Here is a 120176-nt window from a genome sequence, read left to right on the forward strand (position 1 = left end):
CCCCCCCAACTATTTCTTTGCCCCACTTTAGAGCAATAAAGGAAGTACATCTGACACAAAAACTGGCTGGCAACACTGGAATGTTGCATTTCTGCTGCTTCCTGCCCATTTTAGTTCATCAGCAAGATTGTCATGAAGGTCAATGCATTTTAGAGAACACTGTTTCCAAATTTCAGTAATTGCTTTATAAAATCTCAGGATAGAATTCCCATCCATTCACAAAATTGTCATTTTGTGGAAGAACCTAAAATTGTGTGAGAGGTTGAATGAAAAGCTTATGTCGAAAACCCACCAGACCCAGTCTTCATTGCTCTTTGCAAGAAGAGTGGAGCATTTCCTGCTGTTTCTGTACAAAAGAATGCATGGGGTGAAGCTGGCCCTGCAGCACAGCAACCCTGCACTGCTGCTTTCACTTGCAGCCCCTCAGCCCTTGCAGGGCCTCATCCTGGGCTGTGCCAGTGCAGCTCCAGCTCACCTCTGCAGCTCCAGTGGGTTGTCTGTGGAGTAATGAATTTATGTGCTCCAGTCTTGAACTTCTCACTGCACCTTGTGGCATAAATTTTGGCAGCATGATACCACCCCTTCCTATCTAGTTGTGCCATGTCCTTTCCCAAAAGATTTATTGCCAAATGCTTTCCTTTTTTCTTGGTACTAACATGTTGTAAACATCAATTTATCAGACTGTCACCGGCATTTGATCCAGCCCTTGGCAGCAGTGTCTCTCTCTCTCAGAGACCTGCACTGAGTATCAGCCTGACAAGTTACTCTTTGGGATTTTTTAAAGGATTTTTGTATGATTTGAGATAGGAATCACACAGGTATGTGTGGTTATATCATTATATCACCCAAAAGTGGCATAAGTATTTCAGTCACCAGTGAAAAGAAGCACAATCTCAGTTAGCAAACCCAGGAATTTTACAGGTGAAAATAAATCACCCCTTTCCAACCTCAGGAGAGCACAGCTGTGAAATGACACCTTCAGTATTTATCCACATGGAAGACATTAGCCCAGTTTTCCAAATAAGCTGTCACCTTGGAGCAAGGGAAAGAAAAACCTTTCACATGCAAACTGACAGACATCCAGACTTACTCATGGGAGGTGCCCATACCTGACATGTCCACATGGCCTCTGCTTTTCTTACTCATTGGCATTTTGTTATAGTACAAAACATGACAACAAGGATGAGAGACCATTTGAAAGACCCTGGATATTTGAATAGGTTTAAATCTTCCCATCAAATGAAGCAAATGCATCCTTGCAGGTGTCTCATCTACAGTCTAAGGGAACAGAGTCCTTATTCTTTTGATGAACAGCTTGCATTATGCTTCCATTGTGTTTGAGTTAGCCTTATCAAGCCTAATGACTTCACCTATAAGGTATTAGATATAGTATTTAGTTTACATTGACAAAATGCATATGAATTATTTACAAATCCTAGTACAACTACATGTCCCAGCTCATGCAAATCTTTCTCCACTAGCAGAACAGTATGAGCATTCTCATGCACAAGAAGCACATTTTTTCCAACCTTGCCTTGTTGGAAAATGTATGCACATAAAGGTACGTATGCAGATGTATATGCAGATGCAGCATTGCTGACAGAGGTTAGTTAGGAGAGGTACACGCATCTGAAAACTGCACAGGAACGAACTGACAGCTCTCTGTGGTGCCATAATCCTTTCTCCTAGTGTGTATCTCATGGAACTATTAATGAAGCAAAGATCTAATGGGGAAAAGAAAACCCCAAAACATCTCTAACTATATGATTAAAATGTGATGTCTTGATGCACAGACAACATGTAGAATCCAGTCCTGACAGCTATTGAGCCTGGACTAAGACCATGTGCCTTGCAAGACCAGCTGTGTTACCCAGCAGCCAATCTAAGAGAATGAGAGTTTGAAGATAGTCGTGGGAACCATCTTCATCTCCCCGCCTGCCAATGGCTGTCAGGATGTGGGTGGGTCCCTCAAACTGGATTGCAGAGAACTGCTGGGCAAGGCTCTGACTGATAAAGTTGCTTATGTTGACATACTTTCTTGTTCAGCATTGAGCTCATGGTCATTGAGCTCATGGTGGGTTGAGGTTTGAGCTACTGGTGCTCTGCTGCTCCAGAGAGAGGACAAAGCTTTAACAATTGCATTAGGAAGCCCCTAGTTTTCCCTCCAGCATGTACAGCATTTGCTTTAGAGAGGATGTTTCCCTACCCTCAGAAAGCACATTTGGTTTTGTAGTAGACCATAATTTTTCTTAGATATGCAAAGAAAAGCAGGGAAGAAGTTAACAAGCTCAGTCTACCAAAATAGAATTACAGCGGGCAGGTGAGGGCTTGTTCATACTTCCACAGCACAGCTGGGAGCTTCTCAAAGAGAGAAATCACAAGAATGGTTTGTACTGAAAGTGAAGGCACCCTGTGCATGGAGACTGTCATGAGACTGAACACCCATCCTTCTATTCAGCTTAGTTAAAACTCATTTACATGCCACCAAATAAAAAAAAAAAAAAAAAGGAAAAGTATGTTACACACTACACTAAGGAAATACTGGTTATATTCTAAAAGTGCTAAAGGGTCATGGCAGCAAAAACCACAGGGCTCAGTAAATACATATTCAAGTAAACTGCATCTGTTGGAAGGTAAAGAGGATGATGCCTGAGGGGCAGGATGCCATCCAGAGGGACCTGGATAAGCTCAAGGTGGGCCCATGTCAACTCACAAGGTTCAATGAGGCTGAATAATAAGGTTAAGTGCAAAGTCCTTCACTTGGACTGGGGTGACCCCCAGTATCAATACCCCCAGTATCAATAGGCTGGGGCAAAGGGTTTGAGAGCCGCCCCGTGGAGGAGGACTTCGGGGTGCTGGTGGAAGAAAAGCTGGACATAATGGACAATAGTGCATCCAGTAGGACCAGGACAGTGATGATCCTCCTGTAGTCAGCACTGGGGAGGCTGCATCTCAAATCCTGTGTTCAGTTCTGGGCCCCTCCTGGCAAGAAAGACATTGAGGTGCTGCAGTGTGCTGAAGACCCCACCTGCAGTGCTGCATCCAGCTCTGGGGTTCCCAGCTCAGGAAGGACATGGACCTGTCAGAACAGTTTCAGAAGGGGGCCACAAAAATGATCAAAGGGGTGGAGTACTTCTACTGTGGGGAAAGCCTGGAGAAGACAAGGCTCTAGGGAGACCTCATTGTGGCCTTTCAGTGCTTCAACAGAGCTTATGAAAAAGATGGTGACACGCTTTATATTAAAGCTTGTACCAATAGGAAGAACTAATGGTTTTAACCAAAGGAGGGTAGATTTAGGCTAGATGCAACAAAGAAGTTTTTTTACAATGAGGGTGGGAAGATACTGGAAGAGGTTGCCCAGAGACATGGTAGATATCCTGTCCCAGGAAATATTCAGTCAGACTGGACAGGTCTCTGAGCAATCTGATCTAGTTGATGTTCCTGCTTATTGCACAGGGGCAGGACTAGATGACCTTTAAAGGTCTCTTTTAACTCAAACTAGTCTGTGACTCTATGACTGCTCTGCTCGTCTCCCACCACTGCCTGCAGAGGAACCCTATAGAACCACTGATCACTGCTCAATGCAGCAATCTAGTGGCTTATGCTGAGCTTTAACCTTCACTGGATAACCAGATAACCAGCTACTGCTACCCAGAAAAAATGTGCTGGTGCTTGTGGTGTGTAGGGGAAGATGGGTCCCTCTAATGTCACCGGGGAAGAGCCTGCACTATTCAGTGCAGTTACAGGATTTTCTCCAGAAGTCTGGGTTTATGAAAGCCTTCTGTAGCTGTCCTTACTTGGGGAGGGAGAGGGAATTCAGGGAGAAACAGCCTCCTGGTGAGCAGGTTTGTCTGCTCTTTATTAGTGCCTGGCAAGTGTCTATCCTGCTGCACCAGGACTGCACACAGAAGCCCTGTGGGCAAATAGTTCTCTCACCCAGGACAGGCCACGGTAAGCAGGGCAGTTCATTCTGCACTTCATTTTGTGCAGAAGAGAGTTTGTCTGTTGTAGCTTGGGCAGTTAATTAAGAACTGAGAGCACTTTTCCTGGGGCAATGTGCTTGTTCCTTAGTAAGGGTGGTTGATATTATTTATGGCTTGCATTGATCTAACAGCTTGCTGCCAAGGAGAGAAGTCCTACTTTTTCCTCCCTGCATTGACACTAGCCCTGGCAGCCCTCTGAGCTGGCTCTGCTCCCTGAGCTGGCACAGGCAACTTCCTTAAGCCCCAGGGGGGCAGAAACTGGGAGCAAGAGGACCCCTTCACTGGGAGCCATGGCAGAAGGAAGGGAGAATAGAGCTGTTGGATCACATTGGCTCCAAAGTGCAAATTTCCTTTTGGTACTAAACAGAGGTGAGATGAAACCTGCTTGAAACACTGATCTGGCTTCTTGGCCCACACAAATAACAACAAAGCTGTTTATGGCATTATTGTTCTGCAAGACACCTACTTCATTCTCTAGGCAGAATGGGCTGTCCAAAACTGTATTTCATTCACTGCACAACATGAAGCATGTTAGGCAAGAAACATGGGCCAAAGAGACATGTAATTAAACAACGAACCACCATTGTAACAAATGGGGACCGAATGTCAAAGTTAAGGAGGAAAGCACAACTTTATTTCTGTAAGTGCTTGAATTCAGAGCAGTTCCACTGCGAAGTATATCCTTTTGCATGTAGCTCTTAGTGTAATTTTGGTTTTACTGTGAGAAACTGCCTCAAACAATTATTTATGAAATCAAACCAATGCCTAGTTGTGCACAAGTTTATATGAGCGTCCATCACCATGGCCCCCTCTGTCTGATAAAGAGTCAGGTGTTTTAGCTAATTGATCTTGTGCTGTCTGCACCACTTTAGGGCCACGGAGTGCTGCCAGCACCTGCAATAGCTCTGGTTAATGGGTATGAACTTCTTCACCGGTTGCCAACACAGCATCTTGGCACAAGTCTTGAGGTTTGAGACTTTAAACTGAAACACCTGTAGTGAGTGGCCAGTAGTATCATGTACGTACTTTTGTGGATCACATTTCTGCTCCTGTTCCTATATCTATGACATAGAAAGCAGGAGTATTGTGCACACACAGCATCACCCACTATCAAGGTTCATTGTTTCTTTCTGAATATTTAGTATTTTTCTTAAGTCTCTTGCCTGTGAAGAATGGGAACATCTTAAATTCCATCAAAACCAAAAAGTGTGGATTTTGCCAAACGTAACTTAGTTTGGTTGTAAAGAAAAACTCATAGCCGGGGTGCAGCCTGTGGGTACAGTAGCAGAAGGCACCACTCCCAGCGCACTCTCCCTCTTCAGCCACTTGCCTCAGTACCAAATAACACGAAGTAGTTTTAACACCTCTGCACGAATCCAGGATTTAGAGGCAGGAACTCGGCCGATGACTGAAGTACAGATTCGTGCATGGCAGTGCCAGGAAGAAAGTGGGTGTTCAGAGGCAATGAATGGCACCCAGCAAGGCACCCGTCCCACACCCTTGCCCTGAGGAATAATCCTCTGGAAGGCCCCACAGCCCCACCAGCCGGGCAGGACCTGCAGGTACTGGGTGTGGATGAGCTGGGCACCAGAGAGCTGCAGCAGGCACCAGCAGGCGGTGCCCTGGGCAATGCTCCGGGCAGATGCAGCAGGCCCAGATGTGCGGGGGTGCAGAGGGGCCTGGGGTGCACTAATGAACCACTGCACACCTTTGCTGGGGGTTCTGCTACTGAGGCTGTGAGCAGCTTTCCAGCTTCATCCCATCACCACGGACTATGCTGCTGCTAGAAAGCTGCTGCTTTGAGCCTGATGCTATATAAAAATCCTGACAGGCATCACCTGTACTTTGGTGCAGCTTGTATTTAGAAAAGCCAGATAACACGCAATCGTGGCTTTGCTCGTGATCATGATTTCTTGCTGCGGTGATGCTGTGACTTGAGTCTGGGGAGAGCAGTCAGGCTCTCTGAGATTGTGCTGCCTGCACTGCCCGCTCCCACAGTCTGCCTAGCTCCTTGGCTGCACTGGCTTCCAACCAGCAAGGACAATACACGTCACCCGGTTTTAACACAGATGGAGTATTTATAGTTTAGGGCTTTTGTATTCTCTTCTATAGCTTAATTAGCAATATAATTTCCTGTAGCTCTCCCTGTACTTATGGGAATGGAGGAGAATGGCAATTACTGTGGAAAGCCAGGGGCAGCAGGGGGAGAGGAAGAAAAACAGAGAGAGACACACAGAGAGCCGTTTCTTTGCAAGTGGCATAACACGGCTCCAAGCTGCTGCCAGTGGAGGGGACTGTCTGCAGTGGGTTTATGAGGGAGTAATGACTCATTTCTACTTCAGGAAGGTTCCCATATTGCATTGGAAGAAATCTCATACATATTGAAATAAACTAACTTGAGTCTGCATTACCAGCACAGCCTGCATTAGCAATACTTTCACATTTGAAGAAAAAGGATCTAAACAATACTATAAAGGAAATCTGAACAGCTGTCAGTGCCCTAAAATAATCATGTTACCATAAGTGTTCAAAGGCCATATTGTCTAAGGAGCTGTACAAACATAAAAAAACCAGATTTGTGCGCTGAATGTAGCCTATGGCAAAATTCAACAAGGGAGGTGAAGGAAAAAATGAGAAGCAGTGATACAGGGAAGGAGGCCCAGAGCAAAGAGTTCATGAGGCAGTGCTCCTGTGGTGAAAACAGCCTAAGCATCTCCCCCCTTCCCCTGGGCAGGTATTTCTCACAGAAAACCCTTTTCCTTTCTGCAGCCCTGTCACAGGCAACCTGACTTGTGCTGGCACATGGCATGAATATATCACTCCAAAGGCTTTTCTCCTGACCCCTGTGAAGTGCACGGGCTGCAAAGAGGCCTCCACCTCAGAGCTGTGGCTCAGCTGCTGTAGGAAAAGGTGCTACATTTACAGTTTGGATATTCATGGAGCTGGGCTGCTTTTTTGGCTGGCTTCTAGTCAGTGTTGACTGAGTTAATTCACAAATCCTGCCTCCCCCCCAAAAATGAGAAAAATCTGAAGCCTCCATCCACATCAGTATTAGAAAAATCTTATAGCACAACATATATATATATAAATATATATATATATATATATATATGTATACATATATATGTATGCGAATTGCCTCCCACAACACTTCTTTCTCATGAGGTGGATAAAACTGTTTTCATCTGTGAGAAGGCACAAAAAGGGAGGTAGAAACTAAATTAACCGAAAGTCACGATAGCAGCAGAGTTTTGACAGCAATCCTGCACCCCGTGCCTTGCTGTTCAGCTTTAACCTCTGCACAGACACCTTCTCCCACAGCATCCTTGGCCCCTGCTACAGCAGTTGCCAGCTGAGTTAGAATTCATATTTCAAGCAGCTCTTGCTCAAGCAATTATGTGTTTTACTTGACTGTTTTGGAATTATCTGCACAATGAAGGCACAGCTCCCTTCACTGCTGCCTTTCACATCCTCCCAAGTGTCATTTGGAGCTGCGAGGAAAACATTTAGAGTACAGTTTAGGAAAGGTGAGCCATCTGCATGTTTATGAAAGAGAGAGAGACCTAGTAAAGCCATGCTTGTCCCTAGGCATTGTTTGCAAACCATTTTCAGGATGAAAATGAAAAGGCAGTTGTAGTGCAGGTGTGAGCGCCCTGTAGCAAATCCTCAAGCTGGGCTCAGGTGGGAGCACTGAGTTACAGCTACATTTTTCTTCCAGCTTCCTACTCATGCAACCCACATGCCTTGTGCCTAAATCTCTGTGTGCTGCCTGGTTTGCTGCAGACATCCCAGGGCACAGCTCTGTAAGGCGGTCTTCATTTCAGGAGTGTCTGTATAGATACATATGCACACATTTATGGTAAATATTAAGTCCTAGGAACATTTTAGCAAAACTGGAACTGCCTCTGCACTAATCTGAAAGGTCCAAGAGCCAAACCACAAGGCTGAATGATTGTTGCCCCTGCCCAAAATGCCTTCTGCAGCTGGGCAAGCAAAGGCTCTCAGCTTGAACACACTGCCCAGTTTATGCTTTGCATGGTATGTCTAAACTCCCTCTCCTTGTCCTCCATCCCCCCACCACTGACCATGGAAACACCTCAGCCAGAGACACACTAGAGCTAGAGGCAGTTTTCCAAGGCACAGATAGGGACAGATGCACCTTGGGCACATCACACACAGAGATGGCATTTGGGCATCTTTAAGCAGCAGAACTCAGGCTGCAGGTCCCTTTTGGGGGGCAGCTGGGCTGTGGGAAGCCCACATACCTGGAGGAGGGCAGGAGGTGCTGGGGGTGGGGGCTAGGCAGCATTTTCAGCTTCCTTCAAGGCACTCTTTATATAGCTGGTTACATAAGGCTGTGCAATTTGGCTCCTGTTGGGAGAGAAACGTGGGTGTAGGAGTACTGGTACACCAAACCTGAATGTAAAAGTCATCTGTGGGGTTTGGGTTTTCTTTCCCTGTCATTCTCCACTAATCTCTAGAACAGCCACTGCTAAATACTTAATAAAAGAGAGAATAATAAAAGAGAGAATACCTTAGCAGTAAGTCATGGTGTGCCTCCAAAACCTTAACCGGCAGCTGGGAGAATGATCCCTACACAGTTTTCCAGATATCACCATGCCAAGGCCTCACAGGGGCAGCACCACAGCGTTCAGCCCCATTCCTGCAGTGGGGGTACCAGGCATGGAAGAGGGTGACAGTAAGCTCAGGGGGGCTCCCACCCCTGAGGAGCTGTAGTAACCAGGGATGAGAGAAGCAAAGCACTGTTTGCCTCCCCATTTTTCCAGTGGTGCTGACAGTTCCTTGGCCACAGAGAAGGGTGACCATGGGTTTTTGGACTTGGAACAGCAGTGGAAAAAGCACCACTTCCCCCAGACTTGACAGTGATATGTATTTACATGATGTGTTTCGTGCCCAAGATGAAGCCCAGCTCCGCTGTGTCACCGCTCATCGCCACAGCCGTCTCCTTTGGGGAACGCATTTTCCATAATGGAAATCAATTGTGTTGAAAACAGTTCGGGAGCTGTGCAGTGCAACATCACGTACAAATGAGCTCGGAATCGCGGCCAGTGCTGCGCTCCGAGCCAATTGCTCACTGCACGGGTCACTTGCAGTTCCCGTTCCGCACCAGGGGCTGCACCGCGCCAGGCGAGGCCCTGGAGGGCTGGTGCTCGCAGGGATCACCCGGCACACACTGAGGGCTCCAAGGGCTGCAGCAGCAAGGCTGAAGGGGTGCTGAGGCTCAGGCAGAGATGTACAGGGCTTTCACCAAATCACCCCGCAGGCAGGTCCCGCTTGGCTGTTTGAAATCAGTCTTGGTTGTTGATCAGCTTTGCTGTTTCTGATGTCTAGAGCCCCCGATTTCTCATGCCTAGCAGGTACCTCATCTTTCATTGTATTAAGGGGGCTTATGAGAAAGACAGAGACATTTTAACAAGGCCCCTAGTGAAAGGAGGAAGAGCAGCAATTTTAAGCTAAAGGATGATACGTTTAGATTAGATATTAGGAAGAAATTCTTTACTATGAGGGTGGTGAGACACTGGAACAGGTTGCCTAGAGAAGTTGCAGATGACCCATCCTGGCACTGCTCAGTGCCAGGCTGGACAGAGTTCTGAGCAACCTGGTCTTGTGCAAGGGATGTTGGATTAGATAATTTTTGAAGGTCCTTTCTAACCCAAGCCATCCTATGACGCTACCCCACGCAGGTACCCAACCAGTACAAGTTATCCAGGTGCAAGCTCCCAGGTGGTATCTAATCCTTACCTGGGCTGGTGGGTCCACACAACAGATGGAAGTCCTGCCAATGCACAGGCTGCTCACTTGACTCAAGTATCACCAGTAGAGGCACTTTCGCATTATGTTAGGGCTGTCTCTTCTCACAGATGCTGGCTTCCTTGGTCTTAATGCACTCTGCATCACACCAAACTGAAAAGAAAGGATGTCTCAGACCTCAGATGTAGCTCCCTGGGCACTGGCAACAGGCAAATGGGCTGGCAGGCACTGTGGTCAAGTGTGCTGGTGGGCAGGACAAGCAGAGGGGTCTGGGGGGACGTGGATACAGCATGTGCAGTTGTGGGGTGGGACAGCAGCAGGCCCCCTGGATGGCAGTGAGGTGTACCTTACCCAGGTACTTCCCTGACAGCAACTAACCTACCTTGAAGTACAAGGCATTTTTCAATTTTTTTTTTTTTAATTAATGTAAGGTACCAGGAAAGCAGATTACGCAGGCCACAGTCAAGAATAATTTTCAGAGATCATTTTCATAGATTCAGTGACAAGAGTGCTGCAGGAAGCTACCACCCAGAGGTTTCCTAGCCTTAGGTAAAGGTAAGTCAAGAGCACTAAAACCAGGGTGCAGCAAGGAGGCTATCTTGTTATTCATAGGAAAGATCCTGAGGAGGTAAGAAATAGAATCTCTGGGCTCTACCACAGCTGGGAAATCAAGCTTGGGAAGAAGGCCTTTGCAGCTCTGGGGGAGGAAACAAGCCCAGTCTTGCTACAGATGTACACAACACCGATGGACCAAAATTCTCCATTAGTGGCAAACAACAAGAATGACAAGAAGTGTGACGCTGTGGTATACAATTGCCCTGAATATATCTGAGTGCTGCTTCTTCCAGAGTCAGCTGCTGATTTTTTGCCTGCAGAGGGACAAGCTGCTACCAGTTTTGCTTTCTGCACCTCTGAGTGAAGGGCAGAGCTCGCAAATGTGCCAGGAAGGACATGGTGCAAAGGGCACTGGCTTTCTCCCTCAAAGGAAGTCAGGGAGCACAGAGAGCTGACTGCTCCGGGTCCTGGTTAACACAAACAGTACAAGTGAGAAAAAGTTATTGTACCACAGCAATGACAGTGCAGGGAAGGGGGAGCTGGTCTGTTCCAAAGTTCTGATACTCCCACGGTGAAAAAGGAAGAGGACTGGAACAATTCCTGTTGCTGGGGAACATTGCTAAGGTCTCTCTGTCCCTGTCAGCCACTGCTGGCACATGTAAAATGTGCTCCACTAGTAAGGTAAAAATTGTGTTCTACAAAGACAGCATTGACTTCCTGGCAACAATCTCCTGTCTGCCTTTTCTGGCACATGCATCAGATGGCACAGGTAGGTTAGCAGGAGAGCTTCACAAATGCCCAGGTCCCAAGCTTTCTTTCCACAGCTGAAGTGAAAAAGAGATACTGAACGCTGTGCAAGGTCACTGTACACTGCTCTAAGCTATCATGTAATGCCTGCCACAGCAGAATGGATGTGGGGTCCAAACAAGCAGGAGAGGCTACTCAGAATCCTCATCAGCTGACATTTCTACTGCAGCTGCAGTACGGATACTTATTTGGGTTGAGGAGTTAGATATGCATTCCTGTGGAAACATGTGGAAACAGCAGCCATTTCATTCCCAGCATCACAAGGGGGCAAGAACACTGTGCCCTTTAACCAAGGTTTAATGTGCAATTTTACCTGAGTGTGACAATGCACCATAATTTATGCAATACACTGAGTAAAAGGAAGGTGCCCATTATGACTTTTTTTTAGTAGTTTTTAAGACCGATGTCTGCTAAATCAGAATACATTGCAAATTAATTTGCACTTTTGAGGAATCCACCTCTGGTTCACTTTGACATAGGGGGATTACTAGAAAGAGGCTGAAAAATTATATTGGGGCTGCCTACTCCATCTCCTTCAGCTTCTGGAAAGACAAAAGTGGCCTTTCTTTCCTCATGCATCTTTCCCCCAATATCTTTGTCTCCCCCTTTCTTGTTATTTGTTCCCCTCTTCTTACTCCCCTGGCCATGGGAACACTGACATGAAAGAAAATAGGTTGGTTAGGTGGGTGTCTTCCTTTCTTTGAGATATCTTATTAGACATCATGAAATAGTGGGAGGAAAAAATATCAAGCAGTCAAATTCCTTCAAGCCTCGCTGGCTCCTGAGCAGAGGGAAGGACAGGAGGCCGCTCAGGTTCGCGGGGCGGCCCACAGCGCGGCCTCAGGGCTGTGTTGAGCGGGAAGAGCCGGCCGCTGCGGTGAGGGCGGCACTGCAGCGGCATTCCCGGGGGCACAGGGGCCGGGCGCGGCCGGAGCGGGGCGGCGGGGCAGCGGGGCGGCGGGCGGAGCGGGGCGGCGGGCGGCGGGCGGAGCGGGGCGGCGGGCGGCGGGCGGAGCGGGGCGGCGGGCAGCGGGCGGAGCGGGCGCTGGGCAGCCGCCGTCCCTCACACGGGCCCCGGCGGGCTCGGGCGCCCCCTGGCGGCCCGCCGCGGCACGGGCCCGGCCCCGCACCGCACACGGTGCTGTGCCGCGGGGGGCGCAGAGAGAAACCCAAACCTCTGTCCGACGAACAGAGGGAAATCCACATAAACTTATTCAGCCAAGGAGAGCTAAAGAGTGCCAATACCCACGTATCGTCTTTCTACACAACTATGGGTCAGTGGAAGTCCGGTTAAAAATCGGATAGAGGACCATCTTCGGCAATACAAGGCATTCCACTCACCCAGACCAGGTGTGTATCGTAGAAGCAAAGACACTGCTCCCAGGTCCTAGATAGGCTCACAGGGATACATTGCCTTGGAGTAAGTGAACTGAATTTCTCTCAGGCCAAACTACCCTAAGAAATAGCCTCCAACCACTAACCAGGGCTCTGGTTCCCTAGTTTTTACCAGCTGCAGGCCTTCGGCAAGAAAGGGTGGACTACAGCAACAGCCTTACCCTTTGCTATCCCTAAATCAGTCTGAAAGCACTGCTCCTCTTTTTTTGATATAGTCAGCTGAAAGCTCAGCTGCTTCTTACAAACACAGTTACAGAATTTTTCATCTTTTCACTGAGACTCACTTGCTCATCTTAAAAAACAAAAGTTGTTTTTCTTTAGGAACACTTGTTCTATTTGTGTTCTCCTCTCTTCTTAAACTGAGGCCTGAAGCAGCTATGGGTCAAGTGTCACAGGCAAGCAGAAGAAAAGTTGCAAATGCTTTGTTTAGGTTTTATATAAAGGAAACATCCAATCTTTAAAGACACAGCCGTCCAATCACCCTTGTTTATGTTAGAAGTGATTTTTTCGAACCCTAAGGGGCAAGATAATGTTGCCTCTATATAACTGTGAAATATTTGAGAGAATGGACAGACAGCAGCTGAGTATTTTTAAACTAGTATTACTGTATCAAAAAGTGTTCCATGTAAGCACAGTCATCATGAGGACTGCACACAATGCTGCTCTTGGTTATCAGATCAAGGATGGCAGAGAATTACACTAGGTAAGGTATTTCCCAGCTAAGTATGATGAATGAAAAATTACTGAACACGAAGACAGTACAAGAGTGTTCTGGGCTTTGAAAAACATTCAAGGGAAGGGAAATCACTGACAGAGAAAATGCTTCAACAAAGACCTTTTAACTGTAGGAGAGAGGGCACGTGCTACTTATTTATACAAAAGCATGAAAACAGGGATGATGCTTGCAGTAAAACAGGAATAGCTGAGGTTATTCTTTGCATAGCTGCAAAAGACAAGTTTTAAACAAGAGAATCCTTCATTAAAAGATGATTTGAGTAAACTTAAAACAGTCCTTATAGGAAATTTATGAGAATGACAGCTTAAGAAAGTGTAATGGTGCAATAAATGACAACAAGTGAAAAAAGTTTTTTTATTTCTCAGTGTTTCTCCACTGTCAATACTGTCCTTTTGCTGCAACATGTTGCAAAAAAACTCTCTGCCTTTTCCATTTTAAACAGCTACAATATTTACAGGCTGTTTCCAATAACACACGCAGACACATACACACTCACAGACACGCAGGTACATATATCCCTATCCCTGGCAAGGTAACCGTTTGCTGGTAGAGGCAAAATATAGTTTCATTGTCCATTAAAAACCAAAGCCATCCTCTTGTTTATGCTCTACTCCTCTCTCCATTCCCTAACCAGCAGCTACTGTCCAGCTTTCAGGGGCATCTGTGTAAGAAGTTACATATCCAGCTATTTGATTGCCATCTTTCAAAGTTGTGGCCTAAGTGTAGTGGGCTTATCTATTCAAACTGTACATACCAGAAGTCATAAAAATTGCTAATATTCAAATGTTCATGACCAAGTGATGTAGGTATACTCCCAAAATCTTTTGGGGCAGCCATCTTAATCACCTTTTTAGAAATATGCATATCATGCTGGGGTGAAACAAGTCACATGCTTTACCTTCCACCAAGGTGTTATGTACCCAGTTTTTACTAAGGCACCAGGAATTACCAGTATAATTTCTGAAAGAGTCCAGTGCCACTGAATGTACTGCATTAGAATATCAAATAGCAAGCCAGACAAGAAAAGAATAGATGCCTATATAATAGGTATAAAATTCCTTAATAAAATTAAGTACATAAAACCTGTGGTGGTACAACCCCAAATCCAATATAAGTTGAATAATATTGTTAATGGTAAGAAATGCAATTTATCCAGCTCCATTTTGTAAATGGACAGTTCTGTAATTGAGAAAGGTCGTTAAAGCAGTGTCTTTGTTATCTACGCTCCTAGGTTGCATGATGGTGTGTGCATTATCAGAGAAAGCTGAATCAATCATAAGGGATCTCTTCCCCTCCTTGCCCAAATTCAGACAAAGCTTTATGGACCTGTGCCACAAGCCTTCATCTGTCATCTCACCAGTCATCCAGGCTTCTCAAAGAGTTCTTCAGTCCCCAAATGCAATATGACTGTGGGATGAGGAATAACTGGTGGTAATTGTACTCTTGACCAGAAAACTGACATCACCACTCAGACACAGGCCAGATGTCCCAGGCAAAGTGGCTGTAGTAGCATTCAGCCTACATGGAATTACCTCAAGAAATCATCATCACCATCATCTTCCCCAAACTCTGAAATCATTTCACACATGCTGGACCACGAGAGAAATCCCCAGAATCCAGCACTAGTATCATCCACTGCAAGTAGCACAGAAGTCTAGGTGTCATCAGTGGTGTAACATACACAGTTCTAGGTTTTTGGGTTTTTTAATCAGAACATTTTAAAAGATTTCATGGAGAACTGAAATGGGAAAAGGTTTTAAAACATCATATAGTAGCCATTTTTACTAATTAACATTATCTGATTAATGGGGTTTCAAGCCCTTTTCTCCAACTGAGTGTTTTAGGGAAGAACTCCTTAAATATGTACACACAGATACCACCTCCAAAGAAATCAGAGAAAAAACGGATTGGGATCTACCTGGAAGCTACAACAGTAGGACTTGACTGGAATGTTCTTATGGCAAGAGAACATCACAATGCAAGGGGGACAGAATAAAAGCAAACATCTGTGAAGATTCTTTTCATGAAAGTCTAGAAAGATCTAAAAAAATCTGCTCTATGGTAAGGTTCAATTTGGACTGAGGACTAATTTGAAAATACCCATCTTTCTCACACTTATAACAGGAGAAAAATATTATACATCAAGACAAAGCCCAAGAAAATAAAACAAAAGATGAAACAATTACCATCTAGAACAGAGGTTTCCACAGGTATACCCTGTGGGGAAGTGTGCCCACATGGCCAAGAAGGCCAATGGCCTCCTGGCTTGTGTGGCCATCAGGACCAGGGCAGTGATTGTCCCCCTGCACTGGGCACTGGTGAAGCCCCACCTTGAGTGCTGTGTCATGTTTTGGACAATTTAGGAAGGACACTGAGATATTTGGATGCATCCAGACAAGGACAACACGGCTGGTGAAGGGTCTGGAGCACAAATCCTATGAGGGGGCTGAGGGAGCTGGGCTTGTGCAGCCTGGAGAAAAGGAGGTTCAGGGGAAACCTTATCACTCTCCACAACTCCCTGAAAGGGGGGTGTAGCCAGGTGGGGATTGGTCTCTTCTCCCAGGTAACCAGTGCCAGGACAAGAGGACCCAGTCTTAAGCTGCACCAAGGGAAGTTTAGGCTGGACATCAGGAAGAAATTCTTCACATAAAGGGTGATTGGGGCATTGGAATAGGCTGCCCAGGGAGCTGGTGGAGTCACCATCCCTGGGGGTATTTACGAAAAGACTGGATGTGGCACTTTGTACCATGGTCTAGTAGTTGACAAGGTGGTGTTCAGCCATAGGTTGGACTCTATGATCTCAAAGGTTTTTTTCAACCTAGTTAATTCTATGTGATTCTGAGTTAAAGAAAACAAACATTTTTGTCACCTGCGCACTGGAAACCAAAGAAACCGTACAAACCAATATACAACCATATGAATCTTAACGAGTTCAAGAAAAACTTTCAAGACTTAATTTTCCAAAGCCTTATGGAAGAGTGAAATTTCAACTAGGTGGCTTCTGTTGAGCAGATGTGGAATAGGTATAAGCACTATGTGAATGGCTTCACAACATATGTTAGCAGAATATCTGAAAGGAAGTGTTAACCTGTTAGCTGTCCACATTAAAATCCATCTCTTTAAGGCAGCACACCAAAAGCCTTATGTTTTATAAAAAATAGAAATATTCATCAATCCTCTTTGCCCTTAAAAAAAATACCTCTCCCCCTATCTGCTGTTTTTCAATCTAATTCCAGGCAGATACACATATGCGCTGAAATTTCCACATTATCAAGCCATTAATTCCGATCATGTCTTTTAGCAGCAATGGACATTGTCCCTACCTTGCCCCAAATAGAGAGAGAGATTGTTCAGCCAGAGTTAACATACTGAAAGTTGTTTCAATCAGCTTTAAAAAAAAGGCAAAAAGATCCTAAGCTGTATATTTTGGTTTTCAGTCATTTGTTTACCACAAGGCTTCAGTCCAAGGTAAAAAAAACAAACAAACAATCCTGTGCAACTAATGTCAAATAGGGGCTTATTTTCAAACAAGCTTCTCCCTTTTAAATGAAGCAATTTTCCTTACAACACAGAAAACCTGGAAGGTTAATTAATTAAACAGGTATTTACCTAAAGGGAAGGACATAGAATAAAACCTTAACTAAACAGCCTTTGATTCAAAACTTACACATTTTCTTCATTCCTGATAGCAGCGTTACCAGACCACTACAGAAATTTCACCTACTGTAATGCATTTTCACATATGCAGGAGATGAATTCTATAATGTGATACATATGATAAATAATTTTGCTGTTTCACATAGTTTCAAGGGTGGCAGATCTGCGCATTTATACCATGATTAAATGGGACTGTGTATGAATAAAATGAATAGTAATATACAACTCTTAGATGCACAGCATTTTGAGGATGAATTTGCATAGTCTATGATGCAAGAGAGGTCCCAGTATCATTCACTAGGAACAGTAACAGGAATTGAGTAGCTACCAGGCACACAGACTTACCCTTCCATGGCTAGATGGCATACAGTGACTTGAGCTGGAATACCCGTGTTTCTTATGTAGCTGTTTCTTCCTTTTGCCTTATCCCATGTAATTTCGCTCTTACATTAGGTACGTAATGGACAATGTTTCTCTGATGTCAGAGAATTAATTATAATAACCTCTGTGGTATATCAGAAGTCTCTCCTAGTTACAACACATATAAAGAAGTGGAGGTGACTGGGAAGAAGATGGCTGCTCCCAAAAGCTAGATCTGTATGCAAATTCCCCACAGAGTCCTATATAATTACAGGTTAGAAACAGGAAACAATCACAACAGGTACATTTCTTTCTTACGGATTAAGAAAAGTGAGTCATAGGAACTGCAAGTCAAGAACAAACCAGTTTCCCTCTCACGCTCCCATGATAGTTCTGAGTTACTTGTTTCCCTGAATACACACTTTTAAAAAAATACAATAAACCTAGGATATGTAACACATGAATAATTCAACTTCACAGTTATAAATACTCAAATTACACTTACATAGAATATATAATCACAGAAAATAAAATTCAAGTCATAGAAAAGAATGAAGACTAAAGGGAAAGAAAAGGCAAGGTGGTAAAAGTGATACAAGTTTAGGGCTGTGCCTTCTATAAAAGATCATTAAAAGCAGAAGTCAAGTTTTGTTGGATTGTTTTCTCATTTTGCTTGGGGAGTTGTTGCTGTTTTTTATTTTAAAATTGGATAGAATAAAATAACCTTCAAGCATCCATTAAGTAATCATGGACCTGCACCTCCCACTACAAAACTAAAACCACCGTGTTTGCCAGAGAAGAGCCAATGAAACAACACAGCCAGCTCTGGGTGTAAAGAAGCAAAGAACCCATGGCTAGTGAAGGGAAGACAGATAGAAAGTCATATTGAGGCCCACTTTAAAGCTAGGCATGTTGTACAGGCTTGAGGTACCACTGCTACCACAGTAAAGTCTGATGTAGTACAGGGATACTCAGGTGCTTTTCTACACATTTGTTATTTTACCGTTTATTGTGAAGAGGATGCAGCAAATGCACTTGTATGAAATACAGAACATAGAACCAAACCCATGGCACAGCCCTTACCATCAACATGTATATGGAGAGGGAGGGGATTAATCCCAAAGGCAATTTAAATAATGGTATTTTATATACTTATATTTATATATATAAATAAATGTTCTCAGCAATCTCAGGGTTGTTTTTAGTGCATTGCTGTAAAAAAATTAGTGCAGTTCTCATTAATGTTTACCTCATAAGGAATAAGAATCTATACATCTGTTCAGTCTCTTCTTGCCACACCTGAAACCCTTACACTGTTTCACCAAACTGAAGGTTTGTAGTCAATTTCATTAAAATAAGGTGGATGAACTCCACGCACTCTGTGACAAGACATGGCAATTTTTGGCAAAACAATTAGAAAAATATGAGGTGCTCTGATCTTAGAACCGAAAAGTTTGTTGATTTAAAGCATTACGCAATGCATAACAAAATTTATAAACAAAAGATATGTCTCAACAAATCTATCCTTCATGCAAGTGTTTCTTCAGCAGCTAACAACTTAAAAAATTTCTTACACTTGTTTATTTTGGGAAAGGGACTTAGACAAATCTGTGTTTCAAGTCCTTTCCTACAACCGGACCAAAGTTTCATGTCCCGGGAGCTGCTTCTTCTGGACCCCTCTCTCTTCTGAACCATTGGAGAAGGGGAAGTTTCAGTCTCAAAGAGATTTACACTTCAGCCCCAAGTTCAAGGACTCCAGTTTCAACAACAGCAACATATTTATCTTCAATTTGAACCAGCAGGATTGTTTTATCTATATGTGACCGACTACTTGGATCTCTGCTGCAAGGCACCCAGCGGTGAATCACCTGGAGGGGAAAAAAAACAAACCAAAGTATAATAAAACATAAGCTCCACAGGGAGAGCTGTCATATCAAAGTTGAGACTGATAACTCAAGACCCTTACAGGGCCAACGGAGCAAAAAATACAGGTGCTATACTGACTTAGTTGCCCATTTTTCAATGAAAGCATACCCACAGATAAGTTGCACATTGAAGTCCTGCTGAGGATCTGCAACTTAAAATCACATGTAGGTCTTTTACAACCATGAAAGCAGCCAGTCTGACTTTTTGAGTAGGAACAACTTGACCCGAATCAGAACCAAACAGTTCATCCAAAGTGAGTAGCAACTGAAAAAAGTGCACACATAGATTTGGGATATTTTGATGCTTGATTTTTAATAATCTTAAAACACCTCAGTGTTGTGCAGCACAGACTGCAGTTTACCAGGAGTCAGGTGTAAACTACTGTCTCTTGCAAGTTAAAGTTCTTGCCCTGATTTTGTTATCTATGCACTGTGAACTCAAGGTTGATCTTCTAAATCAAGTTATTCAAAGATAATTTTAAGTTTAAAATATTACAAAGTTCAGAAACAGTGCTACAAATTCTTGTACCATACTCTCTTGGATCTACAGAATTCAAGTGGACTTTCATGCACTACTTCCAAGGATTGTGCCTGAGACTGACTGCCAGGAGGTCCCTTTTTCGTACCTTGTCTGTCTTTGCTCATCTGCCTGCTTAAAAACACACCCTTAACTTCTGGGTGCCCCAAAGGAACCATAAGGATGCTCCTTAACATTAACTTATACCATTAACATAGGTATAAGTATCATCAGCTTCATAGAAACAGAATTATCTAAAATCTTCCAACTGTGGTAAAAGGGCCCTTAATTCAAAACAAAGTAAGTCAAAAAGCAAGCAAAACTAATTTTTACAAATTCCACAGCAGTAAAATTTTCAAGAGTCCTAAAGATATAAAGACAAAAAATGTCAGAAAACCACAACCTTCATCAGACTTAATCTTCATCATATACAGCTGGCAATTTCTCTTAACACTGGTGAAGGACACTTAGCTTTGCCCACTGCATGAGATCTATGCTGCCCAGATACAGGGAGAGCATTTCAGCTAGGGAAGCACAGCATCTTTAGTTCCTCTTGGATGCAACCATGTGATATTTAAGCATCGTTCAAGTCTGACTTCCAAGTGTGCCCATATAAATTTAAGCTCCTGTATGGAATGAGATCAGGAACATCCTGTCCCCAGACACAATAAAAAGTTTTCCAATTAAGTCCCAAGTACTACATCCTTATTGTTCAATTTCACACCGATGCCTTTGAGATAGCTACAGGCATCAATACCACGGCTCCTTAAAAACTGTATATGCGAAGAGATGTACACAGATTGAAACTCATCACTGCCATATTGCCACACTCAGTTTTACCATCTCTTCTATCATGACTGGCATTTATTTGGTACATGCAAAATGTACCAAATCTAGTACATGTATCTAGTGGTCACTAGATAGTCAAGAGGTGGTAAGAATCTCCTGGAGGAAAAGGGTTCTTCTATACCCCAGTATCATGTATCATAGAAGGATAATGCTAGGCATGTCCTCTCAAAACCTGGAAGAAGTAGCTACATTCCAAAGAGGACTGTTAAATGTAATTTCCTTGAAGAAACCTTATAATGTCTTTCTGCCTCATATACACATTGCACTGCATACTTAGCAAGATAAAAAGCTAAGTTAGGAAAAATGCTTTTTTTCTATATAGCAGCAAAGTTTTAAACTACCCAGTGCTGAACTTCATACTGAGAGCAGACATAAGGTAAACTGCTTAATGAGCAGCAACTCAGCAGGTAAGAATAATTTCTGCCTAGTTGCAGAAAGGCCCACAGCCACAAGATCAGAAAGGGAAGACTGTCCTAAGAGCTTTACTGCTACTAGTATGTTTAACCACAGGCAGCTGAAGAAGACAGTGGAAATCATGTCATCAAGTTAAATCCTTTCCTCCTAATCACACACACAGAGGATAATCTGGTGCTTTCCCCCTCTTTCTTGTTAGGTTAAAAGATGCTCTTCTAAAAAAACCTGTCTTATATGCTCTACCAAAAATAGACTAGAGGCATTCAGAAAAACAGCTTACTCTGACCTTTAAATCCTCTTGTTTTAATCTTCCTAATAGCATCGATCACTGTACATGTCAGCATGCTGCAATTCACAAAATGCACTCATAAACTCCTGGAAAAAACTGTGCAGTGATACCATGCAAGAGGACATGTTTCAGTATAACCTTTTACATTCACCATCTTTACCACATTCTTGATCTGCAACAGTATGTCTAAACCCAACATAACAGAATGTTTGCAACAGCATTCTACTGATAGGTGCTACCTGCAACATAACTCTACTGTCCTAAGAGTGAACTGTCAACTCTGGTAGATTCCTTCCATGAATAATTGTGTTTCAAGGCCCTTTTCTTCATGTAAATGCAACAGCAAGGTAGATACAGCGTACACTGTGTAACTCGCACATCTCCATTTATTACCTGAAGTTTGCACATATATCCACAGTGATGTGGACTTTCAAATGGCAAAATCTATCCCTAAAAGCAATTTATAAATAATGCCTCCAGCTGAGGTAAACAGTTGAAGAATTTTCTTCAAAACTGCTCTATTCCAAATGAAAACACAGCTGTATTGATAAACAAATGTAGACACAGTGTCAGTGACTCTTCCCTCTACCACTGAAAGAATACTGGAGAATCTTTACAGACATCAAGATCTTAAAAAAAGTACATCACAGTAAATAACAAAAAGCTTTGATGACCACACTGGGGTTTTCGGTCATAAAAAGAGCCTAAATTGGAAAATAAGTTTTCTAGCCAATGCAGTGAATTTTTGTAAACTGCAGATGTAACATCCATAGGGAAAAGACAGACGGAATTTCAGGTCATGGGGTTTCTCAAGTTTTAGTTAAAACAGACTTCCTTCTTAAAGAAAAGTAAACACCTATCATGTATCTATTATATAATAAAGAGACATCTAAAGACAATCTTATTTGACTTTATTTTGATGATAATAATTTAAAACCAACTACTGTTAATCTTTCAATTAAGGACTTGTTAGTGAATTGATCTTCTTTATTTGTTCAGGGATTGACAGTTTAAAGAAAGGAAAATGAATGTTGGATGAATGAGTGCAATGCCTGAGAGATCATGACAAGCTGAAAGAAGGCAGGAAAGGAGTGGTGGTTGACAATATTTGAAACATCATCCTGCATATTTTGCAGAGTTGCAGAAATATTTCTGCCTCAAATTAGGATTTGAGACCTGCTCTTCCAGCAATAGCTACTTTGAGGACTGCTGCTGATCTAATTTACCTACTACATCAATCTTTGCATGGACATACAGGCAGACTACCAGAGAATCAAGACACTGCCTTTTTCAAAGTTAGCTTGTCAACTTCCAAGCAAAACTTACATGGCCTTCCATGCCTTCCTGAGGACTCCAGTCTTTCCAGCTGTTTCTTCCAGCTTTTAGCCGTATCACCTCATCTGGCCACTGCAGCTCTTTCCTTTTTGACACGTTGATCCCTTCCAGTACTTGACTGGGATCCATTAACTATAAGTAGGAATTGAGTTTTGACTGTTAGTTCAGCCAAAATTTAAAAGAAACAGATAAACTGTAATCTTTTGTGTAATTCCAGATAACTGACTTTAACCCACTGAAATGGATTTCTGACCAATTTCAAGGTCGGAAACTTGAGCTCCAGGCTCTCCAAGCCCAAACAGCACTGAATTTGGAAATGATGCTGTGGTTTCAGACACAGCTGACAATATGCTAGTTCACTGAAGCAACAGCTCTGGTTCCCTTCCCCACTTCTTTCAGTTATACTAGCTCACAGCAGGGTTGGAGAGCTGGCACAACAAAAGCACTGGCAGCACACAGTCTAGTAGCAGGAAAAAGTTAAGTGATGATGAGCTGTGAAAATCGGCTCATTACTTCTCAGAGAATATCTAAAGAAACCTGGGGAATTCACTGTTAGGCAGAAGAAGTATTATCTACTAGCATGAGATTAGTTGAGACCCACTCTGTGTTTTGAAGTAAACTGGCCTTTTCACAGGGCAAGCAGGAGAAAACTCCTGAAAAATTCTATTTAAGGACAGAGAGAACTCCATAAAGTCCACTATCCAAGGGCACATATCAAGTTTATCCTCCTCTGACAGAGGAATTAGTAAGCAGCTTCATAAAAGGGCCCTTGCCCGCAAACAAAAGCTACTAAGCACAGACCTGAAAAATTAATTTAACTTTGCCCACTATGATGCAACTTCCTAAGGATTACTCTAAACTGAGCTGGTATCAGCAATGAAATCATGTTTATTATGATCTAACCTCTTAAATACACTTCTTGAGGTTTCCCACAAGTATAATGCCGAAGACATGTATGTAGGGCTAATAAAAGCTAAGAAAGCAAGAATACACATTCCTGGATTTACACAGAAGAAGTAAGGCTGCCATGATTAACATGATTAAGGATGCCATGATTAAGTCGTTAGTGAAATGTTTGCTGTTCAGTAAGCCCTGAAGTGGACATAACCAAAGAATAAATACATGTGAAAGTCAAAGCAAGTATTTTTACACTTACTTTTGTGGAAAATCTACTTGGCTTCAAAGAAAAAAAAGCTTTCTACCCTGCAAATGAAGCTGTTTACATGCTGTAATGTATAAAAGGTAAACTAAATATGAAGTGGAACTGAGTTCCACTGACATTCTCAGAGGTGCATTACAGCAAATCATAAAAATAACGCAAACAAGGAACACACAGGAAGCTGCTTGTCCAGAAAACCTTTTCTTCACATTAATTCTCCCAACATAACTGCACAGAAACTGTATGCCAGCTATTTCAGAATGTGTATTTTTAAGCAGCGATTTCAACAACATACAAAGGAACAACTAATAAGAGCATGTGGAAACGTAAGTTAACTTGTTCTTCTAGACTATTCACCTGGATTCTGTAAATAACGTCATCCTTTTTGGCTTGCATTTGATTTGCAGGGCTTGCACTGCCACCTGACTGAGTTTCAGCTGCATTACTCCCTCCTTCTGTCCCTAGAAAGCCCACAAGGGCATGCTGTTTACAGGCTGGGATGCTTTGGCTGGAGCTGCTAGAAGAGGGCAGTCCATGCTGCACGCTGACCCCAGTCTGGCCAGTAGGTTCCATTTGGTTCACCATAGATAGGCGGGACTGGATGGATGATGGGAGGTTACGAAGGGATATCTGACTGGTGGAAGAGCGCCGGCAAGGCACAAAGCCTGTCGTGGATGTGCGGAGAGATGAATGACGACTGCCGTAGCAATAGGATGAATGGCTAGCTACTGAGGCACGGGCAGGGGAATGTCTGACAAGGCTGGACTGCACAGAGTGAGAGCTGTGACTGGTGCCTAAAAGTAAAAGATACAGAATCAGGAAAGTTTGATAAAGCCTCACACACACAATAGATTGCCAACACACAAATGTTTCAGTGCACAGACACGCAAAACTGATTGGTCTAACCAATATAATAGGAAACAGATGTATTGCAGAAGATCTCTGCTGCACCTCACATAGCAAAACATTTCAACACATTCCATTCATCTTATCTCACAATTTCATATTCTGTTCAATTCACAATCCCTATCAGACAAGTGCCTTGAAAAAGGCTTCAGTCTTGCACTTTGCGCATTAACAGTTTCTTACTTAATACTAGCACTTCAGTTTACTGTACCTAAGGCAATAAGAGAGGTACAGATGCCCATGTTTCAAAATACTGACTATTCTTTCTTAATATGTTTTATTACACATTGAAAGTTTGGAACAGAAAATTTGTTAGCACAAAAGCTATTTTAAAACAAGTTCAAATTTAATAAGTTTAAAGTTAAAAACAGAAACTGCAGTTCATGAGCATCAATGTAATAGCTTTTTCTATACTAAATATTTGCAGATACCTCTCCTCAGCTGATAGATCTAATCATGTTCATTCAACTACATACATCTGTATTTTCTTTGTGAGTAATGGCAATGTTTGAAAGACTTTTTCTCAGCTTAAGTGCTTGCTGCCTCCTTAACTACAGATCACCATGAACCTTGGACAGATTCAGCTAGAATACTGTGCAAATAACAGAACTTGTTTCACTGTAAAAATAAGAAATATAAACATTACCAAAAATGATGAGTTCAGCATTTGCAAACAATACAACAGAAGTGAGAAGGTCCAGTCTGTAGAAATGCATTATAAAAAGTTATTTAACCTATTTTGTCAGCACAACTATATCGCTATTTATCAGATCTGCTTGGAAACCTTGTACTGCATAGAAGGGTAGCTGTTTGAGATGAATCTAGCAGCTTAACACAACATAAAATCACATCATCTTTTAACTCAGGCCAAAGAGCTGAAAGGCCTGTTCTGGCTATAAGACTGAACTTGTATGAAATTGTTTCTTTGTTTAAACTTTACCCAGAGTGGAGGGATGAGTTGGTGGATGAGCTGCAGGAAAAGTTGTGGGATGAGCTGCAACAGGAGGGTGCTGTACTGCTCCAGGTCCCTGCCCTGTAGGTGCATTCCCTCCTCCTTGTGACATGCTGCTCTGTGATTCATTGATAGTTGCATTGTTACTTGTGCAAGAAGTTCCACCTCCAGCATCTGAATCTTCAATATTTCCACCACTATTGCAGCCAGCTCCACAGCCTTTCCTTAGTCTGGAAACATAATGCAAATGGTATGTTAAGGTACAACTCCTAATCATTAGTATTCCTAAGAAATACTTCATCACAAGCAAAAGGCTTTACTCAGCACAATTCACAGCACTTCCTAAAATCAATTAAAACCTGACTTTATATTTACAAAGCATATTCTGAGAAAATAAACACTGCTTTCTAAGAAATTGCAATTTTCTTCATGACAACTATTCCTTAACAGTTATTTATGACAAGTCAAATGCTCACATAAATTAGCTTTTTAAAAATTATGCCACCTGTGAAGCATAATAAAGTGATAAAATTCCAACTCAAATGCTCAAAGAACATCCTGGTTATTTTGGAACAGTTTAGTAAAACTTATGCTACTTAACACACTACTCATGTGTAACTGTTACAGTGCAAAATCTCTGTCTACACAAACTAGCAAGGAAAGAAGGTTTGCTGGATTTTTAATGCATTTTGTTTCTGTTATCTTTAGTAATACACTCACAATTGTTTGAAGCACATACTGAACATTCAGACAGTAGGTTAGCCACCATTTTCCAGTACACATAACCACACAGTTTTTTATCACATTGTTTACACTGATAAACTTCAAATGGACATGAAATGGACACAGCACATTTCCTCCTCCCTTCAATTCCTGCTTTTTCTTTTTTTTTTCTGTCACAGTTAAGTAGACGGAGCACTCCTTTCTGGTTTTTTTTGTCTCAGGACATACACAGAATCCTGAAGCATAAACACCTTGGATTCAAGTAGTGTTCTGTGTCATGCTTTCACCTGTTATTTTATGAAGTTGGACAAGCTGATGGCAATAGGAGACAACCACAGACTGCAGTAAATGTGGCATTTTGGCACTCTGGGTGAAGCAGCATGTTCTGTTCTGATATGGTGTGGATGTCTAAGATAAATACAACCATCAGAACAGCTACAGGACTGTTCAGACCATGGCACCAGCTCCTGGAACCACTAGGAACTGGGAAGCACATTTCTGAATGCCATACAGCTGCCACTGTTGCTTTTGCAGCCACAGTCAGAGGGCCAAAAGTGCAATAAAAGTTCTCACGGCCTATAAAACAGAGCACAGCAAGAGTTTGTACTGGATTACCCAGGGGTCACATGGAGAAGTAATTTTATCATTCCAGTTACTAGATCTGGAGCTAACATACAGCATTATGTAACATATAAGCACTTCTGAGATTTTGAACAGCTACAGCTTGCATAACCATGTATGAGCATGCCCTAAAACAATAATATAGGCACTTTTATGCTAAATATCTGCCAGACAGGAGCCCTACCAAACACTCCTGATTCTGTAAAGATGGTATTATAGACTGCAAAAACCATCACACTGAAAAATACAGCACAGAAGTTGCATTGTCTCTCATTATCAGACCTAACATTAGATTTGAAGTTGCAGTTCATGCATCTAAACTTTGTCCTCTTTCCTCTGAGCTCTCATTTACATAGTTTGTGGTGTATTACTCAGCCTTGGAGATTAATCCTGTACCAAACCAGTTGCCATATGCTACTGATGCGACTAAAATAAAAGTCAAGATTTATTTATTTTCATGTGACTATTATAAATTATGCTGTGTTGGGCCTGTGCAAGACGAGTTAATGGAATATGAGAGCACAAACTCATACTAATGAGAACTCCTTTCCGCAGCTCACCTGTGCCATGTAGATACTATGAAGTTTCTGATGTTTCCTAAGCTGATGGCTCCCCCAAGAATGTCCTTTAGCTGTTCATGACTATCTGAATAGGAAGTAGTCAAAGGTGAGACATAGATTGGGTATCCAATTGGCTGGTCACAAGAGGAGTTGATCATGTTCCTCAGAGCTTGTTTAGCATTTTGGATACTTCCTCTTTCTGGATTACGATTACGCAGGAAGACAAGCTCCTGCTGTTGTCCTGCCCACAGACCACGTACACACTCCTTATTGACCTGCAAAAGCCAGGAAGAGAGGCTGTGTCACAAAGTGAAGCAATGAGAGCATGTGGTGACTGCTGTGTTATACCAAAGCCTTTGGGAGCACATGAAGCATTGCACTGCAGAACTGCCAGCACTCATATATGCTTCTTTTACAAGCTGAACTTAGTGACACAGGCTGCAACAGTGAGGATAAAAAAATCTAAGAATGGGATGAGAAATAACATTTTAAGTGAGAAGGAAGTGATATTCTGATACAGTACTTGCACTGTATGAGAAGAACCAGCCCTATCAATAACACAACCATAGAAAATTCACTGAGGCAGCCGTTTGGTGCAGTTATTAAAATACACTCCAACTTGCTGTCACCTTGTGAAATGTACACAACGCTTACCTTAATGACCCTGAAGCTGAGATAGCGCTTATTGAGCATAATGATCTTATATTCATTGGTGCCATCATCCATCACGTGACGCAGAGCGAGAAGGGACGGGGAATTGGAGAGAACTGCACTCCGCCAAGCAGGGTCCCCTTCGTGTGCTATTACTAGATTTTCTTCATGGGTTGTTATAGCTTCATAAAGGACAGAAGGATCATCATATTCATCTGGAGAAGTGAAGTGATCCTGTTTCGAATAACACATGTTCAATAAGGTATGATTAACATTTCAGATGGAATTATAAATAAAAATAGAACATTTCACACCTCAAACTTTTGAAATGATCAGTGCTTTACACAAATTAGCTACTAAAAGTATCAAATACCTACTTTAGAACACTGTTAAAGATGACTTCTTTTACAACAGACTGGTTCTGTTTGCTTGTTTTTGCTTCTTTTTTAACTTAAACCCAAAATGATTGGAAGGACTTGCCTATCACTGATTCAAGTAAATTTCTAGGTGAATTTTACACTAGATTTATATCTATTTATACTGCTGGCAGAAGCCTTTTAGTTTTAGTTTCTCTTCTTACTCGTAAGCTTCCAAATGTAAAACACAGTTAAATAAAGCAATGATTATTCAATGAGAATGTACTATATGAAAATAGCAATAAGAAGAAAAACAGTATTTTCTATTAAAAAGTTCACCTTAATACTTGATGACAAAATATCAAAATATTTTCAGTAAAGTTCTTCAGCATCAGGTTCTATCAAGACAACTTACATTACTGCCAGTCAAATAAAAACACAAAACCTGCACATTCAATTCAGTTTTGGGTAACATAACTTTCCAGTTAAAAAAGGATTGTGGTTAATAGCTAAATTTCAAAGTTGACTGAAGCCTGGGCATGTTCATGCACTGCAAGTGAATAAAATAATCTCTTTCATAGATTAACAGAATAATGCTCAAAACATTTATTTTTTCATTGTTAATGTGATCTGTTTTTTTCTCATTTTTCATTCTCTGACTTCAATCAAACCCAATCTGCACAGTAATCCTCCAACACCTCTTAAGAGTTGCTGAAGTGGTACTTCTATTGATTTCAACACTGATTTGGCAGTTATTCTGCTTTGCTCTATGTACTCCTAACACACATTCTCCTAAATTCAGAGAGTTTGTGTTACATGAATGAGTTAATTCAATCACTGCTAGTTTGGGGGACTCCAGACTGCAATGAAGACACAAAAAAACCCAATTTTAATAATAATTTTTAAACTGCAACTAAGATTTGTTTACTTATTATGACTTTCAAGCAATATACTCTTCCTGAGTACCAACACTTCTCCCTCCTCAGAGAGTGTTTCTCACTAAGTACATATTTTCTTGTACTTGCTGAGTTAATACACACGCTGGACAGAATTTGAGATCATTCATCTTCATCCACACTTCACTACAAAGACAAACTCTAATTTCACCTTATGAAAATGCAACCTTCTCATTCTCACCTGAAACCTGTGACTAAAACACTTCAAAGTAAAAAGAAGAAAAAAAACCAACTCCCACTGGAGGAGAGGACTATGCAGCTTTGAATGCATAACCTTTTAAACCAATTACATATATGCAGGGAGAGAAGAGAGAGGGAAAACATCAGAGAAGCTGTTCATAAGGGAAATCTCTAGATTGGTATGAAACAGGGCTTGACATATTCTGATCTACAGTTAATGTAATTTTCAAGCTCTGAGCATAAACATCATTCCCTCAGTATCACCTTTCACAAAAGCTGCAATAAATTAAAGGACAAGAGATGATACTCCCTCTTTTTCAATTGTCAATTTCTATCATATAGTCCTTTTATTCTCATTCTCTTTTTCCTCTCTCCCAGTCACTAATGTTTAAAAGAACAAATTAAGAGAAATAAAAAACTGGACACATCTTTCTGTGTAATCTCTCACTTGATGTAGCTTCAGTGACATCCGTATTCCAGGAACCACTACTTTCCTCAGTAATTCCATGTCAGCAAAGATCCATTCATCTCTAATTGAAGATATACGGAAGTCACCCTTAAATAGGGCATGCAGGCCATACAAGAAGGATTCCAGGTTACTGTTGAGAGGGGGGGGGAAAAAAGAAAACCCAAATATTAACTGAAGTACAAATATATTCACAGTTATCATCACTGAAAAGAAAGTACTGAGCTGCACAGAAAGGCACACAATTCTTCTCTCATAAGGTAAGGTACAGGATAAGTAAGACAGGGAAAGGATATGTATGTAAAAAAAATTTGGTACATCAGATGTCCACCTGCACTGAACAGGTAATGGAAAAACCATACATGCAACAGACTATTTACATGGACTAAAGCAAACAAATGTCATGAGGAGTGCCTGATTTCATTCTGAAGATTTTTCAAGGCAAAACTTCTCAAGGTACGTGGCATAACAAACCTGTTAAAGAGGGTATGCAGCAACTTCAGTTGTCCATGCTTTAGTACAAAATAAAAACCTTGTCAACTTTTCCTGCTTAGAAGGCAATGTTTTCAATTACTAAGCTAACTTAAGAGTGAAAAATCAAATATGCTCTGATGAATCTTTCAACTCCATACATAGACAACCTTCAAGAGGCAATTGGCTGTACTTAGAAGAATTAATCAACAGTTGCCCTGAAATTGAAGTAGAACAGGTTTTATAGTCAGCATCCAACTGACCAATAGCTTACACATCCAAGTATGCGCTACTTTTTAAGCCATCACCTTGTGATTTCCTGAACTTTATAGCTGTGTTTTACACTTGCTTTCTTAAATTGAGGCTGTCAATTGGCAAGGAAGTTGCCATATGACAACAGAATTGAAGATTTGTACAAAACACAATTGCTTGCCCCAGAGCCAGCTAAACTGTAAAACTTATCACAGTAGTCTCATCTAACATCCACCTAGATATTATCAGTTCTTCATTTTAAGAAACTTTCTTCTTTTTCCCCTTATTTCCATATAGGACATCTAGTCAGTGGGAGGAAATGGAGCTTACTTTCAGAACTTAATCAGTTCTAAACCGGTTATAACCAGTCCTTACCCATATCAGAACTCTCACCTTGAATTAGTTCAAAAAAACAGTATGCTTAGCTGCAAGTTCTCCCTCATGTACTTTTCCTTAGTTACATTTCACTGGTTGTTGTAATGAAGACAAGTTACACAGCAAATCTGCCCATTTTAAGGAAAGATGACATTAATTATCTATTTCTTCTATGAGAAGACACTCATCTAAAACCTAATCTAAGAACTCAGGGATTTTGAAGATAGGAAGCTTACAGCAACAACATTTTCTTACCTAGACATATGATGTGAAGCTGTTCCCAATGCTCTCCGCCCCAGAACACACAGTCCATAACACAACGTCACTAGGGGTGAGTCTTTACTTGAATCCAGTGGCTTGTAATAAGAAAAGAAAAAATAACAAATAGGTGAATGGAATAAAGAAACGGCCACTGAAAAAAGATTCTGCCAGAGGGAGTTAAGAGACCCAAACACATCAGTTCTCAAGTGTGTGTATGTACCTACCACAGCAGTGACACTTAAAAAAACAATTCTGATTCGAAGTGTGAGCAAGAGTTTTACAAGTACTCTTAAGTACCTGTAAAAGCAGACACACATATATTATTATTTGAAATAAGACAAATTGTAAACTAAACAGATGCATGCTACATTCTCCATGGTGTATAACTTGCAGATAAACTGCTGACAAGCTAAATTATGGGGTTTAGAAAAAGATATTTTCAGTGAATACAGTGGATTATCACTGGTTAGGAGTATTTAAGCCTGATTTACCTGACAACTTCCCTGGACTACTGCTTTAGTCAAGGGGTTAGTTAGGGGAGACGTGCCTTCAGTTCAAAACCAGTAGTATAGCCAGGATATATAATGCCCTAGCAGATGGCATCATTCAATTAAATGACTAAATCTGACTTTCAAAACATACACGAAGCATTTCATGTTCAGTTCTGGGAGGGAAATTTTCTTTGGCTGTTTTTTGTCCTTTGAACACAGGACACTAAGTCTTACCCCTGTTAAAATGGGTTTTAACTGATCTTCTACCTCCAAAGCAAACATGAACCCTTAAGTCTTGGACTCCTCATTAAACAAATTCCCATTATATTCCTGTCCCTTTAATCTCAATCGACTTCTGCTTATTCTCAAAGGCAACATTAATTTGACACAGTTATTTTGTAAACAGAAAAATTCAAGGCATTCCTCTACAACCATACTAACACTCCTATTTAAAAGATGGAAGGATTGCAGAAAGAAGAAACAGTAGGATGATTTTCTCACAAGCCAACAATTCCAGTGGTCCAAAGGAATGGTATAATGTGATCACTGAGAAAGAATGAGTGAGTCTGATAAGCTGGAAACAGGTATCTTGGGTTTTAAGGATTTTTGTTTAAGTTAAGGCTGATTTGTGAACACTGATATCTAAGTACAAAACATCAATTCTGCAGACATACCCTTCTGCATGTAGATAAATGTCTAAGATTCAACTGGTTGATTTGAGCTGGCAAATAAAGCTCATTAACGAGCTGGTTAAACCATACACTACTTACACAATCTATTAAATTCCCATCTCAAAACTGGAAGATCAAAACTATTTCAATCAAAATACTTAAATTTTAAAAATCAGTATTAAACCTATCTGTAAGTCAAACCAAAAGGGAAAAAAGTGACACCATCCTAGAACAGTGAATGGCTTTCTCCACGTACTTACCTTCTCTCTCCGAGAGCAACAATATTCTATCCAGTTCAAATATATCATACAGAAGCTCTCTCGTGAGATCCCTGCCAGGCGGTGGTCATAATCCTCATCAATATTGGGGTTAAACGTTGGGTCTACATCCACATAATTGCGGTCTGTGCACAGCCGCAGCCCCTCCTGCATTGTCTCGTTAGCTAACCACTCCTCCAGCTTGGGGGATGTTGTGACGTAATAGATGATGCCCTGAAACAGTAGCAATATAAAAATTCGAGTCAATATTGCAATTAAAAAAAACAACTCAGTCAGCAATCTCAGTGGTTTCAACTTATTTGCAATATTTTTTGTGAAAATTAACAAGACTGATAAACAGTAGCATTTATATCACAGGTACATGAGATTTGCACAGAAAACAACAGAGGTGGTGTATAGGAGTGTTTTTCAAAGACTGTCAGGATTTCTGAAGCCTACACTGAACGAATTAGGAAAGGAAAAAAGGATGGAATAGGATCCTCATTGTAATTTTTTGCAGAAAATAAATACATATACTTTTTTATTTCATTAACATGGAGGCTTAGATACCAAATGTCTAAAGAATTCTAAACTAAAAAAATCTAAAACACAAAACAGTTTAAGACCTCTGTGCTAGGGAACACAACTGGTATGCATGTGTGAATAAGTATCTTGAAATATTTTAACCTGAGAATTTTCAGCTCTCAGAAAGAGAGTAGCTTATGGAAGATCTCAATTAGTACACTGATTATCTGAAAAGATCTGAGGCCTACAGCTATCTTAAAACTGGAGAAGAGGGCTTGCCTCTTTTTTAAGAAGCAAAGAAAGGTTTGGACAGCTTATGAAGACCAAAGCAGCTTGGCGTTTTCTAAAGAAACTAACCACCTTCTCATTTACAACAGAGCTGTTGTATTTGGGTAACAGTTTTAAAATTTCTATTCCAGCCTCAGCGAGGTGGTGTCCTCTCTCTGATCTGGGGTACAGGACCATTGTCCTTCTCATGCACCAGAGTACTGAGTCCTTCTCAGTACAACCAACTCTGTCCTCCTTTGCAGAAGGTGTTCGTACATCCGTAAGTATCACCTGACCCAATGATCCTCATGTGACAGACATGAGTTCAAGACATTGAGCAGTTCCCAGGTGTAGCCCAGCCAGCCTCCCCCCAGAGGCTGCACTGAGCCGAACCACACCTTCACGTAGTAGGTGGTGAGAATTTTCCGGAGATCAAAGACTTGAAGCATGGAAGCTGCACTGTTGTCAGTGATGCTGTAACCCTCCAGAACATACTTTGTTACAAGCACTTCCCAAGCCAGCCAACGCTGCCCAAAGGCAGCATTAAAGGAAAGCATGTGAGGAAGGTGGCCAGGTTCACAGCAACAAAAACCTTCATCTTCCTCTACACCTTCAGTGATGGCCTCTACTTCTCGTTGCTGACAGTAAGTTCCTTAGGAGGAAACAGAGGAAAGAAGAAAGAGTTGAACGCCTCATACAATTGCTTTAATGTGAACTTGGGTTTACAAGACTTTAAAATTCAACCTATTTCAAATTAAATTCTTTTAACGCTAAGTGAACTATCTGCCGAGAAACACAAAAGATTTAGATAGCTTAATTCCTCACTCTAGGATCCCCTTTTAGTTAGGTTTCTCTAACAAGTAGCCATGTTGCACTAAAATGGAAAGAGGGACTCAGCACCAAGTGACAGGTGCACCAAGAGGCCCTGCAGCCCATTTTCAAAGCAATTTATTACCAGGATAGAACAGAACATAACTTCAGTTTCCAAAGCTGAAGCCTACTTTTTAGTGCAGACAGCTAAGGACATCTAAGACACTCACCTCTGAATTCAAGCCCCCTCAGCTGGAAGGTGACCAAGCCATTTCCTATCTCTATAAGGTGTACTAGTGCATTGAGGTAGTCAGAGGCTAGGATGAAGCAGTCCCCAGTACTGTAGTTTCCCCAGCGACCCAACAACAAGTCTCCACATAAGCTGTGCTGAAGAGAACGAGTTAAATGCTCATAGAAGATAGAATTCAGGTTGTTATCATCTGAACCTGCAAGAAGATTGGATTTAGGTTATCTGAAACTGCAGAAAAAACATCAAGCTTGAATGTCAATTATTACTTCACATTGAACCCTCTCTTTTCGTAACTACAATCCTGTCTCAAGGTCATACTCTACCCCCCCACCTCCCCTTTTTTACAGGACAGCTACTCCAAATGAATGCCAAGTAACACTTGTATTTTGAACCAAACTTTTTCTTAGTCACTCCTCCATTTCCCGAATTATTCCTCCATGCATCAGTTCCACTCAGCCATCTCCCATCAACCTACTCCAGATAATAAAGTACAAAAGTAAATGAACACAGATATATCTCAGTGATGTCTGTGGTACTGGTCTCATTACCGTGACATTGAGACACCCTCAAATAATACTTGGCACTTTTTAAATACCTCAAGAATAAAAAGCAAAACAGTTTAATGGCTGCTACAATTATAAATAAAAAGGTAAAGCAGGAGCACAAACGTAAGAGTGGAATCAAAAAACTTATAGGAGAGCCTAAAGAATAAAGCAAGAGAGATAATGGAAAAAAAAACCTAACAGGAAACAGAGCAACAGATGTTGGGCATAGTTGGACAAGATCAGAGGGTAAACTGATCATGAATCCTATAAAAAACCAAAGCCATTTACATGTGAAAAAAAAGCCACTATAAGAAAGCTCACCCTCAAAAAAAGCTCACCCACCAATCCACTTCCCCAATGCCCCTGTCCTCCTTAAAAATACCAACCCCCCAAAACTCCAAACCAACTACTGAAATCCAACTAGGAGAACTACCTGGATTCCGATCCAGCTGTGAAGCCAATCTAGTATTTGAATGATCCACACGTTTTGTGCTGAAAATAAGAAAAAAAAAATAAAGCACACTTAATATGAAATATATTACTGTAAGAATGTCTAAGGAGAGAGACTACTAATATAGTCTTAAATATTCCCAGCGAAATAGATTGAAAAAGTTACTTCAAAATAATTTTAGATGCATATTTGCTGCTCTTCTCATATGTAAGAATATTTTTTGTGTATAATAGGCATGATAATACTAATAAAGTTTGTCCACAGTAAATAGCCACAGAATAATCTTGCACTTTAGATAAATGTGTATGTTTTCTTAGGTATCATAAAGGTTTAGATGTGAGAAAAAAATTCACACTAATTAAATTCACACAGCAAGCATTTCAGTAGACTTTATTGAAAAATTAATTTTTAGACAGTTCTTTCATTGCCTGAAATTACAATCATAATGCTTTAATCTAAGATTTGGAACATTGCATTTAAATTGTTCTAATGCTAAAAGGAAAATAAGAAATACCAGAAATAAACATTTAACTTGCCCTACACTGCTTATCAGTATTTTGTTGGTCTGATACACTATCAGCAATAGGGAGCTTCAGAGAAGTGAAAAGAAACAATCTGACCTGAAGAATCTTTTACTACTGATCCCACCTTCAGCAAAAAAAAAAATAAAACTTACTTTGAAAGATTTTTGTTTCAAGTTTAGTCAAGTTTGTTTTGCTGTGCGCAAAATAATAACCAACACAGGTAAATACACCTATGAACTGTTCCCCAAAAACTTTTTGTACATAAACTCATTTTTTGATCAAAATTGCACTTCATAATACCATAAATTCCATGTTTAAAAACACCAGAATGGCATACTTCTAAGTAGAAATTATTTAAGCAGCTGAAGCAAATGATTCTAGTGTAAAAAAACAGCTGCTACAGTATTTCAGAAACAAGTAGAATGAAAACTTTAAGTGCTTTATACTAGTTTTCTCTGAGGGGAAAAAAAAATAGCAGAAATTCCCAAGTTAAAAAAACCAACCCAACAAAATCCTCAAACCAACACTTCAGACATATCTAGTCTATTAAAAACAATTTTAAAAAAAAACTTTATTATTTCACCTACTTGTAGTCTCTTTCCCAGAATTTGACAGGCCTGGCATATGAAGTGATGAATATTGCACTTCCCAGAAAAGGATTCAGTGGAGTAGAGAAGAAAGCTGACACAGCTGCTTGTACAAACAACATGGCAGAATCTGTAGGGTAAGAGAATTAAGGAAAACAAAGCAACAACTACTTTTTTTTAGCTTCTGTGATGGTGTTCAATACAAACAGCAACAGCAACAAAGAGCAAAACAGGATCTCTACAAATTTCTATGCAGCAAAGATGTTTGTAGTATTTCCAGCAATAAGGGGATTGTTTTTGTTTTTAAAAACAGAAAGAGATGGAAATTTGGCATTAAACATGACAATCATTCCCAAGGACTCTGTTGAACATACTAAGTCAACACTCCATGCAAACCAGTCTACAGAAGTTTAAAATGCAAAACTCAAGGACTAAAACCATAAATAGTGACTCCTGTAAAAGGGAATGACTATCGAAAGAAAAGCTGTTATATATTTTCAGAATTACTTCTGGTCCACATTTCTTTTAAGTCAGGACACTATTCCTAACATTACTGTATAATTCACAGCACTGTAACAAGGCAGAAAGTGTGCACAGCTACTTTGTAAATACTCACTAGACAAACCTGTTCCTTCAGTAGTTTTGCCCCATAACACAGAATCCATTATAATGCAGTACTCAAATTATAAATATATGACTTCACGAGAAAGTTTGGATTTTCAAAGGATACGTGGCACAGCAAAGGGCTGGGCAAAAGCATGGAAGGCAGACCCCCATGTGATCTGCCAGGGAGCAATGTAGGTATATACAAATCTCAACTTATAAAAGAGTTCCCAAAGCTAGAGAGGAAAACAAAAAAAAAAAAAAAGAAAAAACAAGAAAAAACAATTCAGTATTTTGGCTAACAGTCAATATGTTCTGCATCCTGAGGAGTTTACTGGTCATCCTAGAGTTCTTATTTATCTACTAAAAGCGTTGAGACTTAGAAAAAGGATGTAATTATAAAAGCAAGTACCATAAGATGAACTTCATTGTTCTACATACAAACTCAGGAAACATTCAGAAAGTTACATATGGTTTCTCAAGCCAACGTAAATGCTTTGGGAAGGAGAAGTCTTAGTTGCCTTACAGCATATCTATTACAGTACAAAAGACTGAGAATCTGCAAGATTATCTATCAGATAGGACTATCCATTTTCCCCTTTGGATGAACTGAAACACCTAAAAATAGAGTTAAAAGTTACCTTGCTGAAGAGTATGGACATGAAGAAGAGATCTAGCAGCATGGTCTCAGTAAAACTTTTGTAATCAAAAGTAAAGAAGAGCACTGTGAAAATAACAGTGACATACTGGCACGTTGGGCTACTGAATGATGAACGCAGTAACTTCAAGCCAGCTATTGTGATCATTAAAGCACCCAACCTGTGAAAGGAAGTCACACAAAACAGTTACTACCTGTTGACTGAAAGGGGTTTAAAGACCTCTTAAGTTGTACTGTTATGCAATACCAATCTCTTCAAACTGATTTGAGCTTGCATTTGGAAATTGGGGCAGGGGGTATGTTAATGATCTGTTGGTTTTTTAAGGACAACTTCAGATTTTTTTTGAAAAAGGCTACTATCTTAATCTTTTCATTGTTACTCAAGCCAATCAATGTTCAAGAATTAGCATTGTTTCTAAGTGTGCCACTAAAAAAGAAATAAAAAATTAGGAAATGAATTATCTTTGTAGAGTGAAGAGAAACCTGGTCTTTAATTTAGGTTATGAATACTAAAATGCAAAAATGCTATATTAATCATCAAGAGGATGTTAATGACACTGGATTATCATTTCCTGCATGACTACACTGCTCTAATTTCTACTGAGGTAATTGCAATTTTTTTCAGACAAAGCAACTGACATATCAAAGGGTTATTAAAAAAAGAAGTTAAAGTAACATAATGGCACTATTCCTCCCAAAGGTCTCATAGTGACTGTGATAATGAACCCAAAGCAAGAACTTACTGGATGCAGGGATTAAAATAAAGAAAGCTAAAAAAGCCACACAGCACCCTCCAAAATTAATCTAACAACCTCTCCCCAAAAATATATTCTGTTTCATTTCAATATTTATGCTCTCTTTTGTTCTAAATGAATAAGAACTTGAAATCCAAAAAAGACACCTAGTTACTGTTTCTTGGAGGCAAAAAAAGCAGGGCCTATTATTGAGCTATCATTTGCTGAGACAGTCAGATACATTGCTCAAGGGATTATAACCAAGATTCAATTTCATCTGGACATGGATTATGCTTAGGGGCTAGGACGCCTGGGGAATTCCTCGATGAGAGAAGAAAGCTACAGAGGGGCAGCACACTGGCACGCCAACTCAGGGAACAAGTCTGAAATTTACACCTGATAAAATAACAGAACATATCAACACTATATTGAACTTGCCATCTGGACAATCATAATAGAGACTCTGTAGCTCAACAAGCAAACTCATCACACTACTAGGTAATGCTGTAACATGTCATCTTCACAGTACATGCTACGAGTTGAATGACTTATTCTGAAGGAGTGTCTAGTTTAACAGTGCAGTACTCCAATCAGTTTAACTCAGCTTTATATAGGTTTTCAAATACAGCTTTATCTATTCCTTGCCTCACTCTTAAGACAATCCATTAATGTGTTGTCTTCCCACTGATGCCAGAAGTCACTATTTAACTTTCCACCACAGCAGACATACTTAAGATTACTTAATAGTCTTTTATACTTACTCAGTATCCAGTTTCTTTGGACTAGCAATATTCTTAGCGCTGCTACTGAGCTCATTGAGGACTATCAGTGGATAGATAACGTTCTTCTCTACAAAAAGGAGCCAAATGTGAAGTTTCTCAAACCACATAACATGTGCAGCATCTGTCAAGATGTATTAAAAAGAAGAAATCAGATGGCACTGTCAAATCAAAAATTTCTGGTTACAAAATAAAGATTCTTCATCCAATTATCCTGCATTAACCATTTTCTCACCATGGACTTTTCTTGTTTTATTTAACCAAAATAAAGTGAAGCTCCTGTCTAGCCCCAGTAGAGTTTTTGCACTGTTCACACAACAGCAGAACAGTTTACAAGCTACTTGCTTACTGTATGCAGAAGGACACAAACTGGATTCCACCGCTTTAATAATTTCAAGATTGCTATTGATGAAGCTGTTTGAAATGATGCGTTTTATCTCACACAAAAGGATGTTTTTCAACCCTATTCAATCTGAAGGACTCCTGGTTTACAATTCCACAATACAGAAGACCTTATGTAACCTGCCAACACAAATGTCTGTCACTTCAGCAACTTCCTTTAAACTTCCACAAGAATTGTAAGGTGTGTTTTAAATTAATGCAAATTAAGATAAAAATATTTATTCTACAATATAGGCTAGAAGATTTAATGTCAAAAGTTATGGTAAACATTGATGCATACATAAAGGGTACCAACTGTAGCTTTTCTAGTTTCAGAGACTGCATGCCTTTAATTAAGGCATACAGTTGCACTTTTCACTTGTTCCATCATACTACAACTGCTATTCATATTTATCCATCTTTACATGCAATCACCAGGGGAAAAAAAATCCCACAAGTTAGACACCAATGAAAAGGCCACATTGAATGGCTGCTACAAAGGTAGAAAGTTTGCAAATCAATTCTGATAATTCTCTGCTCCTGAAAGCAGTAGAATGCTTTCTTGTTTTGATAACTATTTGAAAAGAGAAACCAAATAGTTCCAGTTGTTTCCAGGGCAATTTAGACAGAATTTCTTAAGTCTGCTGTTAACAATAAAAACATTACAACAGTGAAGTCCTCACAATCTACCACAACATTTATCCTTTCTGGAAAACTGATAAGCAGTATGACTTCATCTTTCCTGCATCTCTGGGGAAAGATTCCATGAAAACATAGGCTTTTGTACAAGCTGCAAGCACGTATCTATGCACGTATCTTAGATCAAGTTCTAAGACTGGTACTTTGGTGTCTTCATCTATCAGTTGACCACTTGCACTATTTTCTATTGTCAAACATGTCAACCATACTATTAAAAACTGAATCAGTGCCAGGATAAAGTCCTCACCAGCATTCACCATATCTAATCCTCTAAAACATCTGAAAACTTGCTATGTTGATAAAATACACAGTAAAACACACTACATCTTTATGAAAAAGCCTTGAGACAATCCTAAATACAAACTTTACCACTTCAGATTTTGAAGACTATGTTTTAATGGAACTGCTCTCAGATAATGCTAACACTTGTATTATCACCATCAACTGAGATACATAAAATGTCATGGAATCAAAGCATGAGGAACTGAGAAACCAACACGTTTATAGATCAGATATAATGAAATCCTCCAGTAGTGAGAATAGTAAAGAGAATAAGTATATCAACAGGTAACACAAGCTGGTCAGCAACTACAGCAAGTTCAAGGAAGTGCTAAAAACAATACTTACTCCGGACTTCAAACTGATGGTATTCCTTGGTTTTCAGCAGTGGGTGAGAAAAGCAATGCCAAGGAAGCTGCTTTCGGAGTTGAGGCAGAACATAATGGGTCACAAAGCCTACCGTACCCACCAATGCATAGAGAACATAACTTAAAATAGGCTAAAAAGAAGAATTGAAGAAATTAAGATTTATGTTTTATAAACAAAATGAAATATTACTTTATTAGTGTATTTTTCAGCATACAGGCAGGTGCTCCTGCAATACTAATGTATTTCTTCATGAGAAACTATACTACCAATTTTAAGATAAAACAAGAAAAAAAAAAACTGAGAAAAAAACCCCTTCGTATCTAACAAATTTTCACTAAGTTGAAATGTACTTTCAAGTAAAAATAGCACACCAATCTTCTTTCATAGTCCACAGCTTATGACCCATATGCATTTCATTTTATAAAGGTATTATTCTCTAAAGGCTGAACCCAATTTACATTTCCATCTGCTGGATTAAAGGAAATATAAGCATAAGCAAAAACAAATCATTAATTTCACATTCACTTGGGAAAGTAAGAAATCTCCCACAAGACCAATCCCTTCCACAGAAGTCACAAAATATTGCAAAATTAACATGGGATGATGGCCAGATTTCACAAAAATGCTTTCTACACATTAAAATTTTCTCTAAACTTCTACCTAAGTCTAAATAACTGCAAAACTGGGATTGCATTATCTTGTCATAAGCTCTTTGTAAACTCAATGAAGCCCAAGCCTATTGAAATACCTAACTGGTGAAGAGCACAAAGCCAAATCTCTCAAATGTGGGGGAAAGCACCAGTCAGGTGGAGTGCTGAAATTCAGACATACAATAATAGAATGCATATTTTCCTCAGAAAACACAAATACACATGCGTAAGTAATGCACTTCACCTGAAGACATGAAGTTACCTAAACGCATATGCTTTTTAAAATTAGTTACTTACTTTAACTTTAGGCAGCACAGGAAGGTAAAATCCTGCTAAAATACATGCCAGAAATTTTCATTTGCCTTACATAAGGCTATTCATAAGCTAATCAAAGGTTCCACAACAGGAATACCAAAATAAGAAACTCAGTAATTGCAGTTCTTGAGGGAAATGTTTAAGTCCAAGCATAGGATCTAGTCTCATGCCATTATTATCAAAAGTCACATACAGACATTAAAAGTATCCAAAGCAGTAACACTAGCTAGACTGACAAGTCAAAAACTTGAAACTTTGAAGTCCTGTAAATAATCATTCCAGTAGAGGGGTACTGCCCTATACTGTACCCTATACAAAAAGCCATGCCAGTATGGAACTGCTGAGTCAAGGTTCAGCTCCTCAAACTTTAAACACTAGACATTTTTAACTTTCTTTTTTAAGTTTCATTTTTCCTAATTTCAAAATAATCTTGACACTATTTAATTGAGATAGATGACTCAAAAGAGGGTGTTTTGTGTCAGAGGCTAAAAAGTATAGATCATAAAAAGGAAGCAGCAAAGAGTTCGGGAAGATGATCTTTTGAGCACATAAAAGTGAAGACCTTCAGTCATGTACTTGTCACACTCTATGCCTAAAGACCATCTAAAATTAGCCAGAAGACTCAGTGAACAACAAGAATACACTTTATATCACACCAGAGCATTCACATACAGAAGGCAAATTGAAGACAAAGTAATTTCTTACCTGTAAAACTGTAAATACTGTACTGACATGAATTGCAAAATATAGGACACCAATGACTATACACACAATCAGGTCAGACTGCAATCGTTCACTCTGCAGAGTCAAAATAAAATAATTTTAGAAAATACCAGCTTTGGTTGATGTTTAGAGTCATTATAGTTGGAAAATACCCCAACGCAGAGTCCAACCTTTCAATACCTCCTTAATACACAGACGCAGTAACACTGAAACTGATTTAAGATTTTTTTAATTATGCCAGTGTTAACTACTTCCACTGAAGTTATTAGAAATTTCACAAGACAAATCTCACAGCTAAGACCATCAGTTCAACTAAATGAAAGGCAAAGATGTGTACTTATAGTTGGTCAGGACAAATCAATATACCAAATATATTCTCTAATCCTGGACTGTGAGGTGGTGTAAGGATTCCCTGAAAACACTGATGAAAGCACTGGAAGGGACAATCAAAGTTCCCCTTTATGTTCTAAGAACTGTTTAAACTAGAAGGCAATTAAGAGCTCTGGAAGAGCGCTGCCTAGGCAGAGCTACCAACCAGCTGAAACAACCAGGCTCTATAACGCTTTTCTGCTTTCTCTGGAGAAGGGTGAAAGATAGCTTTAGAATGACCCGAGGAACGAGTCTGAATTTTCCATTACTCCTAAAAAATGAAAAGCCGTTGATAACAGGCAACACTTCCCACCAAACGAGTAATGCCAGACTCAGCCACAAGGGGGCAATGCGTGCTTAGGGCCGTTGCAACTCGAAGCCTAAATTAAGATCTGTTCCCACATTGTAAACAAAGACTATCAATATCTACAGTCCAGAAAAATCATTACAGGATTATCTGCTCCAAAATTGGCCAAATAATTACACACAGCAATTATTGCTGCAAAGCATTAACTTCTTTGTTACAACTTACTTTTTTTTTTTTTTTAATCAGTTGTCCTGATTTTAAAAACCACTGTAAGAGAGACTATCAAAACCCTCAGCTCCTGTGTCCCCATGGAAACTAACTCCACAGTTTGAAAGTTAAAGAAGAACTTGCAGCTCCTATAGTCACTCTCTCCTGCTAAATGTTAAAGGAATTGCAGTTCTCTGCTCTAAATATTTATTTGTAGTTCCCACATACTACACCTCATCATGCTTTTAACTGCTGTATTATGAAAAACCCAGCTATACAGTTCAGCCTACAGCTGAGTCCCACACAAAGCTAAATGAATATTCAACCTTCTTTTGTACAAGCTAAACACACTAAGCTTCTTAAGTCTCTTACTTATTGCTACATTGTGTCAAAAAGAATCATGCTTAAATATTACTACTTCCATAAATACTTAAGAGTGAATTTGTACTAAAAATTCAAAGTAGTGGTTAAGTAAATGGAACCGGTTACATCTGCTTCCAATAAAAAGCAAACAACAAAATAACTCAGACCACCCAAACACAAAAAGCCCCAAAATACTTCCCATCATTTTTATTTTCCATTTTTGGAACAGCAAGCACAAAGCTCTTCCTCACAATTATTGGAAATACTGAGTTTATACATAGTTTTGCCATCATTAACTCTTTCCCACTAACTTCTGCAGAAAAGCAAGCATCATCCTGTTATTATCTGTGAGCTAAAAGAAGATCCTCAGTGATACTTCACTGATTCCACAGCAGGGAATTCCAATTCTGTGATTTTAAATAAGTTAAAATTGAAGTATCAGCACTATACTGCAGGTGTAGCACATGAGTTCAGCTGCAGATTGAAAGGAAAATGCTGTGATATCCATTCTAACTAGAATTATGCTAAGTGACAAGTGTGATCTAGGCAAGATCCAGACAAATGCTATGTTAACCGACATAAAGCAAATGCTTAAATGGAATTTAAAAAAGAGAGTAATTAAAAAGCCTACTTACTACAGAATTTCTAAGCTTCTCAGGTAAAGGATCTTTTACTTCAGACAGAGGATCCTCAGGGTTTTTGTCTTCAGAATTAGGAAAAAATTTTGATTGCACTAAAGAGCTTAAAAGAAAGACAAAAAAAATCCCACTGAAAAGCATATATTGTTTTATATAGTTTTATAATAATAACAAAGATGTTCTATTACATATTGATCACAAGAAATTAATTTTGGCACATCAGTGCTTTCACATAGCTGAGCAAATTTTCAGATACCTCAACTTTATAAAAGAATTAGTTCTCTGTTGCACAGAACACAAGTACTAAAGAGCAGCAGCCAGATGCTCAAACCGCTGTTTCTCTAGTAGCAACAAAGAAGTAATTGAACAAAACCTGAATTTTAAGGAAAATTTAGCAATCATGAAACAGAACTTCGACTCATAAATAACTGAACAGAAACATGAAAATTTTAGAAGTGGTCTATTTGTCAATGCTACTTTAAAAAGACAGGAGTTCTTGAGTTTAATTCAACAGCAATAGTAAAATAAATCTATTCTAGCCTGATTAATTAATGAATTAGCCACACTGGCCAAGCTTCTAAATTCTTAGCAGGCCTTGCTGACACTAAAGCCCCCAAAACCTTACACTTAAGCTTTTGGAAGCCCACGTGCAGTGTTACTAGCCATAACCAGCTGTCTGGCCATCTCTCAGTGTGATTTTTCTTACACCACCATACATAGTGCAGAAATACTATTTCATTTTATGGACATGAAGATCACTATAGAAAAAGCCCTAGATCTTCAAAAGAAATTACATATTGCAATGTATTACAACATTTAACTGTGCCACATTTGGCTAAACAGGTGAAATTGCAGGTCAAACGAACATCCAGGCTTTAGTTTTTGGAAAGAACAGAAGAACAGGTATCTAGGGAAAAGGACCTCCTATCAACTGAACTGAGATAACTGGATAACGTTTAGTGGTCAACCCAAAGATAAGAAATTTCCTCCAGTGTAAACACTCATGAATCATTAATTTTGCTGCTCACAGAGGAGGTCCTTCACTATCTACCCCAGGCAACTATTTATCAAATTCATCTAACCTTATGGCTACATTTAAATCCAAGTTCAACCTCTGCCTAACCAAGGTATGTGGTTGAGCTTTTATTGGCTATTCTGGAGGAGGTGCTTCTCCTACTGGAACTATTTTGTTTTACATGTATCATTATTAACTGAATCAAACACCCTCAGCATCAGATCTCTTCTGCAACTCAGAATAACAAGAATACCTGTTTCAACATGCTAGACAGGAATATTCATCACCAAAACAGATCTTTATAATTAAGCATAACTATTTGAACAAGCACTTGGAGCACACATTCAACATAAGAATACATCAACAAATGAAGTGAAAGTGTTAAACAAGTCGCCCATGCACTTCAACTTAAACCAGTGCCTTGAGCACCTCTTCAAACACAGGAAGGGTACATGTTATTCCCTACAAACCCACCAGCAGAAATATGGCACCTGACTGACATTTTGGAGAACGTCAGCAGGCAGTAAAACCTGATTTTGGTGTGTAAGTGGAATTTACCAGAAGCCACAAAAAAGGTCATTGTTCTAGAAAGAACTAGATGCAAAATGTGAGAATTTCTAGCTAACCAGGAATATACGATTTTTGATTAAAAAGTTTGATTAAGAAGTAACATTATTCATAGTTTTTCCTTGCAACTTATGTCTTCATTTGGGAAGAGATACAAATTGAGTCACTTACAAAAGTACAGAAGGGTCACTGCTTTGTCTGCTGAGATGATACGATATTGCCACTAACAAACCACAAAATATGGAGAAGAGAACTGGAATATGCTGCCCATCCCAGGAATCCTGGAGACAGACACAAAGTGTTAATATAAAGGAGGAAGGTACACACCACTTCCCTGACATACAAGAATTATGTATATCACAGAGAATGGAGAAATTAACAACAATTCCACAAAAGTAAGCCAGAGCTCTTTTGTAGAAAAATACTGTTCCATCTTTACCTATGTCTAACTATAGATCAGAAAGTCTAATACAGGGCACATCCCTCAAGCCTACACCATCTTAATCATTAAACAGTCGTCATTTCTTATAACCCTTATGAAGCATTTCCTGCATTCCTTGAGAACACAGGCTCTTAAGAGCTGTATTTAGTCACTTCTTAATTTTGAAGATTATATGTATTTGGACTCAAGATTCATTTTTCTAATGTGCCGAATGCAGACTAAACAGTGGCTTTGTGTTTTTCCTGATCTGTATTGGATCTGCAAAGATGCAACAGTTACTCTTTGCTAAAGCTTGTTTGTCTTAAATGGATGTGTTTACAAAAGGCTAATGAGACAAGTGTACAAATTCACAGAAAGCTAATGATGTCCTGCAGGTGATAGCACCACAGGAGTAACTCCTCTGGGAAATTTCTAGTCTATGATAAAGTGGAAAAGCCAGTCAACTCTGAGTTGGACCCACACATGCTACAATACACTGTAAACTGAGCAGGTCTGATTATTGACACACACAAAATAAATAAACAGAATCAGCATCACATTCCATACTGTTTTCAAACAACATTTCAAGCAAGGAAAACGGGGTGTGTGGGGAGGGTGTGTCCCCCTGCCAGCTAACTCTAACTCTCCCCTTCAGATAGGCACACCTATTCCCTTTGACACTACAAACTATTTCATGGTTTCTTCTCAAGTAAATATTAATCAGAAAATACTACTTCATTTTTGCAGCACTAGGAAAAAAAAACTTACATAACCCATTTTGAGAGGCTAACATACAAGTACATGCAGATTCTGCTAGAAACAGGTCACTTGCATGATATTTTCAAGAACTGATGTAGAATGCAAAGTAAATGTCATGTGTTTTCAACCAAAAAAAAAAAGCCTGTTAGAACAGGCACAAATCACACATCTTTTAATAGCAAAAAAAGCTGCTTTGTTCCTGCATTGCATCTCCTCTATTGACATCACAGCTAAGCAAGTATGACAACCTAGTAAACCAAACTAATATTTCTAATTTAGTAGTTGCATACTTTAGTTACTTAATACAGAAGGAAGCAGAGAATAAACCCCAAAACATTCATGCTTACTGTGTGTAAAATTTTTCTCACCTTCAGGGCACCATAGCACAGTCCATACAACAATGCTACTGCCACAATACTACAGATAAAACTGTAAAGTGCTGCAAGCAGGCTTGTGGTAGCTGAGTATCATAGAAATGAAAAGAAAAAAAACATTGTTATCTTCTTAAGTGAGAATACAAAATACTTCAGTTTAAAGTATCAGCCCCCTAGTTTCCTCTGATGTGAAAAAAAAGACAATTCTAACCAGAGCAGCTACTTGTATTTTCCCCTACAACTGATTTTTATCAAGAGAATCTTATGTGGCTTTTTTAATCTCCTTAGTTATTAAATGGCTTTACTATGGGAATAGTTAACTGCAATAGAAACCAGCTGAGGAATAAAGTGACAGACTTAGTAGGACAATAACTCTATCTCTCAATCAATCAGAAGACTTTCAGGCTTTTTAAAAATACAATTAAATATTCTATGTTTAGTGGGTAAGAATAAAAATAGTGTACCCACCAGATTTTTTAACTAACATACTGATCTTAGCTGCTCCACATCTCATACTTTTGCCACTGACACGAAACACAAGACTCACCATTGCCACCAAAGACATGAATGTCCAGCTGTTCACAGAGATACATCACAAATGTATTCACCTGAGGCAGGAGACCAATGAAGAATACTATAGGGAAACATAGTGTAAACACTACAGGAGAAAAAATAAAGAGTTGAAAAAGTGGTGAATATGGAAAAAACAGCACAGTAAGGCATTTTTCAGTTTAAGTTCTAGGGCATCCCACACCTCATTTTAACTCAACATCACTGAAGTATTTCTATTATAAATTTCTAAGGAAAATGTACATTATGTAAAGTTCTACTCAGTGACTTGGAACTGACTGAATAAAGAGGTCATACAAATCAATAGTACTTTCCTTTTAATTACTGTAGACATGGACACAGGCCAGTTCAGGCTTTCCATTTTTATTTAGCAAAGATCAGCCAGGAGTGTTTACAGATTAGACTTGTAAGTTTTCACTCATTGTAAATGAGGCTTATCCAAGCCTAACTGCCTGTCTGGAGTTCCAGGAGCAACCTAGCACCAGCCACTCTGACGTAAGGGAGGCCAAGCACTCCACCTCTGGCTTTTCTGCTACTAATAACATCTGACAATTTCAGTCATTTTCACACACCACTTCTCAAAGTTCTAATCCTAAATGACTGGGTTTTCTGTTTATTTAGTTGGGTTTTTTAACAAGAACAGACAACTGTATGAATAATGAAAACACCTGCAAATTACAGGATTTCAGAATGTAAAGATAAATGAATGCCACCTAATTTCAATGGTATGCCTTAACCTGTACATATAATTTACTTTCCATCTTAAAGAATAAAAGATGCAGAAATTATCTACACAAGTTCAGATATAGTACTTCAGATCTAATTTAAATGTAACAGTATATTTATTGTAAGTTCTAAGTTCTGAAGGCTAGAAGGATCAAATAACAAAAATAACCCAGCAGATAAAATCTGGCAGTTTAGAGAGGATTCTTCTATCATCTTACTCACTTGTAGCTTCAGTGTCCAAAAGAAGAAACAGACTTTAAAGTATCTTGTAAAGCATCACAAGTTTCAAATTTAATTTTCTAATTTTATATGCACAGAATGGTCAGATACTGAAGGACATCACATTAGAAATATCAACTGTGAGATAACAGGAATGTGATTATTTTCCCCCACTCCACAGTAATGCTAAACAACAATATAATTTAAAAACATGCAGGTTGCAAGCCTGGGCAAAACACTGAATTCTGTATTTTTCACTGACACTAATCAGGAAATATAGGACTACAGACCAGCTCTTCAATACCCAAAGAAAATACTTTTTCCAATTTCCAAATTGAATCTCTATTTCAAGTCATTACTCAAGGAAGCCGACACAGAAGTTGAATATAATGTTCGGTCAGCTTGAAAAGTTGTTTCCCAAAAGACTGTAAGTCAACTATCTTGGGCCCACTGGAAACAAAATTACTACTACACAGCTCTGGGAATACACAATTTTTAAAGAGTAGTTCAGCAAAAAGCCAGTATTTATGATGCTTTTGCAGTCTGTAACATCATTATTTCCTGACAACTAGGTGAAAAGATAAAGTAATTACTACAAATATGGAGTAGATTTAGAGCAATTCATCCAGTGCAATAGGTGGGACACAAAATAAAGCATTTATGCTAGTCCTCGTTTGTCTGTTGGCAAGGAGACAACATGTACATTATCTAAACACAAAGTCTGCTTTGCCCTGCACCTGTGGTCTTCCAGCACCTTTGCCTGGGAACAGGAAAAAAAGGCAGCTGAGATTTTTACCTAACGAAGTATGTTTGCTAGCAGCCAGCCTGGTCTGCACTACACACAAAGCTCTTTAGAACAGTGCTTCAGGAACATGAAGAGAGGCTCCAAGAGCAAGTGTATCACATGGGAAGGTGGGGTGGGATGTGTATGGCAGGTTAGTGGGGCTTCTTTGTTTGTTTGGTGTTTTATCATTTTGGTTTTTGGGGTTTTGTTCTGGTTTACATTTAGGTTATTTTATTGTTAGGGTTTGCTTTGGTTTTTTTGGTTTTGGGGGCTTTTTTTGGTTGGTTGGTTTTTTTTTTTTTTTTTTTTTTTTTTTTTTAAGTAGAGTAAACTGTTCTGGTAATCTGATTTTTTTCTTGGAAGAACTGCTAAGAAATACAAACCACATATGCTGCTGCAAGATTCCCTAGAAAAACAGTAAAACTTAAGGATCAAAACACACTCAAAACTCTTGAACTTAACAGTTTTAAAAGCTAATCCCAACATGGACATGGCCTGGTAAAAATGCCGCCACATCTTTTAAAAGTCACTCTTCAGTACTTTCAAAAAGTAGCTCACTCCCATAGTGAGAAACACATACCACCTACATAAATATTTATGTATTATCTTATGGGGATATGGGTATACTTTACGGCAATGACTCCATATGGTAGAAAAGGGAAGAAAATACTTCCAGAACTGACAGAGCATTATCAAGAGAAATGAAGCTAGTTCTGTAATGTGAATGAGTCAAAAGTATCTTCTATCTTCTTTTTTTATTACTCATACAGAAACAAGTATGCTAGGACATGAAGAGAACCAAAGAATTTGCTCAAAAAGCACTTTTGAAAATGTCTGAGCAATTTCTGTTCATAAATATGCAGCTTAGACATTTTCCCTCTGGGCATTTAAATTTAAATACAGAATTATTAGCAGAAAGCTGAAGGGGAAAGCAGTATGAGGCATAAAATACAACATGTTCCTAAAATCAAGTTAAAAAAACCTAACACCCAAAATGCTTGAGTCAGTAATTCTTATTAATCAGTTGAAATTTTATAAAACCCATACTGAAACCAAGTTTTTTATTTTTCTTGCACAGAAAATGGTCTGGAGGCATGCAGACATAACATTTAACTGCTGGAGTCTTTCACACACAGGTATTTTGACACAACTGAAGAGCAACTGCATTCAGTTCAGATGAATTCTTACAGATTTTTTTACCCCACCCAAAGCAGTGATCCACAGAAGATCACCCAAATAACTTCACTCCATTAAAGTTCCCACAATAAGATGGTCTTCAAATGTTTGTCTCTCTCCTTTCTATGGGCTCTGTTTGAGACTACAGGGCTGTCATGATTTCCGTAACAGGGGAAAGGATTGTTGTTTTGGAGTTGACATAGTTTGTTTTTTTGCATTAGGTTCAGGGGGGTAATGGGAGTTAAATGTCATCAGTATTCTGAATGCACTGTGATGTTCAGAAAACAACAGGATTACCTCAAAATGGAAGTACAGCTCAAAAATTGTACTTTTGGTATTGCTAATAGGCCTGTTCTGAGAAGAGGCACATTATATAAGATTTAACCTGTATATAATGTTTTTTAAAATTGTGTCTGTACTGTTCTGCCAAATTGCTAAATATCAAAAAACGTGATAGGTCCTACACATCTGCCATAAGGCCCTCCAGAGAGTGTGAAAGGGTCCAAATCAAAATGTCTTTTCAACTAGTGAGGAGGTAAGTCCAAGCAAAGGGTAGTGTCTAAGTTAAATAAGAAATTTCAAGCATAAGGACTAAGATATTGGATAATGAAAAATTTTAGTAGAGGGCATCTCTGCCACGTGTTACATCAAAGCTACAGAAGGGGAGAATATTCCCATAGAGTTCTACTGTTGTAAAGCAAACAATTCAAATCCATGAAAAAAACACTCACCTATAACTAAGTCCCTGGCTGACAGCAGCAGCAGTGGGTTGGTGAAAGCCATTCCGTACAACCTGAATCTTGTTGTAGATATGTTTCTGCTGCCATAATCCAACAGCCAAATCAGACCACAACACAAACAGAAATATACAGGCCTACTATAGGCTATGATACGATTGTGACCCTGTTTAAAAAGAAACCACAAAACACCAACATTTGTAACTTGTTTTTTACATAACTTTAACTCTTCTGCTACAGATAACTTCAGAACTAAAATTAATCACTAGTCATCAACTAACATACTGTCACCTCAACCTATCCTAAAGTTTTCTTCATAAAATCCTTAATGCATTGCCTTGCAGTGATACCAGTCTGCTTTTTGTGGCTTTGATATAACAAAGACACAACAGTTAGATTAAGTTAGACTAAACTACATATACCCTTAGTCTCAGCTATATTTTATGCTATTTTGCTTGCAGTACTAAATGCTAGAGAAGCTCTGACTAGGCTTCATTAGTAGCTGAGAAAAAGAGATTAAGGTTTATTACTGAGCTGCTGCTTCTGCTGGAGGTGGGGACAGAATCTCTATGGTGTTTATCAAAACACAACTTCTTACACAAAATGAATGACTTGCTGCAGAGGAATAATGCTTTTATACATCTTATGTAGGACAAAGGTAATATTTTGTCTTGGCAATCTAGTAGACACACAACAGAATATATTGTGCAACACTAGAACATGAACATTTCCATGTTCAAATATTAATAGTGCATTGCAAACTTAGCTTATTAGAGTGAATAAATAAAGCAGTGTGCCCACTAGGTCAACTGAATGATCTAAAACAGAACATCGAAGCTGTGTCAGTTCATACCAGCAAAGCAAATTACAACACTAGGAATACTTCTCAGTATAAGTGCTAGAATAATAAAGGTTCATCAAAAAGCTTATGACATGGGTCCCTAGCAAAAGCCAGGGAGCAATGACAGCATAAGTTGCTAAATACAAAGAGTACAGCGGGGGGAAATAGTATCAGTTCCCTTCTCACACATTAAGACCACTGCAAGCCTTATGTGCCCTGTAAGAAGGAGCATAAGAGAAATGCCAGGAAAGTCAAATCAAAATGATCAATTCTCTGTGGGAGTTCTGCATCTGCAGGGTTAGAGCAGTGACACATGCCCATGACTTACATGTCGAGGGGAAGAAGAATCTGGCTGAACACTCTGAAACCAAAATGAAAAGCGGAAAGTTACCCATCTACAGACAAAGGTGTTTACTTCACTACACACACCTTCTTGGCTGAAGCTCTTTTAACAATATCTACAAATAATTTTACAGTTGTCAAGTCACATTACAGCCTTTAAACAGCACAATGTCATAAACTTGTGTCATAAAATCTATTTAAAGAGTATGAGTCTATAACCAAAATTCTAAAATAAAAATAAAATCTCCAATCTCCTCATTTTCAGGACTTCTACGGTTTTTCAACAGCATTAGGAACTTTAATTTTAAATCTAATTTCCATCCCAAGAGTGAAATCAAAAAATAACCAATTGTTCTCCGATTACAACAAACCATTCACAGTCTAACAAAAAGCAATAAACTGTTTTAAAATGTTTAGATATAATTGCCTCATATTAATGCTCTGCGGTGTAGACACTAAAAAAAAAATTAAAACTCAAACCAATAAAACTTCAAGTTCAGTTTGTAGCCGGTTTTCAAGGAGTAAGAACATACTCCTTTTCATGAAACCAAAAAATGCATGAGAACAATAAATAAACAACTTTAATAAGCATATGTAGAACCACTCTAGTGAGCTGACCTTGCACTGCCATCTATCAAACTTTCCATGGGGCCAAGTTTACTCATTTCTTTATAAATGATAAGTATACACATTTTTCCTTAAAGCTCTAACCTGCAACACCCAAATGGATTTATATCTATTGTAAAAAGCAAAGAGAAATTAAAATACCTTCAACAGTGAGTACTGGCAACTGGCTATTACCAGGCAGAACTGGAAGACCCAAATATCCTTGAAAAAGCCCTCTATAAGAAGTACAGAGCCCAGAAATGCAACTAGAATAGCTAGGATGACAGCTAATACGTTTTCAAGGATCTCACGATTCCTGTTTTAAAGAGAGAGAAAAAAAAAAGAAAAAGGAATTTAAAGCTAACTATGTCTAGAAAAAGCTGCAAAAGAGCAGTTAGGGTCAAAAATTAACAAGGGTTATGTTACTGGTAGCAATGTAGTTAAGAATAGATTTGAACTTCCATAGTCTACTAGCATACTGTCCTTCAGCAAAGCTGGGAGCTACCAGGATTTCAATGACAGCTGAAAGCAGTTACTATCTCACGGAATTTTACTTTAAACAGCAGAAGATAACTTCAGCAAATAATTTCAGAAATAATTCAAAAGCATAGACTGTAACAAATCTATATTCAAAGCCCATCCTAGATGATTATAAGCCTATGAAAAACAAGCATAACTTACCTGTGTATATGATTTGTCATTCATGATTTTCTAATGAAGAAACCAAAAACACTCTTGCTTGAGTAAGATATGCCCAGTGGAATACAGATAATTCCCTATGACATTGCTAGTGCTTCAGAACAGAATTATGAGTATTCCTCCCTGGACAGAATCACTACCATCTTGGTTTATTTCAGGGAAGTTCATTACCAAAATATAAATGCACTACATATTCCAGAAGCAGGTAACTGAAGTACCACCTTAATTTTACTCTTCTAGGTAAATGCAGCAGGTCCAAATCATCACAGTATTAAACTAATCTTTGAAAAAATGCTTTGAAACAGCAGGCAAATTCCTTCTATTTATCAGAACAATAAGGGCATGGCAGGTTGTAGACCCCTTCAATTAATTTCTGGAGAAGGCTATAATCTACCTTTAAAGATTGGCAACAAATCTTTCTATTTGATCATTCAAAAATGTTACTGCCCTACTCAGGCAAAGGAAGGGGTGGTTTCCTTTTTTGATTGCTAGAGAAAAAAGGAGAGTAACCTCCATTATTTTAGAAAATGACATTCAGTATTATTCTTTCATTTTTCAGAGTACAGTAAATAAACATAATTCTCTAAGTATAGTTTTATCTATATTACAATTTAGCAACTGCTTTCATCTTTGCTTTCCGAGGTCTGGTGGCATACAAGGGTCTCACCTATCAAATAAAGCCAGAAGAGTTAATCTATCAAAATTGATGCTAATCCAAAGTTTAGGCAGGATCCAAAAGCGATAGTACTGCTTGACTTTTTGAGCTGCTTCCTCTTGAGGTTGCATATGGTCCTGAAGGTCAGGGCTCAGGTCAATATCTTGCTGCTCCAGCAGATCTGTATCCATTGTTAGCAGCCTGTTCAACCTGATCTGAGGAAGAGAAAGCTAAAAGAAAGTTAGCATTAACAAAAGCTCAATTATATCGAATCACTGTATTATACTGAAAATTGCTAGAACTCTTTAATTTCACTTTTGAGGAATTACATGTTAAGCACTGTCACAGGCTTCTACTTACTTTTTCTGTCCTTATCACAGCACATGAACAGGACTAGCAGCAGTAACAGTTTGCATACAACACAACTCTTTGGCATTTCAGCATATGCCTTATTTCAAATGAATGTGTATTCCAGGCACATTATCCCATTTACTCAGAAAACTTCAAATTTGAAGACAAGCAAACTGATACATGGATAGCATACAATACAAGAATAATCCAATTATTAACTCAAATAAATTGCAACACATTTCTTATAGTCAGCTAATCTGCATGCAAACCCATGCTGAATGGTTCTCTTTGCATGACAAAGCAACAAAAACATGCACCAGCAGTCAAATCCAAACTCATTGAATCCAGAATACACTCAAATGAACCAAAGAAAAAGCTCTGCCCTAAACAGTCAAGTACTATTTTCAACTGACTATTACTTATTTTGCAGTTTGTTTAGAGTTCTCATGAAAATCACAGTAATACTAGCAACAATGGAAGATATTTAAGGAGAGTACTCAAATGCGAGCAAGATACTGTAGTACATGTGCATTGTCTAATCCAGTTTCTAAATTTCATTAACAGGCCAAAAAGCATCTTGATGTACTACCTTTTATTCTTAGGCAATATAATTGTTAAAATGTCCTTTAATGAAAAAGCTTCACAAACGTGCAAGGCAAAGAGTAAAACTTCAATACTCATGACACCCTCAAGTGTCAAAACTACAGGTTTAGTGTTTGGAGGGACTTTTTTCCTACAACCATTTATGTTTCATATTCAATTTCTTAATTTATAAAATTTTTTTCATCACTCCTTAGATCATCAGTGAACCTAACTATGCTCTTAGCCAGCTTTTCTTTCCTAGAAAAAACAGGCAGGAACGCTCCCTTTCTAAAGGCCTTTCAAAACTACAAACCATACTTTTAATGTAAGCTGTGTCAGAAAACAGGTTCTTTTTTGACTATTTTTTAAAAACTTAGTTTCTTAAAAGGTAGAATCAGCATAACATTCATGGCACTAATAATAAATTCCAGTGGAAATTTCCATTTAGGTGCATGGGCTGAGCTTTTACAGTCACAAATTCGCCTTAAAACAGAACCATTTCCTCCAGTGGGACTGCACTGGCAAACCAAAAGCACAGAAGAGGTAATGAAGCCTTTTTTTAAAGGCTACGTGTTCAAGGGGGACTGTGGAAAGCAAAGCAAGTTCCGCTAGCAGACACCAAGTTTAAAAAGCATATTCTTCATCAAAAGCATGGTCAGGAAAACATAGGTCTCCTGCTCCTCTGCCAAATGCTAAGGTTCTATTTCATTTTCCCTCTTGATTAGGTCATTAGGCACTTCAAGAGCTTATTAGGTACTTTGCCAGCTTAAGAATCATGACCATTTGCACTGTTTTCATAACGTATGACTTCAGAGCTAAGAGTACAGGTATGTCCAGACTTGACATTATACAAACACTTTGAGATCATAAAACTAAGGAATTATAAAGCTAATTGCAGTATGAAACAGTGTAAGCTTCTGCCTTGTTTTCCCAGTCACTCCTTGCACATAAATTGAAATTTTGTACAGCAGACTTCAATGACAGATTTCTAAATTCCTTTCAGGGAAATTACTCAAGTGAAGTTTCTTTTGATCAGAACACAGTATTTAGTCTTTCTGCTGCCTGCTAACCTCAGTAAGGCACAGAAGGAAAACTGTCCAAATTGTACAAATTATCTCTGAAAATTTTTAGAAGGTGTCTTCGAACATCCAACCTCTATGAGTGTTTTTAAATCACTAGGTTTTAGATCAGATGAAACCAGCTAAGTTTTAAAGTGCTATGCAAAAGGATTTGTATGTATATATGAAGACACTACAATACTAAATACTTTTTCTTCCTTAATCCAGACAATTCGTTCATAAGAACAGAGAACTACCACACAGAATGATTAATCAGAGCTATAAAGTTGGATAGTCTTCTGATTCTTCACATGCTTTAAAAATAAGTAAGAAAAACTTACAAGATCATGTGGATAAAAGCGAACTGAGGTAGAACTCGATACGTGAGAGTCCGTGTCACTATAAGAACAGGGAAAATACTTCAGATTATAAACTACATTTTTTTTCAACAGGTCACTGTAATGTTCTAGTGTCCCAAATTAATTTTGATACTTTGTGAATTTTTTCTAAATATCTTTAAGTTTTTCCTTCAGTCACTTACTATAAACGCAAGTAGGCGCTTAGTCTCATGTATTGTGGTACATTCCACACCTACAGTAAGCCAAGAGATTCTTTAATCTTACCCTTAACATTTTGTCAACACCCAGTCCCTAAACCGTCTAAAAAGAACTACAATGATAGTCATTATGCCACTTGAAAAAACAAAAATACTTTATAAGTTATTAGCTACCGATTTGTAAACATACATTACATCTCTAAAGTGCAGAGACTGCTAGGTGTCCACATGCAGTTTCTCTTAATTCTATACTGTTTTTATCAAGATCTCAAAACTGCCAAAATAGTACATACTTAGAACAAGTAAAGTGAGCTACTTAAATTGCTTTTGAAAAACTTAACTTTATTTAAAGTTAAACCTCTTATAAGAAGAGGAAAATTACTTTGCAATTTCCATTCATTAGAGACGAAGAGAAATTTCTCTTACTGTATGAGAGTCCATATCCAACCATTGCTTTTTTCCCCAATTTTGGATAGCTTTTGGATGTTTGTTTTCCATGTAAATCACATGGTTGTAAGACTTGTATCAAATTTATGCAACTTTCCTTCAGTTCCTTGCCTTAAGATAAAAACATTCTTTGTTATCAATTTTACTTCACTGAAACTCGAGTATTCTCTACAGCCAAGATCTGATTATCTGAAGTGGCCAGTTTGCTCCTTCCATTAGCACATACAACTTCATAACAGCAGCCATCAGCAAAGCCATTGCATCTGGAACATGCAAGCAGTAGAGGTAGGGATTGGCAGCTTTGTGGAAGGAATGCAGAACTTTTCATCAACCTTCAATTCTACAAAAGGCACTTGCATACTCTCACAAGAAAGATTTGAAGATGGGACATTTTATATTCATTACTCCACAATTCCAAGACCTATTTTATCTACATGTGGTAGGAATTATAGCATTCAGTAGGGTGCAATAGCTTCAGAGCAATTCTACACAGTGAAGTAGATTGGGGGCAGGTGGGAAGCCACACGAGCTTTGGGTTGCTTTTCTTTCTTCTGCCTCCTATCCCTTCAGAGAAAGAAAGGGCATCTTTCCAACAGCAGATGAACTTTCCAGTATGTAGCTGGCTATTTCAGCTGCAAGTCAAATTTTAATCTCTCATATGTTAACACCTCCATACACTGTCTGATGCCATCTATGAACATGAGAATAATTTTTTCAGTTTACAATGGCTTCACAACTGGAAGTTAAATAGCCATTATGATCAACAGCCACCTACTTTCTCAAAAATGGGTTACATTCTTTAACAAAGACCTTCTATAAGCCAACAAAAAATGCATTTGTCAGGTTTTCAGTTTGGAAGTGTATTGCTTAAGCTAATAGTACTCTTCATTTTCTGAGATAATATTTAATTTAATGTAATCTTCTAGTAAAAATCACTTAGGTCACAAAAGTGAAAGCATACAGTTAATACATTGTATTAATTTTTTTGGTAGTCCCTACTAAATAACTTTTTAAAATGAAAATAAAATATTGTGTAAGACAAGAATCATCACTCTTGACTGGCCTTCACACACACCAGATGTTGGATGCTCTTCTTGCAGCTGGCTCAAAGTTCACAAGTGACATGTCGCAGCCCCCTGTCTCGTAGAGCGTAGAACTGAACTTACCTATTAAAGAAAAGGTCAAAAGCAGGTCAAAATTTCCTCATGTTTCATCCCATTGGCAGCAGATTCTATTCATTAACTTACTACAGAGATCAATTCAGACATCTGAATTTACATCAGTGTCAAAATAGAAAACGTGATTACACATGAATGTCACCAACGCAGACATTAGCTACACAGTTGCCTTTACCACTTTACATAACATATATACTGTAACTGCAGTACTGAATTAAAGAGTTTGTATTTACAAGATGCCGCCATTAACACAACAAAAGGACAATGTAAGCCTTTTATTTTCCCCCTTAGAAATTAAACACATGAAAACTTTGCAGTGGTCAGCTTCTTCGGTTCTTCCCCACCTCCAAGAGAACCATCAATAAATCATTCACTATCAGCATTTAAGAATATTTAGCTACAAGAGAGATAACCCAAGTATCCTGAATAGAATTCTTTTGAGACACCTATGTCTATATGAAAAGAAACACAAAGATTGAAATAACTGGCATGCTTCGTAAGTTAACTTAGGAAACTCAAAAAAGGAATGTGAGGCAGAGATTTATTCTACAAGCTAGAAACAAATGCTTCAGTGTAAGAAGAAAGGACTGCAAATTAACTCCTTAGATAAAGCATTTGGACTTATTTCCAAAATACAAAATTTTAAAAAGTAGCCAGAGATTATAACTCAAATTATAAGCTACCTTACTCACAATATGATGTTTTCACAGTACCCTCCTCCTAACATTGGCCTGATCAGAGAAAAGCACTGTAATTTTCCCTGAAGGCCAGGTTCAATATATTTCAGCCTTGAATGCAGGGAAACTGGTTTTGAAACTGATCTCATATGAAATGATCTGCTAATTTCTCCATCTCTTTCAGCTTAAAATCCTTCTTAAGTCATGATGGAAAACATGCAATATTCCAAGATCAGCTTATATAAACAAAAGCAAAAATCCCACTTTGGAGCACGTGAAGAAAAACTGTATACACCTCTCGGCTCTATGTCTTGCAGCTTTTCCTTCTGCTGATAGAAGATAACGAGCAATCCCCACAGAAATACCTAACAAGATCAGAGGGTTCAATCTTCCCCATTTCTGTGAGAACATAACCTGCTTCTAATACCATGGATTTTGAACTGTTTTTTAACACAATATAATCTTGTTCCAGCTTCTCTTCAAATCCACAGACAATTAAGTCTGCTTCAGAAGCATCTGAATCTTAGCAGAAGAAATCCTTCAAACTATGTGCTTAAAACCAGTGAAATGAAGAAAAAATACTGGGATATTGCAAACATATTCCTAAAACTTTCTCCCCTCAGACGAAGCACTTCAGACGACTCAGGTAATCCCACAGCTGTGCTTAGAGGCACCACTGCAACAAGACAGTTCCCTACACAGCTCAGGAGGCACAAAGGGCATGAGCCAGAGCTCAGTAACACAGCAGCGCTCTCTTGATACTGAATTACATCTGCCACAGGTCTAAGTACAAAGCTCACTTGTTAGAACATTTCCTCAATGGATAACACTTGAATGAAGTGCTTTAGCTTATTATCTTTTGGTTTTTCAATGCAGTATGTAGTACACAGTTGATAATGAAGCTTAAAATTTAAACTAGTAGATAATATGGGGAATCTTCCCACAACTAATAAGGATCCCTGGCTACAAAGATTTATTTCTAACTGTGTCAATAAAAGTTTCAAGAGCAAACAGAGATACTGGAAAATACAAATACACAAATACACTTCAGGTTCTGTTCATGAGAAAAACATGCATAAATTATTATGGAAAACTCTCCTGGGCAACCAGCACTTAAAAAAAAAAAAAGTTTGGGTTAAATTCTTCATGGTTTTGCATTACTGAATAGAGATCGTGGAAATCAAAGTTTTTAATTTTTAACTTAATTAGATTCTAGTCACGGAAGTTAGAATATACTACTTGGACATATAACTTTGCCCTCCCATAGGCTGAGAAAACACATCAGATATTTATTTCAGAAGAAGCTTACTGAACTATTACATTCGTATCTACAGCTCCCTGTCACCCATCTTACCTTTGAATCTATCAAAATTTACTGCATTTATATTACTGCAGCAAGTACTGCACTGCTGCAGTGGGATATAACAAACCTGATTAACAGAAGTAGCAAACAAACAGAACACTTAATTCCCATTGTTTATACACAAACTACAAAATGAACTCAGGATATATCATGCTTGCAATTCACCCACCTATTCAAATGGGCTTCCTATTGAAAGTTTGCTCCCTGGCAAGCAAAGCACAGCTTCTCATTAAAACAATCTTTTTCTGCCCCCTTTTTTTGTTCTTCTTTCACTGTTTTTGATTTGGTTTGGTTTTGTTGTGCTTGTTCTGTTGGGGTTTTTTGGTTGGTTTGATAAAATAAAAAGATTTAGAAAAGCCTCAACTGAGTAGAAAACTTGACAAACTTGACAAGACTGTTCATTGCTGTTGATGACACAAACTCTGAAGTGTGAGTGGAGATAATACATCTGAGCTCCAAAATCCTTAATTTTTAAACTCTGAGATAGGAACAGCTTTCTCACAGTACAGGAGTTCTAACAAAGAATTTCAATACTCAAGATTCAATACATATGGATATACACACCATTTTTATTTCCTCTAGTGACTCTCTCCTATTCCTGTCTCCCACGGCATTCTCCATGGGACACTTGGAACAGCATCACACTGAAAAAGCTTAAGAAATGTATTTCCTCTCCAAAGCCTGTAGTTTTATCAAGTTGTGAACAAATGTCAGACTTCAAAGATTATGTTGCAAATCAAGAAATACGATCAATAGCACATTTGCCCACTCAACATAAATGTCTGTAACTTCTCTGCACACCGACACAACAAAAAAAGGAGACCTGTAAGTGGTTAGCAAATTAAAGTCACCCAAAAAATATTCTATTTAGACCAGGTTACAATAACAAACCAAGACACTGTGATACTCAAGCACACAAATCCAAAATACATCTTCATTCTGACATGGAGATAAAAATACATATGTGTGCTTTGAAGCAAGCTTCCTTGTTTCAAAAGGCCAAAATATCTCATCACCACATCCAGAGACAACCATGTAACAGTTCACACTACACAAACTCATATTCCCCGCAGTTAAGGGCATCAACAGGCAACAGCAACAGGCTGATGAGCTTACACAGACAAAACCTGGAAGACTTCAGCAGCACAGGATATGGCTAAAATGGTGTTCTGATGGTTTCCTCAGCTAAGCTATCTTCAGTTTGTTTCCCAGTTTTACATCTAATAAATACTCCTTTTTTTTTCAAACCCCTCAGACTACTTCACATGCAAACGCTTACTGACACATTGAAACTACATCATCATTAGACTAAGATATATTTGTCTTCTGCTTCAGTCAGCATTTTTTAAATCCTAGTTAGCAAAATCAAAGTCATCAGAATTTGACAACTTGGTAGACTGCTAGGAGCTTTATTTCCAAAGGTCAAAAATTTACCATTAGCTATGGTATGAAGATGTACATGTTCTCAGACCACTTTAAAGCAGTTCATTTTTTGTTCCTATATGAAGTTGGTCAAAAGAGTAACTTACTTATGATACCAAATTCCAGACTACAACATGGATCTTTTCCACAGAAATAATGGGAAGTGAATATTTATTTTCTACATGGACCTTTGATCATGCTCCCACATCCATCCCAAATAAATTACATATATTCAATTTTTAAAAGGTACTGAGTAACTGCTTCTAATTTTTTTTTAATCATGTAAGTAACCAACATATAAGTTTATCTTTATATAAAAGTTTTGATATCCAAAACCACTCAACTGCCTTGATAAATTAAAATGCTTAAATTTGAAAGATTATTGCTTGTTATATAAACAATATAACCAGGAAGTCCACCATAACACTGCAATAGTCTTGTAAAGCTCTAGATGAGCAGTTCTCTTTAAGCACAAAAGCAATTTGAAAAAATCATCTCGCCAAGGACAAGAGTGTTATTTCTCCCCAGCTTCAGACATTGGGCATTTGTTCTACTCACTCAATACTTGGATTCCTAACTACTTGACAAATTCTAATTTGAATTTATTCAACCTCTGTTGCAAGGACTGAAACATCCCACCTAGCTGTCTAAAAGATGAGATACTAGTGAGAACAAAAAGGATCAGTACCGCCACACTCTGCTATGAAAACTGTCATTCACTTAAATAACAGCACGTTTTGTCGCTTTTGAGATTTATATTATATCAGTCCTGCCTATAATCATGGTATTTAGCTTGCCACCTTTCCTTTCCATCCTGCATTCCTTCTACAATTTATTTCAAGTTTAATGCTCTACATCAAGCTCCTTTTCCATCCTTTCAAGTTCCTCCTCTCTCAACCTTCCAACAGTATAAAAATCTTCCTGCTTTAAATCTGGAAGACTGAAGATAATGCCTCAAAGCATCTCTTGTCTTACTCCCAGGGCAACACCAAGTTAAAGATAACTGTATCACCACCAGTGGGTGTGGCACAGGTATAATACAATGATGCTCATCCTAGGTAAAATAAGCCACCAGAATCAAATTAACAAGACAAATTTGAAAGCAAGCAAAACCAAAAACTGTGTGTCTTGTTAGGTGCTGCAGATTAACACCAACATGAACAGAAAAAATGTAGAGAAGCAGATAGTGCACTAGTAAAGGAAAACATGAGCCCTATATGTGAGGGCTTTTAAAGTAAATGGATATATGCCCTGCTTGCCTTTCCAAAAGGGTCTGAAATAAGCAACTCTTATATGCAGTGTACAGAGACATATAACCCCACCTATGTTTGCCACTGCTATTTCCAGTTGGTGTAAACCAAGTTTTGCTTCCATATATTTCTCTAGCCACTAATTTTTTTTTTTTTTTTTTTTTTTTTTTTTTTTTTTTTTTTTTTTTTTTTTTTTGTGCCTGGGCAGTCATGATTTCCACAGTGACAAAGAACTGGTCATACCGCCTTCATTGCTTTAATTTTTACTCTGATGCTGATCAAGGAAAAAACAATCTACAACCTTCTCTCAACCAAATCCACAAACAATCTAAAGTAACATGGTCATCTTTCACTCTAAGGTATCTTGGGATAACAGCAAAACTAAGAGCCTTAGACTCAATGGAAAGAAAAATAGTGTTTCTTCATCCCTGACGGAGGGTTTAAAAAAAAAAAACCAAACAAACTAACCATGTACCACTTAAAAAGAAAGATACTTTCTTGTCAGGCCTGATTAAGGTGTCACACACAGGAAAGCTTGCACCATTTTGCCAACTATTTTACTTTTAACAAAACATAGCACCTGTTCCACAAAACTGTCTACACAAACTGGAAAATTTTATTTTCCTAAAATAACACAAGATGATCTTGCCTATAATAGCTCCTTTCTCTCAAAGGATTCTAAACTAAATACTCAGAATTTCAAAACAGGAAACAAATCCCTATCATACATCAGATTTCCTTCTAGCAGATCCCAGAAGTTTTGTGCCTCTCAAAGACAACATGATGTCCCATTTAATTGTAAGCACAGCACGGGTAAAGTTTCAGAAGGACTGAATCATAGGAATTTCTGAAGACTGCAATGCACAAAATATACAATGAATACTGCCTTTTAGGAGAGCCTGAATGCCATGCTGAATTTTATATATTATCTATTTGATTTCTACTAGAGCAAATAATATAATCTCTTAAACAACGTAGACCTAGATTCTATACTAAATGAAAAATTCTACAGAACTGTATTATTTGGGGTAAAACGAACCAAATGCTTCAAATAAATAATGGCAGCCTCAAGAATATAGCTCAACATTAACCTTGGACAGATATAACCAGTGTAACAATTTCAGAGTTGTATTTCAAATATATTTTTTTTCAAATAAGAAATGAATCCAAATTAAATAAAGAAAATGGGTTTTCTGTGACAAGCTTTCACAGTCGAGACACATACAAGCACTGAGACTGAAACAATAACACTTCTATCAAGAAAACAGTAAAGCAGCAGAATCTACAACAAGAAATTTTAGATAACCAGATCATGTGTATTTATTACATCTGTAGTTAAGTTTTACAAAACATCTCAGAGTACATCAAGGTGGTCTTCAGTTTTGCTTATACTCCATTTTTCTTTATACTGCAGCTAGACGATGCAGAAGAAGAATGTCTCAGTAACACTCACATTTGAAGGGTTACCACAGACTGGCAACTCATGGAGTCTTCCCCTCTAGCAGGGTAAAACGACAACTCACTTATCTTTTAGCAATGGATTACAAAAAGGTCTGAAACAAATGTTTTGTCAGTGTTCTCCTGTACTTTTAGGTTATTACAGCTGACAGCTCCTCAAAATTCCATCACTAATAATTGTCAGTGCTCAAGATGCCCATTTTAATAATTCAAGGAAGAGTTACATATTAATGATGAAGTCCTAAGTAATTCAGGCCATAGATAGCTGCAGAGATCCCTGCCAGGAATTTTTCCAAACCTGCCCCTGCACTATATGGCAGATCAGTCATTTATTAAGACCATCTTAACTTCTTCCTAGCAATTTTATTAGCTGCATAGAAGTTAATTAAGAAGTTAATAATCAGGAATACCACATAAAACCAATCATGAAGAACTAAGAGGGCAATATAAAGCTCCATAAAATTGTGACATTTGATATACAAAAGAGTCCAGGATTTACTTTCAATACCAAGCTCCAAAATTAAGGTGTACATTAAAAGCAAAGCATTCACTTACATAAGTAGTTCTTTTTTGAACAGCAGCTAAATAACTCATCTAAAAAAGGTAAGATCAAGAATTCCTAGGAACCATACCAAGTCGGTTTTTTTCAAGAACCAGAAGATCACCCAAGTCTTTAACTCTGCTCAACTGCCCACAGGACCTCAAGAAAGATTTATTACTTGTGTTAAATTGTTCAAATCAAGAAAACTCTCACACCATCATTACTTGTATCTATGCCTCCCTATTTCCCATCATGCATTTGTTAGAGAAAGTGCCTGGAGAGGTGATTGACAAAGGCAATGAATTGATGAACAATATGGCCTTCCTAGAAAGACACCTACAAGTGTCAGAAACAAAGCTCAGGTTAGCTGATTTTCACTGCATTACCAATCAACCTGCCGTATTAAAACTTCCATGTCACCAAGGTTACATAAGGCCTGCATACCAAGTTCATCGTGCAAACTGCTACCGCCTACAGCAGATGCAGTGGCATGTGATGCTTCTAAGTGGACACTCCCATTTCTCACCAGCAAGGAGGCGCTAGCGCCGGGCACAGCTGCCTGGGAAGGGGGGCGGGACTGCACTCTGACCTGGGAGGAGCACTGCTGGCCTTGCTGACCATCTTGAAGGCTACAAGAAAACATGCATTGGGGACACATTACCAGGAAGAAGTGAAAAAGAGCCAGAAGTGAAGTGAAACAAAACAAGATTTTTCTGTTTAAAGAGGAAAACCATTTTTTGAAAGAGTATAGTAGCATTAAGCAGCCAACAGTTAGGGTTAAAGTAACCCCTAGGTTCCATGTAACAGAATTTAGGCCCTAGTTACATTCAGTAATCTAGAGAAATTTGTTCCTGTCAACTTCTGAGAAGTAGTATTGCTTTCTAAGATCTCCCCACATCACCCAAGAGGTATATACTTCAAGTTCTAATTTGCGTGTGCAAAAGCCAATTACTGCACTTTAGTTTACCTACAGACTAACCAGAAGTATCACCCGTATTTACACTGACTATCCCAATCCTCTCACAATAGCTGGGGTCCTTTTTGCTTATTCAAGTATGACCTGATCAGCTGTTTAGGGCTTTTTTATTCGTCACAGAGACATGACTTTTCTTATTACTAATCCACACTAACCAGAAAACACCTTTAAGCTTTGTTAGTAGCCATAGATCTGAGATAAAGTCCTAAAGACCTTGTAGATAACTGAAGTAATATGTCTGGATTCAGAATTATTTTGAACATATTAAGATACTATATAGAAAATGATTAATTGGCAAAAGTTAAGCTGATTCTGAAGTTATTTTAGAAGTTACAGCAAAAACTTTATTACTTTCCAAAAAACACAAGTTTTAAATATCAACCTGGCTTTTAGAGAAATTTGTACATTTATAGCCATGAGCAGACGATGTTTGAAAATATTAATTCTCCTCTTCACAGACTTCCATTGCAAAATTACTTTATAAAGTTATTTACCAAAGTTAGATTTTTTTAATAGCTTGTTTATTATTAGGTATGATAAAGTGCCAGAGTACATGATGTTTACAATTGATAACATACCATCTTAGCAAGAGCAGTGGTTTTATTATCCTTCATTTCATGGATTTAAAGAAGTTACATTATATAGTCATTAGCTGAGGCCTGATCTTAGATAAAAGATTTTTGTAATTTAAAGACTGGAAAATAGCTTAAACACTCTTTTGAAAAACAGTATGTATGAGCCATTGCTTTCAACACTTCACTGTTTACAGCATGATGCTAAAGTTGGCAAATGAGGCAACTAAAAAAAAAGATCTTACTAAGAGTTGAAGGGTTATATCTGATGTACTTGCTTTTAACAGTATTTTCTACTACATCAACTTTTCAGTTCTTTTGTTAGAGCATCACTGGAAAACAAAATATGGATATAAGAATAGGTGTTAAGAAAAGCTCATGCAAAATAATGCAGACATGCACACAGCTCAGGAAGAAAAGAACTGCAACACATTATTTATCATGTTCTAACATTTTAATCTGAAATTTCAATTCAGTGTTTTGCTGCAGTACACAAGGCTTCCAGTGAGCTATGCAGCAACAAAAGCCCTAGGGAAGTCCACAGATGTGCCAACCTTCACTGTCCTCCTTAAGCAACACCAAATCCATGCTAAAAAATACTGCTTTCCCATAAATAGCAGGTACATCTCAAGAGGTATATACACAGCTGCCCTTTGAATAGTTATCCACACCTGTCTATATCTATGTCAAGCAATTACACAGATATGCAAAAGCCATATTTATTCTCTGATTATTATATGAATAAAATTCTGCTTCATACAGTCACTTACACACACGCATACGCCATTGACTACATGGGATGCCAATGAACACTTATTTTTCAAGTGCCCAAAACACTGCTGACATTTAGACAGGACAAAAGCAGGGGTGGATGGTGTTTTATGGCGCATTTCGGGTTTGTTTTTTTAGGTTACCAGACAAAATAATCTTGTGACTAATTTAGCATCAAACCAGCAGAATTTATTAGACCAGGTTTGACTTGTCTGCCATTGCCAAAGACATATATAATGCTATTGTCTTTTTTACTACATATTTCACAGAGAAAGTGAAAAGTAATTGCAATCATGGACAGGAAATGAAAAAAGAAATCACGTTTAACTCAACAGGTCTTAGGGAACATTGTCCCAGCATCCAATTTTATGATAGAATTGGAAGCTTAGAGATTAAAGTTTTGCTGGCAAGAATAAGAAACATATAACATCAGGGCAACTAAAGATTACTAAATCTAATAATCTTAGAAGTTCAATATCTGAAGTCATGGATTAGCAATATCAGAAACTAGACTGGGGCAGCTCACCAAGAGCATACAGAAGTGATGCCAGTACAATCACAGCAATATTTTGAAAACTTCTTAGTGGTAAGTGGCTAAAAATGTCTCTACAGTTCTTCACATTTATTCCTTATGCATGACTTCTTTTAAATCTTTAAGGGTTTCCTTCCTCCAGTAACACAGAATTTACACTAAAATTAAGCTAACAATGTAAAGGGAAAGGGTTTTTTTTAGACTGTTCACCTAGAAATTAGAATAAGAATACATAGTTTTTTTCAGATACATTCCACAGTTGATAGCTCAAATGGAATTTGTGTCAAACAAACAAATATGAAAGCACTTTGGTGTTTGGTTGGACTAAGGCAATTTAACTCCACTCCAAGGGACAGTCATTTAGTATCACAAAAAGTACTTTGAGTAAACTAAGTATTCAATTCTGAATATGTTTATATTTAAGGTATTTTTGATAGTGTATGTCATTATGTTGGAGAAAGTACAGTGAGCAGTTTGGGGTGGTTTTTTTTATATTCAGAACAGGACAAATTTAGGTAACAAAGATGCTTAGAAGAAATACAAGGCTAGAATATTTAATCTGCCTTTTTTACCCTTGAACATCTTGTCTGATTACAGAGTTACTCCCACTTCACGAAGTGAAATCCACAATTCAGAAAGTTCACAAAGTTACTTCACAGACTCTCACTGAAGTCAAACTTCAGCCATGGGAGCCTTAATGACTGCACTAGCACATGGAAATGAGGCAGCTGTCAACCACAGTTTAAAACAGTCCTTTATTTTTCTTACTTTATACCTACAAGAGAGAAAACACTGTTTTCTAACTAATACAGTTAAGAAACTTTCATTAGTCTGCACAGCCTCTTATGCTGCAATACACAAAGCTGCACTACCCTCCTTTACTGAAAAGAAAAAAGGAAAACAAAAACTCAGAGGCAAGTGAAGGGAACCAGGCAAAGCAAAAATGAACAGAAAGAATACAAAGTTTTATCATCCTTCACTATGAAGTAAAGCACTAGTTCGAAGTTGAACATCCTACATTCAGCAAGACCAAAAGCTTAAAAAAAATAATCGGAAATTACAGAATCACTACTTCATACTGCACTAGCCACTAAAAACACACCTAAGTAGTTTCAGTCCTTGATATGACAGAAGTCAAGCCCTCATCTGTTAGAATTCTAGGTAGCATCCATGTACTCCCCCTGCCTGAGGAAAACCTGCAAGTGTAATCCTCAAGTATTTTAGCGGTGTGACAAAGATGACAATTCCTCTGCCATCCTCTATTGTAAGGTGCTTTCTTTTTATTTGTTCCATTTCTACAGCTTTTCCTAGTTAAAAAAATTACAAAAATATTCCCAAAACACAAAACCAGTTTAACATACAAAGGAAGATCATTAATATGTAATATATGCAATTACTCCTACATATTCATCATGTAACTGAAGAAAGAATTACTTCAATACTGATAGGGGAGTTCCTTCTTCTACAGACCATGTTCTCCTCACCAGGTTCTCCAATACCATAAGTAACCAAGAAATTGAAAGACTTAAAACACAAATTTTCTGCTGTTTCTACTGTTCAGGCTGATTGATCAAACAGAGCTGCTGTACGTAACAAATCATTAGGCTCAGTATTGTTAACAAAGTGGCCAGTAAAGGTTGGGGGACTCCTGAGATATATGTACACAGTACATTTTCAACATTGCCAAGGCATGCGAAGTGCTACACAATTAGATTTAATACCAAGCAATACTGGGCATTCTATTCACTTCATTATTTCTCTTCTGCTGTAAAAAGCTGCAAGATCTTCATAAAGATTTACCTGTATTTTAAATTTGGAGTCTATGTAAGTATTTCGCTCTTTATAATGTTCTGCCATTTTGCTTATCTCTCACAATCTACAAATGTGAAAAGTGATCAAAGTACTAGTCCCTAATGCTTACATTCTTCAAGAAAAGAAAACCAAAAGGGGAGTGCTGATACTATTTTCTTGGGTTTCTTTTGTTGATTGGAAGTAGAAGTTCCTAAAATTTTTGATAAAAACCACTGAGGCTAAGTTTGTTAGCATTAGTTAATTTTTATATCAATCTGAAAACACCTATAACATGTTAGAGACTGACTATCCTGACCATTTTTAAAATAGTGCCACATATACATGCACAATTCAACAAGCCCACAGTGACATGCAGTGACAGCTCAAGGAGGTTATGGTGGGGAAGGAAGTAAAAAGTGCTTTTCTGGCAACACTGGTGGGTGTGGGGAAGTGGTCTGCTGCATGCATGCTAAATATGGTGGAACATTTAGATACCCTACCTGAGGGGTGATCCGATGAGCAATGTAGGAGGGGTAGGGTTACTCCCTGCATTGTGCCGGCGTCGTACTGCCTGACGCCTAAATGTGCTGCGTTCACGGCGAAATGTGACAGTCTCCTCGCTGGCTTGTGCTGCTGCAGCAAGACAGACTTTAGGTCAAATAAGAACCCATCCTAGTTACGTACACAGTAACTTAAGACTCCTTTCTTCCCTCTGACCCTCCCCAAGTTAATGAACTTGACTCTCAACAACAAAAGTAGCTTATGCCCTAACTGTTCAAACAAGCTGTCTCAAGACAGGACCACAACACACAGTTATTAGCAAAAATCTGGGTGGTTGGGGGAGTGTTCTTGAATATACAGTTTACTTTTTTTTCACCCCCAGATCCAAATAGCCAGGTTGCAAAAGAAGTTGGATATCCCAAATCTTTTCCGTTTACACATGGCAGGAAGAGACACCTGATCTCACCCTTTATCTCATTGAACAAATAATTAAGAAGAAACCTGAAGGACAACCTAGCAAAATAGTCTATCATTTCTCACCATAATGTTCTTAATTTTATAACTTCTGCCAAATAGGTAGGGTTGAGGTTGACCTCATAACAACTCTTTCAGGGGATGAAACAAGAATAGCTTTATTTCTTTCTCATGAGCATCAAGGGATACATGCTGCTCCTTCTAGACTAGTTACAATACAATTTACAGAGGCAGGATGTTGAGAATAAGTGAGAGAATAACTTTTTATGGACTGGTGGTTTTGTTATTTCAACTCCCCAAACAAACGCTTTGGTTGATTTATAAGGGCAACACAGTAAAAAACAGTTTGAATGTACTCAAGGGATTAAAATATTTTTCCACACATTATCCCCTGAAATCCACCTGTGCTTCTTAAGCCCTACAATCTGATTGGTTTCAGATTTGGACTGCTTCATGGTGTGTCTACAGTCTGAGAAGTCTTCCCCCTGAGCCAAGGAAGCGCCTAGCCAATTTGAATGCAGAGCACTAAAGAGCTCAAATGAATGGGCCGCAGAGAAAACAGGCGGGCAAGCGGAGGAGAAAAAAAATTACATGAAGTCAGTGCAAGAGGAGAATCACAACCTTGACATGGCAATCAACTTGGTGGCCAAGAAGCCTGTTACTAGACTGAGAAAACCAAGAATTGTGTCAAACAAACAAAAAACAAACACTCCCTCTTCCCTCCCACAAAAAAAAACCCACAGAGAGCAATGGCAGGAAAACTGCAGGCAGAGCAGCCCATATGCACTCCAGCAACTTCAAGTTACAGCACTGCTGCCATTAAACTTTCAACATTCTACCAGCAATAATTCTAATACTGGTCTACAGGGAACAGCAACCTACTGCTGTTGTGCACTACTGCTGTAGTTCAAGCAATAAAGACTGAAACAAGAGTTTAATTCACCCAGGAACCAGAGGTTCCCAAATGAATTCTGTATCTGAAGCTTCAACTTATGGCTTTAAAACAAAAGAAGCTACATAAAGAGATATACTTTAACACATACACTTTAACACCAATATTCAAGCTACAAGCATTTTATTACCAAAACTACAGAAATTTAAGGGCAACCCTCATTCAGTCCTTTCCTGTGCTTTCAGGAAAACCAAGAGTTTGCTCATTCTCTCCTCTTTCCTCCACAAGTGTTATTACAGTTCTAAGCATCAACAGATTATACTACCTTTTCAGAGTATTTCATCAAGAATTCAGTAAGTTTCTCCTGGGGTTTAATACACAGCTTTATTTTAATACACTGCCTGATTTCTTTAAGCATTTCTTTGCAGCTCTCAGACTTGAAGTACAAAGCAAGTGAACCACACTAAACAAGACAGACCGAATTCCGTCACATGAGGTCAAAACCACACATGAATTCTAGATGACAATTTCTAAAGCTCATTTTTTCTAGGATACACATCATCATATGAAAGTTCATATTTACAACACAGCTTCCACTGAGTTCAGATGCAAAAGCAGCTGTGGTAATCAGACCATAGTTAAGCACCACGAAACAAGGAACAGTGACTAGTCTTAACTGAAATGTAAATACCTGAATTACCATTAAGATGGTAAACATCAGCATTACATCTTAATTACCACTTGCAACTACTTGGTAAAAGTAGCATTCCAGTGCAATTCTTTAAGGCAGCGAGCATACTTAACACTGACAGGCATCTGTTTTTCTTTAGCAAACATCATCTTCAATAACTGAAGCAGAGACTATGAAAACACAATATGCCCTCCCTATATAGCTCAAATTTATCACTGGAGCAAGTCTCAAGAACTAACAGAGGCAGTGTCCTGTGAGGAAACTAGATATACAAACATCCTTCAAGATAAGAAACAAAGAAAATAAAAAAAACCTAATTTGTACTTGGGGATTAAATTCAAAGCTGTAGAGGCCAACACCTTTGGCATTTCCTAACCTTTTACTACTTAAATTTAACTTTTAAAAGTCAAAATAGATTTTGGTGTAGCTTTCTACCTGTTTTACCACGAGATTCTTGATATATCATCTTAAAACTTTCGTTCAATGCACATCTTTTATACACATTCTTCCTGAATGCAGGTAGTGACATTCAGGGTCACTACATAAGTCTACAGGTTCTTTTGAAAAGACTGCAGGGCTTTTCAGACCAACACGCTCCAAGTCTGCTAATAGCAGGCAACATTGCAAGAAGCTACATGCAGAAAACCTGACTAAAGAAGTTTAAAAAAAAAAAAAAAAAAGTGCTAGCTGAGTAGAGAGTATTAGCATAAAGTGTGGAAAGCCAAACTGAGCCAAATGTGCTTTTGGCTGTAAAGGAAAACCAGAAGGGTTGTGGTTTTGTTTTGTTTATTGTACTGGCCCCTTGGGTTTGCCCAGTCTTAGGGAGGACTTTTTGGTGAGTTCTTGTTTTTAGCATCATTTCACAGAAGACATACAATTTAAAATATATACATACCAGTATGGAAAGCTCTTTACGGTAATTTTTATTATTTGTGTTCCTACTTGCCTTTAATGAGAAGGAGCAGTGCAAATGCTTGTGTGCTCACTAGTAGAAAGTAAGAAAAAATTGTTTTAACATAAATAATCTTTCTTTAATATTTATGATGTCACATACACTTCTCCAGTACTGCTACTTAAAACAACTTATCCTAGTCTCCAGAAATGTAAAATCCAACATGTACAGTCATGTAGAAAATCTAGATGTAACAGGAAGAGATAACACAGGTAATACTTCTAAAGTTCCTGCTTACTTCAGTTTAACCAGCAGAAAAAGACAAGCTTCTTAGCCTACAGAATGTTAGTTAAAAGGTGCACTATGTTTTTATTCTGCACTTCTATGCTGAATAGCTACACTTAATAGCAAGAAATTCAAGCATTTCCTCAGCATGTTGTCATATAAATGTGAGTCCTCAGCATTATCTAGTCTCAAGAACAAAAAAATCATGTTTGAAGTTCAAGGTGCACAAATTACAAATACAAATCTACATCCCAGAGATCAATAAAATAAGAAGTGGAGATCTAGTGACAACCTTGCGGGAAACTTAAATCCCTCACATGGCAATTCTCAAATACACAGCTATTTTCAAAGAAGAAATAATGACACTTGTATCTGTTAAGGAATACGTGTTTGCATACACAATTGTATTAAAACTAACATGTTTAACACTTCTGATTGAAAAAGAGTCAAATTAGCAGTTACATGTTTAACATGTCATGAGGATATCATTTTGTCATCAGACACCTGGTATGATACTTTACATTGAACCTTTATACACTTGCCTCTGTAGTTTTACTAAAACAGACCTGAAGACCCAGTTTTACACTACAACTATGCAACTGTTGTATAAGACACCTAGCTTTAAGAACCAAAGTATAAATACATTCCTTTGAACAGGAACATTTCCCTGCACCTATTTAACACTTCTTTCAAACAAAACTTAGACAGAAGCTTAAGAAGCACAACATGAAAAAGCAGAACTGCCAAAACTTTATTGCATTAATAAGACCATTTAATTTTGCTACAAACAAATGCTAAACCCAGTGTCTTAGATAAATTCTGAAATACAGAAAAAATCTTCATAAGAAGATTCCTGGAAAGATGTGGTATGAAACTAATAAAAAGGTGAAGCATCCATGTGGAAAACCATAAAGTTCTTAGAATAAAAACTGCAAGCAGTCTAACTAGACAGCAAGCAGGAAAAAAACCTACCACAGCAGAAAGTCCCCCTCATGCTTCTCAGGAAAAAAGACCACAGCCAAAACCCATCACTCCTCCTCCCATCACTTAAAACCAAAATGGTTTTTAACATTAATCAGGTAAAGCACGGTTAAAGATGCACATGGAACCTGAGCAACGCTTGGACATGCCCTTTCTGACATTATCAAATGGGAAACTGATTTTCAATGACTAATTACTGCCTTCACGTTCTCAGCAAGAGCTGGAATGAGCAGTTCATGGCTCATGCACTCACATAAGCAATAAAATTTGCAAATGCAACTAAGCAAAGAAATTCTTCTAATACAGAACGCACTTTGCCAAACCAAACAGCTGAAATGTTCTTCTCTACTGAGCATCTAAATCCTATTTGTGTTTGAAACCTGCGAGATGTACTTCACGTGCATTTACAGGTTAGCATTACTGTTCTCCTCATAGTAGAGGCACGTATAGTTTATTTCACATGCCCTAACACTATACTAAAAACCATACCTGAAAGATACCAAATAGAAAGAAGCAGTCTGTTCAGACCGTATCTTCAGCATGTAGCTGTTAATCACCATATTATCATGCACCCTTAATAAAACCTACAGCTGCAGGGATTATACTTCTCTGATAAACAAATCAGAATATTGGGTCAGTGTACTAAAACTATCACTAATGACTAATTCTGAAGAACAAATGTGGGCAGCAAAGGAGAAACAATGAGAACTGAGTGATACCTCCAAGTTACAAACTTTTGCTAGAAAATCGTGCAAAAGAAAACAACACAATTCAGAAAGTAGAGCTCAAGACTTCAATGCTGCAGTTGCATAAAAAAAAAAAAAAAAAAAAAAAAAAAAAAAAGTCAAAAAGTCTGAAACTAACCTGAAAACATAGAAGAAATATTTACAATTATGTCAAAACAGTCAGTACAACAACCTGAAAAGCAAGAGACTATCAAGGAGGAAACAAAGCAGGACAATAGAACCATCTGGTTTAAATTCTGAACCAAACATTTTTACAGACCAGCTTGACAGTAAAATTTTTATACTAAGGCCAAAGATAAAACCAGGAGCCATTAGTTATTCTATTTCATTGAACTTCCTACTTGAATTACTCCACTTTTAAACACATTAGGCTACTCACACAGACCTCTTGAACATAATGCTGATGTACTTTGGGTACAAGAATTAAAACCCTATCTGATTCCCTACCCAATACAGACCCTTACAAACAGACATCCATCTTTATTAAAGTTGGTTCTGACTATGTGTTTAGACTTATTCACCTTAAGGAAAAGATGCTGTAAATCTTCAGAACACAGCATTTCCAGCATGTGGCATACTATGTTAGCATATTATACATAGAAAGTCATGTTTGCATTACATAGCCTTAACCAAAACACCAAACATTAGTGACCAACTTCAATACATGAATGAGTTTTATCTCATAGCTACATTTTGCAGCAGTGTGAGCAATTCCATCACAGCTGACAGAGCTTTTAGAACTTGCTTGCTTATATGTGTACCAATAAACCCAGGTACATTTACAAGCCAGCATGAAGATGCAGCTTTTTATCTAATACCAAAAATTCCTATTCAAGTTCTGTTTGAGATGAATGCTTAGCAAATACATGAACTCCTGTCAACAAAATGGAACCACTCTTTCCAAATCAAGGAAAAGTTATCTAATGAAAGCCTCTGCATCATCCATAAATACCAGAAGAAGACAACACAGGACTGAGTCGCCAAAAAATGTACTAAAATTTTGCTTTACCAGGAAGTCATACAACAATTAATAGATGCAAGACTTACTCCAAGTTTCATTTCATTGGTAAGTTCCAGAACTGCAGAAATTCCACAGCAGCCTCATATATCATTCCTAACACTGTCTACACCTTGAAGTGTTTTAAGGTAGCAGTCTGACCTCTACTGAGACAACAAGATATCCAATACCAGAGGGAATTCTGTAAAACTCAACCTCCACACACAAAAGCTGTGACAGTACAGTAAAATAGTTATAGAAGAGAGCCCTTTCCACTGCTGATCTGCTTACCTGGGTCCAGTTACAGCAGGGTTCTGCTGAATACATGAAGAGCGACAGCCAATATGCAGACACAACCCAAGCACAGGAACTTTACACATTTTTCAGTTTATACCATTTCTAAACTCTAATTTCTCAGGCAAAACTGTTAGGTTTAGTAGTTTGAGAATGAACTGGCAGATGCACCAGAAGCCCCACCTTTTATAATTATATATATTCATTCTATCTGCAGGAAAATGTAGCAAAAACTAAAGCCATCAGAAGCATGGAACAGGTCTGCAAAACAGGAATGTTTCGCAGAATCAAGTCATGACATAGACCATGTGCAACATCAGCATAGTAGGAGAAAAGTAATATATTGCTAGCAGCTGCCATGACCATTGGCTGAGTAACAGAATTTTAATAATTGGAGACAGACATGCTAAGCATATATGTACAAATACACACAGACTGAAGAGGTGAACAGGTTTCCATGTATCATATGAAACACAAGATGAATCCAAACTCACAAAGCCCTATCTTGCCTGCCTGTAGAGATGTACTGCAGACCTCAAAACACAGAAAACAGTATGAGCTGTTACTTCAGTATTGCTATGCAACATACAGAAGGAAAAATGCATCACATTACATGCAGCTTTATTTACAAAATTGTATGTATCTCAAGAACTGAAAGGAAATAAAATTCAAATCGCAGCAAGCTGTAAAACAGAGCAGCAACTTAAAGGGCACATCTTTTACAGTTAATATAGAACTGGAGAAAACACTTGACTTTTCAGCCCAGCTTAAGTTTTACAAAACATCGCTGTGTTATATACAGCATTATGGTGGTTCTTTAAATGGTTACAAACAGCAATCCAGAAACAGCACACATCTGACACAAACCAGGCACAGGTCAGTGCAAAGGGGGTATTTCCAGAACATCACTAGACAGCAGAGCAACTTCAACTAACCCATGACTCATCAATTCAGTAGCTGCTTTTGGAGTCAGAACAGTTGAACAAGGATAACTACTGTAAGACATCTTCCATTTTTTGTTACACATCCACTGCATACACTTAAATTTCAGAATTTTCAGATGCTGTTTCTCTGCTTTTTAATGAATTGCAATTTCTATTCAAGTGCACATACTACCTTCACAGCAAGTGAGTCATCCACCACTTCCTGGCATAATAATATAGAAATGAAACTACTAAGTTGGATCTGCAGAAGTGAAATATGTACAAGTTGGTACAACATCCTGCTTAGTGGAAGATTAGTGAAGGCCATATCCATTACAAAACACATTTTAGCAGTTACACAAGAATGTACTTCTAGTCTCTAAAAACTGAAGGATAAAATGAAGTTGAAATTACTGATTTAAGTCATATTTAAAAAACAGGAACTGAAAGCTGCTGACTGAAAAGAGGAGGTGGTATTAATATCAGTATTTTAGTTATCCAGTGTGCATCTGTTAATAATTTGTTTCAGCAAGTTATCATAAGCAATCACAAACATTTAAATATATATATATAAATTATAAAATAATTCTTCAGCATGAGGTTGGACCAGACTACTCCTAAAAATCACATCCAACCAATATCCCCTGATCTTATGAAAATCCAAACCAAGTTTATTCTGTAATTCACCTGCAACAAGTTAATAAAATTTCTTAATTTTGTCGAAAAATGCTATACATATATACGCACACACAACATGTACTTATATTACACATGTATGTATTGAAAAACCTCCCAAAAGGTGAAGACATCTCAGTAGTAAGAAATACTGGATATAAAGCACTTAGTTTCTAAAGAGTTACAGCATTTTCTCTCATTTCTATTAGTCATGGGTAAGCCTTAAGAAGGAAGCCACAATTAAAGATACAGATGTTACAAAACTTGTAATATAAGCTATAAATTTTTGGGGAAAATCCCAACAAACCCACACAAGAGAAAAAACAGTAAAGAAGGACACTATGAAAGAACTACTCAGATTGATCATGAACAGATAAGTGCAATGTAATTACTACCTTGGTGCAGACAAGACTGAATAAATATTTAAGTAGTGATAAAGAAAAATAAGTAATAATTTTGTTCTGCTTTAAAAAAAAAAACAACCAAACAAATCAGAATGACAGTCATTTCTTACAATCATAAAGCAAATACTTCCTTTTGTCTTAGTAGGAAGAAACAATATGCATCTAGTGTTATTAACCATACCAGGTCACCAGATCTGGAGAACTTGATTCCAGATTGCTTCTTAAAGAGAGCCTGGAACCCACAGAGAAGTACTTGGGTACTTGCCACTTACTAAAAATACTAACAACTTCAAAATGACCAGCATGTAAAATTTTAAAGTGAAAATGGATCAGGCCAGCAAGAACAGTAAGCCTTTCCTGCTTAAGCTTCTACAGATTTGTACCTTTAAGACTCCTTTGAAATGTGTTGAGTGAAATGGTGGGGAAGACAAACCTTTTCAAAAGAGCAATCAAAATATTTCATAATATTCAGCATCTGTCTTCAATTAATTCTTTCATACTATGGATAAGTAGTAAGCACACATAAAGACTGACATATTCTGCAAGGTAAGGTATGTAAATCCTCCTTTGCACATAAAGGGAGAATCCTAACAGCTTTAAGCAGTAGTAACACAAAACAAAATTAAATCAAATTTCGTGCTAAGGAAAGCATAGAGTCAAAATAGTAAATACATAAAGTAGACCTTTTATTAGTCAAATTACTCTCAGTAGACATGAAGAGCTGTCACTTAAACAAGGCCTTAGGAAGAATGTGTATTGAGTTTTTAGCTTGTGGAGTTAGTACTAGAAAAGCAACTTTGACTTTTATTAAAGCTACTGAAAAAATCTGTTGCTAGGAATAACAGATGGAGTAAAAAAAAAAAAAAAAAAGAACAAATCTGCATACATTAGTGAAGTGAAGGCATATAAATAAGTCTAAACTAATCATAAACCAGTCAAATTTGATCAATAATCAATATACAGCTGAATTTCAGTGTGGCACATTTTCTTTTCCTCCCCAGACATTAACTGCACTGATTTTTATAGTTCTTTTATTAATATTGGGGGACACACCACAAAAAACCAAAAGACTCTCCAAAAAAAACTCCAAAGAAAACTCAAAGAAAACTCCACTATTGGTCATACATCTTATCTCACAGTGGGTTGGAAATGTCTTTTTAAGATCAATCACTATATTTTGTTTAGGCAGTCTATATAATAGGAATAGTCAAATTTGCTATAGTTTGTTAAAAATACCTGTCTTGATATAAAAAACAATTTTATGAAGGGTCTGTCCACCTAGATGTAAAGATCCAGATCATGGGGTAGGTATTGGCCTCTGAAAGCTTCATAAGTAAAACTGAGTTAATTAGCAACCTCATACTGTTCTGAAAATGTATTTTAAAGACACTTATCTACCTTGACACAAGAAGCCTTCCAGTTAAGGCAGTCAATATAGTTAACCAAGAAAAGAAACAAACATTACAAGCAATAGACAAAAAAACAAAACAAAAAAATTAAGAGCTCCATTTTTGTTTTAAATGCCACTACTAGTAAGAGCTACTCTAGGTAGTTTCTTGTTCACATTACACCAAGCAAAACAATAGTTAGGGAAAGTAAAAGGAAACCACACTCCCCTCCAGCATGGGAAGGTTATTGTGTTCACAAAATTAAGACAAAAAAGCCCCAAAAACCTAAAGTAAAAAAGACTGTCTAGCCAGCAATGGCAAGGCTAAGCAAAAATCAAATCCCTCGGAGAATTCAGCTTAGTAAGCAGACCACTGTAAGAATCACAATTAAAGGCAACATGGCAAGGGTTTGGGATTGGTTTTATTTCTTGATACCACCTCAAGCCATGCCAGATAGACTGCAGTTGTTTGCACTACTCAGTACAATGGAGCAGGTTGTATCTGATTACAAGTAATAGTTTTAAGATACAGCTCTAATGAAGACTGCTGGTAACAAACCCCTAACACCTCTACTTACAGATGTTGTAAAAGCTGTTTGGATTCAAGATCCATTTCAGTAGATCTTCCAAGAGATTATTAAGGAAATGCTTTTTCAGTTTTACTGGGCAAGAACCCAGAAACAAGGAGGGTGGTTAAGTATAGTTTTAATTTAAGTCACAGATACAAGACTCATTAACAAAATACAACAAGGTACTTCTGGCAGGTCATTTACTTACCTCCACTTGCTGATTCTTGGTCTTCCCCTTCAGGAAATGTACCCTGGCTTGGTAAGCTATTCCTAGAACGAGTCACTGACTCTAAGTGTGAAGCCCTTCCCAACAGAGATAGCTCATCTAGCACCTCTCCTTCTTTGGCTTCCAAATCAGATTTTGAAGTGGTTAACTGTTTTATGTTACCTGGTGCCATTAAACTATTTGGGTCATTTAAACAAGCTACAGTACCACTGTCCAGGCTTAACACTCTGGCACGATTCTTGGCACTGTTTGTGCTAGAAGTCCGTCGTGTAGATCTTTTTTTGCTAATTCCTTCAGAGCTTACATGGGTTTTGTGAGCATTTTCAGAGTCTATGCCCCCACGGTCTTTAGAAACATATTTGGTCTTTAAAGCACTGTATTTTCCCTCAGGAGACTGGCATGAATGGGAGGTGGTGCTGGAAGAGCTATCACTGCTGAACTGGTGAGCTGACTGCATGCTTGATGTCCTGCTCAAGTCACTTTGATCACTGGAGTCCTCATCGTGACAAAACACAGCACTGTGAGGTTTAGTACCAGATACACCTCGGAAGGAAACATATTCCCTGTGCCGACTTGAATCAAAGCTACTAGCCCGCTTTTTTCCTGTCCTTCTCCGGCTGGACTTGTGGGTAGAGGCTGTTCGATGTATTAAACTAGAAGATTTTGGTCGAACATCTCCTTCTTTTTGTTTTCCACTAGTTTCTTTAGAAGCTCTTGAATCTACCAACACAGCTAGCTTCTCACTCTGCTCATCTCTTTGTTCAGCAGCCTTCCCATGCGGCCTGTCAGCTTGTGTAGTCAATTCATTGGCGTGTGGGTTCTTATTGGCCTCTTCTGAAGCAGAGGCACCAAGACCTTTCTGGCCATGCATCTCATCAGATGCATGAGAACCCTTCACCACTTGAACACCACCCAGAGGACTCACTTCCACAGCAGTCCTTTCGCTACTAGTCCTTTTGTCAGTAGTAGAACTACTTTCATCCTCTGAGTCAACACCACAGTCTTTTTTCTTACCATCCTTTTTCTCTTCTCTAGGAGACTCCTCTTCGTGCTCTGACAACACACTTTCTATATGCGTTGAGCTAGTGTGTTCACTTTTATAGCTACTGATGGTACTGTTGGTGTCACGATCAGTCCCGCTGCAGTAACTTTCTGTTGAACCACTGCTTCTAGTACTCAGGCTTCTCAGGCTGTCCATACTTTTGTCTGCTTTCAAGGATTTGCTCTTCCCACTCTTAGTCAATGGCTGAGGGCTGCTACTTTTCAGAATGTCATCTAATTGAAAAACTCCTGAAATGCAAGAGTTCTCACCCAAAGACTCTCGGGATCCAGAAGGGGGCTTGGAAGCTTCTAACTCACTGACAGGATCAAGTCCTCGTTTTTGCTGATAAAGGGGGAAGTCATTTAGTGAAGCATCTGGAAAAGCAACAGCAGAACTAGAAGTCCTTGGTACACCTCGTGGTCTATGATCCTTTCTGTAGGAATGAGAATGCAGAGTTACCAGGGAAGCTACTTCTGTGTCACATGCACTGTTTTTAGACTGGTCCACAAGCTGGTTGTTCGAGAGGCACACTTTGTCACTGCTGTCCCTTGGCAAATCCTGTCCAGAGGACAACGAAGGTTGGATGGAGACAAACGAGTCGTTCGACACCAGACGAAAAAGCTTCCGATCAGTTGCCAAATCTGTTTAAGTACATATTTAGAAATATTCATGTAGAATGTTCATGTAAGTTACAGTTTGCTTTAAAACTGTTTATAACAGACAAAGTAAATGAGCTGAAAAACCCAACTGCAAGTACTATGAAATCATCATATTACCATTTAAAAGTATTTTATAACATTTGGGCAAACCTGACAGGCTTTTTTCTAATAAAAAAAAACTATCAATACCAGCTCATCCCTAGAAACTAATAGGACAAGGCAATTCTGACAAGTCCCCAACTTCCTCTATTGCTTATGTCTCTACCTTTATATTTTTACATATCCTGAAGTTTCTTAATTATAAAAGAGTACCTTGCCTTTTGTTGTGGTTCCTACATGCAGGAAACATAAACTTTAAAGTTATTAATGAAAACACAGTAAACCCCATTAACTCTGAAGTCACCAAAAACCCAACAAAAATGGTATTTCCTAACAGATACCAAGCAAGCTCACAGCTAGCACTGTCACAGGTCTTTCTGTACTGTAGTGAAACTCCCTATGAAATCACTGAGTTTTACTACCTCTAAAAAAAAAATAAAATAAGAAGAGGCGGTTTTTGCTGTTAAAGCAAATCATGAGTATTGACTGTCAGCTCTTAGTTAACACAATCATTCCTGTTACCCATCACAAGTAGTCCCCCTGTAAAAGTGTCCATCTGCAGGCAGTACTAAAAGCCAGGCTACTTTCCCTTTTGCTACTGTCACTAAAAATAGAAGATCTGGAGGCCAAGTTAAGTTTCTACAGTTGTTAAATTTCAGTAGAGGATATTTAAACACATGCCACTTAAGAGACTTCACAGTTAAGACTACTCAGCTGAAAGTAGCAGAACCCTGCTGCCTATTACAACAGCATGACCACCTGTGATGCTCCATTTCAAACACACTTTCTGCACTGAATCACAGAGTAGTGATTGAATCATCCATCTAAAGGTTCCAATCACCGATTAGTGATTAGACTGGCAAAAATGAGAGCTGGTATTCTCAGAGTTAACTTCCTCCTAATCACCAGGTACTCAAAAATCAGCAAATAACGATTTACTTTTGTTTTTATATTCTGTTTTAGTCTGAGCAGGTCTTTCCCTGGCAATGAAGCTCAATGAAAAATTGTCCTGTTTTGTTTCAGAACATGAGCAACAGTTTCCTTATGTATTAGAAAAAAAAATTTTAAAAAATTCACCAAGCTCTGATAACTTGCAACTTGGAAGCAGTCTGCAGCTGTTAGAACACAGAGCTCTGTATGGAGTTATTTACTTTATAGAAAAGCCCACCACATTTATATTTATCTGTACTTGTAAAGAAAGTAAATTAGTCTACAGTGAAGTCCATTAACTCCAGGCCACCTGTAGTCTAAGAGACACTGTCCAAAGAAATGTAAGTTAGCTATCTTTCAGCAGTAAGGTGACAGTAAACATTGATTACCATCTGGACGGTATCAGAACAAGGAATACACAGTCAAAGTATAAAGTTATAAGCATTCAAATTACACTTCTCAGAAGCTTGACTAATTAAGAAACGAAACATGGAACTTCAAGATAGAGTCTAAGAAAGGGTATCAACAAACTGCATGAACTTATTTAGCATATTAAGCAAAGGGTCTTTGGTAACAAAATACCATGTTTAAATATGGAGAAGAAGAAATTTTACCTTGTTCTTCACTCCCTTCTTTACATAGGCTAGAACTCTGGCCAAGACTCAAACTGATATCATCAGAGGTCTTAGCAGTGTCTGTATCACCTGCAAATTTTAAGAAATAAGAGTACTAGTGCTCAAAGTTTAAACACATAAATCTACCTTCTCACTTGTCATGAAAAACTGTTGCTTGTATTTCTTCATTTATAGCTAAGTAGCAATAATTACATAAATACAATAACCCAAGATTTCTTTTAGATACAAGTATTGTCTACTGTATTTCTTATCTTCCACAGAACAATGGCCAAAAAAAAAAAATTCTCTTAAAGGTTTATCTATTGGAATATTTCTTTTTGCATGGCTGTCCATAAGAAAAAGAGGGGTAGACCAAGAAAATACTTGTAATGGTCAGAAAAGCAAGGAGAAAAAAAATCAAGGTGACAAAAATCTGCATTCAACTTTTTTTGCCTTATTATTGGCTGGATAAATTTACAAGAATATATTAGTAATACACAAAATTTCATCTAAGAGGAGCTCACAAGGGCTGGAAAATACTTCAGCTAGATGTCAAGCAATGAGAGGTAATCAAGTCATTGATATGCAATATCAGAAGGGTAATTGGTTGCACTGAACTCAAAAGAGTAGAGAAAAGTCTACCCCAACCAAACTTTTGGCTCTGCATTTTATAGGCAAAGGGAAAACCTGTCATTATACAGGAAGTAGAATATGGGCCCCAGAATATTCTCTCCTCATGTTTTGGTCATATAATTTGCATGTCCAAAGAAGACTTCCCCCAACTAGTAAATGCTGTATTTTTCTCAAAAAAGAAAAAAAAATAAAAAAAATCAAGATGACTAAGGTAAACAGTATTTGGAAGCAACACAGGAAACAGTAGTGATTTGAAGTGTTTCTGCAAAGTAATTTAAGTAGCTAAACATCTCACCTTTGATGGTTGCCGCTGTTCCCAGACGAGATAATCCAGATCCAACCTAGAAACACGTGATTATGTAAAAAGCAATACACTTTCAGTAAATAAACAACTGTTATTTCCTATTACTGCAACACATGCATTTGCCTATACAATCAGGAGAGGTTTTTAATCCAGCAGCACAGTGCTATAAAATTCTGATTATCTTTCCACTGCAAAGAGATGAAAAGTTATGTAAACTAGACATCCAACTGCATCACAGCATTATTCCATTCAAAAGTCAGTATCCATGGAGACATTACTATGCTGATTTTCAAAAGTTTCTAATCTAGGAATTCCCCTTACTTAATGTGGCAACAAAGTGCAGTGCTACACTAATAACTGCTGTTGTAAAACTAAACATTTAATGCAGTGATCCTGGTTGCCCAAAATCCTTTAAGAAAATACAATCTTAGTCTTAAACTTACCTGATCAACACAGTAAACACCAAGCTAAATACAAAAACTGCTCTCATGTGAAGAGATATGCATTTTTCCAGTTAATTTCACATTCAATGGCAAACCAGCAGGCATGGTACCTCCTCATACAAAAAAACCCCCACCATTTAAGTTTGCAATCTATCTTTCTAAATGTATCCTATAACCCATTGTAGATTACTTTGCAAAGATGCTAAAGAGAATTTGGTCTTTCCTTCAATAACATTTTCAATACTACCTCTCAACTATAAATAAAATACAACAATGAATGCATCAGATAATTAAATGACTCAGAAATAAGATGGAGGAAGAGCACTCAAAGGCAAAATCTGAACCTAAAATACATAAAAATTATGGCCCTTTAACTGACACATACATACTTACTAGGATGCTGTTTTCCAAAAATTCCTAGTTAAAATTACTCTGGGACAAAGAGCATAATTCCACTAATTCTTTTCTGTAAGCACAGCAATTTCAGGTAACCTGAACAATGGCTTTATGTGTAATGTGAAAAAGCAGCTAAGAGCTTGTTTAATAAATCTTTTTCACAGCATTGTCACACACACTTTTAGTTACTCATTTTGTCATGCTTCAACATTTTTCCATTCAATAATATGCTTTGATGAATGCTGTCACTGAATACAAATGCATCATCACAGAAAAGCCATTTCACACACAAAACCTGAACATAACTCAAGATGCTTACTGTTCATGTTCTCTTTTGATGCTGCACATTCAATCACAGGGAACCAGTGAATACTAATTTTATTAGGACAAATACATTCTAAATGCTATACTTTCTTTCACAGTAGCTTGAACTTCTTCACGTGCACTAATATTAAAATTGCTATGTTTGGAACATATTTTTTTTCAAAGACCAGCCAAAGAACTAGTCTGGGCATCATGTTTCTATCTTCCTACATGGACCATGACTTCCTATTCCTTTGAACACCAGCAAATGCCTTCTCTTTTAAAGGAAGGCAAATCTCTTAGGAGTATCTATGCTGCATAACTCAGCATGATTCAGATAAAACACCAACATTAGCATACCACTGCACTTCATTATCTACTGCTTGCTCAGAGAGCTAATTAGAAGAACCTGATATTGTAATACCATGCCAAGGACTTCCATGTAATTTGCAGACAGGTTCTGTGCCTTTACCATGATGCTGCATTGCTCATTATCAATATAACTGTACATCCTGGCCAGTTCATCTACTTGTCCTCATGAAGGGTTGATAAAAAACTAGCCACAAGCAGCTAAATGTCACAAGCCAAACACAGAAGGAACAGCACATCCAACGCTATGGAATTTGAACACTTAAACTTCATAGACATAATACAGACACACAGCAACTTCCCCAGTGAAATTCAAGGCAACTAGAGCATAAAGAAGTTACATTAAAATGTAATAAAGCCCTGTTCTTCAGCACTTCCATCTGGCAGGAGTTCCTATTTATTGCTTTCTTCCCAACCCTGCTGAAGAATCAAGAAAGTGAAGATCTTGCAAAGGACAGGCAAAAAAACCAAACAGTTTTAGTTTTCCCATTTCTAGCAGTTTATCTTTCTTTATACTTTAGGAAACTAACCTTTTTGAAAATTTACCAATTAAGCTTTAAATGACAGAACAAAAAAAAAAAAAAAAACGAAAGGAAAGAAGACACAAGTTAGAACATAAGTACCGAGATACAGCTTGAGCTATCTAATGGCTCACAGATACCCAAAGGGACAAGGGAATCCCACCACAGCGGGTTCTTAGTATTTAGCTCACCATACTCTGAGCCGTTTTGATTTCTTACATCAGAAGAAAGCTAACTGAACAAAAGGGAAAACTTTCTGATGAGACAGGAGGTTCCCTTTCAAAATCCAGCCATTTCTAATTTAAGTACAAAATGGGATGAGAGCTATGCTGCTGCGAGAATGCAATGTCTTCCTAATAAAGCAGTTCCATACAGAAAGGAAAATTGTTTAATATAATTTACAAAAAAAAAACAAAACCCACAAAGCAATAGGAAGAGGTTACCTACTGCAAAGCCAGCAATACTAAAGTAACAATTGCAGTAGCTTTATTTCTTACCTGGTTGTTTGGATCTATCCCAGCATAAGAATTGCGTGAACTACAGCCAACAGGAGGAGTTGCTTCTCGTATGAACTCTGACATCTCAATCCCTCCGCCAGGGTCACTGAGAGAAACATTAAAAAAAACCCAACACATATTATCCCACCAGTTAAACAACAGTTTGTCTGTGCTGAATGCATATTCAAAATATATTTTCCCTTCTCAAAAATCAGGGGCTCAAATACATCCCCATATCTTGGATGAACACTGGCTGCCTGACACAGCAAGCTCAGTCTGAGCCAGAGCACTACACACTGTCACAAACTGCCGCCACAAGGCCACTGTCACCAGACAACACAAACTGAAGACTTCGGTGCTATAAGGCATTCCAAAAAGCTGACACATTAAATTCTCCCTCATGTGCACACATGGAACTTTTGGATCAGCTGTTCAACTCTAACACCCAAAAATTCAGCAACCAAAAAATATAATACATAGGACTCAGAGCATGGAAAGGACTCCTGGTCTTTTCCTTAGACTGAATCTGGGAGCAAAAGCAAGGATGGCTAATGAAAAAAGCCACATGAGAAAATTTTTTAACAGGCAGAGACATACAGGCCCATGGTATCTCTCCCACGGATGCAAACCACATCTTCCTACTCAAAAATAACTTGCCTTTGGAAACTTTACAGTCCCTACCAAGAAACATTTTGAGGTACAAATATACATCATTGCATTCTAGTGAAACCCTTTCAGGATTAATAACTATTGGTTTGAAAGTATTTCCTAGAGCAATACCATCATATTGTAATTCAACATAATTCAGTTTGTCAAAGGCAGACAATTCATGAAACAAAAGCAAGTTGGATTCATCTATTAGGACAATAGGGCTTGAAGTAAGTTGAGCACTAGAACACAAGGATCCAACCCAGCACTGATTGTTAATCACAAAGAGGAAGCAGTTGAGGCATCTTTTTCCCATCCCATTATAGTTCTCTTCAAGCACCTTCATCCAGGAGACTTCTAAACAGAAGTAACTGCAGAGTAATTTGACGCTGATCCTCTCTGCTTCTTCCCAAATATAAACAACAGCTTCCCAAAAGATAAAATACACTAAAGACAAAGGGCCTCTGAAGACGGGACAAAAGTGGACAGAAGCACTGCAGGACCTACTTAATAGACAACTAGTCTTACAGGAAAGTCTTACCCAGTAAGACACTTAATAAGCGTGGCCTGCACAGGGCCAGGAATTGGAATCGATGATCCTGATGGGCCTCTTCAATCTCAGCATAGTCTATGACTAATAATTTTCAAATATCTGGACACCAATCAAGGATCTTGTAAACAGACTGTCTGTACACTAAAGGACCCAACACATGATTCATCCTGCAGCACAACATGTCAAGCTGTTGTCATCTTGGAGAGGTGTAAAGGCACAGCCTCAGGGATCACTCTAGATAACAGGCACATGATTTTTCCTCCATCAGAGGTGACCAAAAAAAGGACAGTTTGAAGTTAGGAATACATTCCTTTAGTAAAAATAAGTTAACTTAAAAGACAACTAGCCATTAGTTAGCAGAATAACTATGGTCCAACTCCAGCAAATTAAAAAAGTGAGAAGCGACTATTTTGTTACAGCTCAGCAATGAGAGAGGCACACTCTTGGAGATGTCTGTTTACAGAGACCTCTCTGATCTAGTATTATCAATTACACTAAGGCAGGTACGGAAAATGAATTTTAGAAGATACAGCACCAGCTTCAGCCCAAGTATGCCTTCTGTATGCATTTTAAGAGTACATAAGGACATAACATGAATTTAAAGACTAAACAGAAAAATTCTCACAATGTTTAAGTTCAGCGTACATTACGATGACAACTGAAGATACAATAGAATGCCTTTCACAAAAAAATAAAATTCCTTTCCTGTTTGAATAATTCATTAAGAAACACTGTTTGTGATTAAAGTACACCCTATGAAGTAGAAAAATAAGTCATTGCAAATAAGCCTTCATGCATAGAACCAGGTATTTAGCCAAAGGCGGCAATTTTGACTAAAACTGAACCATCAGATATCAGCATAAGCAACAACAAAATCCATCACTGCCACTCACAGCTTCTATATTCTCTGACAGCACAAACAAATCAATGGATGAACAAAAGCTAGTAACAAACATCAACAAATAAAGTCTGCAGGAAGAAGCAAGAAATAAAGGTATCTAGGATTGACCACTGTATGCCTAAGTATCTGGACTTTAGCAACATCCAGAGTTCTTTAGGAGCTACTTGATGCTAGTGCTGTGGCCAGGCCTTCCTGATATGAAATTCTACAATCTGTTTCTTACAGTTTGGTGTCTTCATTCCTTAAACCAAGTGCTACACTTTGCAGTTTGCAAACAAAATAACTGCAGTGAAGTTACTACACCAATCAAGAAGACTGAAAAATTACATCCAGCAAAGAAGATTGCTGTGAGAGAGGCACTCAAAGATGATAAAAGCAAATGAAAACTACTGTTTCTAATTATTAATAACTCTGAATTAAAATTACTACCTACATATATATCTCATCAGCATGTCAGAGACTAATAAAAAGCATGAAGAGGCCATAAGTCTACATGAATTCAAGTTGAAAGGCTGACCTAGGCTGATTGACCACAGAAATCTGACAAGCAGATCAGAACTTCAAGAGGTAACCTGGAATAGCTTACTTTCATTTCTGGACAAAGCAGAGGAAGATTTTTATTATTTTCTTTTTAAAGTCATCATCTGTCTTTAACATCCAGTAAAAGAGTAGGGTAACTAGTCAGGAGGCTGTTCTCAAAATATCCAAGAACCACTGTATGTACTGCAAATGCTAGATCATAACAGATTCAAGTACTAAGAGAAATTTTCTTCCAAGCTTGGAGTCATTTATGATAGCCAAAAATAAAAAACTAACTCCAAAATCAAGAACAGGTCCACCAGCTACAGAAAACCACAAGGAGAATAAATAGCAAAGGCAAGGCAACAATTTTAGAGACTGCCTTTTTAAAATTTTATTTTTCTTGCTCATATTTAAGTAGACTGTAAATACTTCAAAGACGCAACATTCTCCATCTACTAGCTTTATTTGGTAGAAGTACACATGAAATTTATGTAGCATCATTAATACAGTTCCTCCATGCTGACAGAGATCAGGAACAGCAGTGTCACTAGATGAACACTTTATGATACTATGAGCCATAACAGCCATTGACAAGCAGCCATATTCATATATCCAAAACAAGGATTGATTTAAATGTTTTAAATTATTTATGTGGGTCCACTGATACCCTACAGAGATCATGCTTGCACTGCTTCTTCTATATTTCTATAAGACCAGGAGCCTGTATACCCTCTACTCGCTTTCATGAAACCTCACACAAACACTACTATACTAACACCTGAAGCATGAAAACAGCAACTCACATTCCTTTCTCTAAATGAAGACTTTCTTTCAAAAATATTAACTAGAGAATTTCAGCTTTAGAAAGAGGACAGCAAAAAATAAACAAGGCATTCTAAAAGGAACGGTAAGTTGTTCTCTGCTTAAATATGCCAAAGTTTCATGGAAAGAAAACCCCATTCACAAACCAGAGTTAGCTGAAGATAACTGAGCAGTTTGAGCAAGCCTACAAATGACAGCACATAACTTGTTAAGATACCTGAAGGCACCACTTTGAGGATAAACATCTCCATAAAAAATGAACAGCAGTTCTTAGAAGCTAAACAGAATCCTGAACACACTCACTGCTTAATCCTACAAATATACTAAGATTTGTATCTAAAGTGGTCTCCATGAGTGTTTATGTGGCAGGGTAAAAACTCTAGGATGGCTTTGCAAACTACACACATATTTATTCAGTATCACATGCTGTAGCCTAAGCTATCAAAACTAACATTCTGATTACGCAAATACTTAAGATAGTACCTCTGCTCAGATCTCCCCTATATCCACCACGTATTAGGGGAGCAGAGTTTAAAAAAAATCAGAAAACCCTACATACACATTCTCTTCCCAAACAGGTTTGGGTTTTTATTAGTGTTCCAATTTAACTAACTAAAAAGGTTACAGCTCAATATTAAACACTCATTCTACATCCCATCTCCATCTACTGGTTTGAATGCTACCCCAGAGTTCTTGTAAGCTTCCAGGCAAAGATTAGTATATACTGTACATCCCACTTACCAAATAGTAACTCCGTAATTTCTGCATTGACCTTGTTCCCAGTTCTAGTTAAGAGACCTGAAAGTGGGAACAAGGATCATATAAAAGTTAATGAAACTTTAGTTGGCAAGCAGGACACACAGCATCAAACTAACCTCTACTTCTGAGCTCACAATGCTTATAATGTAGTATCTCGTCCCATGTCAACTGCTCCCTAGACAAAACAGAACTGAAACATCCAGAAGTAGTTCACAACACTAGTAGAAATTTCCCTTACCAGCTTTGGGCCCCTGTTTTGGAAGCAAAAGCTACATGGCAAAACCACCAAACAAAAAGAAAAAAACCACTCAGACAAAACGCCTAAAGGTCACACCTAGAACATGCATTACCAAGGTTGCATGAGAAAGAACAGACCACTAGTTTACTTCCATGAATTTTATTAAGCAGAGTAAGCATTAAGATACAATTTGGGAAGCAGTCTGCCAAAATACCTCAGTGCAGTTTTAGTAAGGTATAGGGTGATCTAAACGGCGTCACAATTAAATTCAGCAGCTTCAGTTGCCAAACGCATCATGGAAAAAGGGTCAGGTTTATAAAAGATTGATACAAGAAGTTACTGTATATGAGCTGTAGAGGAATCTAAGACACCGGTTTTGCCTACAATACCCGAGCTGAGAGAAGACACACAAGAACCTAGGACCATGAGAAGCTACTCCCTACATACATGGGAAAGTCCTTTTACTTCTAGGCTTAGCATTTTAAAGAGCAATTTAACACTTCCTTTCTTTAAAAGCATCACAATAAACAGACTCAAGAGGCTTCTTTCAACTACATTTCCTTAGTAAGATGCACAACCTTTTATGAGTCAGGACAGCATACAAATCACCTCACTTTGAAAACTACTCATGGCTACTCGTACCGGAAACTCAGAGACAAGAGAAAAGTCATCTCTAAAAGCTAACAATTGAAGGTTGATTTATTTCATACAGTTTAACTTTTCAGATGGACTCAATTACTTAAGGCAGGCAGACGCTTAGATACTGGAGCTCATAACACATCCAGAGGCTGATCAAACTGGTTAAGCTGGCCTTGCTGATGAGTCATCTTTTGCTCTTCTTTCTCCAAATAGTATGGTTAGAGGAGGAAAACCTCTGCTGTTTTTTTTACACTGGCTACAAAGGCAATCTCTGGAAAGGAATCACCTCCTATTGACAGTACTTCAGAATCATAATCTTCATTACTGAGCAGAGCAATTCCAGACTTTCCAAATTCACAGGACAGCATTCTCCTTAAAAAGACTATAACTGGAATCAAGCATTGTATCTGACTTCTGTTTTTGCAACACTAAAATTGAAACCCAATCAGACACACCTCCTGGTGATAAAAGAATTAGCATGTAGTATGTGGTCTTTGACAGCTAGATTTTTAATACTACATCTACTACTGAAATAAGATTACTTGTACTAATTATGTTCATTAAGTATTTAGTGACCTAATCAGCTCACATTTTCCATGCTATAGTTTCCATGTCATAGCATGTTCAATATTGTTCTTAAACTCCTTTGGGGCAGGAACTAGGAAACTACTATGAATCCACCATTTCAAACCTAATACATAAATAATTCTGCTTTTCAAGACCAGGCTTAAAACCATGTTTCAGAACTACACGTCTTTATCTGTGTTCCTCAGTGTTTAATCTCAATCACCAGTCCAGTTAAACAGTTGAAGAAGACAGGACTGTTAGTCATTTGAAGCAGTATGCAAACATCTGCAGACAACTTACCTGGGCCCATTGCTGTCCTTCCTCTTGGCTGAAACATTGCTTTGTTCTGGTTTTGCACCTCTGTCCATATGCTCACTGGCATTCCTCTCCACAATTTCTCCCTCATCCAGTGCCCTGTGCAAACGGTAATTCACCATCTTCAAAACGATAAAGAGAGCTGCTATCACTGGGCAGTAGACAGCTACTATCATCATGGAAGAAGGAAGAGCCTTTCAAAAAAAAGTAAGAAAAAGTTAATGAACACAAGGTTGAATATCCATAAGAACACTATCTACATTCTAACAGTTTGTTTCATAAGAAAACACAATCATTCTGGAAGTTACACTACCTACAGCCAGTTTTTGTGTGAAAAATGCCAAAAGTCTTGCAACACAGAAAAAAGAAACAGTTGGACTACCAAAGATACTAAATCACCACAGCGTTGTGCTAAATAAACTCATTTGACTGAAGCTTGAGAACCACGTTCAAGTCTCATTCTTTTCTTCCACATTTTTACAATGCAAGACTTAGACTAGGAAACAGACCTAGCATGTTTGACACCCAGTATTTTTTTATTAACTGTTATGAGTAAAAAAAAAAAACAAAAACAAAACAAAAAAAAGATGGTAAGACTTTAAGCATATGAAAAACCAACCAAGCATGGGGTGAGATCTTATTTCAGGGCTAGTACACAGCACCAAGTCCATTTCAGAAAAACTTGATGCAAGTTTGACAGCATGGCTGGATGGGAGAAAACCTGCTTAGATACCAAACACTGGTGTTTTGACTTTGCTTGACAGCTTTCAACAGCAACTGCTGCATGACAAGACACTGATCAGTCACAAAAGCCAAAATGTTTCCTATTTGCATACGTAAAGAGGTTGCTTACATGTGTGACTAACACTGCACAGAGGAACACAACCTGCAAGACCATAGGCAGCAAAGCTTTGCACTAGATCATTGTATACCCATGGAAAGGTAGCAAATGCACATTCTGAAGAAATTTTTTCATCTGTATGAAAGGTGGCCAGAAGCCACATTAAAAAATACCCTCAATCCTGAATTCAACATTTGAAATTCCACTCAAAGTTAAGAGCTGCCATGCACCTCTTGCAGGGATAAATAAGGCTTTTACAGAACAATCTCTTCAGCAATAGGTATTGATAGAGTCCAGCCTGACAGCTATTTAGCAGATTCAGAGTACTGGTTATACTTCAGATTTCACCTCAATGCTTTCACACTCCTAAAACATGCTTTATTTGTGTTTTTAAATTTGGCCATTTCTCTAGGCAGTGACTAAACAAAATGAGATATTAAGTCTCAGTATTCATCCAAAACCAGACAATTTCCTTTACAAAAGCAACAAAAGTTTAGGTTCTGAAGTATTTCACTGCACCACTACCCTTTCCCCTGCTCATGGCATAGTTTGAGATATACATCCAAAATACAAAAATACACACAGACATATGACAACCAGAATTACACATCTGATATCCAGCTTTAATCTTAATGTAGTAAGTGAGTAGAACAAATGAACTGTCTTTTTAGACCTCACGGCTGAAGGACAATTCCAGCTCATTTTTGTATCTCCCTACAGAGACCATGGGAAGAGTCATCATCGATAAACAAGTCCCAGGAACATCTTGCAGAGTTACAAAAACGATCAGAGTAGAAGACAGCATTTCTACGCACTCTCTAAACCAGTGCATAGAAACATTTTGAGTCATTTATAATTGACTGGCTGACAACATAGCCTAACATTACACAATGTAACAATCTCCAACCTAAAATTATTCCTCTGAATCTTAGAAGGATTTCAAGTAGCATAACCTAACCACAGTAGTCAGGCAAACAATTTTAAAGGACTCAACTTAGTCATATGTGCTGAATAGAGATGCCTCCTTTTCTTTTTCTCTATTTATTTTCCCCTTCTGACTCTTCAAAATGTCCCTGGAACTTTGATCACCATGATGACTCTTTGTAACTTAACAATGTATTCCTCCAAAACAAGTCCAGTCTGACAACCACCATCAACACCTACCTTTTCCTCCAAAACAAGCTAAGTCAACACTGAACGTAATATTTGAAGTAGGCCGGGCAAACTAAGCTGAAGTCTGCTAAGTCTCATTTTGCATGCTGCGCTGGACAACATCATGATTAACAGAGATTCACTCACCAAGCACCAGCTAAGAAGAAAGAGGAAACCAAGCTACTTAAAACTGGCATCAATAAGCGAACAGGATGCACAATGATATGGCAATCCTAAAACCCCTGAAGCCATGCTACAATGGTTTCCTCAAGAAATTAGGTGCTTCTGCTTCCAAAATCTTCAGAGTCAGTTCCCTGCAGGCAAGACCAGCCCATTCGTTAACTTTGGAAAAATGCATGAGCTTCCTGTACCAGCAAGACAGCCTGCTACCCCATCACACATGGCTTCAACTTTGCTCTCCTTAACAATACCCAGTGTTCAGAAGCCATTACCAGGAGAGTCAGACTAAAGCCAGATAACAAAAGCTAGAGTTACTCCATAAAAGACATGCCTGTACTTTTCTATCTAGAGAGCTCATCAATTTCTCCCCTCTACTCTGTCAGCAGTGAGGTCACAGTATATCCAGTTTATCTCGCAAAATCTACACATCCGGTTTTTCAAAGGAAAGCTTTAAGAACAAGCATGAGAAAAAAAGCAAAACACCTCATGTAACTTGCAGCAAACCTAACAAGGAATTCATATATTTCCTCATATCCTGTTTTCACAGGATTGCAGAAAATAAAAAACCCCAAACCCTAAGGTAACTGACTATCTTTCCTTCTTCATATTTGTAGTAGCTACCCATCTCAGAATAGAGCATATATTCTGGAATAGAGGGCATTTTAGCTAGCTTAGTCTGCCATATGAACACACTTGACATCAAGTATCATGCTGTGGTGCAGCATTGCCACTCATGGTACCAGCAACTTGTCTGCAGTACAGCCTCAAGAGCAAACTTACTGCAGCCTAAGCTAAACCACTTGCAACTTCTCTGTTTTTCTTAGCCAAACTTAGAAGCATTTAACATAAATTTGGGGTCTTCTCACCACAAAACAAAGCAAGTTCAAGTGAGATTACCATTTTCCAACTGTGCTCAGCATTTTACCACATTTGAGGAGAGACATGTTTCTCACCAGCATCCTATGTTATGACACCCACCTTCAAGACTGGAATACAAACCTAAATCACACAACTTTCCCACTAGGTTACATCTTAATAGTATCAAAATAATTTCAAATACTAAAGCATTTTAATTGAGCCCAGCACACTAAAACCCCCAGGCTAGAGCTTGTTAGTAGACACCAGTTGGCCAGAAGGCTACAGCTGCAACAGCATTTCAGAGAACTCTCCTTTCTACTGTCCATTTCTATTCACTTGCATTAGCACCAAAAGAAAACATACTCCACAGCAGTCACCAAAACTGAAGCTCTTGTACAATATACAGCTACAAAGAAGCATATAAAACCTGTGTGCTTTTAATTATGTTCTGTTGAAAATTTCACTTATCTAATGACTGAACAAACTCAACTGTTAGATAAACTCCAACCTGAAATTATTTCCCTGAGCCTGAAAGGGAAGCAGAGCAGTACTCTCAAATACGGGGGACAGAGGAAAGGACACTGATTTTCTACCTTTTACCACCTTTCCCACAAGTTATCTTTTAAATTTAAATCTTTCAAGTCAACTTATCAAATGCAAGACATACATATGGACAAAGGCAAAATACAGGAATGCATAGTTAAGGAGAACTATCTATTTCTTCTGAAACCTCCTGGCTGTTAAATTAGCTCACTTGTATCACAACACACCTTTTCTAAAAGATAGGTAGGAAAAGGTTCAAGCACTCCTAGATTCCAATGGTCAAAATAGGAAAGACAGCTCCCACCATTAGTTACAGGACTAAAATACTTCCATTTAAACTACAGAAGGTCACTGTATCTCAAATGAATGTTTCCAGCACATATGTGCCAGGAACCAAAGGAAACTTCAATGATCACAGGCTGTACAGCATCCTTATGAAGAAACTAACATTATATGGATCCTACGTAATCTGATTACCCAATTACCTAGCTTTAGCTAGGCTGCAGAGATGTAACAAAAACGCCAGATTATTTTCAAAAAAAGAAATGCATTGCTGAGTGTTTTCAACAGCTAAGTTTTCAACATCAAACCAGATTGCAAATCCTTACATAAAGGTGTTATCAACTAAACATTAAGAAGTAAGCTATCTTGTAAAAAGACTTAAAAGTACAAGTATTTTGAACCCAGTATTTTATAGAAGTAGTTTTACAAGAAAAGAGGAAAAATCAGGAAACAACAGATATAATTTTGTCCTCAATTCTTGCTCATGGACAATCAGAGCCCTTAAGAACAGCCATTATCTGGAAGAAAGTTCAGTTACAAGTTATCCAGTTTTTGACTGAAACCTCAAAGCATACAACCGAAACTTGAGTAGCCAAGAAATTACAAGTGTCTTTGGACAATATGGCATACCAGGGATAGCTATCACAGATTAAATTTCAATTATTTAAAGTCTTAGTTTAAGAAACAGGACATATTTCAGAAACTTCAGTGGAAAAAACTTCCACATAAAGCTACACTTATGTGACCTACTTCTATAACTATGTACACAAGTCAGGAAGTTAAGTGAACTGTTGTCTAAACGAGCTCGACTTTGACAGACAAGTTCTGTAGGTACATATGAGCCCATCACCCCAAGCAAGGCACAGTCCTGGCTGCTCTTCAGTCACTGGCAAAATTCCACAAGTGCCAGAGCCAAGACTTCACCCCCTCATGCGCACGTGGTGGGGCTGAAACAGCATTCCGACTAGGGGAAGCGCTTTGGCAGCCGCCTCGCTTTCCCCTCCCCCTGCAACACTGATGCATAACATCGGCCTCTGCATTCAGGGTATTTTTTTCGACTCTACCACTAGATTTTACAAAGTGATTGGACAGCTTCCCCATAGAGAAAGCACATTTTCTTCTCCCGATTTCAATTTTGCATTAAAGCAGGGATCAGCTCTTACAACAGAACGGCACATCAACAAGCACAGTTGAGTCTGTTACTGAATACAAATACACAAACAGGATAGATCGCACTAGTCTAGAAAGCAGAATTTTTGTACATGTACTGCCAAGTAACAAATCCAAAAACACAGACTCAAGCAGCTTCCCTAAAGCAGCCATATCTTACTCTAGACTCCAGCTCCTTCATTATCTACACACTTATTTTTGCCACACTTCCAACAAGCGCAGTTTAAGTGTATAAATACACAAGAAAAAAGTATCCAGATTGACAAAATAGGTACATTTAGGTATACACCCATCATCCTCACACAGGCTACAACGTCCACTTGCACGTGCTTAAACTCAGAAGGCAGATAAGGCACCAAGGAAGGAAGGCTGGTTACTGAATTCTAATGCTAATTTTTTCAGTAAGTTTGTACCACACATTAAATCCATCAACCCCACCAGCACAGGCATACACATACAAAGGAACACAGATTTATGGCATTATTTGCTGACCACAACCATTAGCAGATTCCATTCTGAAAATACCAGATCAACAGAACAAATACACAGAAAAAAAAGTAGCAATGTTGGGTGCAGAAAACCAAGTCTTAAAGCAGTTAGTGCACCTAAACTCCAATATCCTAGTGTGTTCTATTCCTGTTGGAGGTTAAATAACATTTTGGGAGAAAAATGTGATTAGTCTACTGTTAAATGCATTCAGCCTTGAGAGCCAGCTACAAAGTTCTTAGGGGATACTTTTGCCTTTGCTACAAAACAACTTAGAAAAAACTACAGTTATTACTGATCCAATGCACAAAAGCAATGCTATGATCTTGTAATTCTTTACACGGGGAACTCTTATAGGTAACATAAAACCTGTCAGCAGTCTAAGTCTTTCTATATACCTTGATTTTTTAAACACACAGGGTTGTCTGCCAGCAACAAGTCACTTGAAGCTAGCTTAGAAACTCCCTCCTACACACCAGTGAGCCATGCTCAGAATTCTGATTACAATTACCTAAGACTTTTTAAGCAAGTCTTCTGCTTATTTATGTATGTCCTACAGCAATGCAACACTTACTGCTTTTTATTCTGAAAAAGAGCTTAACACATGCTAAAGAGCTAAGATGACCAACACAGTTCTGCCTGTTTAGTTTATGTCTAGACAACACTGAAAACTGTAGAGGGTGGAAAGAGGGAAAAGAGCCAAATATGATTCAATCTCCTTTAACTTGTGACTAATCTCCCTACTTATTCTCAGGGAAGTTGGCACTTGTTGCATATTTAACTTGTCCAGAACTATGAAGCAAGAGAATTTCCCTGACCTCAACAAAACCCAAGGCAGCTTGCTGCTGTCTGTTTTTCCCTTTACACAGGAAAAAGTATTTAAGAAACACTGAAGTTTACCTACTGCTTTAAGAGCAGCAGGAGACTCAAATACTAGCCCAGATTTACCATTTGTCAAAAGACCTATGTGCAATATAGATCAGTCCCCTTTCAAAAGCCTCCTGTACATGCAAGAGATAGCTTCTCCTACAGGTGTGGCCAGCTTTCTCAGCAAGGCACTACCAATTAAGTATTTTTCTATCAAAACAGAAAAGCAGTACTTTTATGAAAAAAAGTGAAGCTATATATGAAGCCTAAAGGTGTCTCTTCTCCCCATACCCTGCAGAAATTTCAATAAATACAGATTCATGGTTCTCATACAAATATCTGCTAAGTTAAAAGTTTTATCTAGCTGTTCTCACATAACTTCAGTTTTAAAAGCAATTTGCCTCAGACTTCAGTTTCCCTGCCAGCAGCTCAGAAGTTTTCAAACAAAAAGTGTTAGAGCCGCCTTTTCCAAGACACTGTAATACGAATTAAGAACCATAAAGTTGTAACCTCCTTTTCCAAATGAGCTATTTCTTAGTATGTAGTGTCTCATACTGCAATCTCACAAACTGCTTTTAAACAAAGCAAATGCCTGACCTCAGAGCTCTCAACTTCTGCAACTGCACTTGCATATGATTTTATCTCCAACATTTCACTCACTAACTCAATTTTCACAAGGCAGCTTCTGCTTTAGGTTGTCACAGCAGCTGGTAATCTTGTAAACGATGTTCTACCTCACAGGCACAAACCTGGTCAAAACACATTGTTATGATCACACTTTTCTTATTGAAAAACCCAAAGTAAACAATTAGCATTTCATAAGTTAAACACAGCTTACACAGGGAAAAAAACCTACTGGCCAACAGGAAACCGCCCCCTTTTCTTGTAACTGATCACACCACTCCTCTATGTGTTCCCAAGTCCAAACGTCAAGAAAGTTTCTAGGTTTAAAGGTTAGTGTTTTAAAAGCCCTGACTGAAATGTCAGTTGCAAAGATATTTAGGACAGGAATTCTCACAAATGATATGCACTGGAATCTGGACACAAACAAAAAAAAAGCCAGCCTAACTTCTCGTCGCTAACACACAAACCAGATACAATGCCAGCCAGCACACCACGCTACATCCAAATAAAACTTCTAGGTTATGGATCCACATCCCTCCACCAGACTCAAGAGTCAGAAACTGATACTGTTGCCAAACAGAAACACCGGCTAAATCCGACAGCTCCTGTAGAAACTGCTTTTTACTGACCTACCAGGAGATCAGCAGCGGAAACTGCCAGAGCTATTTCCAATTTCGAAGGAAAGTAAACAGAAAAACGAAGGCAAAGCGCCAGCGCCTATAGCCCCACCGCGCCCCGATGGCGCCCACCCACAGACTCGCGGTAAGGGGTGGGTGCCCCCGAAAGGCCGCCCGCCGATGTGCCGGGGCCCGCTCCCGGCGATGGGGAGCGCGGCCGCAGGGCCCGGGGCCGTTCGCGGGGCCGCGCCGCGGGCAGGGGGCGCGCGCGCGGCGGCCCCTCCCGGCCCTGCCCCCCCCGCCCTCCGGCCCCGCGAGGCCCGGCCGACCCCCGGCACAGGCCGGGGCCGCGCTCACCATGTACAGGGTGAAGGGGAAGCCGAGCAGGAAGAGCCACAGGTAGAGGTGCAGCGCGTTGACCCCCGCGCCCTGGTGCGGGTCCTGGTACCAGCCGCCGCTCAGCGCCGCCCACACGCCCTGGCGCAGGATCTGCAGCACCTGGGAGCCCATGGCGGCCCCGCTCCGCCGCGCCGGCCCCGCTCTATCCGCCCTGCGAGCCCGGGCAGAGCCGCGCACCGCCCGCGCTCCGCGACAGCCGCAACCGCCGCCGCCGCCGCCCCAGCAACGCCGCCGCCATCTTATGTCCGGGCCCGGGCCGCCCGCCCGCCCCCGCGCCGCCGACGGACCGGCGGCCCTTGCGGCTGGGGACGCGCGCCGCCGCCGCCGGGGGGCAGCGCTGCGCCTGCGCGCGGCCTGCCCGCAGCCCCGCCCCCGCCCGTCCGGCGCTCCAGCGCAGCGCCCCCTGGCGGCCCGGGTCGGCCCCGAGCGTAGGTCCCGCCCCCTGCGGGCCGCGGCTCTCCCGCCTTTCAGGGTGGTGCGGAACACAGACACGCCCCTCGGAAAGGGGTTTTTCCGTCGAAGAGTTACGAAATCAATTCGGTTAGAAAATACTCTGAGATGATCGAGTCCAAGCTATGATCAAACACCGCCGTACCACGGCACTATCATATCCAGTCTTTCCGTGAAGGCCTCCAGGCATGGTGACTCCACCACCGCCCTGAGCACCCCATTCCGATGTCTAATCTCCCTTTCTGTGAAGAAATTCTTCCTGATGCCCAAGCTAAACCTAAGCACTGCAGGCGTTGGTGCAGATGCACTTCAGCAGGGCTGCCGACGCTGCCCCTAACTCAGGCATGCCGTCTCCAGACTCACCTCTAAGGAGCCTGGTCTGAAGCCCTTTCCCCTTCAAACCTCCTTTCTTTGCCTCTCCCAGGGCCTGACTCCTAGCAAAGTGCTGCATCCTCTCCTTGCACCAGGGCAAGAAGACATTTGTCCAGCATACACCTTTAAGAAAGGTTTGCTGGTTCCGAACTTAGAGCAAGCTAGTAACTTCTCCATTTCCTACCTCCATTTACTCCCAATACATAGTGTTACCAAAACCCTGGCATGTCTATCCCCACTACAGGATGTGTTGTAGCTTGCAGCACCTAAAAAGCCAGCATCATTAGGGTTTACAGAGAGAAAACAACACAGCAGGCCATGAGGGCACCACAGGTCTCTCACAGATTTAAATTTTGACTTCCACATGCACCTGTCTTTATAGGTCACCAGTTCTCATCAAGTGCTGGCTTTTCAAGCTTTCCCCTAAGACATACACACCCCAAAAGTGACGTGTTACTTAGAAGGGGACAGATTATGGAAGGAGTTTAGACAGTGCTCTCAAGAAAGGACAAGAGGAATCCTCTTCCTACAAACACTATGGGCTCCAAAGATGATGAGGGGACAGGAGCATCCCTCAAGGAAAGGCTGAGGGAACTGGGCCTGTTCCTTGAGAAGAGATATCTGAGAGGGGACTTCATTATTGTCCATAAGTACCTGGAGGAGAGTGTTAGAAAAAGGAGCCAGGCTCTCCTCTGAAGTGCCAAGAAGCAGGACAAGAGGCAAGAAATGCACAGGAAGTTCCAGTGGAACATGAGGAAGAACTTGTTTACTGTGCAAGTCACCACACATTGTCCAGAGAGGTTGCAGAGTCTCCCTGATTGACAGTATTCAGGATATGTCTGGATGCAATCCTCTGCCATGTGCTCTAGGAGGTCCCTGATTGAGAAGGGAGGTTGGACCAGATGGCCCACTGTGGGGGTTTCTCCCAACCTGACCCATTCTGTGACACTGGGTTTCTACTGCAGAAAACCTGCACGAACGAAATAACCCAAGCACTGAGCCATGACTCATGATGAGCATGCATTTGGGCTGGTATTTTCAAGAGGCTGCATTAATTCCTCAGTCTCTGCTGTCTCCCTGACAGTTAGTGAGCCAATGGCAGCATTTGGCTATTCTTGGAAAACCAGAAGACAGAAATTACTGACTCAAAGCAAATGTATTTCATCTATTTTTTGTTTTCCCAATGAGAAAGTAAGAAGAAAGGACGGACACAACCGCCTCAACCACAATGGCTTTCTCCCCAGTATAAAAAAATATACCTTTTTCATATAGTGAATTTTCAAATACAAAACTGGGAGCAATATTTTACAAAAGAGTATGTTTTCACTCTGTCAAACAGAATAGAGATATTAAAGGAAATATAAATGGGGGAAGGGAAAAACCCAGCAGAGAAAAACTACAGAGGATTATCATGGATGAGGAGGGGGAATTCCCTTTATCCTTCTGCATTAAAGGCAAGCATGACAAGCCTCACCAGTATGCTCAGAAAATAATAAAACTGTTTCAACTGCAATGTTTGCCAAAATACCATTAAAAATACAATTATAAATACAGTTTTTAAAAGTTGTTAGATTGTGTTATCCTTACATATACTTTGATACTGTGGTGATCAGGATTATGTAGTGTTAGTTCTTTCAGCAGCTGTTGTATCAATGTTACATAAAAGCTGTTCACCTTCACAAAGGGAGGCAAGAGGGATAACATTCATTAATAACATGTCTGTCTGAAGGCTACAGTAAATGCTTTGGAAACATTTATGCTCCTGTTTAGGAGCCTTTGATTAAATCTGGACAGATTAGATTCAGCTTCCTAGTAATGATTCATATTAAACAGTGCCCCTGTGTAAGAGGCTGAATGCTGTGGAAGCTTTTAGCTGTTTCCCCAGCCCCACTCCTAGAAGTTGTTGGACCATTGGGCCAGCCATGGTGTTATAAAGGCTTGGGAGTATTGCATGGGGCAGGGGTGTGTAAGTTAAAAGCAAAAAAACCACCAAACCCAGAGGAACCAAAACATAATACATATACATATACATACATATATATATATATATATATATTTAAATAAAACACAAGTAAAATTACAGACTCAACCCTGATCCAAAGCAGCATAACCTAGTTCCACACAGATGGGAGGATCTAGCTTGCATCCAGTAAAATAAGGAAGATGTTATCAGGTGCTTGATAGGACAATTAAGACTTCAATGTTTAGCTATTTAAATACAGATGGACTGAAAACATTTGGACACAAAAGGGGGAAATAATATTTTTTTAATCCACCAATGCACAAAGGTAAAATTGATAACAAGTCTGGTTGTAGGCATCATTGAAAAAGCAAGAAAAAAGTTATTAGCTTCCATGGGGAAACAAACAGTTGACACCTAGATAGAAAGTAACAGCAGTAGATTCAATCTGTACATGCCAACAGATAAGAAGCTTATCATCTGCACTGTACTTTAGCCTTACAGTTTTTCTTCAGGATGGGTACAGGAAAGATAGTTTGCTTTATAAAAAACAGAGGCTGACAATTTTTTAGATAAAATATTTAAGAGAGTGGGCATTCAATCAAGTGATTGGAGACCAACCAATGCATGCTATTGCAAGAAAAGAAAGTTAATCAAAGCAGTACTAAAACACTGAAACTTGTCACAAAATGCTTCAGCACACTGCTATTTCTAAGAAAAATATGGCAGCATGCTTCGCACCATTAGAAGTACATTAGTCTCTCATCCTCTCATTCAGGGGAATGAGGTTCTACACTTCCCCTCCAGACATCTTTCACAGGATACCCAAAATTATAATTTTTAAATTAATTATCAGGAGAATTACTAAGTTTTGTAAGAACATAACTCATAATTAGGACAAGAGGTGAAACAGAAAGCTAAGAAGAATATTTTGTCTAAACTGGACAAAACTTCTTATGTCCAGGAAAAAAGCTTATGACTTGGAAATTTTTGTCACTGTAAATCATCACTGTACAACACCAAACTGTGAGCATCTAATAAAACAATCAGCAGAAAACAAAAAAAGCACCAATTTACTCACTTTACAGTTGTGAGGGCTAGCACTTCTCTCTGTGCTAGATAAAGTATTTATTCTCTGATGAAGACTGACAAACTAGGCCTTGGTGGCTCACTACCAACTTTTATACATGTCTTCCCATCAATCCCTTGACTTGGGATCTGTAGTTAGGCAGCAGCGTTTCAACCCATCTTTACATCCTGCTGACACAGACTACTCTATGTGAATTGCAAAGCAACAACTTTGGCTCAAAAACAAAAAACAACAACAAAAAACCCCAAACAAACAAACAAACAACAAGAGTCAATTTTGTGTATAATTGGACAGGCTGGGAGAAAAGTGCACCTACTTTTTGCTTTTCTGAAGGAAAAATAGTCAAATGTATCCTTGATATGAAGGAATTAAACCTTTGTGTAATTTTATGGCTTGACTTGTTTTCCCCTACCATTCCCGATAACTGCAACCAAGTTAGAAAATACTTTATCTGAATTGGAAACATTATCATCAAGTATGGTGATGTATTTTATTCCCTCATCTTATATGAAAATTATGAAACAAGCTTATTTCCAAGGGTGAGAGAAAGCAGAAAGTCATTCTACAATAATATTTGCTAGCCTAGTTTCACCGAAAGATGGCTAATTTTCTTTAGAATTAAAAGTTCTAAATTAACTTTTAATTACAGTAGAGTGGTTTTTAGCAGCTCCAGAACTCTACTTAACATGTTGCCATGACATCAGTAGCTTACAGGAGCCTATCTGCTATTTACACAGGTTTTAAACAAACTTCTAAACATGAACCAGATCATCTCACAGACCCCACTTCATTTCTAGAAGTCACACAAGATACAGCATTGCACATTAACTGATTGCTGTGAACTTTGCAAAATCTAGCGTTACATATTAACCTGACTCACAACTAGAACACAGCCTTTAGAAACAACAGAAAAATTATGCCTATTCTCTAGTGTTTTAGTACAGAGTAGAAATGGAATCTGTCAGCAGAAAGGTTCTGTAGCAGGAGACATCCTCTCCATGTTGTGCTGGCAGCCTTAGCACAGACAGCACCTGCAGCAGCCCCAGCTATATAGCAGGCTACTCTCCCCACCCTCCTTTATTGCAGAGAGCCACACCACCAATCACACCCCCAGATCCGCTTGTGATTTCAGGATACGCCCTTCCCAGCACCTTGTAGGAAAGGCCAAACTAGTCCCTCTCAATGTGGGAGAACACTGTTTTTACCCTCACAATAGAAGAAAGGAGAAAAAAGGCTTAGGTTTGGTTTGGTTTTTGATTTGGTTTTGGGTTGTTGTTTTTTTTTTTTCATATTACTGTGATTAATGCAGCTCCTCATATTATCTCCCAGTGCTACTGAGGAGATAATTCACTGGGTGGAGGATGCTAATTACTCATCTGCAAACAGCTGAACTGTGGAGTCCACAGTCCCACTAATCTTGCCCTTGCAGTTTAACTCTCCTTCTTGCTGTACCTTTTGAGTATGTAAGCTCTATTTGTATACTGTCTGAGCCCTGTGGTTTTCTCAAGACAAAATAAAAAGACCAAAGGGAGAGTCTTTCCGAATAAGAGCACTTACATAAGTTTCTTATTATCAGGGAGTGCTGAAAGGGGAAAACTGTTTAAAATAGATCCACAGAGACAAAGAAGTCTCATGACAGCTAATAAAAACAAATTCTTACCAGCTTGTTGATAGCAGCTTTCTGTAAGTTGCCACTAGAACAATAGCGTCTTCAATTCCATTCCTTTTATTTCATGTTAGAATTTGTATTTATGCATCTTTCTGCTGTACACTTTTAACAGCTATGTAGGCCACAGTCTCCCTATCCTAACTTTTTGCAGCTGCTTCAGCATGGTTGAAAAATCAATCAGAATGGCTTTAATAGTCCCCATTGCTGGAGAAAGGGTGGAGTTTTACATGGATTTTCTTCCTAAAAATAGTTCCGTCAGTGCTTCTTACAAAAAAATTGTAAGGGCATCATGCACTTTTACATTAAAGACCTAATTGTGTGAATGTGTCCATACAGAAATCACGATGGGAAGTGTCATCCATGTCCCAGTGACTGTGAGGTCTTTCTGAAAAAGAGGAATTTGCTAGAATTGCTGGTACATGAATTGCCTAAAAATGCCATGGAGATGAAACATAATAAACAAGGCTAAAATTAGAATATCCAAACACTCAGCTGACAGTATTTTAGCAGCATTTATACCACATTCTTAAAAGTATAGCATAGTGGTGCCTCTCTGTAAGAGATTTCTACCAAACAATTATTTGTGATGTTACTGGGATAAATTGCATTTTAAGATCTTTGTTTGCAGTTAAACTCTCTGACTGAAGTACAAAGCTCCCATAGTACAATAATGAGCCCCCAAGAGAATCTTCTCAATTTTGAAGGATTTCCTCTCGCTTATGGTTCTTCATGGCCATTTTTCTAAGTTCAGCCTTTTGAATTGGTCAGCCCTTGCCTAGGAAACAGTTCTGGTTTAGGTACATTGCCAGAGGCGAAATTACAACATATATTAAATGCCTATCAATTTCAGGGTACTGAAAAGAGGCAAAAAATTGGGAACTCTGAGGAGGAAATGTGGGCAGTGTTTGAACAATAGTGTTAAGACACCTGGCTTATCAACAGGGAACTGTGGAAATCTGTGGAATAACTAGTGGCACTGCAAGGTGAGAGTGTTGAAGGGAATATAAGTCACAATTTCATGCAATTGCATTTCTTACAAGGATTTGCTTGGGAAAATTAGTTGAGAGGTCCTGAAAATCTTAGCAGTTTCCCTAGAACTTTCTTGGATTTTGAGTTCATTCGGAATAATTAGAGAAGTAACTTCATATTTCTGTCTGATTTCAACTCCTTTGCTAACTGTGTATATAAGACGCCTCACTGAATACAGCCTTGTCTGAAGTGGAACATGGCAGTGACTGTGCGCTTTAGTAGGAGGTGTGAAGAATAATTTTGACATTCAAGACTATTGGAAACAGTATGTAATTCATTGCCTTGAGATGGAATGTGGCCATAGTTAACAACCTGAATTTGAGAAAAGAACAGCAGAATCTCAGTTTTAAATCCCTTTTGGAAGGTAACATCTCTAGTGATACAGTGCTTCAGTGCCAATATAGGTCGGTCACGGAAGAAGCAGTACTATTTTTTAAACTACCAAGGTTTAAATTCCCAGAGATGTTGCATGATTTATACTGGCAAGAAATCTTAGCTGCCTCACAAGATCTGCCCATTCCTGTACTCTTTTTTCTGTTCTCTGGAGGTCTCCTAGGTAAATACCGAGCAGGTCAAACCTGCCTAGTGTAGAAGAACAGATGAAATCATGCCCTAAGGTGTTGTGAATACTCTTTTTTGTATTTGCTAGAATTGGCAGTGCCTGGAGGTATAGTTGACAGATTTCAGAATATGAAAATTATTAATGGGGGGGTGGGGGGTGCCCTGAAACGCTGCCACCTTATGGCAGATCTAAAATAACTTGTGTTCCAGCAACCCTTTAAAGAGCTATCTAGAAAGAAAACCCATATGAGCTATCCAGTGAGTAACATTTGCTGTCCTAGACAATTGTTTCTTTTTCCCTAGGCCGTGTTTTCTCTAAGGACAAGCTGAAGAAAGCCATCATCCTACAGTTGCATTGCTTCATGAACTATATGATATTGAGCATAAGTACAGCAGAATGATGGAAGCCTGAAGGAGGTGTGATGAGAGCTTTCTTAGAGAGGACATATGGACTGTAAAGGAGGGGTCTTTGGCAGCCAGCTGGAGATCGCACAGGTATTGATCAAGGAAACAGCAGCAGCAGCAACAAAGGTCTTTTCCTTCTTGTGCTAGCTGAATAGATTTGGTACAGCCATTCAATGGGCAACTGGTTTTGGCCTACCTCCAAAAACAGCCTTCCATGTTAAAGTGATGTGGGAGGAAGCTCTTAGTGTAAAAGAAACCCATAGCTATAAAGAAACACCTGCATACGCTTGACTTGTCTCTCCTTGCAGCCTCTGCCTTCAGCCAGCGCTCAGCTGGAACCCAGTAAGGCAATCCCTGTGAACAAAGAGCACACGTATGTGTACGTATAGACCTGTGTGTTCACACACATGTATAGATACACCACAGGGTCTGAGACTGCATGATTTTTCATGCCAATCTTCTCTCAGCTGCATGACTTGAGAGTCTTCAGCCTCTTCTCTCATCAGACTGGGTTTCACTTTTTATATTTGTCCTTGTGCCCATGAGGTCTGACATCAGAATTCTTTGCCACACAAGTAAAGCCGGATGATACTCATCATGAACAGTGTCACGATAGCACCAGACTGATTAGACAAATATGTGCAGCCAAGAAAAGTGGACTTAGACATATATGGACTCTTTGCGACTCAAAGTTATCTGTTAAGTCCACTGATACTACTGCATGTTGGATATATTTTCTTAATCTGGATGAAAGGAACCTGCAAAGAAGGTATCCTTAATTGCTTTGTATAGATGTTAATACTGTTGCAAATGGAGTGGTCTGCTCTGGGTCATGATGTAAACCATTGGCAAAGCCCAGATCTAGCACCTAGATCTCCCAAGTCCTGATCAATTAAACAGAGTTAGGTTTTAGACGAACATAACATCTTCACAAAACTGTCACAGCTTCTTCAGTCGGTGGTAGACAAGTGAGTTTTTTCTTGGTTCAGAGACAAGGCAGTGCGATGGAACTAAGGCTATTCTTTCCCCTATACCTATTAATGAGAGGGTTCCCTAGCTCATAATTAACCATGAGAGTGTTCCTTAGCTCATATCAGGAGCAGATAATGATCAGCACAGAAGTGGTGATGTTCACAGGTCAGAGAATTGAAGGTGGATGAATTCCAGGTCTCAGCCTTATTTAAGGGTTTTCTACAAACATTGTTCATTTGTCCATCCCTTCTGTGAAAAAACCCACAGGATATTCTCTGAGAAGATGCAAGCCTTTGAAGGGCTTCTTCCTGATCTTTTGCTCAGAAATGAGGGAATTTACCCATCATGGACCAGCCTGTAAATCCCTCATGGCAGATTCTTAGGAATTCTCAGGCATCCAGAGGTGCTTGTATTTCCCAAGACTGCTTGCATTGGTGCCTTGTGCAGCTGCTGTGTTCTTCACTCCAGAACACTATCCATATTAATAGCACTAGTTGTGGTGCATTCTTTATTGATCTGCAGCATGGAAATATATATTCAACCCTTTGGGAAATGTTTGATGGATTAAGCAACGAAAAATGATCAGGGAGAAAACTATTAGAAAGCAAAGGAATTAGTTGTAGGTGTGGGATGTTCATGGTAGTTGTATATTTCTGACCACATCTGCCAGGGAAACATATAACCTTCCATTTTCTATAGGCCTTTCCAGAACAGAGGTGACTGCAAAATGGTCTGGAAACACTTTTCTGGAGATTAACAATGGAAATGATCTAACATTAAAAATAACCCTAAAGGCAAAAAATCAGAAACCACTTTGAAACAAAGGAAGGGTGGAGTAAGCAACCCTTTTGGAGACACTTATACTCTGCTTTGTGCTGCTTACAGAAGCCAGAAATGCCAGTGAAGGTTATGTCAGAAATCTGTAACCCATATGCCTATAACTGTTATGTACTGTGTTCCAAATATTATAGAAATTAGAGATCCTGTTACAAAATTTACAGCAGCTAAAATTAGTTTTGCAGCAATTTATCTTTTTGCCATTTTGTTTCAGCATGTGCTGTGACATGAAAAGAGGAAGTTGTTTTGCAAAAAATATTTTAGCCACAAAAACGTATTTTGCAATAGAACGAGTGCTCCCAAGAATTAATTTGGAGCTACAAGTGCTACATAAATCATAGGAAAAACAGTTTCACTGTGGTAACAACAGAATTAAGTACAGGTAGCTAAAATAATTTGACTCTTGGACTGCATTTTGAATTTTTTCACAGTTAGCTTGTAGCAATACAACTAAATGCTTTCTTGAAAATTTTTAACCAACATATGATAGCAAACAAACAAAACATTTTAGAATTTTTTTGAAGTCAAAGCTTCAGTTGTAATTTTGAAAGCTCTAGATTGAAAAGCATCTTTATTCACAACTATCACTTCTACTGACATCAGGAAAACTGTGCATATATCTGCTTTTCTTTTAATGCAGAAAGTATCTAGGATCTGAATCTTACAAATAAACAGTTCAGAACTTATAATGATCCAGCTTTTCACTGGCCTCCCTTCTGCCTTACTTCTTAGAACTGATCTAAACAGCACATACTTTCTCAAAAATATTTCTGTGTGACTGGCAGGCCTGTAGGAGCTTCTGTCAGAAGCTATTCTCACTAGCTAATTTCATCTCCTGGTTCTGTGTACCTCATCATAGCACAAACTTTGAGACAAGTGCTTAAATTGTCAGATTTGCTCATAAATGCAACAGAGAAATTATGAGGGACTGAGTTTAATGGAGTGATGGATGAATATCAGCTCCAGGCTAGAAATGTTTAGAAGGAGGGGGACTGATGTCTCCAGAAAATCCATCAAATTCAATTAGCTACAGTGACCTTCAAGGAAATTCTATAGGAAGTGTGCAGAATGTGGTCTTGCGTAGTCTTCAGGAAAAGGAAAGATTTCATTACTGAAATCCTGTCCTTTATATTAACAGCTCATCTTTTCCCCACCAATGAAATAGCAATGGCCATTGTATTTGTGACCCATCTTTCTTTCTAACACTCTCTATACAATATAATGGATCGAAGTGAGCAGAGAGTTAGTCTTTGAGTGTGCAAACCTGAACACTTGTCACATTCTCCGAATCCATCAGTAGCAGAGCTGAGGAAAAACACAGAAGTCCTAGATGTGTGTGTACAGTTACAATTGAATTAAGACTATCCAAAGCTCAAGTGAAAGTTAGTTAATCTGTTTTACCTCCTGCAGAGTTTTTTAAGAAAAAGAAACAAGATTACATCCAAAATGAATGTGTTTCTTTCTTTCCTCTCACTCTTACATCACCCTTAGGATTTGGAATGGCAGCCCTGAGATCCACAAAAAAGTTAAAAGGGGTAAACTGGAGAACAGGAAAGAACTGAAATTAACCCCAGTTTCTGAGCATAAAAGACCTCGTTTGAGGGTAAAGCTGGAGAAAAGTATGGTAAGAGTAGTATGAAGCACAGACCATAAAAAGGGGTCTTCCAAGGACAAAATGGGTGTTTAGGGGAGCTTGTGGATCTAAGTCTTCTATTCCACCTTGTGTACCTAGATGAGGCTGGTGGTGTTATTTGTAATAAAATGAAGGTAAGGAGAGTTGATGCTTCTACTGAACACGACTGTGATATGGTTTCTCATATATGCTAAGGGATTACTTGATACAGTTCTATTTTCAGTGCTATACTTCTGGCTAGGCTTAGTGGTTGTGGGATGTAAACAGGGCCTGGCAAATTCCCTCCTGGATGGTGCTAACTTCACCAGATGAAGTGCTCATGAGCGGGATGACTCACACTACCTCATTTCTTCACTATTACACAACTTGCTTTTTTCCTCACAGGAAGGTTTTCTTCCATATTTTGTTCAGTGATTTTTTTTTTTTCCTTTCAGTAAAAGCGCCTGCCTTTATCATGATTTCACCCTGAAACAGTACAAGGGAATTCAGTAATGCAACCTGGCAGGGTGACAAAAGTCCATTTTCTCAAGAGGAACAGGAAAAAGGTAATAATGGTTTGAGGAACTGGAAAACAAATACGTTCTATGTAGACTACAATTGGCCCATCTAAATGAACAAAAACAATGAGCTCTGAGCCCTGAGGAAACAGCGCGGAGGCTCCAGCCGTGCCAAAAATAGCCCGGCCGAGAATCCCTCCGTTCTGAAGCGCGGAGGCGCTGCGGGCGGCGGGCGGGACCGCGGGCTCCCGGCGCCTCCCGCAGGGCTCCAGCGGCTTCACCGCCACCCGACCGCGCAAAATTTTGTGTCCTACCGCCAATGGAGAGCGAAGAGTTATGGTCAGTCAATATATACGTGCAAAAATTCCGTCGTTCGTACGCTAACCAAGCTTATTCTTACCGGCTCTTTTAGCAGCATATTTTGGAGGGGAAATACCACGCCATGAGAAAGAAGAAGGCATGCGTGCTTCATAAGTTAGTTATGTGTAATGTTATCTTTTGAAAACTGCTCAGGTACCAATTAAACTCAATGAAACTGACCATCTGTAGTCTGGGACTGAACTGTCTAGGATTAGTCAATGAATCGCATTACCCTTGTCCTTTAAAAGCTTCAGCTGTACCGTGAACTGTACAGTGCCTTGATGGTGTGCAGGACCAAGCCCGCTAATTAAGACCACCAATTTGAGAAAGAAAATAATGTAAAGAGATAACACAAATTAATTCTGGATTGTAAAGGAAGAGTTCTTGACATGAGTTCAACCCTGTTACATGAAATCCCTGCTCAATGCGTGTCTCTAGCTGTCTGTGGATCTGATGCTGCCAGTACTGAGAGACAGCATCACAATAAAAACATGATGTGTCTCTCTGCCCACACTTAACTGAAAGATCAAAACAGATTAGGTTTATTTTCATGTAAGTATGAGGAAATCTCCTTCTAGTTGCCTTATGAATTATAGAATGGATACAGTATCATATCTGAGCTTAGTCACCAGGCATAGAGTAGATATTATAAGGGGAAATCAAGACAGAAAATTTTCCAGTAGTCATCCATTTTTTAAAAGAGGGTTATCTAACTAATTATGCTAAGGATTTAAACTGGGATTGTAAATAAAAGGAAACAGCAGGCAAATGTTGCCTATGTCATCAAGACAATGTGTCAAAAAAAAAATTACAATGAAGACTCAGAGAAGGAAAAGCTGTGGGTGGACCTTACTACAGCCTTCTAGTACATCAAGGGGGCTCCAGGAGAGCTGCAGAGGGTCAGTTGACAAGGGCAAGTGGTAATAGGACAAGGGGTAATGGCTTTAAACTGAGAAAGGGTATGTCTAGTTTAGATACTAGGAAGAAATTCTTTAATAGGAATTTACTAGGAAGGACAGGGTGATAAGACACTGGAACAGGTTGTTCAGGGAAGCTGTGGCTGCCCCATCCCTGGAAGTGTTCAGTGCCAGGTTGGATGGGACCCTGAGTCATCTGGTCTAGTGAAAGATGTCCTTACCCTTGGAACAGGGGGCAGGGGGTTGGAACGAGAGGATCTTTAATGTCTCTTCCAACCCAAGCCATTATATATTTCTATGATAATTACTACTGCACTGACCTAATTGGTCTTATTGTAGATTGAGGTTTATTATTCTGAATAGTAATATTCAGTAAATACAAATTAGGGAAAAAACGACATCAGCCTCAAAGGACAAAAGGATTATGCTACTCCAAATGAAAACAATGTCTATTCTATGTCCATAACTTTATAATGACAGATTTAGCAGAGTGGTGTTTTGGGTATGGGGCTCTAATTTGCATATGAATGCTGTTATCTAGTGAATGTTGTGTCTCTGTATGTTTAGAAATGAAGTTTGTGTCTGTATGGTTGGAATTCAGGTGCAGGATTCTTAATTTTTTGTGTTGTCTTTCTGAAGCTATTCAAGAGTGGCATTGGTAATCTGAAAACTGTCCCAAAGGCTTTGTTTGACAAATTTTAAACCTAAACAAAATACCTTGTTTTCCTTCTTGGTTTTGTTATTTCCAATCAAAATTTCATTTGCCCTCACAGACAAGGGAGACGTGGTCATTCCATGGGCAGAAGGCCTTGATTGGGAAACGAGGTGCCGGAGGCAGTACAGAGTGCTCTGAGTGAGTGCTACACCATATGCTGGCCATGATACTGCAGGGTAGTCTGCTGCTGCTTTATTTTTGCACATGAAACATGAAAACAAAGATGAAGGCTGTCAGCACCTACAAAGATTTCAAAAACTTCAAAAGTTTTCTGTAGTGTCTATTTCTGAACTCTGGTGAGAGCATTTGCATTGCACTAATCACAGTTCTGCAAATAAGTTAAATATTTTGTTCCACACATTTGTGAAACTGTGGCACAATGTTGCCAGTGTGGCAGCATGGCTCTGATATTCCCTTACAGCAGCAGCAACTCAATCTATGACTAATCAAACAAGAGTTGTATGTGTGGCTTGGATTGAGGTAATACACAGTGTGCAAATGTTAATCATTACTAAACCAAAGTTAACCATTATTTCTGTTAGGTGTATATCTTTTAGTGCAGACAGAAATCTCACTTGACAGTGTTCCTTTGTTATATTTTTCTTGGAGGGATGCAGATGTATGAATGATTCATGTTGCATGTGAAATTATGCTGTGACCTATAATAATAGCCATTGCTGTATTTTGTTATGAAACCAGATCCAAACTAAATTTAAAATTCAAGTCTGTCTGTAAAATCTACTGCAAGCTTCCAGATTTTGGCCCAGAATTCCTACTCTCCAGTGTTTTTAGTCTTTTATTTTTCCAGGTCATCTGTTTTATGGAGAAAGAACATATAGCCATCTGGGAGATTAGCATATATATTTTATGAAGCAGAGTAGAGCTCTCTCTTTACTGACTCAGATGCTAAAGACCCAGATTTGCAGCCTGCCTCCTAGCTAGCACAGCACAGTTCATAAAGCTTCTGTTGCCAGTGGCTTACCCCTCTCCCCCTCATCAAGAACAAATCTACACTAAAGTGATGTTGGCAAAGCAGTGCTGTTCTAAAGTGGGGGGGAAAAAACCAGTCCAGCTTTACAGCCATGTAGAGAGGCAATTTTTAATGATAGAAGAATCCATTTGTCAGTAAAGCTTACGCTGCTTGAGCAGAAATTATCAGCAATTGATGTATACTGGAGTGAGATTCATCTCCAGAGTGGTATATACGGCTATATCTGGGGATTTAGGTGTGGAACAGATCTATGGTGTATCCTCTGAAATGTATAAAAGCCAAATGAGAGTGCGGGGTTAATTTAATATGCAATATAAATTACCACAGGATGTAAAAGGAGTGAGATGCAATAGGATGTGCCAAGGGACATCAATCTTTTATACTTTCTTATTGTGCTGGTAGAGATGTGCTGTCATTGTAGCTATAGTTGGAATTACAGTATGTTTCTGGTTCCGCGGTGTAGTTGGACTGTGCCAGCAGTCTTTCCTTTTTTTCTGGACCTTCCTCTTCCTTTTGTTTTTTGATACCATTCTGGTTTTTCCCTTTACAGAACACAGATATTAGGAGCCCAGACTGCCAACATTTTGATATCTAGTGTAGATTTATAACTATGGTCTGCCGAATTTTAGTAAGTTATAGAGCCACTAAGTCCAGTGGTAGTCTGCACAAGTCTCTAGAAAACACAGGAGAAAAGCTGAGATCATAATCCTAAATTTGTATTAATAATGGTACTGAATAAGCAGAATACTTTCCATTGCTTCTTAAATCAAAGACTGGGAATAGACTGGCCTTTTTGTTTGCCCTCTAATAATTTGTTAGCACCTTTAAAATGTAGATGCAAAAATGAGCCTGAATTAAAAGCTTTGGTTCAAAGTTCTCAGTTTGAAGAAAGTTTGAACTAAATTCAGAGTATCATCTACATTTTGTAGGTTGGACTCTTCTTTTGAAACACATGATAACAAAATCCACGTCCAAACTTTAAGAAGCACAGAGCGTGTATTCAAATATAGACTGGAAGAACTGGATCTATTATCGCTAGAATCTAATTCGTATTATTCAGATCTGTTGAATAATAATGGGAACAGATACAGTTCTTAACTGTTATCTACATTTCTTACTAGAAAATGCATAAGAAAAAACTTTCAATGTAGTGTCTGAGCTATATGTTAATCAGAAAGGCATGCACCATTTCAAAAATCTTTCTGTATCTTGCCAGTGCTAAAATGTCATCTTTCAAAGACTGCATGCACACAGTCTTTAACGTTCTTTTCATCTACCTTTTGCCAGTTACTGGAATATGAATTTAACATTTACTGACAGTTCCGTTTACCTTGATGCTGAGAACAACCTACCCAATCTGGCCAGATCTTTTAATTCAGAGACCAGTCTCTGACATGGCTGGTAAAAGATGCCAAGAGAAGTCTGTGAGAGTGGGAAGATCCTATGATGGGTATTCAGAGTATTTCCCTGGACAGTCTCCCAGGTCCAGGCACAGGGGACAGGCTTCCTCAGTCAGTCACACCACTTCTGTAGAAACAAACATATAATCACAAGAAATAAAATAAAAAACAAAACAAACAAACAAACAAAAACCACCCAGAAGAAAAAAAAAAGTGTCTTTTGAAAGCAAAGCTGTGTAGTTTGATATCAAGGTATTCCACAAGATGGCAGAGTTCTGTCTTGGCAGGTCACTGCAGCAGGCAACCTGAGACTACAGTAGCAGTTTTTTTCCTGTCATAGTTTTCACCATGAGTAATATAACTCTCTACTTTAAGTCTATCTGTGCTCTATAGCAGTGATCAAAATAAGTGGCAAACAGCTGAAAGACATGAGGCCTCTATTTTCTTATGTCTCACTCACATTTTTTATATTACCACATTTAAAGCACCAAATGCACGTAAAGCATAATTTCTCACTGTGTGAATTGAATAAATAGTTCTTTTTCTACATAAAATTAGACAGAAAATTATTGCATGCAACTGCAATTACTTTAACTAGGAACATTAACAGCAGACCTTCACGTTCCATCTCAGTCATCTATTATTTGAACTCCAAAAACCATGAATACAGCTATTTGTTACCCCTTGTCTTCATGATCAAGACAAGGTAACCTAAAGCTGGGATGTTGCTGAAAAAGCCGGGTGGCTGTCCCTTTCACCTACTCTGCTTCCTTGTGTTTCAATGTCTGTGTGTACAGTCCTAATGCAATTCAAATCAACCTAAAAAGCTGATTGAAAACTAGCTGCTTTTACTCAGAGGCTTAGCTTTCAGCTAGATAAATGGGCTGAAATGACTCCACAGCCACAGTCGCTACTGTTGCAATCAGGAAAGCAGGTCAAGCATGTGAGAAGGGGCAGGAAAGTCCCTTTCAGCAACAGAGTAGTATTGGATAAGCTTACACTAATTGTGAAAACGCACCCTTAAGTAACAAAGGAATAGTGGAGAGGATGCATCCTCAGTTCTGCCCTCGCTGACAAGAGGCAATGGAGAGAGAGGAGAAAAACCTAAAGCTCAGTTCTTAGACAAGTTCAATTGAAAACTTGTGCTAATGCCTGTCTAAATCTTCCGTGCATCACAGTGAAATGTTAGTTCTGACCTCAACTAGACATCTTTTGCTCTCTATTTATAAAATAAGGATACTAATATACCAGCTCTTTCTAGACCATGTTTGTTTGGCTTCTATGGGAAATAAAGGCTGTGAAGTTTGGGGAAAAAAGAGAGAAAATAGAATAATTGTAGTTCCCAGTGGGATTTTCTGCAATACTTGTTACTAAGGTTCAGTTGAGTTGGGTGTATTCCCAGAGTAAATTCAAATAAATTCAAATATTTTACAAATAATGATGAGGATTTTGGATTAACTCAGAGCATATTACGCTTAAGATCTTCATCATTCTATTAAAAGCCTAAACCCTGGTGCCCCCTATAAAGGTGCTACAGCATAATGCTAATGCAAGGATAGATAAATAGACAAAATCCCAATGCACAAAATTAAAGACTTACTAGCAGCTACTCGGTACATAAACCAAACCAAAGGCCT

At 38.8% G+C, this 120176-nt stretch overlaps 1 protein-coding gene across 8 annotated transcripts; it reads right to left on the bottom strand.

Annotated features, from left to right (window-relative positions):
- Window positions 1-13587: 13587 nt before the first annotated feature.
- Window positions 13588-102996, bottom strand: PCNX1 (pecanex 1). Of its 8 annotated transcripts, none has more exons than XM_066321318.1 (36): window positions 102640-102996; window positions 94648-94856; window positions 88699-88804; window positions 86161-86206; window positions 85233-85322; window positions 81871-83571; window positions 71452-71581; window positions 66754-66938; window positions 59496-59586; window positions 57759-57816; window positions 55439-55656; window positions 54235-54388; window positions 53453-53485; window positions 52278-52449; window positions 48619-48729; window positions 48066-48157; window positions 46689-46798; window positions 44933-45038; window positions 43034-43126; window positions 41343-41493; window positions 39618-39759; window positions 38106-38283; window positions 37592-37700; window positions 36862-36991; window positions 35733-35791; window positions 34735-34950; window positions 34093-34346; window positions 32906-33136; window positions 31478-31578; window positions 30107-30257; window positions 28170-28400; window positions 27516-27790; window positions 25600-25841; window positions 24111-24547; window positions 22586-22726; window positions 13588-19133 (listed from the first exon to the last, which is right to left on the bottom strand). In XM_066321318.1, exons 1-36 carry the CDS (start codon window positions 102790-102792, stop codon window positions 18993-18995), a joined length of 7047 nt encoding a protein of 2348 aa, XP_066177415.1. In that variant the 5' UTR covers window positions 102793-102996; the 3' UTR covers window positions 13588-18992. The 8 variants fall into 8 exon arrangements, with proteins under 8 accessions (XP_066177415.1, XP_066177416.1, XP_066177414.1 ...); XM_066321319.1 differs by having other exon boundaries at window positions 55439-55641; window positions 71452-71584; XM_066321317.1 differs by having other exon boundaries at window positions 71452-71584.
- Between the last annotated feature and the right edge of the window lie 17180 nt (window positions 102997-120176).

The sequence above is a fragment of the Sylvia atricapilla genome, chromosome 6 (genome assembly GCF_009819655.1).
Source record: "Sylvia atricapilla isolate bSylAtr1 chromosome 6, bSylAtr1.pri, whole genome shotgun sequence".
Taxonomy (NCBI): domain Eukaryota; kingdom Metazoa; phylum Chordata; class Aves; order Passeriformes; family Sylviidae; genus Sylvia; species Sylvia atricapilla.

Excerpts from the sequence above, each read along its gene's own strand:
- PCNX1 (XM_066321317.1), bottom strand. The coding sequence starts at position 102,792 with ATGGGCTCCCAGGTGCTGCAGATCCTGCGCCAGGGCGTGTGGGCGGCG. Across the intron at positions 34,951-35,732 it reads ACAGCTGGATCGGAATCCAG|GTTCAGATGATAACAACCTG; the intron begins GTAGTTCTCCTA and ends ATCTTCTTGCAG. Across the intron at positions 31,579-32,905 it reads GTTGCTCTCGGAGAGAGAAG|CCACTGGATTCAAGTAAAGA; the intron begins GTAAGTACGTGG and ends TCTTATTACAAG.